General features: G+C 41.7%; 7 protein-coding genes, 2 long non-coding RNA genes and 1 pseudogene across 9 annotated transcripts; 2 read left to right on the top strand and 8 right to left on the bottom strand.

Annotated features, from left to right (window-relative positions):
* Positions 1-2,398: 2,398 nt before the first annotated feature.
* On the bottom strand, positions 2,399-11,229 carry LOC146694242 (extracellular calcium-sensing receptor-like). The gene is made up of 9 exons (XM_085478857.1): positions 11,096-11,229; positions 10,394-10,688; positions 10,148-10,234; positions 9,603-9,872; positions 7,413-7,619; positions 7,052-7,327; positions 3,657-3,884; positions 3,437-3,560; positions 2,399-3,350 (listed from the first exon to the last, which is right to left on the bottom strand). The coding sequence occupies exons 1-9, from the start codon at positions 11,203-11,205 to the stop codon at positions 2,440-2,442; spliced, it is 2,508 nt and encodes an 835-aa protein (XP_085334983.1). The 5' UTR covers positions 11,206-11,229; the 3' UTR covers positions 2,399-2,439.
* Positions 11,230-17,426: 6,197 nt separating this feature from the next.
* LOC146694241 (extracellular calcium-sensing receptor-like) lies at positions 17,427-21,981 on the bottom strand. Its single transcript, XM_085478729.1, has 9 exons — positions 21,836-21,981; positions 21,262-21,556; positions 21,013-21,099; positions 20,453-20,722; positions 20,030-20,236; positions 18,956-19,231; positions 18,627-18,854; positions 18,424-18,547; positions 17,427-18,337 (listed from the first exon to the last, which is right to left on the bottom strand). The coding sequence occupies exons 1-9, from the start codon at positions 21,940-21,942 to the stop codon at positions 17,427-17,429; spliced, it is 2,505 nt and encodes an 834-aa protein (XP_085334855.1). The 5' UTR covers positions 21,943-21,981.
* A 1,480-nt stretch (positions 21,982-23,461) lies between these two features.
* LOC146694240 (uncharacterized) lies at positions 23,462-23,997 on the top strand. The gene is made up of 3 exons (XR_014923877.1): positions 23,462-23,541; positions 23,636-23,753; positions 23,843-23,997. It is a non-coding gene; the product is annotated as an uncharacterized LOC146694240 (long non-coding RNA).
* A 10,628-nt stretch (positions 23,998-34,625) lies between these two features.
* On the bottom strand, positions 34,626-39,849 carry LOC146694239 (extracellular calcium-sensing receptor-like). Its single transcript, XM_085478856.1, has 9 exons — positions 39,740-39,849; positions 39,165-39,459; positions 38,937-39,023; positions 38,463-38,732; positions 38,039-38,245; positions 37,687-37,962; positions 36,065-36,292; positions 35,856-35,979; positions 34,626-35,768 (listed from the first exon to the last, which is right to left on the bottom strand). The coding sequence occupies exons 1-9, from the start codon at positions 39,847-39,849 to the stop codon at positions 34,858-34,860; spliced, it is 2,508 nt and encodes an 835-aa protein (XP_085334982.1). The 3' UTR covers positions 34,626-34,857.
* Positions 39,850-45,341: 5,492 nt separating this feature from the next.
* Positions 45,342-49,334, bottom strand: LOC146694238 (extracellular calcium-sensing receptor-like). Its single transcript, XM_085478728.1, has 9 exons — positions 49,225-49,334; positions 48,625-48,919; positions 48,395-48,481; positions 47,919-48,188; positions 47,471-47,683; positions 47,112-47,387; positions 46,566-46,790; positions 46,340-46,463; positions 45,342-46,252 (listed from the first exon to the last, which is right to left on the bottom strand). Exons 1-9 carry the CDS (start codon positions 49,332-49,334, stop codon positions 45,342-45,344), a joined length of 2,511 nt encoding a protein of 836 aa, XP_085334854.1.
* A 3,156-nt stretch (positions 49,335-52,490) lies between these two features.
* LOC146694237 (extracellular calcium-sensing receptor-like) lies at positions 52,491-56,568 on the bottom strand. The gene is made up of 9 exons (XM_085478727.1): positions 56,381-56,568; positions 55,795-56,089; positions 55,549-55,635; positions 55,051-55,320; positions 54,652-54,858; positions 54,281-54,556; positions 53,702-53,929; positions 53,489-53,612; positions 52,491-53,401 (listed from the first exon to the last, which is right to left on the bottom strand). Exons 1-9 carry the CDS (start codon positions 56,488-56,490, stop codon positions 52,491-52,493), a joined length of 2,508 nt encoding a protein of 835 aa, XP_085334853.1. The 5' UTR covers positions 56,491-56,568.
* An 8,537-nt stretch (positions 56,569-65,105) lies between these two features.
* On the top strand, positions 65,106-71,750 carry LOC146694236 (uncharacterized; annotated as a pseudogene).
* Positions 71,751-71,892: 142 nt separating this feature from the next.
* LOC146694235 (uncharacterized) lies at positions 71,893-72,320 on the bottom strand. Its single transcript, XR_014914869.1, has 3 exons — positions 72,276-72,320; positions 72,055-72,198; positions 71,893-71,977 (listed from the first exon to the last, which is right to left on the bottom strand). It is a non-coding gene; the product is annotated as an uncharacterized LOC146694235 (long non-coding RNA).
* Positions 72,321-72,404: 84 nt separating this feature from the next.
* On the bottom strand, positions 72,405-78,972 carry LOC146694234 (G2/M phase-specific E3 ubiquitin-protein ligase-like). The gene is made up of 11 exons (XM_085478726.1): positions 78,920-78,972; positions 77,221-77,506; positions 77,103-77,138; positions 76,922-76,995; positions 76,744-76,821; positions 76,270-76,475; positions 76,089-76,188; positions 73,061-73,223; positions 72,852-72,958; positions 72,617-72,761; positions 72,405-72,479 (listed from the first exon to the last, which is right to left on the bottom strand). The coding sequence occupies exons 1-11, from the start codon at positions 78,970-78,972 to the stop codon at positions 72,405-72,407; spliced, it is 1,323 nt and encodes a 440-aa protein (XP_085334852.1).
* A 4,756-nt stretch (positions 78,973-83,728) lies between these two features.
* On the bottom strand, positions 83,729-87,686 carry LOC146694233 (extracellular calcium-sensing receptor-like). The gene is made up of 9 exons (XM_085478725.1): positions 87,577-87,686; positions 87,058-87,352; positions 86,821-86,907; positions 86,343-86,612; positions 85,915-86,121; positions 85,556-85,831; positions 84,963-85,190; positions 84,744-84,867; positions 83,729-84,657 (listed from the first exon to the last, which is right to left on the bottom strand). The coding sequence occupies exons 1-9, from the start codon at positions 87,684-87,686 to the stop codon at positions 83,729-83,731; spliced, it is 2,526 nt and encodes an 841-aa protein (XP_085334851.1).
* Between the last annotated feature and the right edge of the window lie 34,210 nt (positions 87,687-121,896).

Here is a 121,896-nt window from a genome sequence, read left to right as displayed (position 1 = left end):
ATCACGTAGCACATCCTTATATACCAGCTAACCCAACTTCAGTAACCCTAAAAAAGTCACTGCTGTTTAGTTTTCTGTATTCATTTATGTTGGAAGTGATAGCAGAGTTGTACGTTTTAATTTTTTCAGAAATCTCTCAGTCAGAACATGGCATATCATGTTTAGGTGGAAACTAGCGAGGTAACTTCCTGCTAACTTCTAACTCTGTTAAATTAAAAAAATTCTGTTTTCATGAATGCCTGGATGTTAAACTTTATTGTTATACCTGGTAAAGCAGCAACGCTGACCATTTTATTAAAGATTAAAGAATTTAGACAGTTTTTAACTCTCAATGATGCTGCAGTGTTTGTTTGACTTTGGGACCTGAAGCGGACAGAGTTTTGGACCCAGATTAGGCTCCTGACTATGGTAGCCGTAATGCTCAGACAATCCATCAAGTGGTGCAACTTTGTAGTTTACCAAAGTCATACTAAAACATTTTTTGACAGTGTTTTGAATGGTGTGTACCACATAAAATTGGTTCGAGGTCAGTAAGCACAACCAGAATTCATACATAAGGCACGCCAGATTATACGACACACTGTCGACTTTTGAGAAAATTAAAGGATTTTGACTGCACCTTATTCTGCAGAAAATACGGTACACAGAAGAAAATAATATATCACAATATGGATTTTAGGCCATATTGCCCCCAGCCCTAGTAGTGTCTGAGAGGTGGCTGTTTTCCAAGGTAAAGAAAATGCTGGATGATACCCCCCACCCACTCCATGACATGCTGGCTAGTCACAGGAGCACAATGAGTGAGAAACTGAGATTGCCAAAGAGCACCACTGAACAATGCAGGAAATCATTCCTGCCCGTGGCCATCTCCCTGTACAACTCCTCCACCTAATATACTGTAAACACTGCAATAGTTACACCCTTTTTGTGCATGCTCTTTTCTACTCTGTAATATCCTTGTAAATATTCTCGCTATTTATTTAAAATCACCTCTGTTAACTCTTGATATTTATAATTGAGTGATTTGTATATATTAGTCCTATTTCTTAAATTTGTAAAAATCTGTAATATATTATATTGTTTAAATTGTTTAAACTGTTGCTGTTACTGTCTTGGGGAAACTGTAACCCACATAATTTCCTTAGGGATTAATAAAGTATGCTAGTATTCTGAATCTGGTTTGGAGATAAACTCTCTGGATGAGAATCTTTTTAGAGTATCTTTGGAGAGACCTAAGAAAACTGTTGGAGAGCTTTGTGTGTCTGGGAGCCTGGCATTGTCACTACTCTTAAGTTCTGATTGTCGCACATTTTAAACTGAAAATAATCTGCACTGAAGTTTGAAAGTTGAGACCTGTATTTGAGTCCTGCCTGAGTTGTTTTTGTGAAATGATCAGCATGGTTTTGATCACCATCAGTTCAAGACAGACCAAATACAAGAATATAGAGTAAAACTGCTAAATGAATCCAACTTGAAAGCTTAGTTTATTAAAATAATTTCAATTACATTTAACTTCCTTAACCTCCTAGGACCTAGCGTCCACATATGTGGACATCACATTTTGGGTTGGCTAGACCAAAATAATAGGCAGCACGGTGGCACGGTGGTTAGCGCTGTTGCCGCACAGCAAGAAGGTCCTGAGTTCAATTCCAACACCAGGCCGGGGTCTTTCTGTGTGGAGTTTGCATGTTCTCCCCGTGTTTGCGTGGGTTCCCTCCGGGTACTCCGGCTTCCTCCCACCGTCCAAAGACATGCAGCTTGTGGGGATAGGTTAATTGGAAAATCCAAATTGTCACGAGGTGCGAATGAATGTGAGTGCGAATGGTTGTCTGTCCCTGTGTGTTGGCCCTGCGACAGACTGGCGACCTGTCCAGGGTGTACCCTGCCTCTCGCCCTATGACAGCTGGGATAGGCTCCAGCGCCCCTGAAAAGGATAAGCGGAAGCGAATGGATGGATGGATGGATAGACCAAAATACTAAATTTTGCTCTACAAGGGCCTGATTTCCACATGTAAGGACGTTATACTTCCACTGTTCTATTGAAATTTAAAACAAATGTCCTCATATGTGGATCTCATTTTTCTCAGACACAAACATCAGGTCAAAAAAATATATCTGGCAATTCTTTGGTTCTTTGGTTTTTCATTCATCAGGTCCCAATCAGCCCAAATAGCAAAGATAAATTAAAAATGCATGCCGTGAAAGAGTTTGGGTCTTAGGAGGTAAATAGGTTAATTTTACAGTGGAGTGTCAAAAAGTCAATGCTTCTCTTTGAAAAGTGTGGTTGTTTTGTATTTAAACTGCATTTTAAAAGAACAGCAACCAAAAGACGACTAAATAACTGTCTTTAATATTTAATATTTGTTAATTGTATTTGTTTATTTAATTTTTGGCCTAAACTGTGCAAAAAAAAAATCCTTTTGACATAAACTGAAAATTTTATGACACAATGCCACGACCCATAACAGCTTTCTTTGTGTTCATCTCTGGTCTCAACAGGATTATGTAACATTTGGGTCCAAACAGTGTGATCAAGAGTCCAAAACTTGAAGCAAGAATGGCAAACACCTCCACTGCATCTGCAAGATTTCCTGGTGAGCTGATATAAGCAGGAACAAAGGCCACCCACACAGCACAGAAGATCAGCATGCTGAATGTGATGAGCTTGGCCTCATTAAAACTATCAGGGAGATTCCTCACCAGGAATGCAATTAAAAAACTGAGGACAGCCAGCACACCAATATAGCCCAATAACACTGCAAAACCAACAGTTGACCCAACTGCACACTCATACACTATCTTGTCATTGTGGTATTGGGTGTTTTTATGTGGAGTTGGAGAGGAAGAGACAAGCCACGTAGTGCAGATGGCTGCCTGAATAGATGTAAGAAACAGAACTGTTCCTCTCTGCTGCATTGCACCAAACCACTTCAGACTGGTTCCCCCTCCTGGCTTGGAGGCTTTGAACACAGCCAGAACAACCATGGTTTTTACCAGGATGCATGAGACACAAAGCACAAAGCTGATCCCAAATGCTGCATGCCTGAGTTGGCATGTCCACATCCTGGGCCGTCCAATGAACAAAAGTGAACACAGGAAACACAACTTAAGTGACAACAATAGCTGGAAACTAAGTTCTGAATTGTTGGCACGTACTATAGGTGTTGTGCGATGGTAGATAAAGATCCCCAGAACAACAACACATATAAATGTTCCCAGTAAGGAGGTTGCTGTTAAACAAATACCCAAAGGGTCATGATAGGAGAGAAACTCTGTCTTCTTAGGAATGCATAGATCACGCTGTGGGTTTGACCAAAAATCCTCTGGACAACTGGTGCACTCCAATGAGCCTAACAAAGAGGGGTTGATGGTGAAATGCATCCTATATTTCACAGAAATTAAATCAATTATGTCATACAGAAAGATAAACACCCACTGCTTGTGTTAGTGATCTTTCCCTCAGAACAAGGGATGCAGTCAAAACAGCATTCGGGCTCCGCCTTCCTTCTCACCATGTGGGTACCAGGAGGACAACTCTCACTGCATACTGATCGAGGTGGCTATTGGATATAAAAAATAAATATTTATTGCCTGCTACAATTCTATATAACTGTAAATGTCATAAAAGGTACTTGTCAAATAAAAACATATCTAACCATTTTGGATTCAAAGTTCCAGAAGATTTTGCCTTCATCAAGTATGAGTTCTTCACCTTTGAAAGCTGTCCTTTTAACATCACCCACATTCTGAACTTTAGTGCTTCCATCAGGGAGCCACAACCAGTTAATAACATCATAAATTGGTACTACATCACCATTCTCGTCAAATGACACTTGATCGCCAAATGGAGTGGTGAAGTTCACTCTTTCCATGTAATAAACAAGCTGTTTGAAAGGAATGTATAATAAATTAATTCGTTTTTACTCTGAAACCAATTATAGAAAGAATGTTTTTTTCATAGATGGAGTGTAAAATGATATCACATCTGCCATGGCTCCAGTAACTTTACAGTGAAATCAGTGGCAATTTTTCAGTTTAGTAATCAGATATAATATTATATCTATGGTGCCTACATATATAAAGTCATTTATATCTAAGTCACAATCAACCAAGGCACATTACTAAAGGTCCTGCATAGAAGTTAATGACCTTCATGACTTAAATACATTAACTACTTTTACTCACAAGTATGGCAAATCCCCTTTCAGAAATTCTGTGGGATCAAGGCCCCAGACATCCAGTGGCCCCCAGAACACGAGAGCCCAAGAAGCCCAATGTGCATTTAAAACAATGGAGGGCATGCTCCTCCCATGTTTCAAATGCACTTTAGAACAGCACACAGCAACACCACATATCAGTCGGCAGAGGCAGGCATGGGGTCTTCACACCCCTATTCTCTGGTTACCATCGGGGTGGGGGCTGGGAGGAGGTACCATCACCCCTCTGGGGGTGGTGGTACCTGGACCTGGGGTACAGAGTATTTTTGGGGAGTGTAAGTGTGTGTATAGTGTCCATTTATGTCTGTTTCCATGTTGGGCGAGTGATAGTACATGTGTGTATAAGGGTGGGAAAGTTTGTGTCTGTGTGTGCCTATTCATCTGTGTCAATATAGGCACACACAGGCCCTCCCAGTTGTGGGAGCCAACCCCCCCCCCCCCCCCCCCCCCCACACACACACACACACACCACACTCCCTGCCGGTGAGTGATGCCCACAGACGTCGGTAAGTTGGTGGTTCTGGGTTTCCGGGGCTGGGCGCTCAGATGTGTGCCGGCTCACTCCTGGTGGCTGCTTGGTGGGGCCTGACACGGTGGCCCTTCTGATAGTCCTTCTTGGGCTCTCATGCTCTGGGGTCTGGGGCCTGGATCTCCTCCATGCCTGCTTTATGCCCTGGGGGACGAGGCTATGGCTCCCCACACCCTCTATTTCAATTCAATTTTATTTATACAGCGCCAAATCACAACAACAGTCGCCTCAAGGTAGACCCTACAATAATAAATACAGAGAAAAACCCAGCAATCAAATGATTCCCTATGAGCAAGCACTTTAGCAACAGTGGGAAAGAAAATCTCCCTTTTAACAGGAAGAAACCTCTGGCAGAACCAGGCTCAGGGAGAGGCGGCCATCTGCTAACCAGATTATTACATGAAGAAACCTTTTGAATACAAGCGTGCTCACGCATACACGGGTGCTCACAGACATAAACTATATCTTTCTTGGCTGCTGCTACCTCAAAGCACATTGTGCTTCGTATTAGTATTTAGTGATAGTTACAGTTATCTAGGTTATTGCTGTGGTGTAATGTTTATTGTGTTGCTCTCCTTTTCATTGTTTTCTTTTTCATTTTGTTCTCACTCAACAGGTGATCCAGTGGTTTTTTATTTTTATTTTTTAATTGTCTTCTCTCACTGTCCCTTGTCGGGATGAAATATTATTTTATAATCTATGTTACTATTCATAATCCTTATTTATTACTGTTGCATCATTTATGATTTATCATTATTGTTGTTTCATTGACACATTTGTTGAAGCTGGTCTCTATTTCAGGTGTTAGCATAAGCACATAATAATCTTTCATTGCAGGTGCAACTGTAATCATGTTGTGCGCATATTGCATAATTGAAGGGTTGAGGCTCGGTCAAGTTAATTAATGGTTTGAAGCTACGGGCAGCGCGATGTCTGGCCGATCAATGGAGCAAAGTTCAGCTATTGAAAGGTTGCCTACATGTTTACAGTATAATTTGCTACATATTGTCTGTGTGCATTCAGCAGCCTCCTGCATTGGAGGTGGAGGTGGAGTACTGGTTTGGGCTGGTATCATCAAAGATGAGCTTGTGGGGCCTTTTCAGGTTGAGGATGGAGTCAAGCTCAACTCCCAGTCCTACTGCCAGTTTCTGGAAGACACCTTCTTCAAGCAGTGGTACAGGAAGAAGTCTGCATCCTTCAAGAAAAACATGATTTTCATGCAGGACAATGCTCCATCACACGCGTCCAAGTACTCCACAGCGTGGCTGGCAAGAAAGGATTTAAAAGAAGAAAAACTAATGACATGGCCACCTTGTTCACCTGATCTGAACTCCATTGAGAACCTGTGGTCCATCATCAAATGTGAGATTTACAAGGAGGGAGAACAGTACACCTCTCTGAACAGTGTCTGGGAGGCTGTGGTTGCTGCTGCACGCAATGTTGATGGTGAACAGATCAAAACACTGACAGAATCCATGGATGGCAGGCTTTTGAGTGTCCTTGCAAAGAAAGGTGGCTATATTGGTCGCTGATTTGTTTTTGTTTTGTTTTTGAATGTCAGAAATGTATATTTGTGAATGTGGAGATGTTATATTGGTTTCACTGGTAAAAATAAATAATTGAAATGGGTATATATTTGTTTTTTGTTAAGTTGCCTAATAATTATGCACAGTAATAGTCACCTGCACACACAGATATCCCCCTAAAATAGCTAAAACTAAAAACAAACTAAAAACGACTTCCAAAAACATTCAGCTTTGATATTAATGAGTTTTTCGGGTTCATTGAGAACATGGTTGTTATTCAATAATAAAATTATTCCTCAAAAACACAACTTGCCTAATAATTCTGCACTCCCTGTATGTGTTTTAATAAAATCATTTGTGTTGACCCACTATGGACTTTCAGTCGTGTGTCTCTTCCTCAAAAATTCGAACCGCAACACTCTCTTCCCCTGTGTTTTTCTTTTCGTCCCTTTCTTTCTCACTTCCTTTCCTATCCCAAAGTCATGTCTGTCCCATCTGCAAAAACTTAAAATAAAATAAAATAAAATAAATAATAATAACAAAGGGCAATCAAATGGACCAAAACGGCAAGGTTGTGACGATCCACTTGATAGAGTAAATCTGTCCCTCAGACAATAATTCTGATGGCTAAAGAACCAAACGGAACAGGAGAAGAAATCACCCCCCCCCCCCCCCCGAAAAAAAAAACAACAACAAAAAAACAAAAAACAAAACAAAACAAAGCAATACAAAAAAAAAACACGATGTGTTCAGAGATGGAGTGTAAAATTATACCACACCTGCCAAGGCTCCAGTGACTGTAAGGTGGCACATTTGTTCCCACTGAAGGGCCCTCTTCCTGGCTTGCACCGTAGCATATCATCAAGGGAATGTGCCAGTGCATATACAGCTTTGTACACATTATACTCAGGCCTCAGGTTGGAAATATCCAAGTACTCAGTGTCAACATTTCCTAGATCTTCCTGTCCAGTGCATAGTGCACCTCCACCTTCCAGCCAGCCTGCTGGAGCTGGAGCAAATCTGCACTGAAATGTGAATTCCCAAAACTGATTCACCTGAAATATTTTGGAAAATCTTTGTTACACATTATGAAAATATATAATTGTTGTGACTACCACAGTAAAAGTGTTTAAGTCTCACCAAGCTATTTCCGTAGCTAGTGTTGTGATGTAGATCAGGACGTATTTGCAACAGGAATTTCCTGAGCCCTGGTATTTCTCCTCGACGAATGGTAATACCCAGTGTACCACCCAGGTATGGCATAAAGTGAGGTGTTTGAAGCACAGCAGATTCTGTCCAGGCCTCGCTGGCTATCCACTGTAGGCCTGTCACATTTTGCCTTACTACCTGTGAATTAGATCAGACCAAATCTATGAAATAATATTGTAATTCCAACTTCTTTACTGAAACAAATTCAAATTTTATTTGTCACATACACAACCATACACAGTATGACACGAGGTGAAATGCCTGTAGCTGTGCAATGCCCGACCATTAAATGACAGTGGTTTTACAGTATTTACAATTTACAGGTTATTACAAAATTTACAGATTTAACTTAGAAATTTACAGTAAAACTGTGAAAATAGCAGAAAGAGATTATAAATTATAGGAAGTGTGCATGACGAAAAACCAGAGTGCGTGTGGTGATGTGATGTGTGTGAGAGTGTAGTCTTATAGTGATGTGATCTGTGTGGGAGAGTCCAGTCCTACACCTGGTTCAGGGCCCGAATAGCCTGGGGGAAGAAGCTCCTCCTCGTCATTCTCTCTGTTTTGGCCTTAAGGGAGCGGAAGCGCTTCCCAGACCTTAACAGTGAGAAGAGTCCATTGTTGGGATGGGAGAGGTCCATCATAATCTTCCTAGCTTTGGTCTTGCACCACTTGGTGTAGATGGACAGCAGGTCATGGAGCTCTGATTGAATGATGCGTTCGGCCGAGCGCACCACTCTTTGCAGAGTCTGTCCTGCTTGGTGCTGTTCCCAATCCAGGTGCAGATGTTTCCCGTCAGGACACTCTCGATGGTGCAAGAGTAAAAGTTCTTGAGCACCTTCAGTGGCAGATGGAAGTCTCTAAATCTTCTGAGGAAGAAGAGACGCTGACGGGCTTTCTTAACCAGGGTGTTGATGTGACAGGACCATGACAGGTCCTGAGTGATGTGGACACCCAGGTATCGGAAACTGTCCACTCTCTCCACTGGCGTGCCACTGATGATGTGGGGCTTGTAATTCCTCGCCTGCTTTGTAGTGAAGTCCACGATCAGCTCCTTAGTCTTGCTGACGTTTAGGAGGAGGTTATTCTCCTGGCACCAGGTCTCCAGGTTCCTAATCTCCTTCAGGTAGGCCGTCTCGATGTTGTCGGAGATCAGGCCCACACAACCCGTTCTCACTCCCAAAGCGTAACATTTTACGCTAGGTGACAAATCGTCACCATATTACGTTTTCGGCTACCCACCACGTTCCGAAATGACGACCTCGGAAAAAGAGGAAATATGAGAACCGTCTGGACTGAACCTACACATGTTCGCTCTTTTTCTTCAAATCGCTTAGAAACACGCTATTTAACATCATTAAAGTCCTGGTTAAGGTCAGGAATAAGGTTATGGTCAGGGCTAGGGATAAGGTTAGGTTTAGGGCTGGAATACAGGGCTGGCACGTCTACTACCGCGGGAGCGTCATTGCACTGGATTCAAGCCATAACCCGCCGCGTACCATAAGAACGCCGAAGGTCTCCTTTCGCGTTCCTCAGGAACGCCGCGGGACGTGACAAAACGTCGACATGTTACGCCTCGGGAGTGAGAACGCTCTGGCCCACAACAACAGTGTCGTCAGCAAACTTGACAATGGAGGTGGTGTCTGATGTGGCTACACAGTCATAAGTGTACAGTGAGTACAGCAGGGGGCTTAAAACACAGCCCTGAGGCACTCCAGTGCTGAGTGAGATGGAGGGGGAGACTTGTTTTCCCACCCTCACTCATTGGGGTCTGTCTGTGAGGAAGTTGAGGATCCACTGACACAGTAATGAGCTGAGTCCTAGATCCGTCAACTTGGTGAAAAGCTTGGAGGGAATTATTGTGTTGAATGCTGAACTGTAGTCCACGAACAGCATCCTCTGCCAGTGTCCAGGTGACTCAGGGATGTGTGAAGCAGGTGAGATATGGCATCGGTTTATGAACATAAACATAAACAGTTTATGATCTTTAAAATGAATTCTGAATTATTAAATTTCTGTACTCATTTCTGCACTCACAATGATATGTAATACGTGTTTTAAACAATATAATTATGAAGACCTCTGTAACTAGTAATTATTTAAAGTATTTTAAAGTGAAACCTCATCCATAAGGTGCATCATGCGACTAGGATGTTCAAAGACAATGACAACTCGAGCTGTAGAGGTTTTCATCAAATCAACAATCCTCCGGAGTTCATCTGTGTCTTTGTCCCAGGGTAAAACCTCAGTGTAGGCCAGGCAACCTTCACCAGACACACTCAGCTCAGACTGAAAGGATCTGGCTGCATGAAGCCCATAATCATCATCACTGACGAGCAGACCTGCCCAAGTCCAGCCGAAATGTTTTAGAATCTGGATCATTGCACGTACCTAAGTGAATACAGATTAACGTGTAAGTGCACCGAAAAGAAAAGGAAAACTTTCGGCGTGTTATATTTTTTTTCATCATCCACAATACAGCATTTAAATATAATTGCAATTTAGCCTTAATCTCTGAGATAATACAGATATTAAATAGAGTGTAATTCTCAAAACTAATTATATTATTATTTCTAATATTTTCACATCCTTGTGTTTTCTTCTTTTACACAGATATTGAAACAGACTTTTGCGTTTCCATTTTAATTGTGATGACAAATTTTCACCTGGAAAGCATCACTTGGGATCGTTCTAAAGAAGGATGGATACTTTTGACGGTCACTCAGGCAGGAACATGTGGCAAAATAACTCACCTGTGAAAGATACAGACTGTATATTGGGGAGCTATCCACGTAGAGATATCTTAACTTTGTCATCATGACTGCATTATTTTTTTCATAAAATGGTTTTACATTTTCAATTAAATCAAATTAATCCATGAAAACTGTTACATGGTCAAGCAGAAAACTTACCATAGGTACTCTGTACAAGCCTAAGACGTTGGAGATTGCAATAGAATTTGTAGAAGATGAATCACCCACAACCCCTATGACTGGAGGATTTCCAACACATGTATCATCTACTACAATTTGATCCTCTTGACCACTGGCTAATGACAATGCTCCACGGAATCCAATTCCAAGTTCAAGGCAGTTATCATAAAGAGTGTATCCCAGAGTCACATTAGGTAGCAGGTTTGAGTTTCTGTTGATCTCATCAATAGCAAAGGCCATGGTCTGTGCAAGCTTAAATCCTAGGACATACACACTAAGACAAGAAAATTTTAATTACTAATATATATATAATACAACACAGGTTTTAAATTACAAGTAAACGAGTGCCTTTTGAAAAAGTTAAAAAAGTAGAAATATTATAAACAATTAAGGATACTGAATAAATAAAGACACAATATATATGCAATAAAATATCTGACAATAAAATATATGTACAATGCAGATTTTTGAAAAATAAGAAAATGAGTGCAGTTTGAAAATGTTGCAAAAGTAATGACATTTTAATCAATTAAGGAAACTGAATAACAATTAAATATTATTGAAAAAAAATGAAGATCCATTGTGTAGTTATTTTAGATATAAAATACATATTTATACTGGAAATAAGTTTAACAGTTTTCTTATTCCATTTTTTTCATTCTGTTTCCCTGTCATAGTTACCCATGGCAAGTAGGCTGTTGTGGCTGCGAGGTAAAAGACAGATCAGGAACACTTGAAAAGAAATGGACTTGAAACAGTCCACCCAGAACCACATCTCCAGTTTTTTGCATCTCATTTAGATGAAACTGTCCCTGCAGCTGACAGGACAAAGAAAACTGAGGAGTGGGTAGAGGAGAAGAAACACAGGAATACAGCAAAACAACCACAACTAAATTGTTATGCAAAGATGAGCACATGACAGCTTTCTGAATATTTGAGACCAGTCATTAGGTTTTATTGTTTGCCATTCCCTTTTATTGACTTGCTGTGTTGTTTAATCTTGCACACCACCCATCAGGGAAGAAGGAGGTGTATACTTTTCATTTGAGATTGCTTTGTATCCAGGCAAACTCAGGGAACACTGTGAGTAAATTAGTCATCAGTAATAACTCACTGAAGAATTGTCAGAGCAACAGGTGTTTCTGTGTGCATATCAAGTGACACAAAAGAAGAATAGCAGAAATAACAGCTCATAATTCATGTACAGCAAAGTTCATGTGGAATGTCTCAACAACATCATATTAAAGAGCTTCAGTCCATATTTGATTTGAAAAAGGATAGAAAACAAAATTGTTGAGGGGACGACAACAAAACAAAAACAAAGGGGCATGAGCATGGGCAGGACACCAAGCTACAAAGGGCAAGAGGCGACTCGAAAATGTAATGGATGTGGAAGATTGTCCTGAGAAGTAGCGTTTTTTTATATGGGGGAAATGGGCGGTTGCCCAGAGCGGCATTGTGGTGGGGGCGGCATCATGGCAATGGCATTTTGGGCATTGCATTGGCACCAATTGGTTTTCTCTTGCCCATTTTTGCCCATTTTTGCCCATGTTTGCGAGGTGCTCCTGCTGCTTGTCACACAGGGAGGAGAGGGGCAGGATGGCTGGGTGGAGCGACATCTAATAAGCAGCTCACAAAATAAAACAAAATAAGAACAAACCAACAAACTAGGGCTTTCAATGTAAATGCTGTCATCATGTTTAACGTGATTAAAAGTTTTAACTCAATTAATCTATTTGGAGTGCAGAATGACTCAAAATCCTTGAAATGTCTCTGTCAATGCATTTCGTGCAGTTTTTCCAAAGTTTGTCCATTCTGTGCTCTAGATGGGTTAATTGCATTAAAAATATTAATCACGTTAATCGTGATGAGGCAGTTAACTCATTAACGTTGACAGCCCTACAACAAACACAAAAACTGAAGACATTATGATATAGACTTATAATTTGCACCGACATGTTTTCTAAATTCTATCACACAAATATACGCGAAAAGTGAGCACGAGGGCCCTCAGTGCCTGCTTGCTGCTTGCTGATGCTGTGCTGAAGTCTCACACACAACTTGTCGAAAGGGGACGGGGCGGGCTGCTTCCAAATAGTGCACATTTCATTCATAATATTGTCAATCCAAGCCCATTATGTAGTAATTATTTTTCCTGGGTTGTGTGAAATCCCAGAAAAAAAGCCCTATACAAGGTGTTGGTCTATTAGTTTATGTTGTGGGGTTGGGTGATTATACTGCAGTGCAAAATTACTGATGGAAGATGGACAAGAGGAGGAGAATGTGCAAATGTGCCGATGTGCCAAGACACATCTGCTTACCTGCAAAAGATACAGGTAAGCAGATGTGTTTTTGCATAATGGCAGGTATTATGTATCCTGAAACAAGGTAACATTCATTAGTAAGGATTGGGAAAACTTCTGTTTACGTTTGTTAGCCACTTTGCTATGATAGTAAACAGTAGACCGACAGTAGACACTGAGGCGGCTTATTGAATCTTTTGGACTGTGTTCAGCACAATATTAATTAGCCATTAATTGGAAGAGGTGTATTGTTGATTTGTCTAGTATTCACAATGTATGATGAATTATAATGACTGTTTGTTAGCAATTTGCATACTCTCTCTCTCTCCCTATATAAAATATTTATTTGGTTAAATTCAGTATGGTTCCGAGAACAGTTTTCACAATAACAGATGTTAACGGACAATCCTTAATCCATGTTGTGTGTCTGTTTTGGTGTGTGTGTGTGTGTGTGTGGGGGGGGGCACCAAATTAGCCAGGACCCCCACTATATGTACCAGTCTGTGGTACAGCGTGGGCGACCGTGGCTCAGGGGATTGGGAATCGCATCTGTAACCGGAAGGTTGCCGGTTCGATCCCTGGGCTCTCTGTCCTGGTCGTTGTGTCCTTGGGCAAGACACTTTACCCTACTTGCCTACTGGTGTTGGCCAGAGGGGCCGATGGTGCGATATGGCAGCCTCGCTTCTGTCAGTCTGCCCCAGGGCAGCTGTGGCTACAACTGTAGCTTGCCTCCACCAGTGTATGAATGTGAGAGTGAATGAATAGTGGTATTGTAAAGCGCTTTGGGTGCCTAGAAAAGCACTATATAAATCCAATCCATTATTATTATTATTATATGTTGCCCAAATCCATCAGTCAATCTCATGTTCCATTTTCCCCAGACTCGTGAACAACACCCCGAGAATTAAATTAAATTCTTTCACTTGGGGTAGTAATTTGTCCCAGATGGAGTCAGCATTCCACCCTTTCCGGCTGAGAACTATGGTCTCTGACTTGGGGGTGCTGATTCTCACACCACTCCAGTGCAAGCTGGAGGTCACCCCCCGATTAAGCAAACAGTGCCACATCATCTGCAAAAAATAAAGAAATTTTGAGCTGATTTTATATTCAGTTCAAAATTTCAATTTTTTAGTGCAATCTTCACATACTTTAACCAAAGCACACTCTTTGTGAAATCACCTGCTAATTATATTCACAGTATTCATTCACTGTGTCTTTAGGGATTAACTACATTAGCTTAGTTTACCTTGTGGCTGACTTGCTAGGAGCAGGACTGTGATGGTATCAGCCACACAGGGGTAAATTAGTCCATTTTTTTACTTTATTAGTTTGCTTTGCAGTTTTCTTCATTAATCATTTGGTTAAACCTAACACTGGTATTATGAGGCACACACATAGTAACATTGTGTGGTTTTTCTAAAATGTTTTGTTATATAAATTATGTTTCTCTTTCTTTGAGTTACCTGGGTTTGGGCGGTGGCTGTTTCCTGTCTGGGCAAAAGGCGTGGCTGAGGACTCTGGGAACAAAATGCCTGCTCAGCAGGACCAACCATGGGCTTACCAGGAGCCCCCTGCTCCTGGTAAGCCCATGGTAAGCCAGTGGTCAAGAGGATCAAATTGTAGTAGATGATACATGTGTTGGAAATCCTCCAGTCATAGGGGTTGTGGGTGATTCATCTTCTACAAATTCTATTGCAATCTCCAACGTCTTAGGCTTGTACAGAGTACCTATGGTAAGTTTTCTGCTTGACCATGTAACAGTTTTCATGGATTAATTTGATTTAATTGAAAATGTAAAACCATTTTATGAAAAAAATAATGCAGTCATGATGACAAAGTTAAGATATCTCTACATGGATAGCTCCCCAATATACAGTCTGTATCTTTCACAGGTGAGTTATTTTGCCTGAGTGACCGTCAAAAGTATCCATCCATCCATCCTTCTTTAGAACGATCCCAAGTGATGCTTTCCAGGTGAAAATTTGTCATCACAATTAAAATGGAAACGCAAAAGTCTGTTTCAATATCTGTGTAAAAGAAGAAAACACAAGGATGTGAAAATATTAGAAATAATAATATAATTAGTTTTGAGAATTACACTCTATTTAATATCTGTATTATCTCAGAGATTAAGGCTAAATTGCAATTATATTTAAATGCTGTATTGTGGATGATGAAAAAAAAAATAACACGCCGAAAGTTTTCCTTTTCTTTTCGGTGCACTTACACGTTAATCTGTATTCACTTAGGTACGTGCAATGATCCAGATTCTAAAACATTTCGGCTGGACTTGGGCAGGTCTGCTCATCAGTGATGATGATTATGGACTTCAGCCAGATCCTTTCAGTCTTTCAGTCTCGGTCGTTGTGTCCTTGGGCAAGACACTTCGCCTGTTGCCTACTGGTGGTGGTCAGAGGGCCCGGTGGCGCCAGTGTCCGGCAGCCTCGCCTCTGTCAGTGCGCCCCAGGGTGGCTGTGGCTACAATGTAGCTTGCCATCAGCAATGTGTGAATGTGTGTGTGAATGGGTGGATGGCTGGATGTGTAAAGCGCTTTGGGGTCCTTAGGGACTAGTAAAGCGCTATACAAATAGAGGCCATTTACCATTTTATTTTCTCTTATTGGGAAAAATGAATTGTGATACTGGAGATTGGAGTTGCTCACCATCAAGATGGTGCTGGAAGAATTACAATTGGCTGAGTGGAGACTGGCTTGAGGACACGGATTGGACGGACCAAACTCCCGAGAGGATGAATGCATGACAAGCCTTGTGGGCCCTTTTCTTTCTTTGCTTCATCTTCTCCATTATCTACAGACTTGGATCATTAAACCAGATGCTTTGTCCAGACCGTTCTCCTCCATGGATAACAAACCCGAAGATGAAACCATCCTACCTCCATCTTGTATCACTGGCTCTCTAACACTGGAAATCATGTCTTTAGAGGATGCTTAGAGGAAGGAACCGGATCCAAGCGGTGGACACCCCAACCAGCTCCACGTGCCCTGCATCCTCTTGAAAAATATTCATTGGGTACTTACAGCAAGATTTTTGTGTCTTTCATACCAAATCTTTTCTTCACAATCTGTTCTGGTGACCCGCTTTAATGACAGAAATCTGAGAATATGTCCTTGCCTGTTCACAGAATAAACCTTCCAAAACCCTGCAAGAAGGTTTGTTGAGGCCTCTTCCCACTTCAAGCTAACCTTGGTCTCATGTAGCCTGAAACATGAGTTATACTTACCACCATTAACCGGTTTTCCAAAGCAGCCCATTTTGTTGCTCTCCTGAAGCTTTTGTCCATCATCAAAACAGCCCAGCTCCTCATTAAACATGTCTTCTGACTTCATGGCATTCCCAGTGATGTCGTGTCTAATATCGACCCTCAAGGTACATCTCCAGTATGGAAGGAGTTCTGTTCAGGGCATGAGCTCAGGTTAGTTTATCCTCTGGTTTCCATCCACAGAGAAACACAGCGTATAAAACAGGAGCTAGAATTCGTACTCTGCTGCATTGCCTGTAGAATACAATCCACCTGGAGGGGAATAAGGTGGAATATGGCCATAACACGATGACATCCTCAGCCACGGGTCTGTCACTGTTTGAGGCATCCTTTGGCTACCAAACTACTCTCTTCCCCTCTGCTTGAGGGTGAACTAATGGTGCCCTCAGCACAGTATCATTTCCACAGGTGTTGCTATCTATGGAAAGCAACCTAATCTGAACTCCTGAGAACCGGAGATCAAAATAAACGTGTAGTCGATCATAATCGAACTCCTGCACCAGCCTATCAACCAGGTCAAAAGGTTTGTTTTTCCACAGAGAACATTCCCCTCCACATGCAATCAAAGAAACCCAATTTCACCAAACATCTTGAAGTTGTTTCTGGCTCTCTGCCTCATCTCTCTCCTTATCTCTTTGTCTGCGTGTGTGTGTGTGTGTGTGTGTGTGTGTGTGTGTGTGTGCGAGTGTGTATTCCGTGTACTTTGAGTACTTTGAGTTTTGTGCATTGTCTGGACTTTTCATAGGTTCCTGCCTTTTGGTTTCTACATAACACTGGATGTCCACTCATCTGTCACTGATGACTTTGTTAGTGCCTCTTCTTAATTGGCTGGTCACAGGAGCACGTTAAGTTTGGGAAGACACTCTAGAAAAGTGTTGGAGAGCTATGTGTGTCTGGGAGCCTGGCATTGTCACTACTCTTAAGTTCTGATTGTCGCACATTTTGAACTGAGAACAAACTGCACTGAAGTTTGAAAGTTGAGACCTGTATTTGAGTCCTGCCCGAGTTGTTTTCATGAAATGATCAGCATGGTTTTGATCACCATCAGTTCAAGACAGACCAAATATACAAGAATATAGAGTAAAACTGCTAAATGAATCCAACTTGAAAGCTTAGTTTATTAAAATAATTTCAATTACATTTATCTTCCTTAATAGGTTAGTTTTAGAGTGGAGGGTAACAAAGTTAATGCCTATCTTTGAAAAGTCTGGTTGCTTTGTATGTAAACTGCATTGTAAAAGAACAACAGCAAAAAAGACTGAATAACTTTCTTTAATATTTAACATTTTTCAATTACTTCTTTATTTAATATTTGGTCTATACTGTGCAATATATACAACACACACACACACACACACGTACACACACACACACACACACACACACACACACACACACACACACACACATATTGACATAAACTGAAAATTTTATGACACAATCCCACGGCCCATAACAGCTTTCTTTGTGTTCATCTCTGGTCTCAACAGGATTATGTAACATTTGGGTCCAAACAGTGTGATCAAGAGTCCAAAACTTGAAGCAAGAATGGCAAACACCTCCACTGCATCTGCAAGATTTCCTGGCGAGCTGATATAAGCAGGAACAAAGGCCACCCACACAGCACAGAAGATCAGCATGCTGAATGTGATGAGCTTGGCCTCATTAAAACTATCAGGGAGATTCCTCACCAGGAATGCAATTAGACAACTGAGGAAAGCCAGCACACCAATATAGCCCAATAACACTGCAAAACCAACAGTTGACCCAACTGCACACTCATACACTATCTTATCATTGTGGTATTGGGTGTTTTTATGTGGAGTTGGAGAGGAAGAGACAAGCCACGTAGTGCAGATGGCTGCCTGAATAGATGTAAGAAATAGAACTGTTCCTCTCTGCTGCATAGCACCAAACCACTTCAGACTGGTTCCCCCTCCTGGCTTGGAGGCTTTGAACACAGCCAGAACAACCATGGTTTTTACCAGGATGCATGAGACACAAAGCACAAAGCTGATCCCAAATGCTGCGTGTCTGAGTTGGCATGTCCACATCCTGGGTCGTCCAATGAACAAAAGTGAACACAGAAAACACAACTTAAGTGACAACAATAGCTGGAAACTAAGTTCTGAATTGTTGGCACGTACTATAGGTGTTGTGCGATGGTAGATAAAGATCCCCAGAACAACAGCACATATAAATGTTCCCAGTAAAGAGGTTGCTGTCAAACAAATACCCAAAGGGTCGTGATAGGAGAGAAACTCTGTCTTCTTAGGAACACAGTAATCACGCTGTGGGTTTGACCAAAAATCCTCTGGACAACTGGTGCACTCCAAGGAGCCTGACAAAGAGGGGTTGATGGTTAAATGCATCCTATATTTCACAGAAATTAAATCAATTATGTCATACAGAATGATAAACACCCACTGCTCTTGTTAGTGATTTTTCCCTCAGAACAAGGGATGCAGTCAAAACAGCATTCGGGCTCTCTCTTCCTTCTCACCATGTGGGTACCAGGAGGACAACTCTCACTGCATACTGATCGAGGTGGCTATTGGACATAAAAAATAAATATTTATTGCCTGCTACAATTCTATATACTGTAAATGTCAAATAAAAACATATCTAACCTTTTTGGATTCAAAGTTCCAGAAGATTTTGCCTTCATCAAGTATGAGTTCTTCACCTTTGAAAGCTGACCTTTTGACCTCACCTACATTTTGAACTTTAGTGCTTCCATCAGGGAGCCACAACCAGTTAATAACATCATAAATTGGTACCACATCACCATTCTCATCAAATGACACTTGATCCCCAGATGGAGTGGTGAAGTTTACCTTTTCCATGTAATAAACAAGCTGTTTAAAAAGGACATAGAATAATTAAATTACTTTTTGCACCAAAAGTAATTATAAAGCAAATGATTTATTCAAAGGTGGTGTGTAAAATTATATCACACCTGCCAAGGCTCCAGTGACTGTAAAGTGGCACAGCTGTCCCCACTAAAAGGCCCTCTTCCTGGCTTGCACCGCAGCATATCATCAAGGGAATGTGCAAGAGCATAAACGGCTTTGTACACATTATACTCAGGCCTCAAGTTGGAAATGTCCAAGTACTCAGTGTCAACATTTCCTAGATCTTCCTGTCCAGTGCATATTGCACCCCCACCTTCCAGCCAGCCTGCTGGAGCTGGAGCAAATCTGCACTGAAATGTAAATTCCCAAAACTGATTCACCTGAAATATATTGAAAATTATTTGCTACACGTGATGAAAATATATATTTGTTGTGACTATCACTATCACTATGAGCTGTTCGCACTTAAGTAAAAAGCACCATCACTTCATGCGGATACCCTTTCGGAGCCAGCTGCGGTCGCAAGGCTGGAGCCGAACAAAAACACCCTGATAACGACTGCGTTTAGTCTGTTCCTTCCTATTCCATGTAAGGCCACCTGGGTTGGCTGGAAGACTGTTTACTTAGCCTAGCAGGGTGAAGGACACTTTCTCAGCTGAACTCTGGACACGCACACACATACATATACACTGATATGCACACACTCATCCCCCCCCCTTTCCAAACGCCTTCAATGCTTGTTGCCTCTTGGGAACACGGCGGTTCTGAGCCCGCGCTGGAATGGTAGCGCTGGGCAGGATGGCTGCTGTGGTTGCTTCGGATTACTCCTCACCCCCCACCCGACCCTGTGGCTTGTCACGTGTTCCATAATGTTGTGTCGTGGACATTTATGTGCTTTTTTGTGCAGAGGAGTTTTTTTGTTTCCTGTTCTCATACTGTCCTCCCAGGAGCCCAGTATGAGTAGAGGTCTCTCTTGTACTTTCCCATTGTAGTGTATATTTCAGTGTTTTTTTTTCTTTAAGGCTACTGATCTCTGAGCTTTATCCCCATGTGATGTCTGTGTTATGTGTGTAAGGTAAGGGGGGGGGGTCCTATTTCACTGCAGGGCAAACTGCACGTGACGAATAAAGCCTTGATTGATTGATTGATTTGATTGATTGAAAGGGTTCAACTCTCACCATGCTATTTCCGTAGCTACTGTTGTGATGTAGATCAGGACGTATTTGTAACAGGAATTCCCTGAGCCCTGGTATTTCTCCTCGACGAATGGTGATACCCAGTGTACCACCCAGGTATGGCATAAAGTGAGGTGTTTGGAGCACAGCAGATTCTGCCCAGGCTTCACTGGCTATCCATTGTAGGCCAGTCACATTTTGCCTTACTACCTGTGAATTAAATTAGACCAAATCTATGAAATGATACTATAAGTAGAACTTCTTTAGTGGCATTATTATGCCAATGAGGCAGCTATTCATCTTGTAAATAAAATTTATGTAATTATTTTCTGTACCAATTCAAATAATGATGTAATACGTGTTTTACATGATATGGTGATTCAGACTTTTGTAACTAGTAATAATTAAAGTGTTTTAAAGCCAAACCTCTTCCATCAGGCTTATCATACGACTAGGAATTTCAAAGACAATGACAACTCGAGCTGTGGATTTTTTCATCACATCAACAATCCTCCTGAGTTCATCTGTGTCTTTGTCCCAGGGTAAAACCTCAGTGTAGGCCAGGCAACCTTCACCAGACACACTCAGCTCAGACTGAAAGGATCTGGCTGCATGAAGCCCATAATCATCATCAATCACAAGCAGACCTGCCCAAGTCCAGCCGAAGTGCTTTAGAATCTGAATCATTGCACGTACCTAAGTGAATACAGATGAAAGGGTAAGGGCATTAAAAAGATTTAAAATAAAACTTTTCAGTGTATTATGTGTTTATCAGCCTTCACAGAACCGCATATATATATACGTATATAACTGCAATTTAGCTTTTTCTCTGAGATAATACAGAAATGGAGTGTAGTTGTTAAAACTAATCATATTATCATTTCAAACATTTTGATATCCTTTTGTGTTCTCCCCCTTTACACAAATATTGTCTTCTTCAAAAATACTTTTGTGTTTCCATTGTTATTTTGGTGACAAATGTTTACCTGGAAAGCATCACTTGGGATCGTTCTAAAGAAGGATGGATACTTTTGACGGTCACTCAGGCAGGAACATGTGGCAAAATAACTCACCTGTGAAAGATACAGACTGTATATTGGAGAGCTATCCACGTAGAAATATCGTAACTTTGTCATCATGACTGCATTATTTTTTTATTCATAAAATGGTTTTACATTTTCAATTATATCAAACTAATCCATGAAAACAGTCACATGGTCAAGCAGAAAACTTACCATAGGTACTCTGTACAAGCCTAAGACGTTGGAGATTGCAATAGAATTTGTAGAAGATGAATCACCCACAATCCCTACAACTGGAGGATTTCCAACACATGTATCATCTACTACAATTTGATCCTCTTGACCACTGGCTAATGACAGTGCTCCCCGGAATCCAATTCCAAGTTCAAGGCAGTTATCATAAAGAGTGTATCCCAGAGTCACATTAGGTAGCAGGTTTGTGTTTCTGTTGATCTCATCAATAGCAAACGCCATGGTTTGTGCGAGCTTAAATCCTAGGACATACACACTAAGACAAGAAAAAGTTATTATTGAATAAACAACAAGATTTTTAAAATGTAACATATGTTGCAAAATTACTAATATTATAAACAATTAAGAAAATTCAACAATAACAATTAAATGTATTGTTTAACATTAATAAAAGCAGCTGCATTTTTCAAGATACATGCATTTATTTCCGAATGGCATAGTTATTTTAGATACAAAATATTTTCTTTGAATTAAGTTTGATAGTTTTTCTTTTTCTTTTTCTTTTTCTTTTGTAGTTTTTTTCCGTCATTGTTACCCATGGCAAGTAGGCTGTTGTGGCTGTGAGGTAAAAGACAGATCAGAAACACTTGAAAAGTGGACTTGAAACAGTCCCCCCAGAACCACATCTCCAGTCTTGTGCATCTCATTTAGATGAAACTGTCCCTGTAGCTGACAGGAAAAAGAAAACTGAGGAGATGATACACTAGTAGTAACACAGGAATACAGTAAAACAAGCATGACTAAATTGTTATGCAAAGATGAGCACATGGCAGCTTTCTGCATTTTTTACACCAGTCATTAAGTTTTATTGTTTGCCATTCTCTTTTATTGACATTTTGTGTTGTTTAGTTTTGCACACCACCCATCAGAGAAGAAGGCGGAGCATACTTTTCATTTGAGATTGCTTCAAGCAACCTTACCAATCAAGGGACTTAAAAGAAGAATACCAAGAATTCATGCTTAATGTCTCAACAAGGCCATATTAAAAACTTCTATCCATATTTGAATTGAAACAGAAAACACAATAGTTGAGTGGGCAACAAAAATATATGAAAGCGAAGGAGGGTAAAGGGACCACTCTTGGTTTTGATAAGTTTATGTTCCTTCTAATCATAACCCATATCCACTGTCATTCTTTATGGGAGTGCCGAAGTCTAGAGTTCTAAGATGGGGACACAGTCCAGCTCCTCCCTAGGGCACCTCCTGCAACAGACGAGCCCACAAGAGGGCAGACCCATTTTTATCTCTTCAAGCTGCACCTGACCAGTCTCTGTTGATTAAGGTCCAGCCATTAGGCACACTCCCGTAAACCCCTTAGCATTATTTGGTATTGAGATAAAACATGTATTGCATTTTTAGGTCTATGTATGTGACTCACAAAAGGAGTTGACTTGGAAGTGAACAACTGGGACTTTTATTGCCTCAGTACAACTCATAAACACATACAATCACAATCAACCAAGTTTGTACACTAATAGTGCTTTTTTGGGTGAATAGATGTAAAAAAAAAGAAAGAAAAGTTTGTCTTGGACTTTGCTGAAGCTCTCTTAAATGAATAAAACAAATTAAAGTCTTCCCATCCTAAAGTTAGAAGTTTCCAATCTGAATTGTCCTTTAAAGTTTGTTGAAACCCATACTGTTAGGGACGTGTCAATGTCCAGACCCTATTGTCTACTACCTGGGTAGGACTAATAGTGCATAAGGCATATCTGAAATCCAAGTTATTGCTTGAATCAGTTCTTCTGAGAATTCCCATATTCTGATTGCATGGCTGGCTACACCATTTCACAATCATCCATTTTTTAAAATCTATTTTTATTATAGTTTACAACATTGCAACTTGTACTTGTCAATGTTCACAAGTAGGACAGTTACAGGAACCGCAATGCAGAAATGTAGATTAAAATAAGAACTGCAATTACGAAGCACAAAACAAAACTAGGAAGCAAAACAAAACCCAAGCAAGCAAACAAACAGACAACAACAAACAAAAACAAAACAAAACAAAAACAAAAGCTTTATGTAATATTAAATAACATGTGACAAACTTAGTGTTAGGAGGTGGTGGGTAGGTGTATTGTTGTTGTTTTGGGTTTTGTTTTCCTTTTTGGTTATAGGTAGGCGAGGCGGGGCTTGATGGCATTCCAACACACCTGCGACGCATCGGACGTCATCTGTGAGCGCTTTTAGGGAGCAGAGTCACGGACGTCTGGTGCCGGAGTATTGTCGCTGTCACAAGTGGTAACGAGTTAGCACAGGCTGCATCTGTTGATTTTACGCTATGGAGCTGTATGTTTTAAAGGATCCACGTTTCGCCTACTTTTCTTTGTCTTAGCCTGTTCCATCGCCTGCCCGCCTACCTAGGATTTTGTGTTGACTATTGTGGATCCGCGACGGAGTGCTACGTACCATCAGGCGGCGATCACCGCAGCGACTGTGGTTTGGGTGGTCAAGTAAGCTCTCCAACTCTCTCCGTCCACTTGTGTTTAACGTTCGGCTATCAACGGTATGTCATAAGCCCTGTTTTGTTCCCTGTTGTCAGGTAGCTCCGGTGCGTCTGCTGCCTACCTGCATGCTTCGACTCCGTCTCATCACCTCGGTGTTTATCTCCTGGCACATTTTTAGTTATCACTGTATATAGCCCCTTCCCTTGTAAATATTCCCCTTACTCGTGTATATAAAAACTTGCATCACAAACTATTCTGCGTCCGTGTGTGTTTCTGCCACGTAATCCATCTGTGTAATCCAGCACACCTAACACTTAGCCATAAATGAACAAAACGAGACAGACCTATGCTAAATTATTGAAACAGTAAAGCATGTATGGGTCGCCAACGCTCAATAAACAATTCTCTCTGAATCCGCAGAGCATATGTTATTTCCTCCATCTGGTAAATTTCTCTTACTTTATCAATCCACATATTATATGAAGGTGGGTCAGGATTCAGCCATTTAATAGTGATACACTTTAGTGCTGCTGTAAGCAAGATTCTTAAGAGATACTTTTTATTGTTTCCCGCAAAACAATTTGGCAATACTCCTAAAATGGCTAGCTGTTGGTCTTTTGTTAATGGTTGTTGGAAAACTGTATTGAGAACTTTAAATATGTCATTCCAAAGTGAACAGATTTTTGGGCATGACCAGAATATACCGTATTTTCACGACCATAAGGCGCACTTAAAAGTCTTAGATTTTCTTCAAAAAGTACGGCGCACCCTATAGCGCAGTGCGCCCTGTGTGTTGTAATGAGGACGTAGTAGAGAACACCATGAGAACGCTAAAGGGTGAAGTGTGGCCGAGTTGGAGGAAAGACTCGAGCGGTGGATCATCGAGCAAAGAACGAGCGGGAGAAGCGTTTCGACGGTCACCATTCGGCTAAAAGCAGTTTCACTTTCACTTTTTATGAAACGGTGCCATTTTTCCATCAGGACCGGAACTACGGTAGCGCAGCAACTTCCAGCGGATTATAAGGAAAAGCTGGCCATCTTCCGCTCCTACTGCAGCAAACACATCGGCGACAAAAACATCCAGCCCAGCCACATCACTAACATGGACGAGGTCCCGCTCACTTTTGACATCCCGGTGAGTCATACTGTGGAGAAGAAGGGGACCAGCACGGTAGCGATACGCACAACGGGGTATGAAAAGTCTTCTTTTACTGTTGTGCTTGGCTGCCATGCTAATGGACAGAAACTGCCACCTATGGTGATATTTAATCGAAAGACTTTGCCTAAAGAGAAGTTTCCAGCAGGAATCATCATTAAGGCAAATGAAAAGGGCTGGATGGATGAGGAAATGATGAAAGAGTGGCTGAGGGAGGTGTATGTAAGGAGACCAGGTGGTTTTTTCCACGCATCACCATCGCTCTTAATCTGTGACTCTATGCGTGCCCATCTCACAGCCGATGTGAAAAAACTAGTGAAACAAATGAACTGTGAGCTTGCTGTCATTCCGGGAGGCCTGACAAAGGAACTCCAACCCTGGACATCGGTGTGAACCGCCTGTTCAAAGTAAGGCTGCGAGCGGCCTGGGAGCGATGGATGACCGATGGAGACCACAGTTTCACCAAGAGTGGAAGGCAGCGCCGGGCGAGTTACGCCACAATTTGCCAATGGATTGTACATGCTTAGGCTAACATGTCTGCTGGCACTGTTGTTCGAGCTTTCGCAAAAGCCGGCATCATTTCCGAGGAGCCGCACGGCACGGAAAGTGACTCTGACGGTGAAGGAAGTGAACCTGGCATGTTTGATGGAGATTTAGCGCAGCTGTTCAATTCAGACACAGAGGATGAGGACTTCGATGGGTTTGATGATAAAAATGTGAGTACCAAACTTTGTTTTGCTCCTGCTTTATTTTTAAATATGCACACTTGTATGCTTGTGTGTTGTTGATGATGACGATTACCGGTAATAGAAATGTGAGTAAGGTACCAAACTAAGGTTTGCTCCCGCTTTATTTTTAAATACGCATACGGTACTTGTATGCGCCCTATAATCCAGTGCGCCTTATGTGTGTGTTAAATACAGTAATGGCACACATAACTGAGACTGCGCCTTTTTTTTTTTTTTTTTTTTTTTTGCCTGTCCCGTTTGGCTCTTTTTCCATCAGAATTATTGTCTAAAGGCAAAGAAAGATGCCCAACGGATTTACTTTACCAAATTGACCATCCCAGCCTTGCCGTAATGGTCCATTTGATTCACCATTTATTGTTTACTTTATTTTCACTTACTGAATACGGGACAGACTTGACTGGGGGAAAGAAAGAGGGTAAGAGAAACAGCTGAGAAGAGGGATGGGGGAGAAGGGCAAAAAACAAAAACCAACAGAATGAGCAGGAAAAAAAAAGAAATAAAAAATGCATATATCAATCACCTGGATCACCAGCTGAGAAAGATAAAAGAAAACAAGCAGAAGAGAACAAGAGTAATAGAATAAACAGCATCACAATGATATATGGGAATATGACAGTAAATACTAAATATTAAACATTATTGTGCAGCACATAAGATCAACAGAACACAGTGTGCTTTGAGGTAGGAGCCAAAAAGGGTGTAGTTTGTGGGTGTGATCACCCATGTGTACACCTGTGAGCATGGACGCGCTTGTTTTTTTTAAAAGGTTCCTTCATGTAATGATCTGCTAGAGGGTGTGGGGGGGGGGGGGCACAGCCCCGTCCTCCAGGGCATGAAGCAGGTATGGAGGAGATCTGGGGGGCTCTTCAACTGGTGGGGGAGATGGTCACATCTTCCAGGAGCTTTCCTCTCTTCAGGAACTCTCTCTGCAGGAGGGGGAGATACAGGAGAGGTGGAGGAAGATCTCAGCCTGGGCGTTTACTGTCTTATGTAGTCTGGAAGATGAGTGGATGGTGGGGTAGGTGCAGTTTTCTCTGTGGTGGGGTTGGGTGGACTGTCCCGGGCTCTGTGGGGCCGGGAGGCGCTGCTGCACTGGGCCCCGGTCTGGATGGGCCTGGGCCCCCTTTCCCTGGCGGGTCGCGGAGTGTGGGAGTGCCTACTGGGGTCAGCGGGGGAGCTGGCCCCAGGGAGGGGTTACCTGCCCCTCCCTTCCTTCCCTCCCCATCTCCAGCTGCCTCCCTCTTCCCGCTCCACCACAACCACCCACACATGCAGGGCCTTGGAGTAGGGGTATGTCACCAGGGTGCAGAGGAGGCTACCCCCCCCCCCCCCCCCTCTGTCCCCTTCTGGCTGCCTCTGCCTCAATTCTATCCCACAACTTAGACATTCACATTATTCACACTCTCATTACACATACATATAGGATCTTGGGGGTGGGCACAATCACGGAGTCCAAATTACCATCAGGCTGTACACCTCACCCCTGGTGTCGTTGCCCACCTCTCAATTTTAAATACACTTAGACATTGAGGGCTATCAGGAGGGACTATGTGCTTACCTGCTGCTCCTTGGCAGGTAGCTCCATGCCCTCCTGGGTTTTAATTGCACCTTAGAACATACATGCATCAACACTACAATGAGCGGGTGGAGGGAGGTTTGGAGTCTTCTCCCACCCCCATTCTCTGCGGCCTGCTGGAGCGGGAGGGCTAGATGGAGTTGGCCGTCCGACTGCGGTCTGGAGTGTGGGGCCTCCCTGCTGCTATGGAGTCGGGGTGGTCTGCCTCTCCCCACCGCAGGGAAAAGGGTAACACCACCTGGGTCTGGGTGCAGTTCCCCCCTCCAGGGGCAAGGGTACCTAGACCCGGTTTGTAGAGTACGCTTGGAGAGTGTGATCGTGTGTACAGCGTCTCTTTATGTCTGTCTCCACGTTGGTTGAGTGTGGAGTGAGTGCATATGAGAGCATGAGGGGGGGAATGGATGTTTGTGTCTGTGTGTGCCTGTATGTCTGTGTCTATATGTCAGGCTGGGTATCAGACGCCACCTCTCTGGGGACACCTCAGGCCCTCCAAGGTTTGGAGGCCTATCTCCACCTACCACCACTTCCCCTGCCGGTGGCGGACTCCCTCAGGTGTCGGTGCGTTGGTGGTTCTTTGTGTCTGGGGGTGGGCGTCCAGGTACACACCGGCTCACTCCTTGGCGGCCGCTTATCGGGGCCTGGAGCCTGGGGCTCGCTCGGGCCCCTTCGGGGGTGGGGTGCCCCCGGCCTCTCGGCCTGGGGCTCGGTCACTCAGGCACAGCTGGCGGCCGGCGGAGCTCATGGGCGCGTCACTGCAACTCCCCCTGGCTTCTGCTCCGCGGCTGCTGAGTGAGCCCTCATCTGGGACTCTCCTCAGCTCTTACTGGAACAGTGGCGCGGCTGCCCCTCTGTTGGTCTTCCATGGTCTCTTGTGTTCTGGGGGCCTCCGGATGTCTGGAGTTTTGATCTCCTCCATACCTGCTTCACACCCTGGAGGACGGGGCTGTGGCCCCCCCACACTCCCTAGCAGATCGTTACATGGAGAAACCTTTGGAATACAAGCGCGCTGATCCACACAGGTATGCACACGGGTGTTCACTGCTCGTAGACCCAAATTACACCTTTCTTGGCTGCTACTTCGAAGCACATCTGTCCTGCGTGCTGCACAACAACATTGAATATTTAGTATTTACTGCTGTTTACACTTAGCTAGATTAATGCGATGGTGTTGTGTTTAGTATGTTGCTTTGTTTTTTTTTTGTCTTTTTTTTTGCTTGTTTTCTATTCTTCTCTCAACATGTGATCCAGGAGATTTTTTTTTCTCCCCCCCTTTCTCACTGTCCCTCTCCCCTTCTGTTTTTCCTTTCTTTCCTCTTTCTTTCTCCCTTTCCTATCCCTCACTCATGTCTGTCCCGTCTATAACATCTGAAAATAAAATATAATAAATAATAAAAGCAAAGATCGACCAAATGGACCAATACGGCAATGCCACGATGATCCATTTGGCAAAGTAAATCCATTGGGTATCCTTGTTGGTCTTCAGACAACAATTCTGATGGCTAAAGAACCAAATGGGACAGGCGGAAAAAAAAAAAAATAGGTATTGAGGAGATCAAAACTCCAGACATCCAGAGGCCCCCAGAACACAAGAGACCAAGGAAGACCAACAGAGGGGCAGCCGTGCCACTGTCCCAGAAAGAGCTGAGGAGAGTCCCAGATGAGGGCTCACTCAGCAGCCGCGGAGCAGAAGCCAGGGGGAGTTGCAGTGACGCGCCCATGAGCTCCGCCGGCAGCCAGCCGTACCTGAGTGACCGAGCCCCAGGCCGAGAGGCCGGGGGCACCCCACCTCCGAAGTGGCCCGAGCGAGCCCCAGGCTCCAGGCCCCGATAAGCGGCCGCCAAGGAGTGAGCCGGTGTGTACCTGGACGCCCATCCCCGGACACAAAGAACCACCAACGCACCGATGTCTGAGGGAGTCCGCCACTGGCAGGGGAAGTGGTGGTAGGGGGAGATAGGCCTCCAAACCTTGGAGGGCCTAAGATGTCCCCAGAGAGGTGGCGCCTGACACCCAACCTTACATATAGACACAGAAATACAGGCACACACATATACAAACATCCATTCCCACCCTCATGCTCTCATATGCACTTACTCCACACTCAACCAACGTGGAGACAGACATAAAGAGACGCTGTACACACGATCACACTCCCCAAGCGTACTCTACAAACCGGGTCTAGGTACCCTTGCCCCTGGAGGGGGAACTGCACCCAGACCCAGGTGGTGTTACCCTTTTCCCTGCGGTGGGGGGAGGCAGACCGCCCCGACTCCACAGCAGCAGGGAGGCCCCACACTCCAGACCGCAGTCGGACGGCCAACTCCTCCTCCTAGCCCCCCCGCTCCAGCAGGCCGCAGAGAATGGGGGTGAGAGAAGACTCCAAACCTCCCTCCACCCGCTCATTGTAGTGTTGATGCATGCGTGTTCTAAGGTGCAATTAAAACCCAGGAGGGCATGGAGCTACCTGCCAGAGAGCAGCAGGTAAGCGCATGGTCCCTCCTGCTAGCCCTCAATGTCTACGTGTATTTAACCTTGAGAGACTGCGCCTTTTAGTACAGTGCGTCTTATGGTCGTGAAAATACGGTATGTGAGTGGGTTCCTAAATAAGTACCACAATTTTGCCAGCAGGTGTCAGGATTTGTAGGCTTCATTTTGGCAATTATCTCTGGGGTTCTAAAATATCTCATGACCACCTTCCATTTAAATTCTCTCCACAGCCCAGAATTAGTCACAAGATGGGCTTCACCGAATACCTCTTCCCAGGTGTCGTCTGAGATTTGAGTGCCAGTCTCAGCTTCCCACCTTGCCTTAATATTCAAAGTTGCATTTGTATTGAAACTCATAAATGCGTTATAAAAATTACTGATTAATTTTGGGGAGGAATTACTTTGAAATATTTTTAGAAATAGTTCCTCAATGGATGAGGGTTCCAAAACTTGCCTCCATTGTTTATGTTTTGTTAAAAAGCTTCTTAGCTGCAGAAATCTAAAAAAGTCAGAAGAAGGAAGCCGAAACTGACCTCTCAACTGTTTAAAGGAGCTCAGGTGCCCATTCCTCACAACAACATTTTCTGTTCTTAACAAGAGATCATTAGCTTCTTTTCCTAGTCAATGACTCATACCACATCACGAGAGAGCTACAGAATCTGTGAGATGTCGTCTTTCAGCCCAGAGGGCGTGTCTGCTTACGTGCTGTCAGGTGAGACGAGCTAAAGAGCTTTATCTGCTCTCATTTGCTGTTTTAGCTGTTTGGTGGTTGTTGAAATAGTTGTGAGCTTTAACCTGAGATTCTGGGGTTTCTGGGAAAATACATTTATATTTAAAATTCAGTTCAGGATATAATTAATCAATATTGCAAAAATATCAAGCTAAAATCACTTTGAATCAGGAAATCCATCCTAAATAATCACTGTTTACAATGAAAAGTGCCATTTTCATCCTTACATCTTAACAACTAAATGTACCTTAATATACAGTGCAAATACTTAAAAAAAACAACAACCCTAGCCTGGCTTTTTAAGAATGAACCTTTTTAATATAAACGGTGAAAGTACCTATATTTAATTACCTCCCCCTACTGTGATATGGCTAGGGGGCATTCTCATAGCTGAGGTTTCTGAGCTTAATCGGCTAGTAAAATACATTATCTAAGCTTAGATCTCACGGGAAGGGACAGACAATGCTTCCTGTGCACAAGACGCAAGGTCATAAACGCAAGACAGCCTGACAGCACTCCCGTGTGATAATAATAAGCAATAGCTTTAAATGACGAAAAGGGGTTTGTAGCCTTGTATTTCACATGGGTTACACTCATCAATGGTGATGACATAGTACCTGATGCTCTTTATTTGATGCTGCTAATGTGTCAATAAACAGAGTATTACACTGCTCAAAAAATTAAATAAACAATAATTTGAAAACAGATCAGATCTCACTGGGGGAAATTTAGGGGGAAACTTAGAAGTTGAGGCTGTCTCCCCACTGACCTTAACATTAGTCTATTGAAAGATCGAATGAGCAACACCAGAGACTTCAGTTGATAGAACAGGTGGAAACACAAAACAGTCACTAAGAGGAGCATCATGGTTAGCAGTCTCTGAACTAGGAACAACTAGGTGCACGGGGTCTAGTGGCACAGCAACAAAACAATCAGTCTCTGACCCTGTTAGCTTAGCAGTGGTTGGTCCAAAATCAAAATGCTCAGGCTGAGCATGAGAAAAACAGTCACTTTCACTCACCAACAGGGTTTTCTCAGCATGATGGTGGTGTGAACGCCACTTCCTCCAGGAAGAAGGAGGAGGCGTATTGGGCCACAAATCCTCCGGAGGGTTGTGCTCCGAATCCTCCGGTGGGCCAGGCTGAAAATCCTCTGGCACGCCGTGCTGCGGCTGCTGCTCTGGGCGAATGTGCATGACCTACAGACCCTTGCGGCAGGTTAAACCTACACGCGTTTATTTCAAATCCTTGCGGCGGATTAGACCAAAACAGTGTTTTCTCACCAGCAGAGAAGGCAGATCTTTTTAGTGGGGTGACCCCAGTGAGGAAGACCTGGTGACCTGGTGAATGGGAATCACCCTGATGGCAAGGATCGAAAGTGAACTCAGTAGTTCTATAGCCCAGCTTCAAACCCGGAAGTGTCACAGAACTGGGTCTGGGACCCAGTGTGTTTTGATTAGTTATATATTTGGATTTGTTGGTTTTCATGGTTTTGATTCTCATTATTGTTTTCTGCTTATGTTATATTCTTAGTTTCTAGTCCTTAGGTTTCTGTTACCTCGCTTTCACTGTGTTCCACGTTTCATGTTCCATGTTCCCATTCCCTCGCCACTCCCTGGTGTATTTAAGCCCTGTGTTTTCAACTGTCCATTGTCGCGTCATTACCCTTTCTGTGCTGTGTGTTTCCTCTGAGCTCCTAGTTTCCGTTGTTACTCGACAACTCCTCTACTCTCTACTACTTCTCGTTCCTAGTTTTCTAATTTCCAGTCATGTTTTCTTTCGTGTATTTTGTATTCAAGTTTTTTATAGGGTAATAAAAGCTGCCTCCTTTAGTTCATCCCTACGTGTCGTAAGTCCTGCCCTGCATTTGGGTCCTACATCCTGCCTGCCATAAAGCCAAAAAGCTGGAGGGTCAGGTGAAACTAGATCTTCAACTTTAAGCCACAAGCCACCCAGCACAAGAGGAACAGAAGATAAGGGAGTCATTCTGTGGGTATGAGGTAGCATATTTGATTTCAGGTAAGGGGAGATAATTAAACTGAAGGTATGTAGTTGTCCCTTTACATAGAGCACCATCCAACCAACCATCCAATGTTTGTCAGAAGCCAGCATGGTGCGCAACAGTCAGCATAGAAAACAAGACCTTCCTCTCCCCAGTCACTTGCTTAAGTTCATCCATGGGGATTCTGAACCATTCACTGGCAAACACTGGTGAGTTTGCCAATGGAGACCTAAATTATTCAGAAAAGGCTTGGGGAAAAGAGTTGTCTTAATATGAAACCCAAATTGAGTTCTTTGGTATCAACTTGAACCGCTTTGAGAAGAGAAATGCTGAGTATGACCCAAAGGACACCACCCCCACATTCAAGCATGGCTCTGAAAACATATTTTGGGCTGTTTTTCTGCTCAGAAAGATATGATGCATGGGTGCATCTGGTTACTCTAGAGGGTTAAGATCATGAAATGTCTTAGCCACTCTTCAGACCTAAGTAACATAGAAAATCTGTGGAGGGCTCTGAAAACTTTGAACCTAAAGGATTTAGAGAATTCCTGTAAAGAGAAGTAGGGCAAAATCCCTCATGACATGTGTGCAAACCTGGTGACTGACTACAATAAACATTGTACTACAGTGATTGCCAACAAATGTTTTTCCATCAAGCCCTCGTTCATGGGGATCAAATAGTCCTTTTTGTCCTTTTACTTAGTGTCATAGGGCAGCACGGTGGCACGGTAGTTAGCACTGTTGCCGCACAGCAAGAAAGTCCTGAGTTCAATTCCACCATCAGGCCAGGGTCTTTCTGTGTGGAGTTTGCATGTTCTCCCCGTGTTTGCGTGGGTTCTCTCTGGGTACTCCGGCTTCCTCCCACCGTCCAAAGACATGCAGCTTGTGGGGATAGGTTAATTGGATAATCCAAATTGCCACTAGGTGTGAATGTGAGTGTGAATGGTTGTCTGTCCTTGTGTGTTGGCCCTGCGACAGACTGGCGACCTGTCCAGGGTGTACCCCGCCTCTCGCCCTATGACAGCTGGGATAGGCTCCAGCGCCCCCCGCAACCTTGAAAAGGAGAAGCGAATGGATGGATGGATGGACTTAATGTCATGCAAATCAATAAATAAAATCTAAAAAAAAAAAATACAAATTAAAACATCCTAAAATGAAGCTCTCTGTCCCTTGAATCCTAAACAGCACTATCATAAAGCAGCTGTCTCTGCTCGCCTTTCTGTAAAAGTCCCTGCACACTACTTCTACACAACAATGTAACGTTGACAATATAAGAGAACAGTAAAGTATATGAAGTGATTTATGATTTAAATAATTTAACAAATGCTTCTTGACCATTTTGATTGTACATATTTTATTTGACGTTTCCAGTTGATTTTATAGTCTACAAAAAAATCTGGTATACTCTCTATCTCTGTTTATCATCACATTTACATCCATGCCTGTCCTAGAATTTCCAATTATCATAAATTTTGTTTTGCTTAAAATCAGTGATAATTTCTTTTATCTAACAATCATTCTAGTTGAGTCAAATTTTGTGAGGATCTCCAAAAAGTGCTGTTTATGCTCTCCATGACATAAAACGTGTCATCCAAAAATAAATTGAACTGTAATATATCTAATGCTCTACATCATTTTATACAACATCATGAGTTTTGGGCCCAATATTTACCCAAGTGGCCTTCACAACCAATGCTCAAACATTTTGATGAATGTTTACCCATCTTCATAATTTGTTGCTTGTTGTTTAAATAACTATTCACCTCTCTAATGGCATTTCCAATTTATTAAATAATATCTGGTCAATTGCATCAAAAGCTTTTTTCAAGTTTCAAGTTTCAATGTATTATTGTAGGGTCTGCCTTACAATATAAAGGCCTTGAGGCAACCTTTTTGTGATTTGGCGCTATATAAATAAAATTGAATTGAATCAAATTGAATTGAAGTTGATAAAAGCTCTGGCTGTGTACTTTCTTTGATCGATACAATGTTTTGTGTTTATGTGTGTAGCCAGTCTCTATTATGTGAATGACGATGTCCACTGTATGCAGGATGGTGAAGGTGGAACATCCCCCTCTGATGTATTTTTAATAAATTAAGTCAAAGCTTATGAGAATATAGAAATTTCTTGGAAGATGCAATAAACACAAGTCAGTATATGTTTATAGGAACAATATTTAATTTCAATTTGTTCTATTTTTCAACTGTATCATGAAAAACAATTAAGGTAGAATGAATCAAGATATCTGCACATTTGCAGTCATTTAACACCAGCACAGACATTTAAAAGGAATATTAACTTTGATAACTATGATAACTAACTTGATAACTATTAACTATGATTTTTATTATTTTTTTCTGTCTGTACTACAAAGAGATAATGTGCTTTTGTTTCTTTTGAAATTAGTTGACTTTTTATGAACCAATGCCACGGGCCATAACAGCTTTCTTTGTGTTCATCTCTGGTCTCAACAGGATTATGTAACATTTGGGTCCAAACAGTGTGATCAAAAGACCAAAACTTGAGGCAAGAATGGCAAACACCTCCACTGCATCTGCAAGTTTTCCTGGTGAGCTGATATAAGCAGGAACAAAGGCCACCCACACAGCACAGAAGATCAGCATGCTGAATGTGATGAGCTTGGCCTCATTAAAACTATCAGGGAGATTCCTCACCAGGAATGCAATTAGAAAACTGAGGAAAGCCAGCATGCCAATATAGCCCAATAACACTGCAAAACCAACAGTGGACCCAACTGCACACTCATACACTATCTTGTCATTGTGGTATTGGGTGTTTTTATGTGGAGTTGGAGAGGAAGAGACAAGCCACGTAGTGCAGATGGCTGCCTGAATAGATGTCAGAAATAGAACTGTTCCTCTCTGCTGCATAGCACCAAACCACTTCAGACTGGCTCCCCCTCCTGGCTTGGAGGCTTTGAACACAGCCAGAACAACCATGGTTTTTACCAGGATACATGAGACACACAGCACAAAGCTGATCCCAAATGCTGCGTGTCTGAGTTGGCATGTCCACAGCCTGGGTCGTCCGATAAACAGCAATGAACAAAGGAAACACAACTTAAGTGACACTAATAGCTGGAAACTAAGTTCTGAATTGTTGGCACGTACTATAGGTGTTGTGCGATGGCAGATAAAGATCCCCAGAACAACAGCACATATAAATGTTCCCAGTAAGGAGGTTGTTGTCAAACAAATACCCAGAGGGTCAAAACAGGAGAGGAACTCTGTCTTCTTAGGAATACAGTGGTCACGCTGTGGGTTTGACCAAAAATCCTCTGGACAACTGGTGCACTCCAAGGAGTCTGATACAAAAGGGAACATTGGTGAAATGCACATTATTCTTCATAATATTGAAATTAAATATGTCATGCAAAAACAAAAATACGTACTGGTCTTATTAGTAATTTTCCCTTCAGAACAAGGGATGCAGTCAAAACAGCACTGGGGTTTCCCCTTCTCTCTCACCATGTGGGTACCAGGAGGACAGCTCTCACTGCATACTGATTGAGGTGGCTATAGGATGAAATCAAATATTAGCCTTTACACTGATATATACTAGACATGTGGCAAAAGTTAAATCTAAAAAAACATATCTAACCTTTTTGGATTCAAGGTTCCAGAAGATTTTGTCTTCATCAAGTATGAGTTCTTCACCTTTGAAAGCGGACCTTTTAACCTCACCCACATTCTCAACTTTAGTGCTTCCATCAGGGAGCCACAACCAGTTCATCACATCATAAATTGGCAATGCATCACCATTCTCATCAAATGACACTTGATCTCCAAACGGAGTGGTGAAGTTTACCCATCTTAAGTAATAAACCAGCTGTTAAAAAGGGATGCATAACAAGTAAATTACTTACTCAGCTGTAACTTTCCAGCTGCCAGCCACACATACACAACAACGACAACAACTTCAGTCAGGACCCAGTACAGACTTAAATGCAATGGAGGCGTGATGAGCTGCTGCAACTCTGGTGTGTCAGCCTCCCTGCAGTGGCGCCACAAATCATGCCCCGCCACATACCCCCATGGCTTGACTGAGGCTGGGGAGCCATCCAGCTGACCCCTCCTACCACACACACATACTCGCACGAGTAGGTGAGGAAATCAATCACAACCGGTGGCGTCCCCAGCCCATGCCCCAGCCCATGCCCCAGCGACATGGATGTTTGAATCTGTGGGCTCACTGTGGGGCATGCGGTGTGGCGCAGCAGGTGTGGACCAGACTCACCCTGGGGACCAGCATGCTGCCAGAACAGATCAGACACCAGCCACTCACATGCGGTCGAGGGACGTCAGTAAGGGCAGTGGTGGTAGTGGTAAGGACCCGATCTAAGCTGCCAGACTCTCTATCAACTGCATCCGGCAGTGGGATCTGTCCTACAGCTGTTTCAACTGCCGGTGAAACATCGCTACCTGCTCCCTCTGTGTAGCCGGGAGCTTGGCCACCACAACCTGGCTGGCCCGGTCGCGGTTCCACCATGCCCCAATACTGGGTTTTGATACCACTGTAAACGATGCATAGCTGACCCGACCACATTGTCACACTTTTATTTCTAGTTTCTGTTTTTATAATACTCAGCTGCAGCTTTTCCAGCTGCCGGCTGCCACAACGACAATAACTTCAGTCAGGACCCAGTACAGACTTAAATGCAGAGGAGGCGTGATGAGCTGATGTCAGCCTTCTGGCAGCAGCGCCACATACCATGCCCCACCCCCATCCCCCGCCCCCACCCCCACCCATTATTAAATAAAGAAATCTATATTACATCGCTAGTAATGCTTTATAAATACAAGCTTCTGATCTAAATATATTAACTGCTAATTTTTTGTGGGTGTCAGCGTACCAAACTAACTCAATTGACTCAGACCCGAAGTTCTTCAAATGAAAAGTCAAAAATTTATTTACAATCACCATGTAAAATATATCCAAAGTGTGGGGTTGGGATATCCAGGGATCCATGGATAGGAGGGGGAAAAGGTCCATACAGAGCGTCTTAATCACACACGCCATGCACCTTTCCAGTGTCACTAGATTAAATGTCACTCCACAACTCCACAACTCCGAAACTGGGAGTGTGTAAAATCCATTTAAGTCACACCAGCTTTTGGATAGTCAACATTATCACATTGTATTTAGTTCTATGTGGTAAATTCTATCCTGAAAGTAATTATAAAGCAAAGAATTTATAAACAGAATGTAAAATGATATCACACCTGCCAAGGCTCCAATGACTGCAAAGTGGCACAGCTGTTCCCACTGAAAGGCCCTCTTCCTGGCTTGCACCGCAGCATGTCATCAAGGGAATATGCCAGTGCATAAACAGCTTTGTACACATTATACTCAGGCCGCAGGTCGGAAACGTCCAAGAATTCATTGTCCACATTTTCTAGATCTTCCTGTCCGGTACATATTGCACCTTCACCTTCCAGCAAGCTTGCTGGAGCTGGTGCAAATCTACACTGAAATGTGAATTCCCAAAACTGGTTCACCTGAAATAATTTTTTATTGTTTTTTACAAGCGATGGAAATTGTTCCAACTAGTACATTAAAAGCTTAAACTCTCACCATACTATTTCCATAGCTGTTATTGTGATGTAAATCAGGACGTATTTGTAACAGGAATTCCCTGAGTCCTGGTATCTCGCCTCGACGAATAGCGATACCCAGTGTACCACGCAGGTATGGCATAAGCTGAGGTGTTTGGAGCACAACAGCTGCTGTCCAGGCTTCACTGGCCATCCATTGTAGGCCAGTTACATTTTGCCTCACTACCTGTGAATTAGATTACACCATATTCTATGAAAAGATATTGTAACTATAACTTGATTAGTGACATTATCATGCTATTTAAGCTATTATTCACCTTTAAATGAATTCTGAATGTACAATTTTCTGTAATCATTCAAATAATGATGTAATAAATGTTTTACACAATACAATGATGCAGACCTTTGCAATTAATAATAATTGGATTGTTTTAAAGCCAAACCTCTTCCATAAGGTTTATCATGCGACTGTAATGTTCAAAGACAATAACAACTCGAGCTGTGGATTTTTTCATCACATCAACAATCCTCCTGAGTTCATCTGTGTCTTTGTCCCAGGGCAAAACCTCAGTGTAGGCCAGGCAACTTTCACTTAACAGACTCAGCTCAGATTGAAATGATCTTGCTGCGTGAAGTCCATAATCATCGTCACTGACAAGCAGACCAACCCAAGTCCAACTGAAATGCTTCAGAATCTGAATCATAGCACGTACCTAAGTGTAAGTGCATAGACAAGAACAATTTTCCACATGATTATTACACCTTTATGGTGGCAAATTAGCTTTGTTCATAACAAAGTAAAACTGGAACTGAAAAAACATTTTAGTATCATTGTATGCATATTGTTGCAAAGTAGGCAATTTCTTTAACCAAAACATCTTTGTCGACAACAAAAACAATTGTTGACAGATTTTCACCTGGAAAGCATCACTTGGGATCGTCCTAAAGAATGATGGGTATTTTTGATGGTTACTCAGGCAGGAACATGTGGCAAAATAACTCACCTGAAAGATACAGACTACAGATTGTACCGATATTGATGTAGAGATGTCTTAACTTTGTCATGTTACTTCAAGTGTCTTTAAATTTGCAATTAAATTAAAATAATCCAAGAAAACTATTACATGGTTGAGCAGAAAACTTACCATAGGTACTCTGTACAAACCTAAGACGTTGGAAATGGCAATAGAATTTGTAGAAGATGAATCACCCACAATCCCTATGACAGGAGGATTTCCAACACATGTACTATTTAATATAATTTTCTCTTCTTGACCACTGGCCATTGACAATGCTGCACGAAATCCAATTCCAAGCTCAAGGCAGCTATCATACAGAGTGTACCCCAGAGTCACATTAGGTAGCAGGTTTGAGTTTCTATTGATCTCATCAATAGCAAAGGCCATGGTTTGTGCGAGCTTAAATCCTAGGGCATAAACACTAAGACAAGAAAAATTTAACTGAAAAATATATTTTCATCAAGATACTTTACTGCAACATGTGGCAAAATTACTTATTATTAAAAAACATTATAAAACAATTAAGGAAACTGAATAACAACGATTAACAAGCTATTTTCATGACAAACAATATAGATGCACCAAGATACATGCATTTATCCTGAATGATAATAAATCAGAAAGTACAGTTACTACTATTACAATCTCATATTTCCTTTGCACTAATTTCCATTTCCCTTTTTCCCCCCAGCCTTACTTACCCATTGCAAGTAGGTTGTTGTGGTTTTGAAGTAAAAGACTGAATAGCAACACTTGAAAAGAAGTGGATTTGAAACAGTCCTCCTAGAACCACATCACCAGCCTTGTACATCCCATTTAGATCAAACTATCCCTGTAACTGACATGAGAGAGAAAACTGAGAAGAGGATATAACCAAAGAAAAGTAAGAAGATAGCAAAACAAGCAAGAGCAAACTGGTTTGTAAAGAAGAGGCCATAACAGCTTTCTGATTTTCTGAGCTCAGTCATTAGGTTTTATTTCAATGCCTTTGTCTTTCATTGACTTTTTGTGTTGTTTAGTCTTGCACACCACCCGAGAAGGAGAAGTGTGGGCGGGGCCTAAAAGAGTTGAAATTGTTTTTGTATTTTGTATCCATATGAAGTTAAGTACTACTGTGAGTCAATTAGATATCACCCCCCCCCCCCCCCCCCCCCGGCCTACACACACACACACACACACACACACACACACACACACACACACACACACTTAAGGATTGACATCATAAAATTTTTATTTGTGTTTTATTATTTACTTATTTTTATTCATTATTTCATTTATCGAGTGACATAAAGCAAGAATGAAGACCACAACATTTACAGTCTTATTTCATACATAGCAAGGTTCATGCTCAAAAACTCCATATTAAAAACTTCAAGTCCAAATATGAGTTGAAACAGAAAATAAAACCATTTAGAGTGTCGAAAAAATTTAGTTGCTTTTTAAGAAGCTGAGTGTAAAGGGCAAGAGGAGACTGGAAAAGTTAGTGGATGGGGAAGACTATCCTGATGGATGTCAAAGGGATGGTTGATTTCAGAAGGACAACCTTCTAGGTAGAACAGGGGAGAGGAATCTCTTTGAAAGTTGAGCAGATGTTCAGTAGTAGTGATGAAAAGCCATTTGAAGCTAAACCAGATGCACTCAGGCAGCCAAGGTGCTGAGTGCGACAGAGACCGTCAATGGCAAGGCAGGGCACATGGCTACAGATAAAGTGGTCTAGCAGAGGACCAGCAATGAGGATGAACCCTTCTGGTGGCTGATTTTTAAGCTCTGGAGGCAACACTTGTGGCCAGTGGAGAGAGCGGTGTTTCAGGTGGTCAAGTAGTAGAAAGGCTCACAGCAAAATAGAGTAGGTAAGTGGCCTGATGTGAAGGCAGAGTTACATATAGGTGATGGATGGGTCCATTCACGTGGTTAAACTTGTGGCAAGCAGAGAAGGCATATGTTCTCATGGGGGTAACCCCAGTGAGATCAACCTGGTGGCCAACAGTAAATTGGAATCACTCTAGTGGCCAGGATGGAAAGTGAAGCCAATTGTTCTGTAGCCCAGCTTCAAACCTGGAAGATTAAACAAGGCTGAGAAGTGGCCAGACCGCTGAGGTCAAATACAAAGTACAAAGATTTTTCCAGGCAGCTCAGGTTCTAATGTTGGAAAGGATGTCAGGATATAAGACTGCGGGAACACAACCTGAGCCTGAAATATTATTCGAGATTATCTTGGGGCCAGCTCAGGCATAGAAACTTAGGCTATAAGGACAACCTCAAACAAAGAAGGCCCAAATTTAGCCAGTACACAAAAGACACAAGACATAGTTTCAATGAATTGGTAGCAGGGAAACTGCCACAGGGAAGACAGCAGAAAGGGGGGATTCGCACAGGAGTAAGCTAATCATCACACAGTAAAACAGTTGTCTGTGGAAGACTGGGGACTCCCATCGTTTTAAAGCATATTTCTATTATGAGTTAAAAGTGCAATAGAAATACATTTGACTTATGAAACATGAAACTCTGACAGAGTTCCTGGAGTAGCCAGCACAGGATCGGGACACCCAGTCACAGGAGAGGGTAGCTTGTGTACCAGAAAAAAAAACTCAGGATACACAATCTCAGGACTAGCTAGCTTAAACGTATATTAAACGTACATTCTCAGTTTTGGGTACCTGCCACAGAGAAAACATGGAGCAGCTCAGCAATGTGTCAAAAAAGGACAGCAATGCTTCCACTAAATGCCACCACGAAATTCTACCACCCCCCACATTCAACCATAGCTGTGGAAACATTATAAATTGGGGGTGTTTTTCTGATAAGAAGATATGGTGTGTAGACACATTGGTTGAGTCTAGAGGGTTAAGGTCATGAAGTGTCTTAGCCACTCTCCAGAATAAGTTCTAGAGAAAATGTGGAGAAAGCTGAAACCTCTGAACCTAGATGAGTGAGGCAAAATCCCTCATGACATGTGTGCAAACCTGGTGACTGACTACATTGTACTACTGTGATTGCCAACAAGGGTTTTTTCCACCAAGACCTAAGCCATGGGGATCAAATACTTTTTTCACTCAGTGACATCAGAATCAGAAATCAGAATCAGAAAGGGGTTTTATTGCCAAATGTTGAGCAGGTTTACAACATTAGGAAATTGCTGCGGTGCTTCAGTGCAAACATAGTGTCATAAATAGCACTTAAATAGTGTCATAAATAGCACTTAAATAGACATGAAAAAATAAAAGTAGGGATAAGAATTAAAAGTGCTATGTAGAAAGATATGTGCATGAGCTATACATGAGATATATACATGAGAATAAGAATTAAGAGTGCTACGTAGAAAGATATATACATGAGTGCAGGTGGTGATCAGTGCCAAACATGGAATGATGCAGTGACACAGCATAGGGTCATGATTTCAACAGTTAGTGGTGGGAACAGTCATATGGTTATTGTTCATGTGTCCAACAGCAGAGTGGAAGAAACTGTTCTTATGGCGAGAGGTTCTGGTGCGAATGGACCGGAGCCTCCTGCCTGAGGGGAGCAGGTCAAACAGACTGTGTCCAGGGTGAGAAGGGTCAGCTGAGATCCGAGCTGCACGCCGCAATGTCCTGGAGGTGTACAGGTCCTGCAAAGATGGGAGTCTGCAGCCAATCACCTTCTCAGCAGAGCGCACAACACGCTGCAGTCTCTGTTTGTCCCTGATAGTGGCTCCAGCGTACCACACGGTGATGGAGGAGGTGAGGATGGACTCGATGATTGCAGTGTAGAACTGCATCATCGTCCGTGTTGGCAGGTTGAATTTCTTCAGCTGCCTCAGGAAGTACATCCTCTGACATGCAAATCAATGTATGACTTTTAAGTAATGTGTTTTCTGGATTGTAAGTTTGCTCACTTTATTTGGAAGAGAGCAAACTTACAAATTCAGTAGTGATTCAAATAAGTATTTCCCCCAAAGTATATAAACTCTGTAGTATATCCTGAGTCTTCCCTGGGGCCTCTTTCTGAACATGCCTTTAACACCTCACCAAGGAGGCATCCTATTCAGATTCCTAAACCAATCAAACTGGCTCATTTCGATGTGGGTGAGAAGTAGCTCTAGGCTGAGTCCCTCTTGAATGACTATAATCCTCACCCAATCTCTAAAGGACAGCACAGCCCCCCTTTGGAGGAGACTCTTTTTCACCATTTGTATCTGCAGTCTCATTCTTTTGGTCAGGTAAGGGTCACAGCATAGATTGACTTGCAAAATCAACAGGTTTGCTGTCTTTCTCCACTCTCTTCATCACCAATGGAGTGTCACCATAGCTGCAGACATGACCCCAATCTGTCTATCACTAGTGATAGACAGGGTGAGTCCACACTCTTGAACAAGACCCCAAGATATTAACCCTTTAAGACCTACCATAGAACTAAGTCCGCCAGAGCTTATATTATATTTTTACATGCTGTAGTGCCATTGTTGGGAGCATTTCAAGTTGATATACATCAATACAACCATTATAGCCCAAATTTTAATAATATGTCTGCATTAAGTGCATAATAATTACATAAATTGCAAAAAAAATGCAATAAACTACAAAAAAATTGAAAATTGTTTTGGTTTTTTTTAACATATATTTCTAGTTAGAGAAATTTAAGAGGCTTATCCCTCAAAACTTTAAATACAAAAATGTTGCACAAAATAGTTTCCCACCACAGGAAATATATTTTGAGTGTCTTCATAGTTTTATTTTTGAAATACACCAATTTTCATATACTGCAGGAAAAACGAAAAAAAATATTAGAGTGCAAATTTGCAAAATAACAGCATATGCATCAAAATAAACTTTTTCCAGCAGTGCAATATGAGTCCTAAGCATCCCAGAAACGACACAGAAAGTCATAAAGTCAAAGATAACTTTTAAAAACACCAGTATAGGCTCATGAGGCCCTGATGGTAAAAAACTACATTTCTGCAAAATGACGTCACTTCCGGTTTCGGGCAGGTCATGGCGGACATGCGATAGTTCACGCTGATGGACGTAGGAAGTGTTATGAACAGCTGATCGGATCGGCAAAGCGTGTTTCTGGAATATTATGTTTTTGTTGCTGCAAGTGCTTTTTATTCAGTTTTTGCAAAGCTATATGTGGAAGGAAACTGTGACCTAGGACAAGCTGATGGCATAAGATGTAAGTACAACTCCTCTGGTTTCATATGCAAAAAAAATTATTGCGCTAGCTTACGTGGTTGCAGTGCTACCAGAATTTAAAAATAGTTACGCAAAATGGAGCGTGTCCGCTCCAACCGGCTTTAAAGAGTTAAACTCCTCCACTTTTGGCAGCAACTCGTCCCTTACTTAGATTGGGCACTTCAGGGTTTGTCAGCTGAAAACCATTGCCTGTAACTTGGAGTAGTTGATTCTCATTCCTTCCACTTCAAATTTTGTTGCAATGCTGACAACCACCCCAGTATGAGCTGAGACCACAACCTAATGAGGCCAACAGAACTACATCAACTGCAGAAAGTAGAAACAAAAGCCTGAAATGACCAAAGCAAGAACCTTCTTCGGGTGACAAAGGACCCGGCACACACAGCATTACAAGTTAAATGATGCAAATGTTTACAATATTCACGCAGATGGGACTCTGTGGGAAAACCATTGCTCAAAAATTTTGATAATTGAACATTGGTTTGATTCATAAGTTGTCACTTGTTTATTAAAAAACTCTTTACCCAGTCCAATGCCACGTCTCTAAGCGCATACCTTTCCAGTTTATCAAAAACTATCTGTTCAAATGTGTCAAAAATTTTCTTCCTGTTAATTTTTTTGTGTTTATGTGTGTGCCCGCTCTCTCTTTATTTACATAAAATGCAATTAGGTGAAAAAACGATATCCACTTTATTCAAGCTGGTGAAGGGGGAAGATCCATGTCCTATGTATTTTTAATGGATTCATTCAAAGTTCATGAGGATGCAAAAATTGTTTGGATGATGTAATTGAACACTAATCAATTAAGATTCATAGGAACAATTTTTTTTAAAAATTAAATAAACAAAGAAATCTGTATGTTTAAATTCGGGTTAAATTTCACGAATAAACATCAACGAGTAGGTAATTACATATTAAGAGTAAGATTAGTGTGTACTTTAGCTGCATCTTAAAAAATAAATGAAAGTAGAATGAATCACAATATTTGTACATTTGCAATCATGTGACACCAGCGCCAAGATTTGAAAGAAATATAAAATTAATTTAAATACACATTTTTTTTTCTGTCTGGAGAAAAACTGAAAAGAGAAAAGTTTCTCTCTCCATTCTTTTGAAAATAGTGAACTGTTTATGACTCAACGCCACGACCCATAACAGCTTTCTTTGTGTTCAACTCTGGTCTCAACAGGATTATGTAACATTTGGGTCCAAACAGTGTGATCAAAAGTCCAAAACCTGAAGCCAGGATGGCAAACACCTCCACTGCATCTGCAAGATTTCCTGGTGAGCTGACATAAGCAGGAACAAAGGCCACCCACACAGCACAGAAGATCAGCATGCTGAATGTGATGAGCTTGGCCTCATTAAAACTATCAGGGAGATTCCTCACCAGGAATGCAATTAGAAAACTGAGGAAAGCCAGCATGCCAATATAGCCCAATAACACTGCAAAACCAACAGTGGACCCAACTGCACACTCATACACTATCTTATCATTGTGGTATTGGGTGTTTTTATGTGGAGTTGGAGAGGAAGAGACAAGCCAGGTAGTGCAGATGGCTGCCTGAATAGATGTCAGAAATAGAACTGTTCCTCTCTGCTGCATAGCACCAAACCACTTCAAACTGGTTCCCCCTCCTGGCTTGGAGGCTTTGAACACAGCCAGAACAACCATGGTTTTTACTAAGATGCATGAGACACACAGCACAAAGCTGATCCCAAATGCTGCGTGTCTGAGTTGGCATGTCCATAGCCTGGGTCGTCCGATAAACAGCAATGAACAAAGAAAACATAACTTAAGTGACACTAATAGCTGGAAACTAAGTTCTGAATTGTTGGCACGAACTATAGGTGTTGTGCGATGGCAGATAAAGATCCCCAGAACAACAGCACATATAAATGTTCCCAGTAAGGAGGTTGCCATCAAACAAATGCCCAAAGGGTCATGATAGGATAGAAACTCTGTCTTCTTAGGAATACAGTAGTCACGCTGGGGGTTTGACCAAAAATCCTCTGGACAACTGGTACACTCCAAGGAGTCTGATACAAAAGGGAACATTGGTGAAATGCATATTATTCTTCATAATAATGAAATTAAATATGTCATGCAAAAAGAAAAATACGTACTGCTCTTATTAGTGATTTTTCCTTCAGAACAAGGGATGCAGTCAAAACAGCATTGGGGTTTCCCCTTCTCTCTCACCATGTGGGTACCAGGAGGACAGTTCTCACTACACACTGATTGAGGTGGCTATAGGATGAAATTAAATAGCTTTGCTATGAGTTAATTAGCTTTTACACTGATATATACTGGACATATGCCAAAAGTTAACTTTTAAAACTCATATCTAACCTTTTTCGATTCAAAGTTCCAGAAGATTCTGTTTTCATCAAGTATGAGTTCTTCACCTTCACCTGACCCCTTAACTTCACCCACACTTTGAACTTTAGTGCTTCCATCAGGGAGCCACAACCAGTTCATCACATCATAAATTGGCTCCACATCACCATTCTCATCAAATGACACTTGATCACCAAATGGAGTGGTGAAGTTCACTCTTTCCAAGTAATAAATAAGCTGTTAAAAAGGAAAGTATAATAAATAAATTACTTTTCACACTGAGGTGAAAAGTTACCTAGTATGGCATCCAGTATTAAATAGTCAAATAGAATATTACATCACTAGTAATGATTCATGCATACATGCCTCTGATCTAAATATATCAACTGCTAATTTTTGGGGGGAGTGCGGAAAATCTGTTGAGCTCACTCCAGCTTTTTCATAGTTAATATTATCACATTGTATTTAATCCTACATGTTAAATTCTGTGGTAAATTCTATCCTGAAAGTAATTTTAAAGCAAAGAATTTATAAACAGAGTGTAAAATGATATCACACCTGCCAAGGCTCCAGTGATTGCAAAGTGGCACAGCTGTTCCCACTGAAAGGCCCTCTTCCTGGCTTGCACCGCAGCATTTCATCAAGCGAATATGCCAGTGCATAAACAGCTTTGTACACATTATACTCAGGCCGCAGGTCGGAAACGTCCAAGAACTCATTGTCCACATTTTTCAGATCTTCCTGTCCGGTGCATATTGCACCTCCACCTTCCAGCCAGCCTGCTGGAGCTGGTGCAAATCTGCACTGAAAGGCAAATTCCCAAAACTGGTTCACCTGAAATATTTTAATATTGTTTTTTACACATCATGAAAATATATGATTCTTCCAACTAGTATATTAAAAAGTTAAACTCCCACCATGCTATTTCCATAGCTATTGTTGTGATGTCGATCAGGACGTATTTGTAACAGGAATTCCCTGAGCCCTGGTATTTCTCCTCGACGAATAGCGATGCCCAGTGTACCACCCAGGTATGGCATAAGTTGAGGTGTTTGGAGCACATCAGGTACTGCTACTGTCCAACTTTCACTGGCCATCCACTGTATGCCAGTTAGATTTTGCCTCACTACCTGTGAATTAGATTAAACCTAATAGCATACATACACCTACACCATCTATGAAGTGATATTGTAACTACAACTTCTTTAGTGACATTATCATGCAATTGAAGTCATTATTCATCTTCAACTGAATGATTGGTTTTCTGTACTCATTCAAATAGGATGTAATACATGTTTCACACAATATACTTTTGTGATTCAGACCTATGAAACTAGTAATAATTAAAGATTTGTAAAGCCAAACCTCTTCCATAAGATTTATCACGCGACTGTAATGTTCAAAGACAATGACAACCCGAGCTGTGGATTTTTTCATCACATCAACAATCCTCCTGAGTTCATCTGTGTCTTTGCTCCAGGGCAAAACCTCGGTGTAGGCCAGGCAAGATTCACCCGAAAGACTCAGCTCAGACTGAAAGGATCTGGCTGCATGAAGTCCATAATCGTCATCAGTGACAAGCAGACCTACCCAAGTCCAGCCAAAGTGTTTTAGAATCTGAATCATAGCACGTACCTAAGAGTAAATGAAGAAACAAGAACAATTTTCCACATGATTATTTTTGCATCAGTTTCCAATGCACACCACAGCTTTATGGTCACAATTTAGCTTTTTCTCATACAAAAAAACTGTAACTGAAAAGTATATTGTTGCAAAGCAGGTAATTTCTTTAACCAGAATTCATTAGCTTTTCCATTTTAACTTTGTTGACAGATTTTCACCTGGAAAGCATCACTTGGGATCGTTCTAAAGAAGGATGGATACTTTTGATGGTCACTCAGGCAGGAACATGTGGCAAAATAACTCACCTGTTAAAAATAGAGACTATATGCAGTGATATCCAACATTTTTTTTAACTTTGTCATGCATTGCTTTGTACAAGTGGTTCTACATTTGCTATTAAATGAAAACAATCAAAGAAAACTGTTACATGGTCAAGCAGAAAACTTACCATAGGTACTCTGTACAAACCTAAGACGCTGGAGATGGCAATAGAAGGTGTAGAGGACGGATCACCCACAATCCCTATGACTGGAGGATTTCCAGAACATGTATCATTTAATATAATTTTCTCTTCTTGACTATTGGCTAATGATAATGCTGCACGGAATCCAATTCCAAGTTCTTGGCAGCTATCATAGAGAGTATATCCCACAGTCACATTAGGTAGCAGGTTTGAGTTTCTGTTGATTTCATCAATAGCAAAGGCCATGGTTTGTGCGAGCTTAAATCCTAGGGCATAAACACTAAGACAAGAAAAGGTTAATTATTGAAAAAATACATTTTCCTCAACATAGATATTTATCTAAGATACTTAACATGTGGCAAAATTACTTATTTTCATAGGCAAATAAAGAAACTGAATAACAATTAACAGGATATTTTGATGAACAAATATAAATTTATAATTCAAGATACATGCATTTATCCTGAACGATTTTAAACTGAAAAGTACAGTTACCTTAGGCATGAATTAAAAACCCATATTTCCATAACAATAGTTTTCATTTCTTTTTTTTCTTTTTCTATGCTGTTTTCCTGTCATACTTACCCACTGCAAGTAGGCTGTTGTGGTTGTGAAGTAAAAGACTGAATAGCAACACTTGAAAAGAAGTGGATTTGAAACAGTCCCCCTAGAACCACATCTCCAGTCTTGTACATCCCATTTAGATCAAACTGTCCCTGTAACTGACATGAGAGAGAAAACTGAGAAAAAGATATGACCGAGGTAAAGTAGCAAGACAGCAAAACAAGCAAGAGCAAATTGGTTCTCATGACAGCTTTCTGAATCACTGATCCCAGTCATTAGGTTTTATTTCTATGTCATTCTCTTTTATTGACATTTTGTGTTGTTTAATCTTGCACACCAACCATTAAGGAAGAAGGGTGAGTATGGGTGGGGCCTAAATGACTTGCCATTTGAGACATTTTGTTTTTCTATCCAGTAACTTAATTATTTACTACTGTGAGTTAATTAGTTATCAGCAAAAAAATCGCTGAAGAGTAACATTTTTGTGTTCTGTTTATTTATTTTTGTGTTTATAAGTGTCATAAAGGAAGAATGAAGCCCAAGTCACATAAAATCGTATTCAATTTATACCAAGGTTTATAACAACACTTATTGTGTTATAGCACCACTAAGGGGGGGGGGGGGGGGGGGGGGGGGTTGTCCTGCTATTGTAGTAGCTGGGGGAGTCTCTTACTGGGTGTGTGAGTATTCTGTGGCAGCCATTACATGCTGCCATTTTAACAGGCCGGCACAGGCGCCTACCCATCCTACCAAATGTATGTACAGCTGGAGTAGAGCCATGGAGCCCTGGCTTGTATGTCCTTATGTTGCTGACATCAAACAAAGATCTGTTGTTCGATTTAACTGACTGGCCTCGAGTTATCCGGCTAACCTCTGCACCACATGCCCGCTGGACCTGCTAGCCGCTTCTTCCTCAGAAGACTGCTGTTACAAACTGGTGGCTGAAAAGGGACTGTTACAGGTTCATGTTCAAAAAGGCCATATTAAAATTATTCTTATTATTAAAATTGAGTTGAAACAGAAAATAAAACAATTGAGGTGTCAAAAAATCCAGTGTATGGGTAGGTAGCTGATTGCAAAGGGCAAGGGGAGACGCTAGTGGGGAAGAGTGTCCTGAGGGCAAAGCAGAATTGAGGGACAGTCCAAGGGATGGCCTAGTTCAGAGGTAGAACAGGGCAAACTTCCAAACTTTTATGGAAGTCGAGCAGTTGTTCACAATGTTCCCTCTAGTTTTTCATTTATCTGAGCGAACACACAAACTCCCTGAGCGGTCCCTCAAACATTGCATATATTTTTATCATAACTCTGGTTTTACGTGGCCTATCAACACAATTTAAAAACTGGTATAAAGTCCACACTTTTTCCATCAATTGTTCCGTCTGTCATGCTCATATCTCCAGTAGTTGTACACGTTGTCATTAATTTCACTCCATATCAGTCACACCGCTTTGCTAGCTAAAACACCGGTGTTGGCACATAAGGACGCTGTCATAGCCTGTCAACGACATTGATTAGCTGTGTATATACGAATATGAATCACATTATTGGCTGGACTATGGGATAAGGTGGCATTGTTCTAATCCCATACGGGAGCAGCCAGTCACTTACTGACTAACACAGCAAAACAAAATTGTTAAAGTATTAATTTTAATTTCAATTCAAGTTAGATTTTTTTTTTCTGTGCACAACGCAGATTTTATGTGCGCAGAGACCAAATGCTTGCAATGCACAATTGCGCACGTAAAGGGATTGAGCCGGGGGGGCAGACCAGAGCCCAGCATTGACACGCTCCATTATCTCCTCATTGAATTTCAGGTGTGGGGAGGAGGGAGAAAGGGAGGGGGAGGAGGGTGATGACCTGTCACGGGTTTGGGCGACTGGGGAAGGTCGTGGTTCCTGGTCTAAATCAGCGGTCGCCAACCGTGACAATATTTTCACGGACTGGCCTTTAAGGTGTCGCGGATGAATACAACAAAATAAAATGACAAGGCAAAAACTGTGGTATGTTGTAAATATAATAATAAATCCGAATATGCTGTGTAATTGTGTAACTTTATTGGCAGCGAAATGCGGCAACAACATTGAGAGTAACATCCTCCTCTCTGCCCCTTAATGCTCTCTGGTCACTATGGTCAATATTTCTTGTGGCAGGCTGCCAGTATTTAACCTTCTCCCTCCACAAATACTCATTGTCTTATAAAATCTAAAAGAAAATACAAATTAAAACATCCTAAAATGAAGCTCTCTGTCCCTTAAATCCTAAACAGCACTATCATAAAGCAGCTGTCTCTGCTCGCCTTTCTGTAAAAGTCCCTGCACACCACTTCTACACAACAATGTAACGTTGACAATATAAGAGAACAGTAAAGTATATGAAGTGATTTATGATTTAAATAATTTAACAAATGCTTCTTGACCATTTTGATTGTACATATTTTATTTGACGTTTCCAGTTGATTTTATAGTCTACAAAAAAATCTGGTATACTCTCTATCTCTGTTTATCATCACATTTACATCCATGCCTGTCCTAGAATTTCCAATTATCATAAATTTTGTTTTGCTTAAAATCAGTGATAATTTCTTTTATCTAACAATCATTCTAGTTGAGTCAAATTTTGTGAGGATCTCCAAAAAGTGCTGTTTATGCTCTCCATGACATAAAACGTGTCATCCAAAAATAAATTGAACTGTAATATATCTAATGCTCTACATCATTTTATACAACATCGTGAGTTTTGGGCCCAATATTTACCCATGTGCACCTTCCCAACCAATGCCTTGAGGCAACCTTTTTGTGATTTGGCGCTATATAAATAAAATTGAATTGAATCAAATTGAATTGAAGTTGATAAAAGCTCTGGCTGTGTACTTTCTTTGATCGATACAATGTTTTGTGTTTACGTGTGTAGCCAGTCTCTATTATGTGAACGACGATGTCCACTGTATGCAGGATGGTGAAGGTGGAACATCCCCCTCTGATGTATTTTTAATAAATTAAGTCAAAGCTTATGAGAATATAGAAATTTCTTGGAAGATGCAATAAACACAAGTCAGTATATGTTTATAGGAGCAATATTTAATTTCATTTTCTTCTATTTTTCAACTGTATCATGAAAAACAAAGTAGAATAAATCAAGATATCTGCACATTTGCAGTCATTTAACACCAGCACAGACATTTAAAAGGAATATTAACTTCATTTAAATATAGGATTTTTATTATTTTTTTCTGTCTGTACTACAAAGAGATAATGTGCTTTTCTTTCTTTTGAAATTAGCTGACTTTTTATGATCCAATGCCACGGGCCATAACAGCTTTCTTTGTGTTCATCTCTGGTCTCAACAGGATTATGTAACATTTGGGTCCAAACAGTGTGATCAAGAGTCCAAAACTTGAAGCCAAGATGGCAAATACCTCCACTGCATCTGCAAGTTTTCCTGGTGAGCTGATATAAGCAGGAACAAAGGCCACCCACACAGCACAGAAGATCAGCATGCTGAATGTGATGAGCTTGGCCTCATTAAAACTGTCGGGGAGATTCCTTACCAGGAATGCAATTAGAAAACTGAGGAAGGCCAGCATGCCAATATAACCCAATAACACTGCAAAACCAACAGTGGACCCAACTGCACACTCATACACTATCTTATCATTGTGGTATTGGGTATTTTTATGTGGAGCTGGAGAGGAAGAGACAAGCCAGGTAGTGCAGATGGCTGCCTGAATAGATGTAAGAAACAGAACTGTTCCTCTCTGCTGCATAGCACCAAACCACTTCAGACTGGTTCCCCCTCCTGGCTTGGAGGCTTTGAACACAGCCAGAACAACCATGGTTTTCACCAGGATGCATGAGACACACAGCACAAAGCTGATCCCAAATGCTGCATGTCTAAGTTGGCATGTCCAAAGCCTGGGTCGTCCAATGAACAGCAGTGAACACAGGAAACACATTTTAAGTGACAGCAATAGCTGGAAACTAAGTTCTGAATTGTTGGCACGCACTATGGGTGTTCTGCGATGGTAGATGAAGATCCCTAGAACAACAGCACATACAAATGTGCCCAGTAATGAGGTTGCTGTCAAGCAAATACCCAGAGGCTCATGGTAGGAGAGAAATTCTGTCTGCTTTGGAATACAGTGGTCACGGTTGGGGTTTGACCAAAAATCCTCTGGACAACTGGTACACTCCAAGGAGTCTGATACAAAAGGGAACATTGATGAAATGCATATTATTTTTCATAATAATGAAATTAAATATATCATGCAGAAAGAATAAAACGTACCGCTCGTGTTAGTGATTTTTCCCTCAGAACAAGGGATGCAGTCAAAGCAGCATTCGGGTTCCCCCTTCCTTCTCACCATGTGGGCACCAGGAGGACAGTTCTCACTACATACTGATCGAGGTGGCTACATGAAAAAAATTACATCTTACATCTTACAATGTTATTTTACTTTTGTCACATGTACAGTATAAGTCTACAAAAACTATATATAACCTTTTTGGATTCAAAATTCCAGAATATTTTGTCTTCATCAAGTATGAGTTCTTCACCTTTGAAAGTTGACCTCTTAACCTCACCCACATTCTGAACTTCAGTGCTTCCATCAGGGAGCCACAACCAGTTCATCACATCGTAAATTGGTAATGCATCGCCATTCTCATCAAATGACACTTGATCACCAAATGAAGTGGTGAAGTTCACCCTTTCCAAGTGATAAACAAGCTGTTACAAAGGAATGTATATTAAATTCATTAATTTTGTGTGGAACTGCTACTTAATAATCAAATAAGATCTATTATACTTGTATATATGAACTCATTACATTCTGACTCGAAATCAAACAAGTCACTTCACTAAAAATTTTGTATATTTATATATGTTAATTATTATTATTAATTAATTAAAGACATTAAACATTACTTTCAGTCCTGAGTACAGAAAATTCATTTAGCTATTTTCAGCAGAGTTTTTCTCATGGCATTGTACTGAATCCTGCAGTGTAAAATTCTGTTCTGAAAGTAATTATAGAGTAAAAGAATTAGGTCATCGGTGGAGTGTAAACTGATATCACACCTGCCAAGGCTCCAGTGACTGCAGAGTGGCACAGCTGTCCCCACTGAAAGACCCTCTTCCTGGCTTGCACTGTAGCATATCATCAAGGGAATACGCCAGAGCATAAACAGCTTTGTACACATTGTACTCAGGCCGGAGGTTCGAAATTTCCAAGAATTCAGTGTCTGCATTTTCTAGATCTTCTTTTCCAGTGCATATTGCTCCACCACCTTCCAGCCAACCTGTTGGAGGTGGTGCAAATCTGCACTGAAATGTAAATTCCCAAAACTGAGTAACCTGAAATATATTTAAAACAGTTTGTCACAAATAATTAAAATATATTATGAAAATATATAATTCTTGCAAGTACACACAGTAAAGGGTTCCCTCACCATACTTCTTCCGTAGCTAGTGCTGTGGGGTAGATTGGGACGTACTTGTAACAGGAATTCCCTGAGCCCTTGTATTTCTCCTCGACGAATTGCAATACCCAGTGTACCACCCAGGTATGGCATAAGTTGAGGTATTTGTAGAACAGCAGCTGCTGTCCAGGCTTCACTGGCAATCCACTGCAACCCTATTAAATTGTGTGCCACTACCTGTGATTTGTATTACAACAAATTTATAAAGTGAAATTGTAAGTTGCAGATTTATTAATGTCATTACAATGACAGTAAAGTAATTGCTTATCTCCTAGACTAGCTTTAGAGGATTATTTATCTGTACTTGTTCAAAGATATTATACATGATTTTTGTAACTTGTAAAAACAAAATTGTTTTAAAATCAGAACCTCTTCCATAAGATTGATCATATGACTCTCATGCGCAAAGACAATGACCACACGAGCTGTGGATTTTTTAATCACATCCACTATCCTCCTTATTTCATCTGTGTCTTTGTCCCAGGGCAAAACTTCAACATAGGCCAGGCAACCTTCACCTGACAGACTCAGCTCAGATTGAAAGGCTCTGGCTGCGTGAAGTCCATAATCATCATCACTGATCAGCAGACCTGCCCAAGTCCAGCCAAAGTGTTTTAGGATCTGAATAATAGCACGTACCTAAGTGAAAATATATTAAATTCATTTACTTATATCAGTATTTGGTCATCACCACTGACAGCAATTTAGCTATGTTCTCTATACAAGAACAAAACAGAATATAGCTGTATATACACAAAATATGATTTTAATATGTTTATGTTGTTATGTATTATGTTGTTAAATGGGAATTTTCTTCTTGAAAATCACTTTAGTCTTTCTATTTTAATTTTTCTGATATATTTTCACCTGGAAAGCATCACTTGGGATCGTCCTAAAGAAGGATGGATACTTTTGACGGTCACTCAGGCAGGAACATGTGGCAAAATAACTCACCTGTGAAAGATACAGACTGAATATTTTAGAACTACTAAAAGCCTTTGTTTTCTTTAGCTTTGTCAGTTGTTATTGCAGTGTGTTTTTAAAAGTGACATTAAATTTGCAATAAAATCTAAATAATAGAAGAACTATTACATAGATGAGTAGAAAACTTACCATTGGCACTCTGTACAAACCTAAGACAGTGGAGATAGCAATAGAACGTGTAGAGGAAGAATCACCAACAATCCCTATGACTGGAGGATTTCCAGCACATTTATTATTTAATATAATTTTCTCCTCTTGACCACTGACTAATGACAGTGCTGCACGGAATCCTATTCCAAGTTCAAGGCAGTTGTCATAAAGAGTGTATCCCAGAGTCACATTAGGTAGCAGGTTGGAGTTTCTGTTGATCTCATCAATAGCAAAGGCCATGGTTTGTGCCTGCCTAAATCCTAAGACATCAAAACTAAGAAACAAGAAAGATTACTATTAAAAATATAGCAAACTTGGAAAACATATTACAAAAATATAGATTCTGTAAATACTGACTAAATAACTTAATAGAAGTAATTATAGTAATATTTAATGAAAAAAATAAATAAAGAATATGATATGTGCATCTTTTAACATTAGTATTTTTTTAGTGTAATTTAGAGATATAAATTACATTATTCATATTTCCCTTCCATTGATTTCACTGTTTGTTTGTTTTTTGTTCTTCTTTTTTTTGTTCCCCAGATATACATCCCAGACTTACCCATGGCAAACAGACTGCTGTGACTGTGAGGTAAAAGACAGGTCCTGAATGCTTGAAAAAAAGTGGACTTGAAATAGTCCTCCTAAAATCACATCTCCAGTCTTGTGCATCCCATTCAAATGAAACTTTCCAAGTAACTGACAGGAGGAGGGAAACAGAGAAGAACATGAAGCAGAAGAAAAGGAATACACCAAAATAAGTAAGAAAAAAATAGTTAGCAAATATGACCACATGACAGCTTCCTGATTCCTGAGCCTAGTGATTAGGTTTTATTGCTTTGCTATTCCTTTTTATTTGCATGCAGTGTCGGTAATTCTTTCACACCACCCATTAGGGAAATTGAAAGAGTAGGGGCAGGGCCTAAAATACTTTTCAGTTGAGGTTGCTTTTGTATGGCAGACTTAGGCAATACTGTGAAAAAATTAGGTCTCAAAAGAACTGAGTTTACTTTTGTATGTTGTTACTATCAAGTTTTACATTTATCATCTGCTATAAAGGCACAATGAATATTCTTGTAGTTCCACCACCATGCAATATGTACATTGAGAAAGCATATATAATTCATGTACAACAATTTTCATTGTGAAAGTCTCATTGAGGTCTTATTAATTCAATTATATTCAATTATATTCAATTCAGTTCAATTTAATTCAGTTTTATTTATGTACCACCAAATCATAACAGTGATCTCAAGGTGCTTTATATTGTAAGGTAAAGACCTTATAATAATACAAAGGAAACAGTAAAAACTCCAACAATCATATGACCCCATATAACCAAGTGCTTTGGTGACATTGGGAAGGAAAAACTACCTTTTAACATGAAAAAGCCTCCAGCAGAACCAGGCTCGGGAAAGGGCAGCCATCTGTTATGACTGATTGTGGCTGGGAGATGAAGATTGGACAAAGACACACTGTGGAAGAGAGCTAGGGAGTTAATAGCAACTAATAATTAAAAGCGGAGAGCTGTATAAACACATAGCAAATAAAAAAGATGACTGAAGAAGAAGTACTCAGTGCATCCTGGGAATCCCCCAGCAGCCTACACTTATTGCAGCATAACCAACGGAGCATTCAGGGTCTTCTGGTCCAGCTCTAACTATATGCTTTATCAAAAGCATAGGCTCATTTCATAGGCTCGGGGTACAGCTGAACCTGTCTAGCCTTCAGATTTGAGACGTAACAAAGTACAAATACTTTGTTACTGTACTTAGTTTTCAGGTATCTGTATGTGGCGGAGGTGTGGTCTCTGGCTCAGCTGAAAGGACGGGTCAGTGCAGTGAGCTCAAGGGGCGGTGCCAGGGAGGCTGGAGGGACAGGTGGAGATGATTGAATGAGGTTTTTCCTTCTTATAGTGAGGTGTGTGCAGCCAGCTGAAAAGTTGGTTGTTGTGGATGCTGAACCTTGAAAGTTATGTGTGCAAAATCAATAAAAACTTGAAGAATGGTGTGTTGGGTCCTGGTACTTTACACTGTACTTTACTTGAGTAGTTTTTCTGACTACTTTTACTCCTTACATTTTTAAACAAATGTCTGTACTTTCTAATCCTTACATTTTTAAAAAAGGCTCATTACTTTTAATTTGACGCATTTCAGTCGAGTTATTTTGTCAATGTGAGTCTTGATACATCAAACTGTTCTGAGCCTAAACAGTAAAACATGAATGGCACTCCCATTTGTTTATCACCATAGGATGTTGCATAAAAAGAGATAATGTGCACCAAAGTCAGTTGTGAAAAGTGGGACTGTGTTCTTCTGTTTGTTTGTTTGTTTTTGCCACAATACTGGAATGACTGCAGGTGTCCATAAGTTGCAAGTTCAGCATCTAGCTAGCCCTACTGAAGAGGAGTGAGCATAAAGAGGGTTATTTTTTTAAGTGGGAGGTTATTTCAAATGCAGCATTTCTATCAGCACAACAAACATCAGCAAACACACAAACTGTGTGCAGTCTGTCTCACAGTGTGTTGCTAAAATTCCAGCTGCTGTATTTCACAGGGAAAGAAAGAGAGCTAACTTCACTCAGAGAGAGAGAAAGGATAAGAAAGAAAAAGAGAAGTTAGATTTAAAAATAAGAACTGCTCAGTGGTATTTGATAAACTGGAAATTTGAAGCATCCATGCAAGTTCTCATGTTTTTAAATCAGTTATTTGGTCTGTGTCACGGCCAGGTGGCCAGATTGCAGTGTGGACCCAAGTGCAAGACACAATAATGGAGGCAAAATAGGATTTTACACATTTTTTTCTTTACAATGACATGAATCAGTGAGCATAGGAACTGCCATGGGGAGTGTCTGTGCGTAATGGCAAGCCTCAGAGGACAAAGGCACTGAAACAGAGGAGAGGGATATTACTGACCTGAGCAATTTGGAACAAGGGAGAGCACTACTGGTGTGGACTGTGGCTTACTTGGGTTTGCACACGATTGAGTTAAGAGAAAGGGATTCTTTCCAAATGAATGTCCGGGCAAAGGCAATATCCAACCTAAGTTCCATTTTGTTAGCGGAGCCATTGGATAGGAGGACAGGCAGGCAAAGTTGGTGAGTAGTTGCAAATCCTGAGAAGTGTGGTGCAAGACTGGAAGAAAACCTTAGTTAGAGATCACCGTCCAGAGGTGAACAAGGAAGGTAAGTGTGGTATGGAAATATGGCAAGACTGCATGAAACGAGAGGAGAACAAGGTAAATATAACCCAAAAACAAGGAATTACTGTGAGGCCTGCTACCACCATAAGGTACCTGACAAAATGGCAAAGAACTGGTGGGGATGCTGATCTTAAATACACCTGCTGATTATCGGTGACGAGGAACAGATGGTCGAGGCAAGTGTGGTCTCCAAAGCTCCACCCCAGAGGGGCGAACACCGTAGGTCCAGGCCAGAGTGGAAATTCTTAAACACGCACTCAGATCTGTATATGTGACATTATGTTTTTTCATATTGTGCAAACTTCTTGTAACTCAAACTGAGGTAGACTGACTGCTATTTAAAGGCTGGATGAAAATACTAAATAAAAGGATAAACTGGTTAGTTTGTTGTACCTTGATGGGTTTAAAGTAAAGAACAGTGTGTGACTGGCACACAGTGGCTGTGGTTTCATGGTGGGAGTTAGGTTACATCAAGTGTAGCAAAGATTCTAATGATTTTTAGCTGAAGATGCTTAGATTCCACCTTCATACCAGCTTTGTACCATCTAGACAAAAGACAGCATAAACCAGAGGTGTCCAACACCGGCCTCAAGGGCTGGTGTCCTGCAGGTTTTAGATGTGTCCGTGATCCAACACAGCTGATTTAAATGGCTAAATGACCTCCTCAACATGTCTTGAAAAGTCTAAAGTTTGTATCCCCATCACTGATATAATTTATCATTATGTTAATATAGCACAAGGTTCACTTATCTTTGCACAGAAATAGAAACCTACTCCAAAAAGCTAATTTTTACTTTCTTACTTTCAGTACATTTAACTGCCTGTGGTTTTTTACTTTTACTTAAGAAGTTGAATCAGTACTTCAGCTTTTACTGGAGTATTTTTAATAGAACTATTTGTACTCAGAATGGGAGCACACACCGCCCCCACCTTCATTCTGAATGTAGGTATCCCACAGGGGTGTGTCCTCAGTCCCCTCTTATACTCACTTTTCACCCATGACTGTTCTCCAATCCACACCAGTATCATCATTATAAAATTTGCTGTTGACACCACCATCATATGACTGATCGACAACAACAATGAATCAGCCTAAAGAGAAGAGGTTCAGCATCTGAAGCAATGGTCTAAAAACAACAACCTGTATCTGGACACAGCCAAGACCAAGGAGATGGTAATCAACTTCAGAAGAACAAAGCAATCTGAGCACTCTACCCTCTACATTGGTGGGGAGGAGGTAGAAAGCTTTAAGTTCCTCGGAGTCCACATCTCGGCCGACCTTACCTGGTCCACAAACATTTCCCACCAGGTAGGGAAAGCACAACAAAGGCTGTACTTTCTCAGGAAACTGCCTCAGGCCCAGTTACCCCAGAGACTGCTAGTAAACTTCTACTGCTCCACCATCGAGAGCCTTCTGACCTACTGCTGCACACTCTGGTTCAACCGCTGCACCGCGGAGGACAAGAGCAAACTGCAGCGGGTGGTGAGGGCAGCAGAGCGGGCAATTGGCACCTCACTAATCAGGGTTCATATGCCTTTTCAAGCTTTTCCAGCACCCCCCCCCCCCCCCCGCCTAAAAAAAAAGAATGCATGTTTCAATTCGCATCACCTCAGTAAGAATGTGAAAATTAAATCATCCTAGGTAAACTTAAACACATTTGTTCCCCTTTTGTTAAGACATAGAAAAACGCACCACATAAAAATACTGCAAAAGGAAACGATCGCCTTATATACATAGTGTATTAACTCAAAATACACACAATAAATCAACTTGTCAGAGATATTCTTCACCTGTTGAAAAAAAACCAAAAAAGAAATAAATAAGTCTTCTCATCAGATATTGATGCTTCTTTCCTGTGTGACAAGAAATTGGAGACAGATGTTTGTTTGTTTGTTTTTTAAGTTAATTCCCAATAAAACTGTTTTATTGCTAACTACATTGCTGTCTGTATTATTGCCGAAGTCCTAAATGATCACCTTTAAAGTGTTTGTGCTAATAACATCATGTACAATCAGCCAGGCATGGAGAACAGCACTGACTGGGAGAGGCTTTGAACCGATTGATTGATTGATTGATTGAATCTTTATTTTGAACATGTTGAAAAAGTACAACAAAATAGAATTAAAAGAGACAAATGAACAAAGCAAAACAAAAGGAAAACTAGCAACCACAACTCCAAATAACGTTCATGTTCAAAAAGGAGCAGGAAGAAGCATAAGCTTATTTAATCCCACCCCTTTTCCACTATCTAGTATCAATAGACTACAGAAATACCTCCTTGCAATTACATTATATGTTATGTGTAATTTTTTTTAATTTTTATATTTAATATACATATATGTTTCTATCTATCCATACATACGTATATACACACATACGCAAATATACACATTTTCAATAACCCCATTAACACCTCAAGGATACACAACCTACAAATATATATATATATACCCATACCAATATACCCGTGCACGCACACACACATGAAAATATTAGACAAGAACACCCTCACATAGTTCAATTCAACAGACTTTAAGAATGCAAAAGCATCTACTTAAAATCTATTGAATTTATCACCTGTGATACCATTATGTACAATTCTAATGTATTTTATTCATCTCCCTTAAATAAACAGGCAGCCTTAAAGTATGAAATATTCATATACAAATACACATATAAATGTGTCTACTGTCTCAGTGGCTGATAGTGCCCCACAGGCCTCAGTGTGAGCTTGAAGCCATTTATAATTGTGGCGGGGCGTGGCTTGTGGTGCCGTGCAGGGAGGGCAGACGCACCTGCATGGCATCCGCAATCATGCCCCGCCTACTTAAATACTGTAGTGGGTCCTGCGTGTGGTACGTTGAGCTGGCAGCGGGAGAGCTGCAGCGCTGTGTGTATTGTGGACAGCAACCGTCAAGTATTAATAAAGAATGATTAAAATGCCACTGGGTCTGCGTGGTCATTTACTCTGGTGCCGAAACCCGGGAAGGGAGGCACGGCAGACCCAGGACTGGGCCAGCAGAGGGAGGAGCTGGTGCAAATGGTGGCCAAGCTGGCGGCCCCCAGGTTGCGACCAGCCAGGGACCAGCCTGCCGCTGCACCCATCCCCACTCCACGGGTGGGAGTGGCTTGTGCCCGGGAGGGGCCTGCACCCATTCCTGCTCCCCGGAGGAGGGATGTGGAGCAACTGCTGGGCCCACCACCAGCTCACCCACCTGCCCAGCCCGAGCCGGAGGTCAGCGCGGGGAGAGTGCGCGTGCCGGTGTTCGAGGAGGCGCGCGAAGGTCTGCGCGTGCCGGTGGTCGAGGAGGTGCGCGAGGGTCCGCACCAGCCCGGTGAGGAGGAGGATGAGAAGGTGGAAGAGCTGCTCGAGCCGGGAGTGGCGGCGGAGGAGGTGCCGCGTGAGGGGCTGCTTCAGCCGGGAGCGGCGGCGGCGGAGCAGTCCGAGGTCCCCGTGCCAAGGGAGCCTGCTCGGCTGGAGGGCTAGCTGTGTGACGGCCCCGCCAAGTCTGAGGGCAGCGTGCTCGCCAGACCGGCCTCATCTCCACCAGAGGCCAGCGCACCAATTGATCTTAGGTCGGCCCAGTCACCTGTGAGCCGTGACCACCTGCCACGCGACTGACCTCCGGACCAGCTTTGCCAGCGCCGCTGGAGCGGGCGACCACCTGAACTCACACCCCCCTGTCGCTGGACCTGGAGCTGGGGATGCCAACGGTCTCTCTCCCGCTCGCGGGGGGAGGGGAGTAGGTTTGGCCGGATGGCTCCCCGGCCTCAGTCGGGCGATGGGGGTATGTGGCGGGGCGTGGCTTGCGGTGCCGTGCAGTGACGGCAGACGCACCTGCATGGCATCCGCAATCATGCCCCGCCTACTTAAATACTGTAGTGGGTCCTGTGTGTGGTTGTTGTGGTTGGTACATTGAGCTGGCAGCGGGAGAGCTGCAGCTCTGTGTGTATTGTGGACAGCAACCGTCAAGTATTAATAAAGAATGATTAAAATGCCACTGGGTCTGCCGTGGTCGTTTACAATAATGTTTAAGTAGTTTAATGTGTAGGTGCTGAGGATAAACACATTTTGAATGAAAGCCGGGGAACTTTGGTAGCACAGAAACAAGTGGCTATTCTTTGTGACCATATGGATCGGTCCCTCATATTACCACTATTTCACCCAAAGGCACCAAGTTAACACTTTAAAAAAGTGCAACAATACACACAAATATAAACAGTATTTGGTGACAACTTTGCTTTCAGCCTCTAACCCTCTGGGGTCCAGGGTATAATTGGCCGTTTTTGACTACTTTTGATTTGGCCTCTATATTTCACCTTTAAAAACTGTTTATCTTGCCAATCTCTTATTTTCTCATTTGGACATACTTTACATACATACACAATTTATCTAAATTCAGACAAAATTCCGAGTAGAAAAGTGATATTTTTGACTGTAAAAACCACAAACATGTTTACCGAATCATTTTCATAACTTGAAATGCAAATAGAAATTGTACATTTTAAAAAAATATGCACAAGTTTTGCAACAACAAAGTTATATGGTACTATTTACCTAAAAATGCAGCCAAGGCTCAGATGTTTTTTATATAACCATTTCAAACTATTTACAGAACAATCAGGTGTGCTGCATCAAATAAGAAGGCACACAAATTATTTATGCAACTCCAAAAAATAGTTTGTGTCCACTATAACACAGATGAGAACAGCGCAGGGATAAATCCTGCAGGTCTGACAGCAGGTGTGTCACTCCTGTTTTCCATGTGAGGACAGCGTTTACACTGCAATTTGCCTTTGGTGGCTTTTTTGCAGCAACTGTGACATTCACTAGTAGAACTGACACACAAAACAAAACAACGACTACACTACACACTAACTACACTAGAAAACACACTAACTTGAGACTCCAAACACGGTAAACTTCACAAATCTCTCACGTACCAAAACTCTCTCTCTTTCGCTCACTCACTTTCTATCGCTGGTCACTCCTAAAACTTCCCTCTCTTCCCAAACAACCAAATGCCACATGTTGCCATATCATTTTTTGATTGGTCGACATGGTACATTTTTCAACCAATAGGGAAGGAGTGTTTTTTCTTTTTCGTTTTTCACTCACAAGCAAAGCGTGTTTGCTAGCGCTCTCCCTAGAAAACGCAGTTTTTACCGTTTCTTCCCAGAGTAAATGCCACTGTTTTATTAAAAAAAAAACATCAGTTTTACGTGGCCTATCAACACAATTTAAAACCTGGTATATAGTTTGAAGTCCGCACGTTCCACCCAAGTTGAAATGGAGACTCTGGGTCCATCGACCCCAGAGGGTTAATCAGAAAGCCTTAAGTTGGCTAGTTATGTATCGGGCTAATGTTTAAAGCTTTCACTTGAGTAAATTAACTCATATTACTGCTAAGGAATGTTAGCTAAGTTCACAGCATATTCCATAATAGCGCTGCCATACTGCATCACACTCAGTGGATTTCAATCATTTCTCCAGCGAGTTTAATAGCTAGCAAAATAATAATCATAATTTTGAAAAAATAGCATGTGTAACGTACACGTACTGGAAAATTATTTATTAGGACTCACCTAGCATATGACTAGAGAGCGCAAACTCCGCCATTGTCGTTTTCCATCAAACACTCATTAAAACGGCAACCTACAGGTATGTTAGTGCACTCATCACCGACTGTCCAAGGGAGGGGTGGGGTCACATGTTGAAACAGACAGAGGCGCAAGGCACCCCAGGCGGGGAAATTTTGCTTGTACATTTTGGGACTCATTTTATTTCTCTATCTGATAAGAAAACTATTCAATCAGATAGTTATTTGTGTTGAATGAAATACAGTTACACTTTCAAGCAGTTTTAAGCACCACATCTGAAATTCAAGCACTTCAAACCTTGAAAAGACAACATTAAAATTCAAGCATTTTTAAGGATTTCAAGCACCCGTACGAACCCTGACTAATCCCCCTCAGAGACATTTATACTGGCAGACCCGTGACCCGTACCCCCCCCCCCCCCCCCCGGTAAACGCTACAGGTCTATCGAGATGAAGACAAACAGACTCAATAGAAGTCTGTCAAACATGCCCTACCTCCACCCTGATTGGAGGTGTGCCATGGGCATTACACCTTATTTATAAACTGTATATCTGTGTATACTTTAATGAAACCAACATTCCTACCTCTTTAAACTGTATTTACTGTAACACTATTTAACCCCCCTCCCCCCCTCACACACACACACACTCACACACACTCAATGTGTATGTGTGTGTATGTGTGTATGTGCGTGTGTGTATGCATGGGTGTATCCGTATGTATGCAGGTGTATGTATAAGTTGTACATACATTTCTTGTGTAAATGTAAATTTGTCTGTGTTATAGTCTAAATACTTATGCTATTGTGTACTTCACACACATGGAGAGATGCTAAACTGTAACAATGACAATAAAGAGCTACTCAATTCTATTCTATTCTATTCTTCTACTTAAGTATAGAATGTCTGTAGTTTTGCAAACTCTGCCAGCCTCCTGCGGACTTCATGCTGCCACCACTATGGCGTTATTTTTGTGCCACTATTCTGAGCGCACGTAAAAAAAAATTGAGCGCACGTAAAAAAAAATTGCAGGTGCAAGTGTTGCATTTTGAGGAGAAATTTATTTTGAGCGTACAAAAGCTGAATTTGAGTGAACAAAATTCATTGCTGCGCACAAAAAACGTATTTCAGTGTTTGCGCTTATCCATATACACACACAATAGCACCCCCTCTCGCTCAGTTTTTTCATTTGCGCTTGCTCGCAATGTGTTGCTTGCGCTCACAACATTCTCTGCTTTGTATGCTCAACTCTCTGTACACTGTTATAAGTGTGCCACAAAACCAACCAATCACAGACTTGGTTTCAAAAATTCTGATTGGCTCTTACGGTCTCCAATCAGCTCGCTAGCTACTGCATTCCGGAAACACTGTCCGAAATGTAGCTAAATCCAGCTAAACTCTATTAAACCCCAATTTGCGGATAATATTTTTAATTATTTTATTTTAAAATATATTATTTTTTAAGACTATTGTTGGTGTAGTATAATGTAGTTGCATCATACAACCATGCCATCTGACTCATTTTTCCAAATTATATTTGAGTAGCTCTCTTTTATGTCGTCGAATACTGAACAGCAGCACGAAAACAGCATGTCCCGGCCACATGTAAGTAATATAAAATCATTTTGTACATTATTATTCGCTTGATAACTGACGTTAGCTAATTTGAAAACTATGCAAACTTGAAAATTGATGTACCTCATGTAGTTTGTTTTATGGGTTGTTTATTTTTGTCTGAGATACATCATTTCATTGTATTTTTCTAATTACTTGTCCATGTTCTTTGCTGCTTTTAACTAATTCACTGCCAGGGTTTTTGAGCATTTTTACTCATTTTTGAAGAGCCACAGAAAACTGTGTGTTATGATCATATAAACGCTGAACCTACCAAAATGAAGAACAGACTCTCTTCTTCCATCCAAAAAAAAAAGCTTGTTTCTACCATTTTCCATTCTTTAGTAATCAGCTGTAGAAGAGAGGTGGGTTCCACCAAAAATGCCTGTTTTGACCACAAAAAGGGAGAAAACGAGCTTTTTGTGAAAAATACATTTCAAGCAGTCTGATGTTCACTGACAAGCTGCCCGAGGTTGTATTCTAGCCCCTCCCATTGGAAACGTAATTGACGTCTATAGACGTCAATGGCAGTCAACGTAAGTTTTTCAATTGACGTCTATAGACGTCAATGGCAGTGAATGAGTTAACAGGACATACTGAGACAGCAAATGATGCATAGACTCCTCTCTAAACTGGAAGCTGCTTTAAACCAACAACCACTAAATCTGGATTATTTGGAGTTCTTGACTCGTCATGAGCTTCTGTTTGAATCTTTCTCTCAGCAAATAGGCGGTCTGTCAGAGATTACCAGTGTTGGGGAGTAACGGAATACATGTACCGCCGTTACGTATTTAAAATACAAAATATGAGTAACTGTATTCTGTTACAGTTACCGTTTAAAAAGGTGGTATTCAGAATACAGTTACTTTGTTGAAATAAATGGATTACACTGCGGTACTTTCCTGTTTCATTTTGTCGCGGGTCAGGCCTGTTTGGGTTTTGTTTGACAGCTACGTTCTGTTGTTCCAGGCGGCAGCGTTACGGTTGCCATGGTTACAGGGCGACGCTCTCTCTCTCTCTGCGACTGTGTGTTTCCTGGGTGAGAGAGCGCCTTTTCGTTGTTGTTGTTGTTGTGCTAAGCTAACAGGCAGAATGCTACAAGCATAGCTCTAAAGAATGTAGCATCATGGGCAGTGTAGTCCGTGTTGCAGGGAGAATGGACTGCCATACACGTTATGGGTCTGTAAGCGTGAGGAGGGAGAAAAAGGGGAGTGGAAAGGTACGAGTTGTCATCGAGGAAAAACGGGAGCTGGAAGCATGTAAATATTATAATAACCACTGCAGCCAAACAGAGAGCCTGACGAGTCCAGTTGTAAGTAAGCTATTAAGACTCGACTGTGCACCGTGTTCGTGTTTTCCTCCGAAAACAATAAGTTCCGTTGGAGCAGTCTTTCAACGCCTCTCTCTGTCTCTCGCAAGAAAAATTGACCCACACAACAAAGTAAAGCTATTTTTCAGCTACGAGCCGACAGGGACCCCGCCGTATTAGTCAGAGGTCCCTTTACTACAGTTCGGAGTCGCGGACGTTCAGTAATAGTAATAAATCACACAGCAATAGTACATTCACGTTGTTGTAAAAAGTATGATAATATATTAAGTAATCCAAAGTATTCAGAATACGTTACTGTCATTGAGTAACGTAACGGAATACGTTACAGAATACATTTTGGGGCATGTATTCTGTATTCTGTAATGGAATACATTTTAAAAGTAACTAGGGTTGCCAACCGTCCCTTAAAAAACGGAATCGTCCCGTATTTAGAAACAAAAGTACACGTCCCGTATTGAGCTAATAAGGGACGCACTTTGTCCCGTAATACAGTGAGAATCAAAAGTAGTCTATAAATGTTTATGGAATTAACGCTTTGTTTGAAAACATAATTCCCAGCCCCTCTCCTGCTTTGTGACCAATGAGCTGACAGCACACTTGTGACAATTCGAGTATGACAATTCAGATTACCGCTCATCTCATTGGTCGAGGAAAGGTCGCTTACGGAGAAAATACTGGAAGACAACAGATGACCACAACAAGAAGCATGGCCAACAGGGAAACAAACGCCGACACTGCGGTGCAAGTCTCGGACGACAGTACACCTAAAGCTGGGCAGACACTGTGCGATTTTTTCAGTCACGTTATTCAGCTCCTGCTCAAACTGCACGATTGACTCGCAGGGGTTAGAAGTTGGTAGGTCACGATGCAGGTCTCACACTATACCGCCCGATGCTCTGATGCGACCTGAGTGCTCACACTGTGCCTCCATAAAATGAAGGTTATAACAGAAATCGCTCTCCCTCTCTGTCTTTCACTCACACAGACACACCACCACCATCAACTTTGCTAAATTGCTAATGAAAAACATTAATCAGGCAGCTGTGATTGAGCATTTTCACGGTTGTTGTGGTCGTGATAATTTTGTGATGCCACATCGAAAAGACTCGGATGAGCTTTCCAAAGTTCTACAAGTTGTGCCTCCATCGCTTGTGTCCAGATCAGACGCCGCACAGCCGTGCTGCTCCGTCTTTTTCACCGACGTTTACGTGTTTGCACGTGAGCAGCGTGAGCGGCTGTGGTGACACCCTCACGAGCGATTGATGATCGGGAGCTGGTCGTGAGGTATTAATCGCTTCTCGTTACCCCACGTATACTACACGATGCACGATGAAGGCCAAAATCGGGCCGATCACCAAATCGGTCGCACGACTCAAAAATCGTCTCAAAATGGGCCAAAAGTCGCACAGTGTAAGCCCAGCATTAGAGCAGCAATGTTTGTTCCCCTCAGAGAAAGAAAAAAAGGGCTGCAAAAGTACAGGGAGGAATGGGAAAAGGAAAACACCTGGCTGGGAAAATGCACGATAACACCTATAAAGCGCACTGCACTGTGTGCCGGCGCACTTTTTCCATAGGCATGCTCCTAAGGATGGGCACATGAAGAACATGAGGGGCGTGAAAGCTCGGGGAACCCTTAACCAATTTCTTGTCCACCAGGCCACGGCAGAAGCAGATATGGTATGTAAACACTGGTTTGTGTTTTTTTTAAACCCTCTGGTTAAGGTTAATATGGGCATGTGCAGTGAATATCAGCGCTATGTGGCCAGAAGTGTGATAATATCATTTATTTTGTGTAATAAACAACTGCAAGGATAGATGATTACAACAAATAGATGACTAATACATAAAAGTAATACATAGATGAATGATGATGATGAGTTATGTGTAATCATGGGAACAAGTGGGTTTACAAACAGGAGCAGCTGATTAGCATTAGAAAAGCTGAAATAATACCTCAACTGAAGCCAATTGTACTAAATGCACTATATGTGCACAGTTACAAGAATATTTTTCGTTCTATTGCTTTCTATTAATTTATATAATTTTAAGTTAAGCAGGACAGAGTTCTTTTAAAGAAAGATTTACTTATATTCTCAAAAGTTAAGCATGACAGGCTTCTGTTTAAGAAAGAGACCTGTTTTACTGTGTTAATGCTGTCATTTTGAGCTAAAAAATAAATGGCTAAATGATCATTTGTTTCCCATATGGTCATATCACAAAGAATATGCATCTGCTCAAATCAAATTCAAGTCAAATGGTTAAAAAATAATTTCACACACAAAAAAAAAAAGAGCTACCACACTGGGAAGGGTGAACTGGGTTGCCACGAGGTGTCCCTTATTTATTTTTCAGGGAGTTGGCAACCCTAAAAGTAACCTTCCCAACACTGGAGATTACAGAGGCTCTACAAAACGTTCATCATCTGGTTCAGTGTTAAATTAATCAGCTCTGTGGCCATTATTGAACTGGAAACAGAAGTTGATCTGGGACCTGGCCACCCCAAAATTGTACTAGAGAGAGAAAAACTCAAGAATTTGTTGGACATTCAGCTGCCAGTCAGCTGCATTGCTAAATGTCTTGGTGTTTCAAGAAGAACAATCTACAGGAGGATGCAAGAATTTGACTTGTCTGTGAGAGGAACATACAGCACAATGAATGACCAAGACCTGGACAACATCATATCGGCTATCAAAAATCAGATGCCAAATGGTTCAAGGACATTTGGTTTCTATGGGTCTCCGTGTTCAGTGGTGGAGAATGATGGCCTCCATGCATCGAGTTGATGCTGTAGGGATCTTCAAACGGATCACAGAACTAGGCTGTGTTGTGCGAAGAAGCTACTCGGTGCGAGGCCCTCTCTCCCTGGTCCACATAGACACAAATCACAAGCTAATAAGGTAAAATACCCACTTATATAGCTCTAACACAAGTTGGGCAGAAAGATGCATGTTATACTTTAAATCTGCTTTAATCAACCTTATCTGATAGGTCTTTCAGTGTATTTATAATATTTTAAAAAGCACTTGATAGAGTAATATTAAGTAAAAGGATTACAGGATGTGTAACAAAACCAGTAATATTGTTAATTGTAAATTTTCTTGAGCAATTATTTACACTTTGTATATCGATATTTTCCATGATAACAAGCCTATCAACACATAATATGTTAAGTGCTCCAGAAAACTTAAAAAAAAAAATCATGACAAGAGAACTAAAGTATTTAGTCTCATTGAACTTATAAACATATAAAAATGTTGGTATTATTTTCAGCACACCTGACAAGTGTCCAGTTTAAGTCAGTGGCAAGTGTGCATACTGAAAAATGTATTTTCAATGTCTTACATGTTCTGCAAATCAAGCCTTAGTGAGATTGTTTTCCCTCTGAAACAGGTACAATGTTGTGATCTTTGGTGGAGTGGATGGCTACTCAAGGAAGGTAAAATTTTAACTGTTATGTAGAATATCCTGTCTTCCTTCTCTCACCCCAACCGGTCGCAGCAGATGGCCGCCCCTCCCTGAGCCTGGTTCTGCCGGAGGTTTCTTCCTGTTAAAAGGGAGTTTTTCCTTCCCACTGTCGCCAAAGTGCTTGCTCATAGGGGTCATATGATTGTTGGGTTTTTCTCTGTATCTATGAAGCGCCTTGAGGCGACTTTTGTTGTGATTTGGCGCTATATAAATAAAATTGAATTGAATTGAATATTTGGTAGTTTTGAAATGAGAGCTTTATTAGGTTATTTTTTATGAACATCAATTATTCAGCAAGCCAACATAGTGGACGATTAGCAATTTATTTTTTAAATTTATAATCAGTTCTTTACAAAAAAAGGTGATAAGTACTACCAATATTGATGTATAGACTACTCAAGCTTTGAATTATGGTTATGAACATAGAACCGTACCATATTCCTTGAACACTTATTATGAAACTGCATTATTAACTGAAAAACTATACATCATCTGAAACCAGATCTTTAATTTTCCATTTGTTTTTACTGCAGGTCCTGTACTTGGATGCAGCAACTAACAACAGGGCAAAAACTGCATTGATTTGAAGCATGAAATACCTGAAATCCAAATTCAAATGTATTTACAGAGTAGAACGACTTTGGCGTGATGTCTGGATTGCAGTCACTAGCAAGTACCATGATATTCTTCACTCACTCGAGGAGGATAGTAGTATCCTATAGTATTGTGTATATGTATATATACACAATACTATAGGTGTCATGAACCGAAGTTCAGCGCACAAGCTGGACCTAGAAGCAGAGCCAACACACACAGGAGTACGAGAAAATAAACTTTATTTTAACTGAAGGTGTCCCGGGAGGGTAGAAGGAAAACGCGTGAAACTAGAGAAACCAAGGGACCGGGAGATGAGTCGCGCAGGAACGCCGAAAACGGGACTGTGAGAAGGCTGCAACAGAAAAAGGAAAAGCATTATTGGGGCGCGGGGAAATAGCAGCATACGTGGGGGAAGAGTATGAGTCTTACGGTGACAGCGGGGCCGTGGGAGCCGGAGGGAGGGTCCGCGGGGGAGCTCCAGGAAAGTCGAGGTGGCGAGTACTGAAGGCGATCCAAATTCCAGACGGGCAGGAGGACAGGCAGGTGGCTCAAAAAAACACGCCGAGTTGTTATCTGAGTGCACAGGACAGAATTAGCGCTAGTTCAGACAGATGAGTTTTCACAATCGCTTTCCCGCAGGTGTACGTTACCGCTGTGAGACGACTACGGACTGGCGTGGAGCAGCAGGCTGGGCTGGATCAAATAGTCCACCTGATGATCGCCTGGGATGGGGTGCAGGTGTGGAGTTAACAGCCACGCCCGTGGGCGTGGGCATCCCATCAGCTCCTCGGACGCCGGGCCGCGGACCATGACAATAGGTATATACAGCTCATCATAATGAAATCAGCATCTGGCTGTAAATAAGGAAATAAAGTAGGTTATATTTTAGATATATTGTTCATTCAAAACTAATAAATAAATACAGGATAACTACAATACAGATAAGTGGACTGTCTTTGGATCAGACTGAAGCTGCTATGTTAATACTTACTTTGAGGATTTTCCCAGGAACAAACAAACTGTGGCAAGCTTCAGGATTTACAGCCATCAGGTTCACAAGACCATACAGTTCCATGCCCTTTTGGAGCTGCTGTAGCTTTGGAATCAGTCTTGTTGTAGAGTGTAAGACAATGGCACTTAAAAAAAACAAACAAAAAAAACAAAATGAAAAACTAGTTGGGGATGGGGGGGTGGGTTAATGATCTCTCTGATTTTTTCTCTCTTACCGGATCATGCTTTCCTTACTATCCATCTTTATCTGGTTTGTGTATCCACAGTTGACAATTTCATCAGCCCACATCATCAGAGACTGTATGTCTGCTGCATCTTCAACCTGGAAATGTATAATGTGAAAGAGGAAATACAGAAGGTTAAAAGTGTTTAAAAACACCATACTCATAATATATCATGTGCCAGAGCTAAACCAGGTGCTCACTTTGCGGATGAGCAGGGAAGATTCCACATCTGCAACATCCTCCTTAGACAGACAGCTGAAATCAACCTCTCCTGAGCAGAGGAAATTGTAGCACCATTCTTTGAAAAAGGCAGGAGATGGGCCTCCTTGGGCGAGGCTGACTACAATTATTTCACCAACAGTTCTGTGTAGACAAATGATTATAATTCATTTTCAGGTAACATTTACAAAAATATCGGATGCGTATTAAATGTAATACACAAAGCTCGTATGGACTGCGGACTATAACGGACTATAAACGACCAGCTTCTTCAATGATGAATGCCGATGCTTCACTGGCTGATGAGCTGAACACGTTTGCTCGCTTCGACGCCGCAGCAATTAAAACAACAAACGGCTGCGCGCGCTCGGAGTGCACCAGTGAAGAAAATGCATTCGTCATCACAGAGCATGCCGTGAGGAACACCTTCAGGAGGGTGAACACCAGGAAGGCAGCAGGACCAGATACAATCCCTGGCCGGGTCCTTAGAACCTGCGCTGATCAACTAGCACCGGTGTTCACGGAGATCTTCAACCTCTCCCTGGCCCAAGCTGTGGTTCCCACGTGCTTCAAACGGTCCATTATTGTCCCTGTTCCAAAGAAACAACAGCCCGCTTGCCACAATGACTACCGTCCAGTAGCACTGACTTCAATTGTGATGAAGTGTTTTGAAAGACTGATGAGAGATCACATCACTTCTTCACTTCCTCCCACCATCGACTCACTTCAGTTTGCTTACCGGACTAATCGTTCCACAGACGATGCCATATCTCACCTGCTCCACACATCCCTGAGTCACCTGGACACTGGCAGAGGGAATTATGTTAGGATGCTGTTCGTGGACTACAGTTCAGCATTCAACACAATAATTCCCTCTAAGCTTTTCACCAAGTTGACGGATCTAGGACTCAGCTCATCACTGTGTCAGTGGATCCTCAACTTCCTCACAGACAGACCCCAATCAGTGAGGGTAGGAAAACAAGTCTCCCCCTCCATCTCACTCAGCACTGGAGTGCCTCAGGGCTGTGTTTTAAGCCCCCTGCTGTACTCACTGTACACTTATGACTGTGTAGCTACATCCGACACCACCTCCATTGTCAAGTTTGCTGACGACACTGCTGTTGTGGGCCTGATCTCCGACAACATCGAGACGGCCTACCTGGAGGAGATTAGGAACCTGGAGACCTGGTGCCAGGAGAATAACCTCCTCCTAAACATCAGCAAGACTAAGGAGCTGATCGTGGACTTCACTACAAAGCAGGCGAGGAATTACAAACCCCTCATCATCAGTGGCACGCCAGTGGAGAGAGTGGACAGTTTCCGATACCTGGGTGTCCACATCACTCAGGACCTGTCATGGTCCTGTCACATCAACACCCTGGTTAAGAAAGCCCGTCAGCGTCTCTTCTTCCTCAGAAGACTTAGAGACTTCCATCTGCCACTGAAGGTGCTCAAGAACTTCTACTCCTGCACCATCGAGAGCGTCCTGACGTCAAACATCTGCACCTGGTTTGGGAACAGCACCAAGCAGGACAGACGAGATCTGCAAAGGGTGGTGCATCAGAGCTCCCTGACCTGCTGTCCATCTACACCAAGCGGTGCAAGTCCAAAGCTAGGAAGATTATGATGGACCTCTCCCATCCCAACAATGGACTCTTCTCACTGTTGAGGTCTGGGAAGCGCTTCCGCTCCCTTAACCCTTTACAGCCGATCGGAGCGGGCACGCTCTGTTTTGCGTAACTATTTTTAAATCCCGGTAGCTCTGCAACCAAGTAAGCTAGCGCAATAATTTTTTTTGCATATGAAACTGGAGGAGTTGTACTTACATCTTATGCCATCAGCTTGTCCTAGGTCACAGTTTCCTTCCACATATAGCTTTGCAAAAACTGCATAAAAATCACTTGCAGCAACAAAAACATGATATTCCAGAAACACGCTTCGCCGATCCATCAGCTGTTTGTAACACTTCCTACGTCCATCAGCGCGAACTATCACATGACCGCATGACCTGCCCGAAACCGGAAGTGACGTCATTTTGCGGAAATGTAGTTTTTTACGATCGGGGCCTTATGAGCTTGTGTTTTACTTGTTATGTGTTTTAAAAAGTTATGTTTGACTTTATGACTTTCTGTGTCGTTTCTGGGATGCTTAAGACTCATATTGCACTGCTGGAAATAGTTTATTTTGATGCATATGCTGTTATTTTGCAAATTTGCACTATAATATTTATTTTCGTTTTTCCTGCAGTATATAAAAATTGGTGTATTTCAAAAATAAAACTATGAAGACACTCAAAATAAATTTCCTGTGGTGGGAAACTAGTTTGTGTAACTTTTTTGTATTTACAGTTTTGAGGGATAAGCCTCTTAAATTTCTCTAACTAGAAATATATGTTAAAAAAACAAAAACGATTTTCAATTTTTTTGTAGTTTATTGCACTTTTTTGCAATTTATGTAATTACTATGCACCTAATGCAGACATATTATTAAAGTTTGGGCTATAATGGTTGTATTGATGTATAGCAACTTGAAATGCTCCCAAAAATGGCTCCACAGCATGTAAAAATATAATATAAGCTCTGGCGAACTTGGTTCTATGGTAGGTCTTAAAGGGTTAAGGCCAAAACAGAGAGAATGAAGAGGAGCTTCTTCCCCCAGGCTATTCGGGGCCTGAACCAGGTGTAGGACTGGACTCTCCCAAACACGTCACTATAAGACTGGACTCTCACACACGTCACCACACGCACCACCACACATTTCCTATAATCCTATAATTCCTATAATTTATAATCCTTATCTTTATAATCTCTTCTGCTATTTGCACATTCTTTACTGTAAATTCCTAAGTTAATTTGTAAATTTTTGTAGTAAATTGTAAATATTGTAAAACTTTTCTTCTGTCATTTAATGGTCGGGCATTGTACAGCTACAAGCATTTCACCCCCATGTCATACTGTGTATGGTTGTGTGTGTGTGACAAATAAAATTTGAATTTGAATTTGAACCAACCTGAAGTTTTCAATATCAAGATCGGTCAGAGAATACTTGGGGTTTTTGCCCTTGTTCTCAGGTCCTTCAAAGAATCTGCTTTCAATACCTGAAATCATGTCTTTCATACAAAAAATATCCGCATTTTTAAGTTATCCATTATTTATTGACACTAGGACAAAACAGGTAATAGGCAACTCACCACTCAAAAACTCTTTCCTAAGTGCTCCTGTATCCTCGCCTGCCTCTCCAATGAAAACCACCCTAAGAACACTGGTGGGAGATGCAGCTTTTTTTCTCTGCCACTGGAGAATGCCTCTGTCTGGAAGGTCTTCTCTGTCCACACACAACTTAAATTCTGTTGTGGTGTCGACTTGTTGTTCAAGGCAACGCAATACATCTTCCACGCTTAACAAAAACAGGGTAGAAAACATCCTAAGTTCTCAAAGAAAAATAATCATCTTTAGATTAAAAGAGGCTACCACGCTAAACGTGATTAGAAATTATTGCAGCATGTTCTGTGAAACAACCTTTAACAATAATTTAAAGTAGTCTGATCATAAAATGTTTTATATGAAATTAAACCCCAGTTATTGTGTAAAAGATCTTACACATAATTTTAACAAATGGTTCTGCGCAATAGTGTGTATATGAACTATAATAGAGCAAAAAGTACCTGTCTGTTGTGCGTACTGAAGTTTGAGCTGGTGTCCCTGTAGTTTGGTCATTTTCTTCAGGCACCATGCATTGAAAGCTGTTGACGAAACAAAGTTAAAAAAAAAAAAAAAACTACATATGTTTGCGTGGACTGTTACTGATTAACATTTTTTCATAAACGGCTGAAAAAAGATTACCTATCCCCACACAGACTCGCATGGACTGTGATCTCATCTTCAGGAAAATCCTTAGTGCATATTGGACAAATAACCTACAATTTCAAAAAAGGGGTACATGTTATGCATAGTGGGAAAAAGATCATTACCGATACAAAATTCATTGTAGTTACTATGGTTTTTAGTAATGTGCTAGGTTTACCTTGCATTTGCTTTTCACAATGCATAACTCCGATTCCTGCAGAATCAAAAAACAGTAATTGTGATACTATATTATTTAATCAAAATTGCTCATTTTGATTTCATCAAAATTGTCTCACCTCATCATCAGTCTCATCAGGAGAGAATTTTCCTTTGCACGTATTGATGTGTACTGCAAGCATCTGCAGAGGCATAACTTCATTACACTGGTAACATATCTTCTTTGGCATCTTTGAAAAGTGCTGTGAGTCGGGAGGTAGAGGAGATGTGTCTAATGTTTCCTGAAGAGGTACTATGTAAAAAGTGGATTTGCCACCTCCTGACACAGCTTTCAGTGTTTTGACAGAATATCCTTCTGTTTCAGGTGGGATTACAGTGAGCTTTCGTTGACCACCGCCACCTTTATTGACAGAAAAATAGCATAAACAATCAAGCAGCAAAAGTATCAACCAGGGGCGGAGCGTGGGGGTGGCTTACTGGGCTTAAGCCCGGGTTGTTTTGTCAGAAGCCCGGGGTCTTTTGGAGTGTAATTTTTTCATAGTTAGATGCCTGGCGTGCAGACCCGCCTCCAGACGAGGAGAATGGAGGAATCCTCCCAGTCTCCTCCCCTTGCACCTGCTTCACCTGCTGAACAACCCGTCCTCCCCACGAGACACCCAAACACGCACAGGAAACTGCAGGATTGGAGCCTCCACATCAGGAAATCAGCACTCATCATCGGTGACTCAAATGTAAGCACACTCCCATCTTTTTCAGCGGAGAACGTGCAAATTGACAGCTTCCCCGGTGCAAAGTGGTGCCATGCACAGGCCCTGCTGGAAAAAGCCACTTCCAGCGTAGAAGTGGAAACAATAGTTTTATCTTTTGGCCTAAATAACAGATCACAGAGGGACAAGAACACACCAATCACAGAACTGAAAAAGGCACTACTGACGGCCCAGAATGAATTTCCTGAAGCTGATATCTACGTCCCAGTGGTGAACTACTCCTCCGCTCTGCCCCAGAATGAGCAGGACACACTCCTGCACTTAAACACTTTCATTACAGGTCTGGTGAACCACATACCGGCTCTTCCTGCTGACAGTTTTGAGACAGGAAGGGACAACATCCACTGGACTGACGTAACGGCTTTGCATATGTTGGAGCACTGGAATGCTTTTGTGGAGTCCCCTTGAGCCCATCTGATAAAAGGGAGGGGGTAAGTTCTGGTGTTATTAACTTGTCTAAGCATTTTAAGCCTTCCACTGCCCAGCGGAACCTCCTGAATAGGGGTCTTAATTTTATTCCTGCAATAGGTTATGACAAAAATTTTAAATTACAATGCAAGCATGATATTCAACAATATCACAGGAGAATCAAATTGGCTATTCATTATGGGGAGAAGTCTGATGCAGAACCCCAGCCTTTCACTCTTAAATCTGAGTGGTCTCCTCCATTAGGTCAGCTTCCACAGGAAGTGTCCACTTTAATGAAAGCTGACTATGAATATTTTAATAACCATTTCCACATCAGCCGTGTTAAACCAAATTTAACGGAGCAGGAGCTCAAAGCTCTAAAAGAACTAAAAGAAAATAAATCAATAATCTTAAAACCAGCAGATAAAGGCAGCGCTGTAGTGATCTTGGACAGAGATCAATACCTCCAAGAGGGCTACAGACAATTACATGATAAGACCTATTATTCTAAATTAAAGAAACCCATCTATTTGGACACATTACCTATTGTGGAGAAAATTGTTAATAATCTACACCTAAAAAAATTCATTAATTTGAAACAAAAAACCTATTTACTGGGCTCCGCTGAGCCAAGGGGAAGGCTCTTTTATTTATTACCCAAAATCCACAAAGACCCAGCAAAGTGGTCTGTGCCATTTCAGGTGCCTCCCGGGCGTCCCATTGTGTCTGATTGCGGTAGTGAAACTTACCACACTGCAGAATATCTGGACTTCTTCCTTAATCCCTTATCCATAAAGCATGAAAGTTACATTAAGGATACGTATGACTTTGTGGAAAAGGTTAAGCAGACAGAAGTCCCCACTGAATCATTTCTCTTTTCAATTGACATTGACAGCCTATACACAAATATTGACATTAAGGAGGGAATAAACTCCATTAGGAATATTTTCCAAAAATACCCTGACAAAAAAAGACCTGAAAAAGAATTATTACAATTATTAGAAATCAACTTAACGAGAAATGACTTTGAATTCAATGGGGACTTCTTCTTGCAGATAAAAGGTACAGCCATGGGCAAAAAATTCGCACCGGCATATGCCAACATTTTCATGGCAGAATGGGAAACTGCAGCCCTGGCAAAATGTGTCAAGAAACCACTGTACTACTATCGGTTTCTTGACGACATCTGGGGCATATGGCCACACTCTGAACAAGATTTTGAAACCTTTCTAAGCACTCTGAACGGCCATAATGATTCGATCAAATTAAAATCTACAATTAATAGAACCACAATTGATTTCTTGGATACAACCACTTTCAAAGGCCCAAATTTTCCACAGACACACAAATTGGATATTAAAGTATTCTTCAAGCCCACAGACACACATGCCCTTTTATTCAAAACAAGTTTCCACCCAAAACATACCTTTGCTGGTTTAATAAAGTCACAACTGTTGAGATTTCATAGAATTTGCACACAACCTACTGACTTCAGAGCAGCGACCAAAATTTTATTCTCAGCTCTCACCAGTAGGGGGTATTGTCGCTCTTTCCTCAGGAAATGCTTCAATTCATTCCTGCAGACAAAACCCATTGATTTGACACCTGTCCTGCCTGTCGTTTTGACCTATGCCCCATCAACGTGCAAACTAATCAGAGTGATTAGAAACAATTTTCAGGATCTTGTCCAGAAAACCCAATTGCTGGGGGATCACAAGGTAATAGCTGCCTTTAGGAGGAATAAAAACCTAAGGGATTTCCTCATTAAGGCAAAAATCTCACCTCTCTCTGAGCCCAAACTCAGAGACCAGGGGCAATTTTTTAAGCACCAGAAATGGTTGCGCAGCTTTTCTAATGGGACTGTATTCTGCTCACAAGCTAATGGGACTCCACGCTCCAAGAACTGTGTATATATGATCACTTGCAGCAAATGTGGAATTCAGTATGTGGGTGAGACAAGTAACACAATACTGACAAGATTCACCCAGCATAGGTACAATGTGTTAAGGAAGAAGAACACACACACACAACTAGTGAAACACTTCCTGTCACATAGCTGGGAATCTGTCAGAGCAACAGTAATACAGGCAAATCCCAGATGGACTACTCAGCAGAGGAGGAAGGCTGAAAGACTCTGGATTGCAAAACTGGACACTGTACACCCTAAGGGGTTAAATGAAAAAAGTTTTTAAAGGACATAAAGTCCACATAATGTACATACTTGTCTATTATTTATGTCTATTATTACTGTTTTGTTATTACTGTTATTACTATGTTCCTTATCATCATCGTTGTTACCAGTACTCCGCCTGTCTGTATATGTTTACTGGAGCATCCTGACCATGAGACTTATCCTGACCCTAACCAGTCCTAACCCTGTGCTGAGTTTAATTTCATCCTTGAAGCCCAACCCTGATTTCAATTCTAAACCTAACCACATTTAACCCTATATTGGGATAACCCTCAACTCCAAACTCCACCCTCCCTCCCTCTCTCTCTCTCTCTCTCTCTCTCTCTCTCTCTCTCTCCCTCTCACACTCTTTCTCTTTCTTACCCCTTTCTCCTGCCGGCCCCCCCCTTATCTCGGGTTCATCACAATGGAAGTCTCATGCCCAGGATGCCAACACAATCCTTTTTAGGACACCATATTGGAGACATGGTTCCTTGAGCCGGGAGCAGGGATGGCCAGTGCATTGGTGCTCGATCGCCTGCGGCGACCGAGCCCCCATCTTATGTTCTCGTTACAAAGTAACCCACTACACTGCTGAATGTTTTGCTAGATTAGAGGTCATGCTTGTCACATTCTCTCAAACCAACCTTACTTATTTAATTGGGGCGATCGTGGCTCAAGAGTTGGGAGTTCGCCTTGTAATCAGAAGGTTGCCGGTTCGAGCCCTGGCTCCGACAGTCTCGGTCGTTGTGTCCTTGGGCAAGACACTTCACCCGTTGCCTACTGGTGGTGGTCAGAGGGCCCGCTGGTGCCAGTGTCCGGCAGCCTCGCAAAAGTTCTAAGTTCAGTCAACTTGTTCGGGTTTACAGTGCAGCATATTAAACAGAAAGGACAGCAAATTACAAAATTCAGAAAAATTATTTTTTAACTCACCCGATACTGTGGTGTAGTATTGTTGGAGCCATTGTTTGATTCTGCCATCTCTTCTGTTAGGTTTTGTATTGTTCATTGTCATTTATGCTTAGAAATATTTAACCATATATGCTTAGAGGTGTATAATCATTTGTAGATTGAAAGAATGTCTCATCCTAGGAGGTCTGTAACAACTCTGTGTAGCATGAAGAGGGGAATGCGTTCACTCCTCTCTAGAGTGTTCTGGCATAGATCACACACCTCCTAGGAGAGGCCGTATCTTCTCTTGCTGATATATGGTTTAGCAAACACACGTATATCTGTTTAAGTATAAGAGCCTTTTGTTCAGATGGACCCGCTAGACTCTTCACAGGGTCACATCTTGACCTCACACAAATCACACACACACACATACACAGTATTCTTTGTTCACATGTATACCTATGTAAGATGTTATATGTTAATGACCCTATGCATATTCATGTAACCACAATAAAAGGAGTGCTATGGGGGACCTGGCTGAGAGTCTGACGGAGGTCAAGTGGTGGAACGACGCTTGGCTCCAGCCAGGTCTCCCTCATGCATGAGTAAACATGAAGAACCTTGCCTACTTGTGTCTTGCTTTGCAGTGTAATTATATTGTCTTCAACGTTCCAGCGAATAGGTTCAAGCTACAGACCTATCATCTTCTTTAGCTGCAGAGTAAATCAAAAATCCCTCTATCTGCAAGAAGCGAGGCTGAGTGGACAGTGTTTCTGGTGTCCGGAAGGCAATAGCTAGCGAGCTGATTGGAGACCGTAAGAGCCAATCAGAATTTTTGAAACCAAGTCTGTGATTGGTTGGTTTTGTGGCACACTTATAACGGTGTACAGAGAGTTGAGCGTACGAAGCAGAGAATGTTGTGAAACTGAGCGAGAGGGGGTGCTATTGTGTGTATATATGGATAAGCGCAAACACTGAAATACGTTTTTTGCACGCAGCAATGAATTTTGTTCACTCAAATTCAGCTTTTGTACGCTCAAAATAAATTTCTCCTCAAAATGCAACACTTGCACCTGTTGCACCTGCAATTTTTTTTTACGTGCCCTCAATTTTTTTTTCGTGCGCTCAGAATAGTGGCACAAAAATAACGCCATACATCACCGCCATCTGCCATGGACTACCCTGTCTGCTCTGTCTCCGCCATCTAGACCATTGGGTCCTGCCTCATCCCAGCCAGAGGCCTCGGGTTTCAGGTTTCATGTTCTCACATGTCACGTTCTGTGTACCTAGTGTTTAGTGTTTAGGTTTTCCCATTTTAGTTTTTGTTAGTTTAATCTTAGTCTCTCTTTATTTTGTATTTTGTGCAGTCGAAAATAAAAGTCTTGCTTTACGGTCCAGTTCCGTCTCCATTGTCTGCATGTGGGTCCACTCTTTCTGTACTCCACCTGGTCTGCCATCCCAGACCTGACAATTAGTTTATAATTCTTAAATCTTAATCCTAAATCCTTAGTTATTTAATAACTTATATCATGAAAGATAAAGATTCCTTTATTGTAGCTGTAGTTGGGCATTGTACATTGAAATTGGAGCAGACTTTATGTTTCAGCAGAGCTTATGTTTTAGCAAATTAGTATACACACTGTAATGATGGTTAAAGGTTATTTTACTGTGTTAGAAAAAAATGGTAAATGGCCTGCATTTGTATAGCGCTTTACTCAGTCCCTAAGGACCCCAAAGCGCTTTACACTACATTCAGTCATTCACACACTGGCAATGGCAAGCTACATTGTAGCCACAGCTGCCCTGGGGTGCACTGACAGAGGCGAGGCTGCTGGACACTGGCACCACCAGGCCCTCTGACCACCACCAGTAGGCAAACGTGGGGTTAGCATCTTGCCCAAGGATATTTGACATGCAGCCAGGAGGCAGCCTGGGATCGAACCACTGACCTTTTGATTAGTGGCTGACCTGCTCTGCCACCTGAGCTACAGCCACCCCAGGTTAGGTTGGCTATCTCTGTGCACTGTTGTTGTTTCTTTAAGATACATGTTTGGTTGTGATGCAGGAAGAAGTGAGTTAGTGTGTGCGGGAAGGGGAGGGGGGGTTCTTGTTGTTGTTGTCTAAAGCTGGAGGGAGTTGAGCTATACCTATAATGAACATTACAGGCCTCTCTCATCTTTTTAAGTGGGAGAACTTGCACAATTGGTGGCTGACTAAATACGGTTTTGCCCCACTATATGTTTCTCAGTGAACATCAGTTCCAGAAAGACCAAATACCCTGGAATATAACATAACAGTATGAAACCATATTTATTGCTTTGTTCATTTAGACAATGTATTTTTTTTAGTTGCGTATAAGCTTAAATAAAAAAAAAATCTGGACGTTTTCTACTGTATATGAAAAATCTGTGTTCCATTGCGGCGAGCCATTATAGCTTTCTTTGTGTTCAACTCTGGTCTCAACAGGATTATGTAACATTTGGGTCCAAACAATGTGACCAAGAGTCCAAAACTTGAGGCCAAGATGGCAAATACCTCCACTGCATCTGCATAATTTCCTGGTGAGCTGATATAAACAGGAACAAAGGCCACCCACACAGTACAGAAGATCAGCATGCTGAATGTGATGAGTTTGGCCTCATTAAAACTATCAGGGAGATTCCTCACCAGGAATGCAATTAGAAAACTGAGGAAAGCTAGCATCCCAATATAGCCCAATAACACTGCAAAACCAACAGTTGACCCAACTGCACACTCATAAATGATTTTATCATTGTGGTATTGGGTGTTTTTATGTGGAGTTGGAGAGGAAGAAACAAGCCAGGTAGTGCAGATGGCTGCCTGAATAGATGTAAGAAACAGAACTGTTCCTCTCTGCTGCATAGCACCAAACCACTTCAGACTGGCTCCCCCTCCTGGCTTGGAGGCTTTGAACACAGCCAGAACTACCATGGTTTTTACCAGGATGCATGAGACACACAGCACAAAGCTGATCCCAAATGCTGCATGCCTGAGTTGGCATGTCCATAGCCTAGGTCGTCCAATGAACAGCAGTGAACAAAGGAAACACAACTTGAGTGACAGCAATAGCTGAAAACTAAGTTCTGAATTGTTGGCACGTATTATAGGTGTTCTGCGATGGTAGAAAAAGATTCCTAGAACAATAACACATATAAATGTTCCCAGCAGTGAAATTGCTGTCAAGCAAATACCCAGAGGCTCATGGTAGGAGAGGAACTCTGTCTTCTTGGGAACACAGTGATCACGCTGGGGGTTTGACCAAAAATCCTCTGGACAATTGGTGCACTCCAAGGAATCTACAAAAAGGGGGAAGATGGTATCATACATACTATGTTTAATATGAATCTAATTAAATATGCAGCGGTAAAAGATAAAAACTCACTGCTCTTGTTAGTGGTTTTTCCCTCAGAACAAGGGATGCAGTCAAAACAGCATTTGGGTTCCTCCTTCTTTCTCACCATGTGGGTACCAGGAGGACAGCTCTCACTACATACCGATCGAGGTGGCTATAGGATGAAATTAAATATTACCTGCCAGAATTACATATATTATGTAATACATATATGTGCCAAAATATAAAAGTCTAAAAACCATATCTAACCTTTTTGGATTCAAAGTTCCAGAAGATTTTGTCTTCATCAAGTATGAGTTCTTCACCTTTGAAAGCAGACCTCTTAACCTCACCCACAGTTTGAATTTTAATGTTTCCATCAGGGAGCCACAACCAGTTCATCACATCATAAATTGGCACCACATCACCATTCTCATCAAATGACACTTGATCACCAAATGGAGTGGTAAAATTGACCATTTCCAAATAATAAATAAGCTGTTAAAAAGGGATTTATAATAAATAAATTATTTTTCATGGTGCAAACAGTGGCACCTGGTATTAAATAATCAAATATAACATTAAATTGGATTTATACAAACATATAAAATTATTACAATCTAACTCAAAATCAAAGATCGCACATCACTAATACTGCTGTATATGCCTACTGGTTTATGATCTCTCAGATCTAAATATATTAACCATTACTCCAGTTCAGAAGGATGAAAACATCTTTTTAGCTCATTCAAACTTTTTCATGGTTTGTCTTTCGTATTTACTCTACTGTGTGCATTCTGTTCTGAAAGTAATTATAGGGCAAAAGATCTTCTCATTTAATGGAGTGCAATTTGATATCAAACCTGCCACGGTTCCAATGTTTGCAATGTGGCACAGCTGTGGCCACGGAAAGGTCCTCTTCCTGGCTTGCACCGTAACATGTCATCAAGGGAATATGCTAAAGCATATACAGCTTTGTACACATTGTATTCTGGCCGGAGGTTGGAAATATCCAAAAACTCAGAGTCCACATGGTCCAGATCTTCCTCTCCAGTGCATAATGTACCTCTACCTTCTACCCAGCCTGTTGGAGCTGGTGCAAATCTGCACTTAAATGTGAATTCCCAAAACTGATTCACCTGAAATTTATTGAAAATTATTTTTACAAATAATAAAAATATATACATCTTGGACATATGATAAGAAAGAGTTCAGCTCTCACCATGCTATTTCCATAGCTGTTATTGTGATGTAGGTCAGGACGTATTTGTAAGAGGAATTCCCTGAGCCCTGGTATTTCTCCTCGACGAATTGCAATGCCCAGTGTTCCACCCAGATATGGCATGAGCTGAGGTGTTTGGAGCACAGTAGCTTCTGTCCAGGCTTCACTGGCCATCCACTGTAGGCCAGTTAGATTTTGCCTCACTACCTGTGCATTGTATTATACAAAATCTGTAATGTGATATTGTAGCTCAAAACTACTTTAGTGACATAATATTACAGTAGATGCAGTAGATGCTCATGATGCAAATTAATTCTACATGACTAGTTTTTACTACACATTCACACAGACATATAAAACATGTTTTGCACAGTCTAATGATTTTTATTCTTGCAACTAGTAATAATTAAATTGTTTTAAACCCAAACCTCTTCCATAAGGTTTACTATGCGACTATGATGTGCAAAGACAATGACAACTCGAGCTGAGGACATTTTCATCACATTCACAATCCTCCTGAGTTCATCCATGTCTTTGTCCCAGGGTAAAATCTCGAAGTAAGCCAGGCATCCTTCACCCGACAGACTGAGATCAGATTGCAAAGATCTGGCTGCGTGAAGTCCGTAATCATCATCACTGACAAGAAGACCTGCCCAAGTCCAGCCAAAGTGTTTTAGAATCTGAATCATAGCACGTACCTATGTAAATACAAATTAAAGGGTGAGCGCAAAGACAAACAAATCTTTCATACCAGTATTTGCAGATCAACTTCCACAGCACACAGGTAGAATTTTTTAGTTTTTTACATCATTATACATTCTGTTAAAAAACAGGTATTTTATTCCTGAAAATACTTCTGTTGTTGCATTAATAATTTAGTGACAAATGTGAAATTGTGCTCCTGACCTGGAAAGCATCACTTGGTATTGTTCTAAAGAAGGATGGATACTTTTGACGGTCAGTTAGGCAGGAACAAGTGGCAAAATAACTCACCTGTGAAAAATACACATTATGTATAAATATCCAAAGTCTGTACTCCTTTATTATTTTTATCATGTTAGCTCTATTATTAAGTGGCTTTATATTTGCTATGAAATCAAAATAATACAAGGTATCTATTACAAGATTAAGAAGACCACTTACCATGGGTACTCTGTACAAACCTAAGACGTTGGAAATGGCAATAGAATGTGTAGAGGAAGAATCACCCACAATCCCTATGACTGGAAGATTTCCAGTACATCTATTATCTAATATAATGTTTTCCTCTTGACCACTGGCTAATGACAATGCTGCACGGAATCCAATTCCAAGTGTGACACAGTTATCATAAAGAGTATATCCAAGAGTGACATTTGGCAGCAGGTTGGAGTTTCTGTTGATCTCATCAATAGCAAAGGCCATGGTTTGTGCCTGCCTAAATCCTAGTTCATAAAAACTAACAAAGAAAAATACAACAGTATACTTGGAAAACATGTTACACAAATACTGTTATAAACCACAATTAAAGGGATTTTTAATGACAAAAAAAATACAAAGAAGATGTTTCATTCCAGACAAGGCATTTTTTCAAATGTATTAATGCAGAGAGTACTAGATATAAGATGCATATCAATAATAGATTTTCGCTTTCGTTTTCACTTTTTTCCCTGACATACTTACCCATGGCAAGTAGGCTGTTGTGGCTGTGAGGTAAAAGACAGGTCAGCAACGCTTGAAAAAAAGTGGACTTGAAACAGTCCACCCAGAATGACATCTCCACTCTTGTGCATGCCATTTAGATGAAATTGTCTCTGTAACTGACAGGAGGAGGGAAACAGAGAAGAGGCTACAGCAGAAGAAAAATAGGAATACAGCAAAATGAATAAGAGCAAGTTGGTTTGTAATAATGACCACATGACAGCTTTCTGACTTTCTGAGTCTAGTCGTCAGGTTTTATTGTTTTGCCATTCCCTTTTATTGACATGCTGTGTTGACTAATCTTGCATACCACCCATAAGGGAAAAACAAGGAGCAGTGGCAGGACCTAAAGGACATGTCATTTGAGATTACGTTTGTATGCAGGTAGACCTCGATAACACTGCAAGTTAATTAGTTATCAACAAGGACTCAGCTCTTTTGTGTGTTTTTGTTTTGTTAATTTAAATTTTATATTTTTTAGTCAATATAAAGGAAGAATTAATAGTCTTGTGGTTGATCCAACATGGCAAGTAAGTAAATAAAATGTTATTTAATAGCACCTTTCAAAATAAATCTCACAAAATGCTTCACAATTAATTCCAGAACATGAAAAGAAAAGTTAACCAAATGCAAGTCTTAAAAAAGAGACCACCAAATTCAGAGATCTTCATCTTAGACAGGGACAGCCCAGAGTCTAGAGGTTTCAAAAGCTCTTTGTCCTTTAGTTTTCAGCTTCTTATGATGTCTAGCCAGCAGATCCTGCTTTAAGAGTTAGCAAATGCGGCAAGGAGACCAAGATCTTCCATTACCAGCACAAAACAAACTTCAGCTATTTCTTTATGTAAGTGGTTGGATGACAGCCTTAAAATAAGTAGGACCTTGACCAGAGACCAGTTATGTTTTAATTATAGTCAGCACATGGACACATATAGACCGAAAGAGATTTTTGGACAGAGATGTGTTAAACATCAAGCGAGCAGAAGGATGCTTTCACTGAGTCAACTAATTTAACCAGCTCAGTTTAAGAAACAGATAAAAAAAATGAATATAACATGTCAAACTGGAGCAGGAACAGCCAACAAAGATGCTAAAGGAAAAACATTTTTTCTTTAGCATCAAACATCACTGATTTTTTTCTGCTTATAAAGAAACAAGAATATCTTAATGTTCATTTTAACACACTGAGACAGCAGGTAGCACAGGGGTAACAATATCAGTAATTCTGTCAAGTAAGACCTTACGATTACCCTTAATCTTTGTAACAAGGTTTGAATAATAGACAGCTGTGGCATTTCTAACTGAATTGTTGAGATAAATATGTAAATAACTTTTCCTTCACAAATGCTCAACTCTTTGATAAGAACACTTTAATCAGTGAATACTGTCATTTATTCTTTTTTTGGCCTGTCCTGTCCTGCACTGTAGGAATCAGAATTACTGTCTGATGGCAAAGAAAAATGCCCAACCGATTTACTTTCCTAAGTGGATCATTACAGCTTTTTCCATACTGGTCCACTTGATTGTCATAGTTTCTTTATTATTTCTTTCTTTATTTTATTTTATTTTTTACGTTTAAGTAAAGGCCCCCAGCCCCAGATGGCAAACAGAGAACAGGGGTGTGAAGACCCCATAACTCATTCTACCTGCTCATATGTGGTGTTCCAGTGTGCTGTTCTAAAGTGCATTTAAAATATGGGAAGGGCATGGTACCAATGACTCTCTGCCAGATAGCAGCTGGTGTCAGCACGGCCCCTTCAGAGCCCTCAACGTCTACATGTATTTAAAATTGAGAAGTGGGCACCGGTACCAGAGATGAGGTGGGAGGAGGGAGGCAACTGGGGATGGGGAGAGAAGGACATGTCTACCCAGAGTTAGGACCAAGAAGCAGAGTTGCAGTCTTACACGCCTCTCTGCAGCTTCTCTCCTCCTGTCATCCCCCCAAAACTCCAGAGACTGTGTCAGTTCCCAATCGGACAATAAACAAACTTAAAACCAGCAAAAAACAACTTTAACTAACTACTACGACTTAAAAAATCACAAAGAAAGAACAATTCACTATCCAAATCTATACCAAAGAGTAAAAAAGTGAAATTAAACATTAGGTCTCTCACTTCCAAGTCTCTGTTAGTACATGAGTTAATAATTGATCAACAAATTGATTTACTCTGCCTTACAGAAACCTTGCTACAGCAGGATGATTATGTTAGTTTAAATGAATCAACACCCCTGAGTCATACTAACTATCAGAATTCTCAAAGCACAGGCCGAGGGTCGGTGTAGCAGCAACTTTTCACACCAGCCTATTAATCAACCAAACCATGAGGTTGTTCAGAATGCTGTTGCAAGGCTTCTGACCAAGTCTTCCAGTTACTCGCATGTCATACTCCTGCTGATCCAGCTTGACATTTGGAGCTCCGCATGGACAAGCACCAACATACGTCAGAGATCTTTTACATCCATACATCCCCAGCAGGTCCCTGAGGCCATGTGATCACGGCTTGCTGGTTGTCCATCATACTAGGCTGAAAAGTGACAGAGCTTTAGTAACAGTGGCCCCCAAATTCTGGAACTCTCTGCCTTTGAGCTTGAGATCTGTGGACTCAGTGGTGTCTTTAAAAAAAAAACACTAAAAACTAGGGATGGGACTTTAACTCATTAATTGCATGTATTAATTAAAAAAAAAATGCATTAAAAAAAAGCATTTAATTGCACTTTGGATTCCAAGCAAAGGAGAACTTTTGTTAATGCACGATTTCCTTGTATACCGATTGCACTGATTTACACACCATCGCTACAAAGAATCAGAAGAAAGCGCATTACTAGGACTTATCGGAGGCAATTTTCATTTCAAAAGACTACCTGAGCAAAGCCTCGATAAAAGTGTTGTTTTGTGCAAACTGTGAAAAAAGGAGTTTGCATACCACCAAAGCACTTCAACCTTATGGTGCCATCTTAATGCAAAACATGTTGCAGTGAGCACAAAAACTGTGGGAGCTTTTAGCTCTAACACCAATCACCAAGTACCAACAAAAGGTGTCGGCATCCCAAACTTGATGAAATGACTGGCTTACGGACCAAAATTAGTAAGTCAACATCGGACAAACTTACAAATTCTCTTGCAAAATTGATTGCTCTGGACTGTAGACCACTATCAGTGGTAGAAGATAGGGGGTTAAAAAATGTCCTACAATTAGCGTCAGGTGATCCAACTTTCCAAAGACTATTTCAAGTAAAATTCAACAGCTTTATGACACTGAAAAGCAAGAACATTTCTTTCATCACAGACAGCCCTGCTACTATGGATTAACTACACAAAGAGCAAACAAGACTGGGGCAACAGAAAGAGCCACTCATACAGGATGTTTCCACATGGTGGAATTCAATGCTGGATATGGTTTCGCGTCTACTGAAGAATCAAGAGGCTGTTTTTGCTGATCACAAACTAGTCATTTTAACTCCATCAGAGCTTGTAAAACTCCACGAGCTGGCAACTGTCCTTGAGCCATGCAGGTAAATAAACTCTCTTTTAACGTATTGTTACAGTTTCTTCAAAAAGTTCTAGATTTGAAAGTTTGTAAAAATTACTTTCTTGAACTGTCTACTACAGGTTTGTGACTGAGCTTCTTAGAGGTGAGACATATGTCTCATGTTCAGAGGACCTATCCAACATGTAGCTACACTCAAACAACCAGTGGCTCAAGATAGCTACCGTGCTTGACCCACACTTTAAGGATTTAAAGTGCTTTGCAAGGGGAGAGTGAGAAGAGGTTTGGACCAGCCTTGAGGCCCTGCTGCAGGAACAGTGTAAAAATGCCAGCACAAAGGAGCCAGCAAAGACAAGGTTCTTCATCTTCTCTTCATTGTCTTCAGACTCTGATTCAGATTAGGAAGCCATGTGTAACAGGGCCCTGAGTTTGTAAAGAGCAGAAAAAAAAAAAAAAAAAAGAGCAGAATCCACCATCAGCGAGAAAGACTGCCTGGTGCAGTGGTGGTCCAGTCAAGCAGGGACCCACCTTCAGCTGTCTGTCCTGGCCCGCAAATATTTGATTAGTCCTGCCACTTCTGTCCCATGTGAGAAACTGTTCTCACTTGCAGGTCACATAGTAACAAAAAAAGAAAGCACCTTGAGCTCTGAAAATAAGAAAAGGCTAGTTTGTCTAAGTAACTGGCTGAAAGAGATGGACAGTAAATAAGCATGGAGGTATTGTGAGTCCAACGGGTTTGTTATTTTTTGCACTAAAAGTTTTGATGATCAAACTATTTTAGCCTAATGTACAAAATAATATTGGCTAAGGTTACTCAGAGTTTAAAGGTGAAGCAGGTCAAATAACCTTTTATTTTTCTGCCCTATTTTTAAGAAGAAAAACTGCACTTTATGTTGAATTTTTTATTATTATTATTATTATTTAAAAACAATACCATTTTGAAAATGTACATAAGGTACTTAAAACAGCATTTTGTGTTTAAGTCTGCCCAATTTTGGCCAGGGATATTATTTTTGTTTCTCTGTTTTGAATTGAAATGCTGTTTAAATGCTTTTCCCCCCCATAAATTAAAAGAGTTAGAGTTTACAGTATTTATTTCCATCTCTATTATTTAATTCTGTCGCCCACCCTTTTAAATAAAACAAAAAACATTTACACTTAGGGGGAAATTTTCTTGTGCGATTAAATTCGATTAATTACAAAGCCTCTAATTAATTAGATTTTTTTTTTTAATTGAGTCCCACCCCTACTAAAAACACATCTTTTTTTAAACTTGCTTTTGGTTGATTTTTGTTTTAATGTTTTAGTTTTTCTGTGAAGCACTTTGTGATTTTTATTTTGAAAACTAATATACAAATAAAATGTTACTTTACTTTACAAAGACCAAGACAGACTTTTAATTCATTTGAAAGCCTGATGCTCAGCCTTGTTCACTCTAGCTGCAAAACTCAAAATCCAGTGTTATTTGTGATCATCTATCATCCACCTGGGCTTTACACAGTTTCTCACTGATTTTTTTATCTGATTTAGTGCTCAGCTCAGATAAAATAATTATTGCGGGTGATTTTAACATCCATGTAGATGCTAAAAATGACAGCCTCAACTCAACTTTTAATCTGTTGTTAGACTCAATTGGCTTTCTTAAAATATAAAAGAACCCACCTGCACTCTGGATCTTGTTTTAACATATGGGGTAGAAATGGAACATTTAACAGTGTTTCCTGAAAACCCTCTCTTGTCTGATCATTTCCTGATAACATTTAAATTTACAATAATTGATTACACAGCAGTGGGGATTAGACCTTATCACAAAAGGTGTTTTTTTCTGAAACTGCTGTAACAAAGTTTAAGAATATAATCCACCCACTGTTATCATCTTTAATGCCCTATACCAACACAGAGCAGAGCAGCTACTTGAACGCTACTCCAACAGAGGTCAATTATCTTGTTAATAATTTTGCCTGCCATATGGGACTGGATACTGTAGCTCCTGTGAAAAATAGAGCCTCAAATTCAGAACTACTTGGCTCCCTGGTATAATTCTGAAACATGTAGCTACTTTTAGTACCATTTAGTCTTTTTCTCCAATTGATCTTTCTGAGTTAACTTCAGTAATTACTTCCTCAAAACCATTCCTACAACACTGCTCAAAGACGTCCTGCCATTAATTAATGCTTCAATTTTAAATATGACCAACCTATCTCTATCCAAAGACTACAAGAACACAAGAAGAATATGGTAAGTTAAACAAAGAACTTGGTACAATGAGTAAAGATGGCCTGTTACTAACATGAGTTAGCTGACAAACTGGTGAAGAAGAGATGTAGACGCTGGTCTTAAATACTGCCTGTAGATCTACAGGGAGTGCAGAATTATTAGGCAAATGAGTATTTTGTCCACATCATCCTCTTCATGCATGTTGTCTTACTCCAAGCTGTATAGGCTCGAAAGCCTACTACCAATTAAGCATATTAGGTGATGTGCATCTCTGTAATGAGAAGGGGTGTGACATCAACACCCTATATCAGGTGTGCATAATTATTAGGCAACGTCCTTTCCTTTGGCAAAATGGGTCAAAAGAAGGACTTGACAGGCTCAGAAAAGTCAAAAATAGTGAGATATCTTGCAGAGGGATGCAGCAGTCTCAAAACTGCAAAGCTTCTGAAGCGTGATCATCGAACAATCAAGCGTTTAATTCAAAATAGTCAACAGGGTCGCAAGAAGCATGTGGAAAAACCAAGGTGCAAAATAACTGCCCATGAACTGAGAAAAGTCAAGCGTGCAGCTGCCAAGATGCCACTTGCCACCACACAGCAAATCCAGCATGTCCAAATTAACACTGTCAGATTTGATTTCAACACTATTAAAGTGTCTATATGGGTCCACACCAGAGAGTGTTAATTTAACTCTTTTTGGAGAGTTGGTACGTTAACTCTGATTTAGTGTTAAACACCAAATCTGTCTGGAGTTGATAATTTAACACTTGGTGTTAAGAGTTTATATATTAACTCTCAAAGAGTATTTTAGTTTAACTACGTAAGAGTTATCTTCTAATTCATTCTAAAAAGCGGGAATTTTACTGTTCTGAACTTCTAGAAATTTCTTTTGGAAATGAACATTTACTAAAAAGACGCAATGGTTTTTGAAAAACATTTATTCTGAACTGTGCACCACAATTTCAAAACATTTTCTGAAAGATGTAACAGTATACATGTTCTCACTTTCATTAGAATTTTGTTTATCAAAAGGTCTGACATGGTAAATGCAAATAACAGCATTCTCATCACTTATTTCTTCAATACAATATGCATGTTCTTCATTCATCCCTTTGTGGAACATCAACGCACTTCTGCTCTCCCCCATATTCCATCTTCACAAGCATATCCTGTGCGGAGATTGAATAAAAATTAGTTGACACTAATTAATGGCACAAATAATTCAGTAAACAATTGCAGCACAGTAAAAAAAAAAAAGAAAAAAAAAAAGGAATCCTCTTTGAGCCACTACTTGTGTAAAGTATTTTCCCAAAAGACAAAGACACATATGGAACGCCAGGACTGCCATAATGAATTAATTAAATACACCATTAAATAATTAATTAAATGTGGCAATAATTAATTAAAATTGGAATTAATTAATTAAATAAATAGTTATGACACATGTAATTAATTAATTATTGACACATTTAATTAATTATTTATGTATTTCACATTTTAATTAATTATTGACACATTTAATTAATTAATTATTGACACATTTAATTAATTATTTATGTATTTCACATTTTAATTAATTATTGACACATTTAATTAATTATTGACACATTTAATTAATTATTTAATGATATATTTATTTATTTCATTTTGGCAGTCCTGACGCCTGGCTCTCGTCATGAAATAATTTTATCTGTCAGCCTCACCCATCAAACTCAGGGGGCGGGGTTAACGCTGCCCATGCAGCTTCTCTAACATTTGATTGGTTGCCGTGCAAAGTAAGTCAAAACAGGTCGATCCTAGATAATCGATTGCTTGTGTAGACTTGGGGCAGCCAGTTATCCCAGAATGCAGATCAAATCACAGGCCGTTTTTCTGTCACCAGCTACACTTTTAACAGTGTTTTAGCCGCGAATGTCGCGCCGTATGTCTGGTCAGGTTGTCAACATAGAACATGTTTGCAAAAGTGCTCAGATGTTTTCAGAGATTTCACTAGCTCTGCTAACAGTTAGCATGCAGAGCGCACCGAGGGGGTTACGTTAACCGGTTTGTTTACATATTCCACTCTCCGTGTTCCACATGTTGCATTCGCAGATTCTCATTTTCACCGAACGATCGTCTCTTTCCGCCTGGTCTTGTGTCTCTGTGCTTCTGTAACATAAAGAACGAGCTGACATTTTTCTCACGAAACCAGCGATCAGCTCAACAGACCCTCAGTTTACCTGCATGCATCCTCCTCCTCATCTGTCAGCTGTTTAACACCTGCTGCTAATTCAAGAAACACGCCTACGTTACCTGGTGATAGTCACAGTTTAACTGGGCAAGATAAGTAAATATAGTGTTTTCCCCGAGCGCAGAGCTGCTGGAGCTCGTTTCCTTACAGAGCACTTTATAGGCGAACAGCTTCATCAGCGGCTGATGTCCAATCACCAGCACACAGCTTTCAAACCTCAGCTGAGTTTTAGCTCTCAGTGGTTAAACGCTGGACTTCATTCACTCAGGTTCTGTCTGTCGGGTCACGTTTACTTCGCTGTTTTATTTACAACTGAGCAAATCGGTTTGGCTGAGGTTAAAGTTACGTTTCATAACTGCATAGTTTCACAGACGTTTAATGAACCACTGGCACATGTGTTAGACTGAACTATCATCTAAATATCATCTGTTTTTTAATAGTTATTCAACTGTATTCTAAGCACCAGCTGTCTGTTAGAATGTGATTTTTTTTTTCTCTCTCTGTTGGCAGAGGTATAAAAATGCGCAGGAAAATCTGACGTGCATGGCAAACTTCACCGACGATATTTAGGGAGGAATAAACACACATCAAACATAAATGAACCATTTGCCTGTCTCCATAATTGAGAGAATTTTCTCTTCTTATGTCAACACTCTCTCTCTCTCTCTCTCTTTTTTTTTTTTTTTTTTTGCTTTTTCGGTCATGTTATGTTTACCTGTCAAAGGCTTGTTACAAACTATGAAACACATTGTGCAGACTTCTGGATGTTAGAAGAAAACGAATACTGCTCATGAATGAGACTAAAGGCAGGAAGGTGTCCTTTAAAACTAAACATGTTAATAGGACCTCCCTGTTTATATCATAGTTTATGATATAGCACGTGTATTTCAGTAATAGCCTGCTGAGGCCACTATACGTGCTGGCCTCATATCAAATGTGAAGGCAGACTGAGTCTATGTTTGACGTTTGTTTATATCTAATCTTCCTTTTCAAACATTTAAACAGCAGCGAGTCTGCAGCTGAGGGAATACAAATTCAAATTGTCGGAACAGGTTTGCTCGTTTCTTGGATTCATTTGGTGATTTATTAAATGTATAACTGTGTGGTGGGGCGTGGTCTGCGGTGCCGTGCAGGGAGGGCGGACGCACCTGCACGGCATCCTTAATCACGCCCGCCTAGTTAAAAACACGGGGACTGAGGGGTTTGGGGGTGTTGTGGTGTGGTGAGATGTAAATAAAGATGACTCTGAACGTTGCTCCGTGGTCCCGCCGTGTCTTATTCACGCCACATTGGTGCCGAAACCCAGGAGGCAGCACGGCGGGTCCATATCGGAGCCAGGGAATGGAGGAGCTGGCCCAGAGGGTGGCCGAAATGGCGGCCGCCCAGCGGGAGCAGGCGGCGGAGGTGCGTCGCCAGCAGGAAGAGCTGCAGGACCAGTCCGAGCGGCACCTGGAAAGGATTGGGGAGCTGGCGGCGCTGCTCTGGGCCTGGGCGCCACCCCCACAGGTGTGTCCCGAGGACAGTGAAGCGGTGGAGGAGCCGCGTGAGGCACCTCAGCAGCCGGAGGTGGCAGACGAGGCGCGCGGGGATCTGCGCCTGCCGGAGGAGGGGGAACAGCCAGGTGAAGGGCTGCTCCTGCCGGGAGTGGTGGATGAGCCGCTCCAACCGGAGGCGGCAGACGAGGTGCGCGAGGGTCTGCGCCGGTTGGAGAAAGAGGAGCTGCACGAGGGGCTGCTCGAGCCGGGAGTGGCGGCGGAGGGAGCAGTAGTGACGGAGGAGTCGCGCTATGGGCTGCTCCAGCAGGGAGCGACAGCGGTGACGGAGGGGCCGCGCAAGGAGCTGGAGGTCCCAGTGCCAGGGGAGCTTGCTCGAGTGGAACTGGCGAGCGAGGCGGGCGCCACGCTTGAGATCACCGTGCTCGCCAGACCGGCCTCACCACCACCAGAGGCCTGTACACGCCACACCTCTGCCCAGCCACCTGTGAGCTGGGGCTCACGCTTGTGCCGGCCGCGCCGGGTGCACCTGTCACGTGTCCGACTTCCGAACCAGCTTTGCCTGCGCCGCTGGATTCGCGGGCGGCCGCCTGAACTCGCACCTCCCCGTCGCTTGGCCGGGGCCTGGGGGTGCCAGCTGTCCGGGCTGATTCCCTCTCCCACTGGCGGTGGGGGAGTAGGTTCGGCCGGATGGCTCCCCGGCCTCAATCGGGCGATGGGGGTATGTGGTGGGGCGTGGTCTGCGGTGCCGTGCAGGGAGGGCGGACGCACCTGCACGGCATCCTTAATCACGCCCGCCTAGTTAAAAACACGGGGACTGAGGGGTTTGGGGATGTTGTGGTGTGGTGAGATGTAAATAAAGATGACTCTGAACGTTGCTCCGTGGTCCCGCCGTGTCTTATTCACGCCACAAACTGTTATTCTAATCTGCTGCTGAGTCTCTTACACTTTTCTTTATGCTGTATATTTTCACGTCTCTGGAATAGTTGGCAGTTAGATAGTCAGCTGGGAAACTTTGTGTTAACTCATGGAGCTGAGGATATGTGGATATGCTGACCTCGCTGCGTGGTGTACAGAGCGAGGTCAGCATGATTAATATTCACAATAAAAATATTAGCCGAACATCATGAAGTCTGTATGTGTTTCATAGTGTCGAACAACCTTTGTACAGTTAAAGCCAGCAGTTACTACATGACGGAAACACCAACGTTATCTCTTTTATGTGTTTATACACAGGTCACGCTGATTACTGAACAAAAACCCAAAGATCAGATGTTAAACAGATTTATTTGCTCTCTCTCCTCCTTAAACATGTTTTTAATGTTAGTTATAATTCAGAATTGGCGACTGAAACACGTAGGACACATAAGAACATCAGGAAATAAAACCCTGATAAATATAACCTCAGTAAAAGAAGTCAGCGGGGGTTACTACAGCTGTGTACCGGGGCCTGCGCTTTGTCGGTGGGATTGCTTGCGAGGCGAGCGGGTCTATCCCACGCTTTGCCGTGAGACTGGGCAGACATCTCCGAAATCATCGAAACACTTTTGCAAAGAGGCTGTATCTTGACAAACCGACCAGACACATGAAGATTAAACCACTACATTCTCGGCTAAAAAAATATTAAAACGGTATTTGGTAACACACAAACAGGGTTTTTCAAAGCTCAGTTCTGTTAGCTTCCGGTTGTTGTGTGCTAGAAACAATGGCCACCAGGCCAAAGCAATGGTTTTGACTCGATCAGCGTTAACCCCGCCCCCTGAGTTTGATGGGTGAGGCTGACAGATAAAATTATTTCATGATGAGAGCCAGGCGCCAGGACTGCCAAAATGAAATAAATAAATATATCATTAAATAATTAATTAAATGTGTCAATAATTAATTAAATGTGTCAATAATTAATTAAATGTGTCAATAATTAATTAAAATGTGAAATACATAAATAATTAATTAAATATGTCAATAATTAATTAATTAAATGTGTCAATAATTAATTAAAACGTGAAATACATAAATAATTAATTAAATGTGTCAATAATTAATTAATTACATATATCATAACTATTTATTTAATTAATTAATTCCAATTTTAATTAATTATTGCCACATTTAATTAATTATTTAATGGTGTATTTAATTAATTCATTATGGCAGTCCTGGCGTTCCATAGACACAGGTAATACTGAACTAAATGTAAAACCTCAACCTTTTTAATTTTTACCTAAACCGTGTGCACAAAACTCTGGAGGGATCTATGCTAACGTAGAATCTACTGCTGTTTGCTCGTTTTTTTTAGGTTTTTTTTATGGGCGATCGTTTTCAGGCTTCAAGTAGCACCATTATACCAACATTTCACATTCTAGACATTGTTTAGGTGTATTTGACCAAAAGTTTGACTGAAAATTCACATGCAAGCTTTTTTTCAAGGCTGCAGTATTTGCCCGCAAACAATACCTTTCAGCTAGCTAAAACAGAATATTATGCTATCAACGAGCAACATGGCTAATGCCTTTCACACAGCTTTGTCTCAACTCCAAAGAGCCACAGAAGTAAAAGCTCATAATAATAATTGAAACAATCTTTGAAAAAATGACTTACCAAGCATGGCAAACAACTCAAATATGTAGAGCAAAATGTTCTGAAACGGCTTCACTTCAGCTTCGATTGGAGCCGTGCTAGGGGCGGATTCTGTGAATTTACTCTATTGGTGTCATAGCCCCTCTAGGAGTTCAGAGTTAAGAGGTCAAGAGTTAATGTTTCCATTGTAACACCTCCAGATTTGACAGAGAAACACTAATTTTTAACACTCGATTTTAACTACTATCATTTTACACCTCAGAGTTACATTAAAAGAATGTGACTCTGCTTAGAGTAAAATTAACTTTACTTTTGCAAGAAGACTATTAACACCAAAACATTTAACACTTTTGAATTTGCTGTGCAGTTTGGCCATATTTCAGAGCTGCAACATCACTGGAGTGCCCAAAAGCACAAGGTGTGCAATACTCAGAGACATGGCCAAGGTAAGAAAGGCCGAAAGACGACCACCACTGAACAAGACACACAAGCTGAAATGTCAAGACTGGGCCAAGAAATATCTCAAGACTGGTTTTTCTAAGGTTTTATGGACTGATGAAATGAGAGTGAGTCTTGATGGGCCAGATGGATGGGCCTGTGGCTGGATTGGTAAAGGGCAGAGAGCTCCAGTCCGACTCAGACGCCAGCAAGGTGGAGGTGGAGTACTGGTTTGGGCTGGTATCAACAAAGATGAGCCTTTTCGGGTTGAGGATGGAGTCAAGCTCAACTCCCAGTCCTACTGCCAGTTTCTGGAAGACACCTTCTTCAAGCAGTGGTACAGGAAGAAGTCTGCATCCTTCAAGAAAAACATGATTTTCATGCAGGACAATGCTCCATCACACGCGTCCAAGTACTCCACAGCGTGGCTGGCAAGAAAGGGTATAAAAGAAGAAAAACTAATGACATGGCCACCTTGTTCACCTAATCTGAACCCCATTGAGAACCTGTGGTCCATCATCAAATGTGAGATTTACAAGGAGGGAAAACAGTACACCTCTCTGAACAGTGTCTGGGAGGCTGTGGTTGCTGCTGCACGCAATGTTGATGGTGAACAGATCAAAACACTGACAGAATCCATGGATGGCAGGCTTTTGAGTGTCCTTGCAAAGAAAGGTGGCTATATTGGTCGCTGATTTGTTTTTGTTTTGTTTTTGAATGTCAGAAATGTATATTTAGAATAGAATAGAATAGCCTTTATTGTCATTGTACAGAGTACAACGAAATTGGAGTGCCACTCCCTTGGTGCAAGTTTCAATAATAAATATAAATGTAAAATATAAAAAGTACAAAAAAAACCAATCGTAAGTACTCAAACAATAGTATGTACAATATATACAGGATAGCAGCATTAATATAATGACAGTATGAATAGCAGCATAATATAATGACAGTGACGGTATGGAATAGGTTCAATTGTTTTTGTGCTTATTTACTACGGTGATAGCTCTGGGAAAGAAGCTATCCCTGAATCTGTTTGTCCTGGTTTTATGTGACCTGTACCGTCGGCCTGACGGTAATAGTTCAAACAGTTGGTTGCTGGGGTGAGAGTGGTCCTTTGTTACATCCTGGGAGGCTGTGGGAGTGTGTGGGCGTGGTGTTGTCTTCTCTCTCTCCTCCTCCTTCGTTCTGGCCCCTCCCCTTGTCTCTCTCTGCCCCTGCCCTCTCCTTTAGGTCACACCTGCTGCTCATCTGCTCTCGTTACAACCAATTACCCTCAGGGGTGATATAAGCTGGAGAAGAGCAGTGTGGAAGAGGAAGGAGAGGTTTCTGGTGGTTTTCCTCTGTGCTGGTCAGAGTGGGCTACTGACTTAGGTGTGGAACAGCCTGCTGCGTGTGACCAGCCTTCTGGTGTGTGGCTCTGGTGTGTGAGTAGTGCTTAACTGAGCAGTGATTGCCCATGAGTGATGGCGGCCTTCATTAGTTTGTGTGGCCTGCCTGGATATTGTTTGTTAGCAGCGTTGCTGTCTCTTTCTGTTGAAGCCTTATTGTTGCTTTCTTTGTTGAGTGGTCATTACCACTTTGGGTTGACCTCCCTGATTTCTTATTAAAAAGCAGCGGTGCTGTCTCCTTTTGTTGTTGCCATTTGTAATTATTGAGGTGTTTGCCTACAATAAAGATCTCTTTTATATTAAATACCTGGAGAAGAGAGACACGTATGTGAGGATGCTGTTTGTAGATTACAGCTCAGCATTCAATACCATCGTTCCCTCGAAGCTGGACAGGAAACTGCAGGATCTAGGACTGAGCAGCTCCCTCTGCAGCTGGATCCTTAGCTTCCTGTCTGACAGACGCCAGGTGGTCAGACTGGGCAGCATCACCTCATCCCCCATCACACTGAACACTGGTGCTCCACAGGGGTGTGTACTGAGCCCTCTCCTGTACTAACAGGAGCCACTAACAGCTCCAACATCATTGTGAAGTTTGCGGACGACACTACAGTGGTGGGTCTTATCACCAACGGTGATGAGACGGCTTACAGGGAGGAGGTCAGCCCACTGACCCACTGACCCACTGGTGTCAAGACAACCATCTCACCCTCAACGTCGCAAAGACAAAGGAGTTGATAGTGGACTTCCGGAGGTGCAGAGAAGTACACACCCCCATCACCATCAACGGCGCTGCTGTGGAGAGAATGAGCAGCTTCCGGTTCCTTGGAGTACATCTGGCTGAGGATCTTACGTGGTCAGTACACACAAACAAAACGGTGAAGAAGGCGCAGCAGCGCCTCTTCTTTCTCAGGAGACTGAAAAGATTCGGCATGAGCCCCCGCATCCTCAGGACCTTCTATCACTGTGCCATTGAGAGCATCCTCACTGGATGCATCACCACCTGGTATGGCAACAGCACCGCCTACAACTGCAAAGCTCTCCAGCGAGTAGTGCGGTGCTCTGAACGGATAATTGGAGGTGAGCTTCCCTCCCTCCAAGACATCTACAGGAAGCGCTGCCTGAGGAAAGTGGGGAGGATCATCAAGGACTCCAGTCACCCCAGCCATAAACTGTTCAGACTGCTTCCATCAAGAAGGAGGTTCTGCAGCATCCGGTCCCGTACCAGCAGACTGAGAGACAGCTTTTTCCATCAGGCCATCAGACTGCTGAACACGTCATAGACACCTCAGCTTCACTACTGGAACTTCAACATTATGCACTCCACACTGTATATAAATGCCACTTGTTTTGCACATATTCAACTCTGTATATTTTATTATTATTATTATTATTATTATTATTATTATTATTATTATTATTATATATATATTTTTTTTTTTTTTTTTTACTATTTAATTTGTAAAAATGTGTATACACACACACACACACACACACACACACACACACGTAGGAAAATATTTAGTATACACATCCAGAAATGCATACACTATTATATATTGTACATATATTTATTAGTTTCAGGTTGGCCATTCTTGTATTTTGCTCGTTTGTGTTGTTGTGTTTGCACATCTCTGTTGCTTGTGGGGCTCGCACACAAGAATTTCACTCGCATGTGCTGTGCCAGTGTGCCTGCACATGTGATGTGACAATAAAAGTGATTTGATTTGATTTTGATTTGAAATACCTCTGCCTGGCGTTCTTTTCATTCCACCTGGATCTAACTGTTACTGTCCCCCACCCTCATCGCCTAGCATTTAAGAGGGGACGTAACATCCTTGATGATATTGCCAGCTCTGCTGAGGTACCGAGAGTTTGCAGTGACCTCCAGGCTGGGCAGAGAGCAGCCAGTGATCTTCTGGGCTGTGTTGATGACCCTCTGCAGTACTTTCCTGTCTGCAGCTGAGCACCCTGCATACCATGTTGTTATGCCGTACGTTAGGATGCTCTCTATGGTGGCTCTGTAAAATGTCACCAGCAGCCTCTCCTCCAGGTTGTTCCTCCTGAGCACTCTCAGAAAGTGGAGACGCTGCTGGGCCTTTTTAACCACCGCTGTAGTATTTGCAGTCCAGGAGAGGTCATCAGATATCTGCACGCCCAGAAACCTCATGGAGTGTACCCTCTCCACACAGCTCCCGTGAATGTAAAGTGGGGCCGGGTCTGCTCTGCCCTTCCTGAAGTCCAAGATAAGTTCTTTAGTTTTCGTGGTGTTCAGTTGGAGGTTGTTAACTGAACACCACTCAGTCAGTCTGTTGACCTCATCTCTGTAGTCCGACTCATCCCCCCTTGAGATGAGTCCAACCACTGTGGTGTCATCCGCGAACTTTATGATGGTGTTTGAGAGATGGGTAGGGGAGCAGTCGGATGTGTAGAGCGTAAACAGGAGGGGACTCAAAACACATCCTTGTGGAGACCCGGTGCTGAGTGTGATGGTGCTGGACCGGTGGGGGCCGAGTCTGACAGACTGTGGTCTATTTGTCAGGAAGTCCTTGATCCAGAGGCAGATGGGGGTGGAGAGTCCCAGGTGAGACAGTTTCTGGACCAGGATCTCCGGGATGATATGATTGAATGCTGAGCTGAAGTCCAGAAAGAGCATTCTCACATAGCTTCCTCGGTGCTCCAGGTGACTCAGCGCAGTGTGGAGCGCTATGGTGATAGCGTCCTCAGTGGAACGATTTGTCCTGTAGGCAAATTGGTGGGGGTCCAGAGTGGGAGGCAGACCGGCCCTGATGTGCTGACAGACCAGTCTCTCAAAGCACTTCATCACTACAGGCGTAAGTGCAACAGGCCTGTAGTCATTTGGGCTGGCCACAGCTGTCTTCTTGGCGATGGGGATGATGGTGGAGGTTTTGAGGCAGGGCGGGACGGTGTTTGATGACAAGGAAAGGTTGAAGATTTTAGTGAAGACTCCGGTCAGTTCGTCAGCACATGCTCTGAGAACCTTTCCATGTATTCCATCAGGACCTGCCGCCTTCCTGGGATTCACTGACCTTAGAACACACCTCACTTGGTGCTCCCTAAGTGTTAGTGTGCCAGTGCTGGGGGCGGGTGGAAGTGGTGTGGCAGCTGAGGGCTTGGTCGTCTCAAAGCGGGCGAAGAAACTGTTTAGATCCTCAGCCAGTGAGGCATCAGTCCTAGATGTTGCCTGGTTATTGCTTCTGTAGTTGGTAATGTGATTGATCCCCTGCCACATTTTTCTGGGGTCGTTGTCAGCAAGGTGATCTTCAATCCTCCTCCTATAGGCAGCCTTAGCTTTCCTGATGCCTCTACTCAGGTCTGCCCTGGCCGCCCTATACGCAGCCCTGTCCCCTGACTTGAAGGCAGTGTTGCGGCTTTTTAGGAGGGATTGCACTTCGCTATTCATCCAGGGTTTTTGATTTGGAAACACCCTGACCCTTTTGTTGACGGTGACATTGTCAACACAGTTCCTGATGTACGAGAGTACAGTGTCCGTGTACTCCTGGAGGTTGTGGCTGGAGAATAAATCCCATACAGTTGTTGAGAAGCAGTCCTGCAGTTGAGAAAGGGCTCCTTCAGGCCAGGTTTTTATTGTCTTTGTCTGGGGCTTTGTTTTTCTCAGCAGGGGGGTGTAGGTGGGGGTGAGGGACATGCAGAGGTGGTCAGATCCAGCCAGGTGGGGGAGGGGTGTCGCTCTGAAAGCATGCCTGATGTTTGAATAGACATGGTCCAAAGTGTGTTCTCCTCTCGTAGCAAAGTCAACGAACTGGACAAATTTAGGAAGCACAGTCTTTAGGCACGCTTTGTTAAAGTCGCCGGCGACAATAAAAACCCCATCGGGGTGGGCAAGCTGTTGTTTGTTTATGGTGTTGAGCAAGAGGCTGAGAGCCGTGCTAACGTTAGCATCCGGCGGTATATAAACAGCTATCACAATAACTACTGTAAACTCCCTCGGGATGTAAAAAGGTCTGCACGAGACTGCCAGAACCTCCAAATCAGGAGAACAGTGTGTGTGAATGATCTTAACCCAGAATAAACAGGACAAGAGGGTGAATATCAGTAAAAGATGTTCAACAATTTATTAACATAACAAGACACCAAAGTTTTGAGAAAAAGAAAAAAACCCTAAAACATCGCTACAACAAAAAAAATAGTAGCGGTCCAACCTTGCCAGCAACAAAGCTATCACCTGAGGGTTTGTTCCTCCTTGGCGGTCCCAGGTGCTCGTCACTCTAAAAGAGACAAATCCACCTCAAACATAAAAAGGCCCAACCGAACACTTATAGCATGCACTAAGTGCTAGTTCAGGCAATAGACGGTGGTAATACAAAAGCACTCTTAATAAACCTTAATCACGGCAAATCCACACACAGAGCACCACTAAAAAATCCTCATTCCCCCGAGGTATGAGCCCCACTCAGGGATTGCACGTTGCCCGCTTAGTATTGCACCAACCCAATAAAAATAAACAAAACCCGAAATAAAACAACAAAAATAATTAAAAACGGTGACCTGCTAAAACCAAAAAACACAACCATACAGAGAAGGAGGAAAAAAACAGTGACAAGTTCGCATGTGCAGCCTGCCCTACAGGAGGGAATACAATATAAGTTAAATTATAATGCATAATAGACTTTTTTTTCCCTTTTTTTTAATGTCAGATATATTAAATTAACATACCTCGAGTAGGCAACTATATTTGCTGCACACCTGATTTGTCTTGGCCTTTTCTTCCACAGAAATCACTACTAAAACATAAATTATAATAAACATCAAATACATTTCAACAAAATTTAAGAAAGGACACTAAAAGACAAACAGCCTATACCTTGAACCTCATCTATAGAGGTTTAAAACCACAGTTTGCGTCGTAGGCGATTAAACTTCTCGGCTCTTCACCTACTCACGCATCCATTACTCACAGCCGCTTGTCAGTGGGAATCATCAGCACCTATCCGGTTGTTCAGTGATGACGCGACGAATCCTACTTCCGGGTCTAAAGTAGTCTGCGTTTAATATGGCTTTTGTGTTGTTAACATGTTTAATGTTACGTATTTTCTTCTATTTGATCTCAAAAAGCTCCTAAAACAGTCAGTGATCACTGTTGACCTCCCTCGGCTTTTATTACCGCTAATCATTTATTTAAGCTCAGTTTTTAAAACCTTAGGATGTAACTACAGCCCAGCCCATGCAGCAGTATATGAATGACTAACCTCGTATTGTGGATGGATTATCTCAGTTGTTCTCCTGGCTGAAGTTTGGTCCTTTTACAGCATCCTGCCATGCGATTACATTTGTTCCTGACCACCGACAACATTCACGTTAACTTTTATCGAGTGGGAAATAAGTTAGCTTGTTTATATTATGCTAACATAGCTGTGTCGCTAGCTGTCACGTAGCACGTCATTATATACCAGCTAGCCCAACTTCAGTAACCCTACAAACGTCACTGCTGTTTAGTTTTCTGTCTTCATTTATGCTGGAAGTGATAACAGAGCTGTACGTTTTAATTTGTTTCCAAAACCCCGCAGTCAGGACATGCTATATTGTATTTAGATAGAAGCTAGCGAGCTAACTCCCTGCTAACTTCTAACTCCGCTAAATGTCATAAATTCCGTTTTCATGGATGCCTGGATGTTAAACTCAATTGTTACACCTGGTAGAGCAGAACGCTGATCATTTTATTAAAGATGAAAGACTTTAGACAGTTTTTCAACTCTCAGTAATGCCATAGTGATCGTTTGATATATGGACCTGCAGCGGAGTTCAGACCCAGACACGGCTAGTGACGTCAGACTGAACAACCGGATTACTACGCCCTCTTTTATGCCCTCCATTGAGTCCCCTGGGTCCTAAAGCCTTCCCCATTACATTGGTGTCACTGGTAAAAATAAATAATTGAAATGGGTATATATTTGTTTTTTGTTAAGTTGCCTAATAATTATGCACAGTAATAGTCACCTGCACACACAGATATCCCCCTAAAATAGCTAAAACTAAAAACAAACTAAAAACTACTTCCAAAAACATTCAGGTTTGATATTAATGAGTTTTTTGGGTTCATTGAGAACATGGTTGTTGTTCAATAATAACATTATTCCTCAAAAATACAACTTGCCTAATAATTCTGCACTCCCTGTATAGGTTAAACAGGATCTTCAACAGGTGAATGTGGCAGGTGAACTGATGAATGCTCCACCCAGGCGAGGAAACAGGGACATGACTGAAAAACACTGGTGACTCACCCAGACCATGACACAGATTCACTTCTCTGCAGGTCAAGTAAGTGACTTGAAGCTGAACTTGAGGTTGGCGAGTTGGGGCCACTTAGGCAGCTGAGGTCAGCAGTCCCTGAGGGAGAGCCATTCGATTGCCTGAAAAAAGACCTACAACAAAAAGGTCAGAGCAGGTGGCTGGAGACAGGACTTAGCTGACTAACTTAGCTGATTTAGAAGCTTCTGTTTTGGCTAAATAGGACGACCAGCAACAGTGTGCCCTGAGAGTTCACCAGCAGAAATGCCTGAGCTTAACATTACAAGCTTCAGACTTGGTGCAGTAAATGAGGCTGAAAAGTGGCCAGATAGCTCAGGTCGAGAACAAGGCAAGCAGCAATTGGTGAGGACCCTTGAACACTACCTTGTTTTCTTTGGTGTGAAGGGTGGCATCTCATTGGTCCATGTTCTGCGCTTCCATGGTTTTCCCCTCAAACCCAAGTTGCTGTTATCAGGCGATGTGGCAGGTTGTGAGGCTAGTCAGTGTGGCTGGTACACATTATCTGATCTTGCCTTATTTCCATAGCACACTAGGACCTGGAGGACGAGCACAGTCGGAAAGACTACGTAAGAGCTCCTGAGCAAGGCACACAGAGAAAGTCAGCCTGTGCATCCAGTTACAGAGTGAATTAAGTGAAATCATAAGCACAAACAGTGTCTGGTGTGTGTGAGTGTGTGTTGTGTCAGGTCTTACAACAATACAACAGGCTTACCTGCTTTATCAATAAGTAACCAGATAACCTCTAGAAAGCTGGGGCCACTTTGCCCATGTGATGAAACCCATAGAGAACTTGTGAAAAACTACATCATCATCATGGGGGTGATCGTGGCTCAAGAGTTGGGAGTGTGCCTTGTAATCGAAGGTTGCCGGTTCGAGCCCCGACTTGGACAGTCTCGGTCGTTGTGTCCTTGGGCAAGACACTTCACCCGTCGCCTACTGGTGGTGGTCAGAGGGCCCGGTGGCGCCAGTGTCCGGCAGCCTCGCCTCTGTCAATGCGTCCCAGGGTGGCTGTCGCTACAATGTAGCTTGCCTTCACCAGTGTGTGAATGTGTGTGTGAATGGGTGGATGACGGGATATGTAAAGCGCTTTGGAGTCCTTAGGGACTAGTAAAGCGCTATACAAATACAGGCCATTTAACATTTATCAACTCACTGACCCACTCCAATTTGCACATCAAACAGGCATAAGTGTCAATGACACCAAAGCTTTTATCACTGACACCATTCATAAACAAGAATCTCATCTCTGCTTTTCGCGGGTGATGTGGTTCTGTTGGCTTCATCAGGTGGTGTCCTCCAGCTCACACTGGAACGGTTCGCAGTCGAGTGTGAAGCGGTGGGAATGAGGATCAACACCTCCAAATCTGAGGCCATGGTTCTCAGCTGGAAAAGGGTGGAGTGCCCACTCCGGGGTTGGGGACGAGTTCCTGCCCCAAGTGGAGTAGTTTAAGTACCTCGGGTTTTGTTCACGAATGAGGGAAGAACGGAACTGGGGATCGACAGACGGATTGGTGCTGCGGCTGCATCTTGTCACAACCTCTCTAGGCTCCCCTCAGGGCTGTGTGCTCTCACCGCTGATTTTGATCCTCTACACTGATGAGTACCTTTCAACCCAATTGTCACCTGGTAGAGTTTTTTTTTCTGAATCAATATTTTATGATGTGTAGAGCGGTCAAAGAGAGATATATAAAAGATGAAACAGGGACAAAAAAAACCCTCAAAAGAAACAAGGGAAAAAAATAAATGAATGAAACTAGAGAAACACTGTCACTTTAAATACACCCTGTAGTTAAATGCGACAATCTACAATTTTTACAAAAATGTCTGTAAAATGCGGTTATTTTTTCTATGTGTGAACCTACATGCAACTCAGATAACACAGTGTTCTTGTTATGGGTTTCTTTTATTGGGATTGCATCATTCTGTTCAGCTTTCCAGCTGACTCCTCTCTGCCATCATCAGCTCCCTGTGTCACTGAAAAGGGAAAGAATTATTACTACAAATGAACTGCAGCTGCCGCATCAGCCTCCCTGCCACTGCGACTCGAGCCTGCTGCACCACCCTTCCCTTCAGCAAAGCGAAAGACCACACCTCCGCCACATAGTGTTTTATAGCTTTCTACATCCACACTCATTTTTAGACCTTCAAGCTCAGGTCCTCTACCAGAGGCCTCAAAGCTTGAGGGTCCCGTATCTTTCCTGTTCTGGGGACTATGCTGTTCGGAACAGAGATCTCGGATGTTGTTCCTCGGATCTGCTGGAGCCACTTGCCTAGCTTGGGGGTCACTGCACTGAACGCTCTGATTACCACTGGGACCACTGTTACTTTCACCCTCCACATCTCATCTCTGAGCCTTTGGTACTTCTCCAGCTTTGTGTGTTCCTTCTTCCTGATCTTGCTGTCAAGGTGTGGGTTTATCCCACAGTCCGAAGACATGCAGTTAGTGAGGTTAGCTTAACTGGTGATTCTAAATTGCCCATAGGAGTGAATGTGAGAGCAAATGGTTGTCCGTGTCTCTCTGTGTTAGCCCTGTAACAGACTGGTGACCTGTCCAGGGAGTACCCTGACTCTGACCCTGCGATCCACCCCCTGCCCCATGACCCTGAATTGGATAAGCAGAAGAGAATGGATGGATGGAAGAACTTCTAGGTGTAGCCAGGTGGCAGAGGCTTCCATTTTGGTGATTTCAGAATCTTATCTATGCTTTTTGCAGATCATGTGGTTCTGTTGCCTTCACCAGGAGCCGGATTTTCTGCTCACACTGGACTAACTAATGATTAAATCCAGAGTGCTGTATCAATCAATCAATCAATCAATCAATCAATCAATCAATCTTTATTTATAAAGCACTTTTCATACAAAAAATGTAGCACAAATTGCTTTACATAGTTAAAAGCAGCCCACCCCACCCTCCAACTCACTCCCCACACTCTCATTAACATAAATGATGTGAATACACACATATCTCCCCCCCCCACACACACACGCGCACACTTAAAGAGTAAAAATTGGGCTGGGTTCACATGAGCCAAGTGAGGAAACACTATAACAGGGAGCCGTCTGCACCAAGAGCCGGTCACAGACCACAGCCTCCAGGGGTACCGCTAACGGGATACAATATGAATATAAATATAAATAGAGTAAGAAGATTAAAAAATGGATAAGAATAAAATCAATAAATAATAAAATAACAGGATAGAATGAATAAGCATAAGATAAATAAACGCTAAGTAAAAGCTAAATTAAAAAGGTGGGTCTTGAGCCTGTTCTTAAAAACATGTACGTTCTCTACGGCCCTGAGCTCCTCTGGCAGGCTGTTCCACAGACGAGGACCATACCACTGAAAAGCGGCCTCTCCGTGAGTATGTGTCCTGACTTTAGGGACAATCAAAAGGCCAGTACCAGAGGACCTCAGGGTCCGCGAGGGTTCATATGGTAAAAGCAGATCTGAGAGATAAGAAGGCCCAAGACCATTAAGACATTTAAAAACCAATAAAAGAACTTTAAAATCGATCCTGAAACACACGGGGAGCCAATGCAGTGATTCTAAAACCAGTGTAATGTGGGCCCGCCCTCTGGTCTTTGTCAGCACACGAGCTGCCGAGTTTTGCAAAAGTTGTAAAGTTGAAATATTCTTCTTGGGAAGACCAGAGAGCAGGGCATTACAGTAATCAATGCGACTGGTAATAAAAGCATGCATCAGCATCTCCGTGTTGGCCCGAGAGAGAATTGGGCGGACTCTGGCTATATTTTTAAGATGATAATAAACAGAGAATGAGTGAAAAAAGGTCACTGAAAAAGAAGCAGAAGACGTCCCAAGCAGACAAAAGCTATTGCATCATAACTAAGCGAGGTTTCAGGGTTACCAGCCATAAATATTTTTTTCTCAAAAAGGAAAGCCTTAAGTCTAATCTTGAAAGTAAGTAACAGGGCACTGCTTCCACAGAAGAGGCACCTGAAAGCAGAAGGCTTTAAAAAACCTATGAACTACAAGTAAGCTTGCAGAATGAGAGTGACGCGCACTATTGGGGTGATATTGATCTATGATGTCTTTAAGATAAGATGGGGCCTGACTATTCACGACCTTGTATGTGAGGGCAAGTATTTTAAATTCAATTCTGGATTTAACAGGGAGCCAATGAAGAGAAGTCAAGGTGGGGCAAATATTTTCATTCTATTATCTACCTGATAATAATACTCAACTACAGTAGTCAAGTTTAGAAACAATAAATACCTGAACTATTTTTTTTTTATTAGCATTACTCAGAGACAAGATGTTTCTAATTTTAGAGATACTATGCAAATTCAAGAATAAAACCCTACATATTTGTTTAATATGGACATATTGTGGTCAAAAATAATACCAAGATTACTCACAGGGAGGACAAGCACAGAGATGAGCCCACTGTCAGAGACCATAAGAAGATTATTTGTAACCTTCACTAAAGGTGTTTCTGTGTTGTGATGAGTTCTGAAATATGGCTGAAACTCCTCTGCAGATGATCAGTTAACTGATTTACAACTGCCCTTTCAAAAATGTTTTAGATAAAAGGAAGGCTGGTGACTGCCCTATAATTAGCTAAGATAGCTGGCTGAAGTGATGTCTTTATAAGTAATGGTTTAATTACTTGAAAGCTTGTGGTATATAGCCCAATAATAGAGATAGATTAATTGTATTTAAGATGGATCATTTAAGGAAACTGATTACTAAGAAAAATCAACTACGGAGAAGTAGTCTAAATAAATACCCATAGTGTTGGAAATTGATGTATGTAATGATATGTTTATGAGATTATTGAAAAAAAATTGCTCTAATAGTTGAAATTCTATTTGTGAAGAAAATCATGAAGTCATGACTAGTTAAGTTGAAAGGAATGCTTGGCGCAACAGGTGTCTGACTCTTTGGCGCCTTGGTTACAGTGCCAAAGGAGAACCAGGGTTGTTCTTATTTTCTTCAATCAGGGATGTCCTAGATTTACAAAGTGCTTTAAAATAAAGATCTTCTAAATTAATGAAATGCCATTTCTTCTACAGTTTACGGTTACTGTTATCTGTTTGTTATTCAAGAATTACAAATTAGACTGCATTGGCACATGGTATTGACGAAGGTAACAGTGAAGAAATTATATCCAATTTACAAGGCTATCCCGGTTACCATTTGGTGAGAACCGGGATAAACCCTGGACAGGTCACCAGTTTTACGCAGGGCTAACACAGAAAGACAGACAACTGCTCACACTCAAAACTATGGGCAATTTAGAATCACCATTTAACATAAACCCACTAACTGCATGTCTCTGGACTGTGAGAAGAAGCTGAAAAATCTGGCATGTAAACCGAAGGGGAGAATATGTAACCTGAGTTCTTCTAAGATGCACTTAGAGATACACTATATTACTCTGTTTGTATCCAAGAACACAATTGTTACGGTGGACCAATTATTGCTGAAGCCTGCGTTGTGATTTGAAAGCCACGGAGATGTTGTGTTTTCAGAAAATGTGCATAATTTATTTATTTATTTTTTTAACTCTTGTTACCTGCACACTGTGTCTGTGCGTCTGTAGCACTGTATGGCGTTATTTTTGTGCCACTATTCCGAGTGCACGTAAAACATTTTTGAGCGTACATAAAAATTTTTTTGCAGGTGCAAGTGTTGCATTTTGAGGAGAAATTTATTTTGAGCGAAGAGAAGCTGAATTTGAGTGAACAAAATTCATTGCTGCGTGCAAAAAATGTATTTTAGTGTTTGCTATTATCCATACACACACACACAATAGCAGCCCCTCTCGCTCAGTTTTTGCATTTGCGCTCACTCGCAATGTGTTGCTTGCGCTCTCAACATTTCTGCCCGTGCGCGTTCAGCTCTTTCTGTACACCATTATATTTGTGCCACAAAACCGGCCAAACACAGACTTGGATGCAAAAAAATCTGATTGGCTGTTCTGATCCATTTTGTCCAAAACTCAAACGAGGCAGTGGCGAAGGAACACAGAGTGGTGGAGTTTTGCTGTTGTTGATACTCTCTCTTACGCTCTCTCCTGCCTGGGTAGAACTAATTATGGGTTTCTGCTTTGGCCCACACACCTGCGGTTCATCTTCCCACCTGTGCCTCATTATCTCTGTGTTCCTGTTGCTAATTAAGACAATGAAGCGGTGCTAATCATCGCTGGGTTCTTGTATGATTAGTGTCAGTGTAGCCCCGGCTCTAAACTACTCTTCGTTCTTGTTTGTATCTTGCATATGAACTAACTTGTATTGTCTTTGAAAACAGGCCTCCTGGACCTGTCACTTACAAACCCAAGCAATTGAAAGTGAGTTGGAGCGCGGCTTGCAGATCGCAGTGTGTGGCTGAAGAGGAGCAAGAGTGACCTACCCTGTCTTCCCCCTTTGGATTTCCTGGAGTCCCCAACCCCAGCACTCTTGTATATGTCACACCTGCTTGTGTTTTCAAAACCCTAAAAGAAACTCCTCTAAATGATCCCAAGCATCCAGTGAAAGAAACTTACAGAAAAAGAAAATGGTCCATGAATGGCCCAGCCAATTGCCTGATCTGACTCCAAATGAAAATCTATGGAAAAACCTACGGGCGGCCATGGATCCTTCAGGATTTGCAGACTTTTTGGTTTTTGTGGAAGAATGGGCCAAAATCACACTTAAGGAATGCATTTGAGTAGAGGACAGGAGAGACAGATGAAGACAGATGTCTCCTGTGTGGAGCTGTCCCCAACAAAGGCTTTTTCTACAAAGTATTAAATACATTTCAGTTTTCAGTCATTTTTCTCTGTCATTTCTCATTATTACACAAAACGTGATTTATGGACATCTATGCATCTTTGCATGTGTGGATTGGATTGGTTATCAGGTGAGAATCATGCCGATACCTTTAGAAATTGATTTACTTACAAAATTGATCACTTTTTTATCTGCTTAATTTGTTATGGAATAATTCATGGATAGACCTCACATGGATACAAAATGGTTTATCATTTAATTGTTCATATTAGTGTCTAAAACTGGGCTGTATGTATAAATGTTATGTCATTTCTTGTTTGAAATAAAGATGAAAGTGTGCCTGCCAGAAGCCTTCAAAGTAGCCTGCTGTGAGCAACTCTAGGATGTTTTTAACTACTCTGTCATTAAAAAAAAAACATCCATGAGTCCAAGCAGCATGTGTGGTGGTAGCTACCCAATGCAGCCCGCTGTTCCGCAGCTCGATTGGCATTTGCTAGAGAACAGCAGAACTGCCACGCCTTTGAGTGGACCATTTTCTCAAAAACATGAATAGGTTCAGGGTAAGCATATGTGACAGGTGTGAATGAACTGGATACTTGCCCTGGTGCAAGTACTGCCTGTAACATTATCCATCATGACTGATTTGGCTATGGGTCAGTGATGAGATTACTTGTGGAGGAATATTGTTGCAAAGTTTTACATATGTTCCAAGGATATGTCTTGGAAGATTTTGAAAGAATCAGAATGAAATCCTCCAACCCACCGTCAAAGGGAGTGTGCCCTGGGTTCATCCAGTTCCTGGATGAAAAAGGTAGTTATGCCATTGACTGGCTCATCCCCAGCACGTCATCAGGACCATTCCCAGGTACTGTTGGGATTACATATAGACACGTTGGAGCAATACACACTGCTGAGCTACTTTATGACAAATTAATTTATCAAGATACAATAGTCCCTTAAATTTTGAGGCGACTGTTGTTGTAATTTGGTGCTGTATAAATAAAATAAAATTGAATTGTGTAAAATGTAAGAATAACATTAGGTAAAAACTCTCAGTACACGATAAAAAAAAAATGCTTCAGGGCTTCTGGTTATGGCATCTATCTGAATGGCAGCAAAACTTCGGGCTCCGAGCTTTACATCCTCTCATCGATTTTCTGCCGCAGCTAAAGCCATATTTCTATTGGCACTTGTCCCAACACAAGCTTCTGCTCCGACCCAGCCAGTCAACATGCCGCTTAACCATATAAGACATAGACATAAGCCTAAAACAGTTGGAAAGGAAGGATCAGATGATGATGGTAGCAACGAATATGAAACCGAGAAAATGGAAGAAACTAGTGTTCTGGCCACAACTCAGTTGCTGAAAACACACTTCACTACTCAACTGCATGAAGTTATAACATCAAACTAAGAAATAAAGGACGCAAATGGGGTCTTGTCAGAGAGGCTTACCTCAGCTGAAACCCGTATTAGTAAAGTTGAAGACAACGTCTCCTCCCTTACAAGAAAAGAAGCTTCCCTTCATAAGAAACTTCAGGAACTCCTACTAAAGGTGGACGACCTGGAAAACAGAAGCCAGACATCAATGTTCCCTCTAATTTTCCATGTGTCTGAGCGAACACACAAACTCCCTGAGCGATCCCTTGGACCACTGTGAGCGACATCAGACGTGTGCACTGTGGTCACGCCAGCATCGAATCCATCCAAGTTACATGGTTTATTAAGATAATCAAATTACAGCATTTACATTTATGTTCGACTACTTTTAATTAACTGCTTTAGCCTACTTACAATGAAAATGTAAAACAAAAATGTGACCTGTGTCGTATGTTAACACTACTGGAAGTAAAAATAACTTGAACCCCAATTTTGAAAACACAACTTTCTTCTTCTTTTTTTATAAAGCTCTGACTTGTATTATGAGTATGAGTCTGTGGTCTGGGAGAGAGTCCTGTAACTCTCTGTCTGCAAAATACAGTATACAAAAACCAGTGTTGAACAATTAATTATATAGCTACTTCTTCAAAAAAGTAACACAGTTTGGCAAACAACAAAGTTTTTTGCAGCTATTTTTTTTAAATGCAGCCAAGGCGTTTGGCGTTAAACATTTCAAAATATTTACAGAACGAGATCAGGTGTTCTGCATCAATTTTGATGCCACACAAATTATTTGTGCCACTTCAAAAAAATATTTCTGTCCACTATGAGATAAAGAAGAACAACAGCCTGATACCTGCAGGCCTGACAAAAGGAGATGTATCACTCCTATTATGTAACAGAGCGAAGGTGATTTTATTTCCACAGTGTTTTTAAAGGAGGGGAACCTTCCCTTCCCTGGATGACATCCCCCCACACTGAAATATTAGCAGTCCCTGCTAATGCTCCATCTCCCTGTAACGCTCTGGTGGAATCCCACGCGTGGTCCTAGTGGACCGTCTAAGGGACATACCTGACTCACTCTGGTGAGGTGACACACAGTCCCCATTTCTGTTTTATTAAACCTGAAGCAGAAGTATAATAATATGCGCCCTTCTGTCCCATGCCACAAAATAATCCATTTCACGTCCCAATAGCATAGCTATCCGGAAGCCATTAGGTCCTAAACTGCACCTAGCTGCTACTGTGGGGATACTTCCAGGCCTAACCTGGATTTCGTGCTTAATCCCAAGCACTGCTGCCTAGCAGCAAACCATTACCCCACGTCCCGCAACCCTGCAGCTGACCTCCCATGGCAACCTAGGTTGGACGTTCCTTATTCACTCTTCTTGTGGCCAAACATACCTGCGCACACTATCCATACCCATCTGCTCAGTGGTCCTTGGCTTTGGCTCCAACGGTCTATCCTCCATCTTCTTATTTGGCCTATCCTTTTTAAACTACAGCTGGGGCACCAGAATACACACACATCATCAATTTTACTATTCCCCTGACTAACCCAACTGCTCTTGACTCCGTATTCTGTCGACAACGCCAATTATGTAACGGAGCGAAGGTGATTTTATTTCCACAGTGTTTTTTAAAGGAGGGAAACCTTCCTCCAAACGGACAGAGCAGTGGAGCCGCCAAGGGAAAGCACACGAATAAAAACTGTATAGTTAAAATATAATTTATCATATTTAAATAGTTAAAAATATAAAATGAATTAAAACAACCCTGGCCAGGGGACAACACAATAAAAATCAATAAAACACAACAGTAAAAGTCCAGTGGCGTCCGCCACGGTATAAAAGTCACGAAGAATTAAAAATCCAGTGAAGTGGTGCAGAAGGGAAACCCAGCGGCGTCCTCGCCTTCCTCTCCGCATTCTGTGCCCCGGTGCGCTAAAGAAAGGGAGGCAGCGGCAGTCACTACTCTTTTAGGCAGCTTTCATTCGTTAAAAGGGGACAAGTCAAAAGACTTACCCCAGGTGGGCAGAGCTCTCAACTTCGCCCGCCGCTTCTCTGTAACCGCCAAGCTCCACCAGTCCCATCTGTCACTGAGCACTCTCTGTAAATTACCACTCGCTCCTTTCCTCTCAGGTGTGTCCAATTAGTAAAACGGGAAAAGGGCGCAGTCTCTCCAGGACAAATTGACGGTATAACCAAAACATGCAATCTAAATAAAACACTGCACAAAATATGACCAAAACATGCAATATAAAAAATAAGCACACTTCACATTAAAATACAGCAAAGCAAAACAACATCCGTCCTTCCCTGGATGACACTGTAACACCTGTAACATTCAGCAGTCGCCTCATTGTTCTGACGCACACAAGAAAACTATTGACTACACTACACACTAACACAAGATTTGTGCTAAACGTCGCAAATCTCTCACATCTCAAAACACCGCCGTCACTCCTAAAACTTCCCCCCGTTTCTTAACAACTTGCCATATCATTTTTTGATTGGTTGACATGGTACTTTTTTCGACCAATAGGAAATGGTGGGGGTGTTTTTGGTTTTGCTTTTGCTCAAAGGCAGAGAGTGTATTCGTGCCTTTTTTCTTATATAACGTTTCTTCCCGCAGTAAATATAAACAACGATAGTATTCAGGAAGAAAACCAAACATTGCATATATTTTATATTTTGACTCTGGTTTTACGTGGCCTATCAACACAATTTAAAAACTGGTATAAAGTCCACACTTTTTCCGTCAATTGTTCCGTCTGTCCTGCTCACATCTCCAATGGTTGCACACGTTGTCATTAACGTGGCTTCACTCCACATCAGCCACGCCGCTTTGCTAGCTAAAACACCGGCACATAAGGACGCTGTCATAGCCTGTCGGTGACTAGCTGCGTATATACGAATGTGAATCGCATTATTGGCTGGACTATGAGGTGGCATTGTTCCATACGGGAGCAGCCAGTCACTTACTGACTAGCACTGCAAAACAGAATAGTAGAAGTTTTAATTTTAATTTCAATTCAGGTTAGAGTTTTTCTTTGTGCACAATGCAGATTTTCTTTGCGCAGAGACTGTGCCAGCAGTGTGCAATTGCGCACGTGCGCAGCTTAGAGGGAACATTGCCAGAGATTCAACCTGAGACTTGTCAGATTACCTGAGAGTGCTAAACAAGGGGAAATCACATTTTTGCACGTGTGTTCCCATCTCCCCCCATCATCGAGCGAGCACATAGACTACAAGGCCAAAATATCGCAAACGGCTCACCCTGAGTGGTCATCATGAAGTTCTTGAATAATCAAGACAAGTTGAGGGCGATGAGGGCAGAAAATTAATGAACAACAGACACCATGTGATGTTCTTCCCTGACCTGTTGACAGAGCTTCAGAAAAAGTGGAAACAATATAACCAGGTAATTTTCCGTCACAGCTACTGGCACCTCTTTCACACACCAGTGGCAGTGGAAGAAGTCAACTAAAAGGTGCAGTTCTGATGAACAATTTCAGCTTGTTCACCTTTCACCCACAATACCCCCTTTCAGTCCCAAAACACAGTTACGCTAACATGCAGTGCGCACACTGTGTGTAAGCATTCTCCACGACACTGCGCATCAGCATGTCGCCCGTCAAACTGTCACTGTCCTGCAAAACTCTGGTTGGAACTTCATCACCCACCCACCCTACAGTCCTGACTTCGCACCCAGTGACTACGACCTGTTCCCAAAGTTGAAAGAACATTTATCTGGAAGCCGATTCTGTGGCGGCGAGCGGGTATGACATAGGCATTGTAAAACTGCCACTGGGTCTACAAAAATGCATCGACCAAATTGACGATTATGTAGAAAAATAAGTCTTCGAACTTTAAAATGATGTAAATATTATGGAAAATAAATGGTTGTTTGTATTAAAATAATCTAAAATAATATGAGGCCTTACTTTTGGGATTGCCTTCGTAATTTAAACAAATTCAGAACATCCAGACATGGCTCAAAAATTGGATTATTTGCAGATGACATTGTTTTAATGCTGTCCAAATTGAAGAGTTCAGTTCTCCAGCTACTCAAAACAATTAACTCATTCAGCAGCATCTCCGGTTATAAAATGTATTAATCCAAATTGGCCATTCTCTTCTTTACACATTCTGAAAGAATTAAACCATCCATTTAATCAATTTTTCAAGTTGCCAAAGACAGCCTTACCTATCTAGGTATAAAAATGACTCCAAAAATAGATGAATTGGTATATGCAAACTACACTCAAGCAATTAGCTCTGTTGTACAATCAATCAATAGATGGTCTATGGTGCCAATCTCTCTGTTTGGACACGTAAACATACTCAAGATGAGTGTTTTCCCACATTTCTTGATCTTTTCCAAGCCATTCCTCTCAGCCCACCAGATGACTTCTTCACAAAGATAAAAACAATCTTCAATAAATGTATCTGGAATAACAGACAAGCCAGATTATGCCTATCGTTACTATATCTTCTGTATGATAGAGGGGGCCTAGGTATACTAGACCTCAAATGGTACTATTGGGTTGCCCATCTCTCTACAGCCAAGTTATCTTGGGTGAAATTTAGAAAGGACAAGCACTACCTCCTTACTGCTCAATTCTTACCTGTATTCAGGAAAATATAAAGATTTGATGTGCTTCAATGACTTGACACAGAAATTTGGCATTCCTCCTAAACATTTTTTAAAATTTCTTCAAATCAGAAGCTTTATTTCAAAAACTCAAAAATCTCTAACACTGTCTACTCTAAACTCATTAGAGGACACTGAAATAAACAACCACCAAAGGAAGGGCGTAATATCCCACTTTTATAGTAACGTTAGACACGGCTCTCAAACATTCTCATGGTGTCAAGGCTTAAAATGTAGTATACCATAGAGGAATGGCAGAAAGCCTGCTTGAAAGCCCAAACACAATCATTAGCCAATTATATTGGATTAGTTTAAAGTAGGTGTTTATAGAGAACATATGTAACTCCAACACTGTTAAACAAATTTGATCCTAACATTCCAGACATATGTGTTAATTCAAGTTCAAGTTCAAAGTTTATTCGCCACATGCAGTGGCAGGTTGCCCTGCAGTGGAATGAACCCGCCCCCCGACCTTACACATACAACACAGACATCACATGGGGATACAAGTCAGAGAACGGTTGCATTACAGAAAAAACACTGAAATGTACACTACAATGGGAAAGGTACAAGAGGAAAAAAAGAGACCTCTACTCATGCTGGGCTACAGGAGGACAGCATGAGAACAGGAAACAAAAAAACTCCTCTGCACAGAAAAGCACATAAATGTCCACAGTACAACATTATAGAGCACGTGACCAGCAACAGGGTTGGGTAGGGGATAAGGAGTAATCCCAGGCAACACAACAGTCATCCTGCCACTGCGCCGACTCTCCAGCGCGGGCCCAGACCCACCTCGTGTTCCCAGGAGGCAACAAGCATCGAAGGCATTGGAAGGGGAAGGGAAATGTGTGAGTGCTTATCAGTGTAAGTGTATGTGTGTGAGTGTCCATAGTTCAGCTGAGACAGTGTCCTTCGCCCTATCAGGCTAAGTAAACAGTCTGCTAGCCAATCCAGGTGGCCTTGCATGGGATGGGAAGAATAGTCATCACACAGTCGTTATCAGGAAGTTTTTGTTCGGCTCCAGCCCCAGCTGGCGCCATGGTGTCCGCATGTTGATGTTGTCAATTTTCTTTTTATGCGAGCAGCTCAGAAGAGAAGAATTTCAAGCTGTTCTTAACACTCCGACACTGGTCTCTCAATCTCCGGTTGGAGAGCCGCAAGCCTCCCCATGATGGTATCAAACTTCTGTTCCATGGTGTTATCATTCTTTTGATTCTGAGACCCCACAACTGCAGTGAGCCGTTCTGCGATGTGATCCAACTTTCGCTCAAGGGTCTCATTTTGAGTAGGCCTCTCTTGGATGTATCCCAACATACACTCAATGGTGTTGTTTTGAGTCTTCACAGCAGCTGTAAGCGTCTCCAAGGTGTTAACCACACTGCGTTCGTTGTGAGAGGTAGCGTCTCGTCCTGT

Source organism: Copadichromis virginalis, linkage group LG14 (assembly GCF_057382275.1).
Source record: "Copadichromis virginalis isolate Kocher_CV1m ecotype Utaka linkage group LG14, C_Virginalis_male_GT1.1, whole genome shotgun sequence".
NCBI classification, from domain to species: domain Eukaryota; kingdom Metazoa; phylum Chordata; class Actinopteri; order Cichliformes; family Cichlidae; genus Copadichromis; species Copadichromis virginalis.
Note: the sequence above shows the minus strand (reverse complement) of the source record. Positions and strands in the feature narration are given on the sequence as shown.

Excerpts from the sequence above, each read along its gene's own strand:
- LOC146694242 (XM_085478857.1), bottom strand. The coding sequence starts at position 11,205 with ATGCAAAAAACTGGAGATGTGGTTCTGGGTGGACTGTTTCAAGTCCAT. Across the intron at positions 9,873-10,147 it reads TCCCAAGTGATGCTTTCCAG|GTACGTGCAATGATCCAGAT; the intron begins GTGAAAATTTGT and ends GTATTCACTTAG. Across the intron at positions 7,620-9,602 it reads TGATGCACCTTATGGATGAG|GTAGTAAGGCAAAATGTGAC; the intron begins GTTTCACTTTAA and ends TCTAATTCACAG.
- LOC146694241 (XM_085478729.1), bottom strand. The coding sequence starts at position 21,942 with ATGCACAAGACTGGAGATGTGGTTCTGGGGGGACTGTTTCAAGTCCAC. Across the intron at positions 20,723-21,012 it reads TCCCAAGTGATGCTTTCCAG|GTACGTGCAATGATTCAGAT; the intron begins GTAAACATTTGT and ends GTATTCACTTAG. Across the intron at positions 18,855-18,955 it reads AGTCACTGGAGCCTTGGCAG|CTTGTTTATTACATGGAAAA; the intron begins GTGTGATATAAT and ends CTTTTTAAACAG.
- LOC146694239 (XM_085478856.1), bottom strand. The coding sequence starts at position 39,849 with ATGTACAAGGCTGGTGATGTGGTTCTAGGAGGACTGTTTCAAATCCAC. Across the intron at positions 37,963-38,038 it reads ACAGCTATGGAAATAGTATG|GTGAACCAGTTTTGGGAATT; the intron begins GTGAGAGTTTAA and ends AAATTATTTCAG. Across the intron at positions 36,293-37,686 it reads AGTCATTGGAGCCTTGGCAG|CTGGTTTATTACTTAAGATG; the intron begins GTGTGATATCAT and ends CCTTTTTAACAG.
- LOC146694238 (XM_085478728.1), bottom strand. The coding sequence starts at position 49,334 with ATGTACAAGACTGGAGATGTGGTTCTAGGGGGACTGTTTCAAATCCAC. Across the intron at positions 46,464-46,565 it reads GGAACTTTGAATCGAAAAAG|CCACCTCAATCAGTGTGTAG; the intron begins GTTAGATATGAG and ends TTCATCCTATAG. Across the intron at positions 46,253-46,339 it reads AAAAATCACTAATAAGAGCA|ACTCCTTGGAGTGTACCAGT; the intron begins GTACGTATTTTT and ends CTTTTGTATCAG.
- LOC146694237 (XM_085478727.1), bottom strand. The coding sequence starts at position 56,490 with ATGCACAAGACTGGAGATGTGATTTTAGGAGGACTATTTCAAGTCCAC. Across the intron at positions 56,090-56,380 it reads CAGCAGTCTGTTTGCCATGG|TTTTGATGTCTTAGGATTTA; the intron begins GTAAGTCTGGGA and ends CTTGTTTCTTAG. Across the intron at positions 55,636-55,794 it reads GTTTGTACAGAGTGCCAATG|GTGAGTTATTTTGCCACATG; the intron begins GTAAGTTTTCTA and ends TATCTTTCACAG.
- LOC146694234 (XM_085478726.1), bottom strand. The coding sequence starts at position 78,972 with ATGGCACAGACCACTTTGCTGGGTCTTTGTGGATTTTGGGTAATAAAT. Across the intron at positions 76,476-76,743 it reads TCAGTACGCACAACAGACAG|CGTGGAAGATGTATTGCGTT; the intron begins GTACTTTTTGCT and ends GTTTTTGTTAAG. Across the intron at positions 72,762-72,851 it reads AGTAAGGAAAGCATGATCCG|TGCCATTGTCTTACACTCTA; the intron begins GTAAGAGAGAAA and ends GTTTTTTTTAAG.
- LOC146694233 (XM_085478725.1), bottom strand. The coding sequence starts at position 87,686 with ATGCACAAGAGTGGAGATGTCATTCTGGGTGGACTGTTTCAAGTCCAC. Across the intron at positions 85,832-85,914 it reads ACAGCTATGGAAATAGCATG|GTGAATCAGTTTTGGGAATT; the intron begins GTGAGAGCTGAA and ends AATAAATTTCAG. Across the intron at positions 84,868-84,962 it reads GGAACTTTGAATCCAAAAAG|CCACCTCGATCGGTATGTAG; the intron begins GTTAGATATGGT and ends TTCATCCTATAG.